At 40.7% G+C, this 144,179-nt stretch overlaps 8 protein-coding genes across 8 annotated transcripts; 3 read left to right on the forward strand and 5 right to left on the reverse strand.

The window, feature by feature from the left end:
- Window positions 1–9,449: 9,449 nt before the first annotated feature.
- On the forward strand, window positions 9,450–16,647 carry ccdc66 (coiled-coil domain containing 66; the record flags this gene model as incomplete). The annotated part of the gene is made up of 21 exons (XM_083892633.1): window positions 9,450–9,460; window positions 9,779–9,837; window positions 10,073–10,095; window positions 10,218–10,469; window positions 10,634–10,909; window positions 11,026–11,102; window positions 11,785–11,873; window positions 12,024–12,085; window positions 12,199–12,291; window positions 12,520–12,654; window positions 12,757–12,974; window positions 13,821–13,905; window positions 13,993–14,139; window positions 14,247–14,310; window positions 14,584–14,652; window positions 14,788–15,016; window positions 15,371–15,572; window positions 15,652–15,704; window positions 15,953–16,086; window positions 16,249–16,382; window positions 16,573–16,647. 21 exons carry the CDS (start codon window positions 9,450–9,452, stop codon window positions 16,645–16,647), a joined length of 2,487 nt encoding a protein of 828 aa, XP_083748759.1.
- Window positions 16,648–18,221: 1,574 nt separating this feature from the next.
- tasora (transcription activation suppressor a) lies at window positions 18,222–38,656 on the reverse strand (the record flags this gene model as incomplete). Its single annotated transcript, XM_083892634.1, has 30 exons — window positions 18,222–18,765; window positions 19,351–20,149; window positions 22,247–22,856; window positions 22,952–23,085; window positions 24,257–24,406; window positions 24,502–24,680; window positions 24,811–24,919; window positions 25,125–25,284; window positions 25,765–25,887; window positions 26,227–27,614; window positions 27,792–28,304; window positions 28,763–28,928; window positions 29,233–29,369; window positions 29,583–29,708; window positions 30,241–30,430; window positions 30,536–30,826; window positions 31,402–31,601; window positions 31,756–31,830; window positions 32,266–32,338; window positions 32,645–32,748; window positions 33,241–33,344; window positions 33,515–33,620; window positions 33,780–33,811; window positions 33,960–34,069; window positions 34,309–34,440; window positions 34,849–34,940; window positions 35,032–35,104; window positions 35,280–35,372; window positions 35,790–35,935; window positions 38,389–38,656. The coding sequence occupies 30 exons, from the start codon at window positions 38,654–38,656 to the stop codon at window positions 18,222–18,224; spliced, it is 7,227 nt and encodes a 2,408-aa protein (XP_083748760.1).
- Window positions 38,657–41,589: 2,933 nt separating this feature from the next.
- Window positions 41,590–62,280, reverse strand: arhgef3 (Rho guanine nucleotide exchange factor (GEF) 3; the record flags this gene model as incomplete). Its single annotated transcript, XM_083892635.1, is given in 13 exon segments — window positions 41,590–42,317; window positions 42,663–42,852; window positions 43,097–43,267; window positions 43,368–43,625; window positions 43,740–43,816; window positions 44,418–44,514; window positions 44,631–44,693; window positions 44,776–45,024; window positions 45,215–45,322; window positions 51,671–51,733; window positions 55,756–55,792; window positions 55,794–55,820; window positions 62,246–62,280. Coding segments are annotated over 13 exon segments (2,103 nt in total).
- Window positions 62,281–63,888: 1,608 nt separating this feature from the next.
- LOC310929851 (interleukin-17 receptor D-like) lies at window positions 63,889–69,710 on the reverse strand. Its single transcript, XM_083892711.1, has 10 exons — window positions 69,613–69,710; window positions 69,443–69,508; window positions 69,265–69,319; window positions 69,056–69,166; window positions 68,681–68,865; window positions 68,439–68,554; window positions 67,923–68,183; window positions 66,627–67,172; window positions 66,264–66,532; window positions 63,889–65,476 (listed from the first exon to the last, which is right to left on the reverse strand). Exons 2-10 carry the CDS (start codon window positions 69,503–69,505, stop codon window positions 65,358–65,360), a joined length of 1,725 nt encoding a protein of 574 aa, XP_083748837.1. The 5' UTR covers window positions 69,506–69,508; window positions 69,613–69,710; the 3' UTR covers window positions 63,889–65,357.
- On the reverse strand, window positions 69,568–76,869 carry LOC310929791 (interleukin-17 receptor D-like; the record flags this gene model as incomplete). The annotated part of the gene is made up of 6 exons (XM_083892638.1): window positions 69,568–69,764; window positions 70,352–70,472; window positions 70,958–71,076; window positions 73,398–73,520; window positions 76,314–76,368; window positions 76,780–76,869. 6 exons carry the CDS (start codon window positions 76,867–76,869, stop codon window positions 69,568–69,570), a joined length of 705 nt encoding a protein of 234 aa, XP_083748764.1.
- A 14,637-nt stretch (window positions 76,870–91,506) lies between these two features.
- Window positions 91,507–102,344, forward strand: appl1 (adaptor protein, phosphotyrosine interaction, PH domain and leucine zipper containing 1). Its single transcript, XM_083891892.1, has 22 exons — window positions 91,507–91,648; window positions 93,060–93,158; window positions 93,242–93,301; window positions 93,791–93,862; window positions 94,193–94,280; window positions 94,531–94,572; window positions 95,058–95,116; window positions 95,414–95,560; window positions 96,739–96,821; window positions 96,907–97,068; window positions 97,163–97,351; window positions 97,442–97,484; window positions 97,581–97,637; window positions 97,824–97,915; window positions 98,005–98,184; window positions 98,292–98,347; window positions 98,684–98,858; window positions 99,069–99,105; window positions 99,221–99,361; window positions 99,453–99,503; window positions 99,587–99,676; window positions 100,538–102,344. Exons 1-22 carry the CDS (start codon window positions 91,595–91,597, stop codon window positions 100,691–100,693), a joined length of 2,133 nt encoding a protein of 710 aa, XP_083748018.1. The 5' UTR covers window positions 91,507–91,594; the 3' UTR covers window positions 100,694–102,344.
- Window positions 102,345–116,035: 13,691 nt separating this feature from the next.
- Window positions 116,036–124,672, reverse strand: dennd6a (DENN/MADD domain containing 6A). Its single transcript, XM_083892748.1, has 19 exons — window positions 124,340–124,672; window positions 123,464–123,502; window positions 123,273–123,315; window positions 122,583–122,695; window positions 122,409–122,489; window positions 122,093–122,198; window positions 121,913–121,992; window positions 121,442–121,501; window positions 121,273–121,328; window positions 120,428–120,550; window positions 119,563–119,658; window positions 119,325–119,419; window positions 118,875–118,940; window positions 118,668–118,732; window positions 118,479–118,568; window positions 118,232–118,395; window positions 117,979–118,081; window positions 117,803–117,877; window positions 116,036–117,642 (listed from the first exon to the last, which is right to left on the reverse strand). The coding sequence occupies exons 1-19, from the start codon at window positions 124,568–124,570 to the stop codon at window positions 117,511–117,513; spliced, it is 1,818 nt and encodes a 605-aa protein (XP_083748874.1). The 5' UTR covers window positions 124,571–124,672; the 3' UTR covers window positions 116,036–117,510.
- A 628-nt stretch (window positions 124,673–125,300) lies between these two features.
- On the forward strand, window positions 125,301–138,410 carry pank4 (pantothenate kinase 4 (inactive); the record flags this gene model as incomplete). Its single annotated transcript, XM_083893026.1, has 19 exons — window positions 125,301–125,424; window positions 125,868–125,950; window positions 126,465–126,676; window positions 127,224–127,407; window positions 127,800–127,892; window positions 127,985–128,138; window positions 128,858–129,039; window positions 129,244–129,325; window positions 129,744–129,844; window positions 131,054–131,209; window positions 132,225–132,337; window positions 132,698–132,785; window positions 133,057–133,208; window positions 134,623–134,678; window positions 135,381–135,430; window positions 135,642–135,746; window positions 135,829–135,929; window positions 136,129–136,197; window positions 136,986–138,410. The coding sequence occupies 19 exons, from the start codon at window positions 125,301–125,303 to the stop codon at window positions 137,233–137,235; spliced, it is 2,355 nt and encodes a 784-aa protein (XP_083749152.1). The 3' UTR covers window positions 137,236–138,410.
- Window positions 138,411–144,179: the final 5,769 nt, after the last annotated feature.

Raw genomic sequence — 144,179 nt, forward strand, 5'->3', positions numbered from 1 at the left:
AACAGTTGGGATGTACACAATTAACAAAGAAAGCAATCAGATAATCAATAATGAAAATAATTGTTAAGGTATTGGCAATATGTGTACAGAAAATCTAAAGTAAAACTTCTACAGATAGGTTGATAAAGGTAATTAAAATATGCAAATAATGCATACTGAATGGACCTTGGTCTGACAATAAAACTGAATTAAATGACTACAGTCTACAAGAGAATGGGGATACATCGTTTGCTGCTTTGTGACAGTGCAAAACAAAACCAGACCTTGTTTGTGACAGCAAGACCTTGTTTTTAACCCCCATTTGTACACAGAAAGGTTTTAATTGTGTCTTTATCACTGAGGTTAGCGACTGAATGCTAGTTTGGTACAATCTCAAAAAAGGAAAATAAACCAAAAAAAATATCTGCTCACGTGAGGAGATGCCGGCATCAGACAAACCTCAAACCGTCCAACATATTATCAAGGTAAGAAAAGCATTTTAACTACACTATTCCTGTTCCTACGTGCAAGCAAGCTTGACCCACATCACAAGCTCCAGTAACTCACAACATGACACTTGAAATTAAAAACAATGGAAACTCAACATCCAGCTGTCTGATCTCAAGTCCCTAATCAAGCTATAGGCCAAAGGTTAGCGTCAAACAGTAAACAGTACAGGAACAGGAAACCACTGTAAGCACACACACACACAGACTTATCTCAACTGACTTACATATCTAAACCCAATAACTACTTGCCTGTTAATTTGAAAATACTCTCATGCAGACATCTATGGAACATAACAAACATTATTATAACAACCACCTTTCAGTACAAACAATCAATAAGAAGAATGCTCTAGTTGGAAGTCTGGATCAGATGGATTTTGTCAAAGGTGAGTGTTAACGTCTTCAGTGAAGAGCAGCTGTTTGGTGAGCCTTTTGTAACACGGCCTGCTCTTTAGATCTATCTCTGTGTCAGTGGTGCTTCTGGTGCTCAAGCATGTGCTCGTAGGAGGCAGCGTCCTGAATGTGCGGTGTGATGCAGAGGGCTGTGAAAAAGCTAGTGGAGGACAAAGTCAAGGACAACCTTCCTCCTCCTGTTTCCATTATCCCTCTCTCAAAATCCCTATGCTCTTTTAAACGTCCTTTATCATACTACTTGGCAAAACGGAAAGAATCCTTCAGCAATAGTTGAGCAAAAGCCTATATACATTGATCTACATATTACAGTATAGTTGTGCTAATTTTGTTATAATTGGCTATTTATTCTCGCTCTGTACACTCCTTTGACACTCACACCCTCATTTATCAAACTTGCAAAGAAGCAGGAGCAAATTCAAGTGCAGCAATCAATGTATGCGAGGTCTCATGTGTGATTCACAAGCACATTTCATTGTTTGTTCATTTGTCAAATGCGGCTGAAAATGATTGTAATGTGAATATCACATTCATTTATATATTCATAGTTTAATGATCTCGCTCCTTATGACAATAAGATGTGGAAGAGAGGCTTCAGAAGCTGAAAATAGACATCACAACGTTGGAATAAAAAAAAAAACAAGGCAATTCTGCTTGATAGCCTGAAACGTGGGATCGAGACAAGAGAAATCCAGCTGTGTTTTGAATGATTCATTTATCCATTCATGATATCACAACAATGTACCTTCTCATCTGTGTGCAGGGCTCTGGGAATATGGGCTAATTTGACTGTTATGATATTGTACATAATCTTGTATGCTAAATTGACGTCACACACCTTTTCCAGGCATTTAAAGCAGGTTTCTCCAAGCAACTCACAGACACAGCCCTCTACCATTCATTGGTTTACTGAAGCTGTGCAGTACAGGAAATAGGAGACGGCAAGGCGACGCCAGGGGAGGTAGCATTGGATGGTAGTCTGTAGGATGACTTCAGAAAACAAGAGGAGGAAGCAAGTTTATCCAACAATTAATGGTGGAACCTGAAGAAGGTTGTGCAGAGTTCAGGAAGAAGGTTGTGCAGAGTTCAGGAAGGAGATGTGACAGGCTCTGGGAGGCAGTGAAGAGTTATCAGACGACTAGGAAAAGTGCAGCCAAGAAGCTGTTTGTTATGTCCTCTGGATAGAGGAAAGAAGACAATGAAACTTGGTGGTGGAACAAGGAAGTACAGGAAAGTTTCCAAAGGAGGATGATGGCAACAAAAAGGCAGGACAGCCAGGGAGATGATGAAAGTATGCAGAAGTACTGGGATTTTAGGCGTGCAGTAAAGAGAGGGGGCGGCTAAGGCAAGCACTTATATTGAGCTGTATGAGAGACCATAGAGAAGGTTCATGGATGTTGAGAAGGAGGACATGAGATGTTGGTCTAACAGAAGGACACAACGGTTGTGCTCTGGTGACACCTAAAGGGGGTAGCCAAAAAACTAATGTGCCAAAATGTTTTAATACCGATTCATTTTCTGTCAATCAACTTATGACTACCTATTGCAAGTGCTAGTTGTGTGCACCTGATGATGTTTAACAGATTAACAGGTTAAAATATTGTGGATTAATGCTGATACAAGAATGGGAATCTCCTGTACACCTGCACCACCTCCTGCAGTGCAAACATGCCAATGACATGACTTCAGTTCACTTGACCTCCAAAACACTTTCCCTGCTTGGCATCTAAGCTGTCTGTAAGCTTTATGGTTGGGTGTGTCTGAAACTGAAGAAGGATCAAGTGCATGGTCAAAACAAATAACAAAAAGACAAGCCCGCACAACAGACAATGTCAACCTGACCCGAGCAACCAGCCAATCAGCTAAGAGGATCAGTGTGAGCATAGCTTACATCATGGGGCATCATTGGGACAAAGCTGCTGATGCGCTGATTAAGGCTGATTAAGCTGCTATTTCTGACTTAGTGTGTGTGCATGTGAGGAAATTCTGCTTTCATTCAAGTCAAGAGATGGAGCCAATCAAGAACCCTCAATCAAGGACCTTCAGGAATATTTTAGTGAACAGATTGGCACCAAGTTGCATCTGTGTTTAAACTTCAGGGTTTACTAAAGCTGTGTAGTATATTTCTCATTTCTGGGCAACATCAGGAGAGGTGGTTCAGTATTGAAATTAGACATACTACTACTGCTGCCTCTCTCTGGTCAAACACCAGCTATTGCATTCTGATTTTGGCACTGGCCATTTTAGTCCTCTCTTTCGTCACTGGAGCACTCTTTCACTTTCTTGTCCAATCAGCGCAAGATTTGATGTCACAGAATCAAATTTCACTACCAGACCACACCCCCTCACTGCCTCACTCAGGTCTCAGCCTACTTCTTGGCATTTTTTAAAAGCAGGGATTGGGTGGAATTAGCTGCAGAAAAGGGGGTTTAGTGACAAACACCCCAGGAGAGGAAATTGACCAAACCACTTGAGTAATACACATATGGTTTATTTAGAATACTGAGAAAAAGCGTATGTTTTGACCAATGGGAACAAAAAAATTAAAACCTATCTGAGAAAGAAAATGTACCAACTGTGTCAGCCGTCTCTTCAGGTAATGAAGTTTGCAAAATATACTGTGATAAAGGTCATTTTCTTACATTTCATTTTTGTTTTTAATGTTTTTATATGCCAAAAGCAATTGAATGGATAATTGGCAAAGTCAATCAACAAAGTAATTATATGCAGCTATAACTGTAAATCAAGTTTGACATTTAAACAGTCATTGTTTTATTTTATTTATTTTGTTTTCTTTGTGGAATTTTTCCGCACTTAAATATCTGCTGTTCCAGGGAGACAAATACAGTTTTGCAGATAAATCCCAAAATACAATACACAACCAGGTGCACGGGACCAAAACGTCATCACCATCATGTCTTAACTCAGCAACTTGAGTGTATGTGCTGACTGGTTGCATTAGTGAAGCGTAGCATCACCTCGATAAATGGTGCTAAATAAGGGTTGGAGGTAGCTGCTGCTGATATGTTCCTTTTCTGTTTGTAGTAATCACACTATTCACCTCAAGTTCATCATGTGATGAAGATGGAAAGATGGGGGCACATTTATATGCAATAGATAAATAAATGTAGATAGATAATGAAGAGATAAGAGAGCAGGAAAACAAATATTTTCGATGTTGGTACATGTGCCTCACATGTTTTTGATTGATATTTGGTCGGTAAAGTAGCAATAATGTAACCCCAATAAAAGTTACATTTAAATTTAAATATGAATGCTATAATAGTCACATCTGAAATGTGATTGCTGAGTTTCACAAAGGAAACATATGAGCAGTGCAGAGAAGGAAAGTTAAACACAATGACAACAACACCAGAGAGGCAATTAAACAAATAATGATCGACAAAAGAAAGCAGGGAAGGAGTATAAGAATATAAGAAGAAGAGGGCTACAGTTCTGACTCCGTACAATGCAGCACCGTGGGAGACAAAACCCAAATAAATACATCTGTCAGTTTCAAAAATCACGAACTACAACTGGGAAAAACACAACACACACATTCACAGATGCTGCCAATGTGCCCAGACAGAGTTCAACAGCTGCTCAGTCACTCTCTCACACACACACACACACACACACACACACACACACACACACACACACACACACACACACACACACACACACACAAAATCCATCCCATCAACAATCATCTGTGTGAAACAACACAGATAAATCAAAACAACCACCAAGAAAGACCAAGATGTCTGCCACCTGAGGTCATTTCTCACCACAGACTCTGGAGTTACCACAGCAACCAGAACTCACAACACATCAGTCAGTTGAAAGAGTTTTATGTCAATGCGGGAAAGCTTTTTGTCAAAGCTGTGGCAGTAGTATAATAAAAAAAAAAGTGCCTCCATTTAAAAAACTTTTTGCTTCATCATTAATAGTGATAATATGCCTATGACAAAATAACAATCTGCACTTTGTGTGCTCAGAAACCTAAAAATGATGGTGTGATTTTCCTTGGTTCCTTTGGTTAACAAAGAATTGAGTAAGCAGACACAGAAGCAGTAGAGCTGGAGATGATGGCCGATTGCCAGTAAAAGGAGAAAAAAAGGGACCAAATTATAGATCAATGACCAAATTATACTTCACCACATGACATTTCACGTCCAATGACGTGCTGACTTTGAAGCTAGAACCACAAAGCTTGGCTTAGGTTTGTTTACATTCTCGAAAAAATAATGTAGCAGCACAGGACAAATAGTTAGACATTTAAGACGAGGGCATTTGTAACCTCTTACTCAAAAAACGAATTCAATAAAATTGTCCTCAGATTCAGCAATGACACTTATATTGACCTCATTTAAACACATCAAGGGGAACCATGACTAAACATCATGCATGTCTAAAGGTGTGGCATCCCGTCCCATACTGATCGGTAAATTGAAAAAAGGGGAAAAAGCTGAAAATCCCATGCACTTCATCACATATCTGTCCAACAATTGATTTGACTGGCTTTAAACTTGACAGGTGACTTACTTGTGTGTGTACAGTGAGAATTTTAGCATTGTTTGGATAACGCAAGGGGACAGGTATGGACGTTTTGTTTTTTTTACTAGTTAACAATAAATACAAGTTGAACACAGTATGGATGCACAATATTATCGGGATCAGCAGACATTGGCTTTGAAATGTATTATCGGATATGGACAAATACTTGGTATTAGTATTTGGTGTACTTCGTCTATACCAATGACAACAACAGTAAATAGACTACTACCTCCTGGACTTCTAACCTGGCGCTGACTTCTTATTTTGTTAATTGAAGAAAATGTCACGAGTAGGCAAAATATTATGTTAATTTCACCACAGAAGAGTCTAAATGACCTCTGCAATTGGATGTAGGGGAAAAAGTATACATCTCGGTTTCGGTTATCGGACCAAGTGCTCCGGATATATCGGCAAAATTTAAAATATTTTACATCTGTGCAACACAGGCCAAGTACTGCACAGAAGACACAATTATTATTTTAATGTATGCAGATTGACAGGAGTTTTGAGAAATTAAATGAGATGCTATGATAAAAGGTAAAAACTAAAGTAACATGTCATAATTCTGTAGCTACCATACTGATTACCATATTGACCGAAACTTTTGAGAATGGAGGCCATGATACATGCACTTAATATTGATTGATGGTGAGAAAAAACAGAGGGGATATTACCCTTTCCCTTTTTCCTCAAAATGTTGCAAACACTGTCATATAGTCATACTCAATCTCATGTTGCCATGGAGATATGCAAGACTAATCACAGGTGAACACCTGCAAACTGGTGTGAATGTCAGAACAGAGACTGGAAGATATTTACGTTTCACTGGGGACAGTCATCCATCACACCTTCTCTGAAACCCACGAGTCCATATATCTCTCTATGACGGGGTGTAATCTGTATATCCTGAGGTGCCTCGCTGACGAATGGCAGAGTTTGTATTGACCACTAATATGGATATAGAAGCTGCATGATCAAGCAGTCCTGCATCAGTAGTATTGTATGTGTCTACAAATAAACAGAGGCAGCAGCAGCATGGGCTGAATCAGCCCCCAGTACAGATGAACCTATCTTTCTCCACCAGGTCAGCGACACCAAACCACCGCTGCCATTCAGTAGTAATAAGCCAAACACAAACGATGAAAAAAAAAAAATAAAACCAATCAGTTCTGACCTTTATTATAAGGTCTTTACATCGAGCTAGCTTCAAGCTAATGCAACTTTTAAGGACCGACCACGTATGACTGAGAACGACACTAACACAAGCTCCAGTGCTAACCTATTCGACAGTAGGTAGTTTTATTATGTGACCAACAAAACACACGTGAAGCCTTTATCTTACCATGTTAGATGGCGTTAGCTGTCAGACTGGTCAGCTTCTTGACCTTAGCCTGACAGCACGCTAGCTGGCTAAGTCTGCTAGACTCATCTTAAATTAGCATAGAATGAAAACAAATCTTCACACCATGTCAACTCAGCTCGCTTTTTTTAAAAAAAATCCCCCTTTTTTTTAAAAATACTGCAGCTCTGCGTCCTGTAAACCGGTGGAAAACACTGGCATTATTTTCGACTCATTCCGCCGTTATAAAGTAGCCGTGCTAAAGGGAGCTAACTGGCTAACATCACGGTTTGACGTTACGCAGTGTCTCCGGTTAGACGCTGTCACAACTTACCTTCAGGTGGACGCTGAGTTGACTACACTGTGGCTTCGGTGGATGTGCTTCGGGGACCGGGGAGGTTCATGGATGTCGGTCCTTAATAACGGCAGAAAAAAACACACATCGTAACGTCATTACAGTGAAGCTAACGCAGGTTGTTTGCCATGTACACTTCATTTACAAAACGGTGAGCCTCTGGCGCCATCTACAGGCTGCAGCTGGATCTACATTATTCCTACACCTGCTGAAGATCCTAAGTCATAACTATTTCCGGCTGCACTCCACAGGAAAAATGTCTCTGTCCGCAAGTTTTTCATTACACTTCACAGTTCGTCTTCCTCTTCTTCCAATAGTTTCCGGCAGGTTGTGTACTGTTAGATATTTGACAGGTGCAACGTAGCCCTCCAGTTTGGAATTCGTTTACAATGATGCTTTCCTCTTGTGTTCAAAGTTCGTCAAAGTACTTCAAAGCTCGTTAACACAGTTCAAAGCTGCCCATCGCAGTTGAGAGTGCTTATTAAAAAAAAAGTTTATGTCACTTTATATTTTTACATACAGCCCAATTGTGTAAAGACATGCCTAATTAAAGGTGATTATTGAAAATTTTTAAGGAATAAATCCATGTGAGCCAGATCAATAAACAACAATTGCTTAAATGTTGAAGCTTAAGACATGTTTAATTGTCTGGTGGTCATCCAGATCACATCTGGGTGTTTTTATGTCATTTCAATATATCTGGTTAACCCACAATGTCTCAATCCTCCACTCCAGAGTGTCCAGAGATCCACATAAATATTATATTACAGCCCATTTTCTCAACCCTGAAAAGGCAAGATTTCAACAACCAGGTGAGGCTGGGCCCTTGATCTCCCATCCCTCAACACCATTGGAGCTGCTGCAGATTATACAGGTAGCAGGTCTGACCTCCTCCACCCACTGTCTTGCCCCAAGATCACAGCAGCGCTGAGAAGAAGAAAAAAGCTTCTGAATTTGTATACTTGTCAAATTTTGGCTTCGAGCCAGATGTTTTACAACATCTTCAAGCAGAGACAAGTCTACTCTCGGCTCATGAAAAAAAAAACCCCAACAGAATGGGACCAGAGACCAGACAGATCCAATTACACTGTTGCACTCCAACTCAATACTTTGTGCAAATTGCCTTATGTGAAGGAGGAAATTAGACATTTTTTTCCCCTCATATCCTCCATCTCCCAGCAATCTTCCAATAGGCAGATTTGTCCACTAAATCTAGCCCAGATGTGTAGCCCCAATTTGCTTCTTCTGCAGGACAGGATGGGTCTTTTCCTGTTATCACTTTCTATAAAAACCCAGCATATGTAAGAATGACATCTAACGGTAAGAACAAACAGAGGACTCTTTTACTCACCCCCTTCAAGCGCGGCATGAACTTTAGATACCAAAAAATATTTAAAATTTACGTACTTTAAACCAGGGGTGTCAAACTCATTTTCACTGAGGGCCACATTAGCATAATCGTTACCCTCAAAGGGCCAGATGTAACTGTCATACAGAATAAATGTAACTAAATGTAACCAAATATAATGTAAAATAAAGGTAACTACTCCGTAACATATTGCTAAATAACGTTCTGTATATACACACTGGACCACAAAGCTGCTGTGCGTAACTTTTTGGTGATTTTTGTTGTTATTCTGCTTCAGTTTGGTCTTTGTGAAGATAAACAATGAAATAATATTTGTATGCTGCATGCTTCATCTAAAAATGGGCTGTCAGACAATACTACCAGACCTGATGGAGAGCATTTGTATACAGAAGTTGTGTGAGAAATGTGTGAACTCATTTGTGAGTTTGGTGACCACAGTGACCCATATACAGATCATCATCAGAGAAAAAATGCAGAAAAAGTTAAATATTACTAAAATTATAAATGGCAGAAAAAAGCTGAATGTGTAAGTTTTGAAAAGTAGTAAAAAAGACCAAAACACTTAATAAAAACTTACAAAAACACTGTGTCAACCTCCCCAAAAAGTCCTTAAATCGTTTTGATTCAATTAAGTAATATGTCTATTTAAACAAACTGCCAGCCAATCAAAACGCTCCGTCCTTTGACGTAGATGTTCACGTCAGTACTTTTGATTGGCTGTTCATTTTGCCGTCGCGGAAGAATAAGCCAATCAGCGAGGGCGTTGTTGATTGTTGTCAGCAACCAACGTACACAATCCCAACATCCAGGAACTGTCCCGTGCCAGACCAGTCTAATCACAGCAGAACATCATATTTATCCAAGAACCGCGGTGTCCCGGTCTTTATAAGACCTACCGGGTCCGTGTACGTCATCTCTGCTGTCGCCATGAATCTCGGGTGAGTGTGATTTTACACGAACAACAGCATGCTAAAGCTAACGCTGTGAACCATTATGTCGCAGTGAAATACAAGTGGATGATCAAAACACATGGATTTCATGCAAGCAGAGGGCACAGTGCATCGTTAGAGATAAAAAAAAAAAGCAGCTTAGGAAACATAGATGAATACTAATTAAATGCTAATTACATCTTAATCAAGTACATATGGACAATAGTGAGTAAAACCCAAAAGAAAATTATCAAAATGTGTTGTTGACCCCATCCTCAGGAACATTAAAGCTTTTTACACTTGTTTTTGTGTCTTCTTTTGGAACAGAGACGGCCTGCTGTTTGAATTTGAAAATGGGAAACCCAAGTTGATTTTACTCAGTCATGGTGAGTGAGACAGGTCAGCGCCTATAACCTGTTTTTAACCAGTTATTATTCTCATAAGATCAGTTAAACTGCACACAATGATCTCCAAATGTAATATATTCATGCATGACAGACCAGGCTAGGAATATTATTATTACTTACAAATCAGTTTTTTTTTTTATTGTAACTTGGTGAAGATGATCTTTGTATCTGGTGATTTCATAGTTATAATAATAATTTCCCACTTCTTCTTCAGGTGTTGAAAAGAATCCAGCAAAGGTAGGAATTATCCTTCATACTTTTGGTTTTAACAAACAAAGTATGTGTTCCATTGCTCCTGATGTGTCTGCACACTTCTTGTCATACAGTGTAACATACAGCATATTTCATTTACCCAGCAGCTGCTCTTCAGGCCCAGAGCCGCCAATAACATCCTGAGCTCCAGGCAGCTCTCTTCTTGTCTGGAGGAGGTGCAGGGAGTGGATCGTCCAACCCAGCAGCAGCAGCAGCAGCAGCAGCAGCTCGGGAGATGCAAAGAGGCCAGGAGCAAGACGGCAGGGCCAGCGGCCTCGTCTTTCTCCAACACCAGCACCACTAAAGAGAGGAGCACTCATGGACATCACAACGGGGCTGGCATCAAAACAGGGACCAAGGTAAGTCGTATGCTGCATCACATCTTTGCTTCACACATGAAATAATCATGCAACTCAAGTCTGTTACTCACTTTAAATTGTGTTTATTGCAATGTGCTTGTGTTTTAATGCACGTTTGAATACCACATTGTTCTACCCTGTGTGTTTGTGTTCATGTGCTGAAGGTGAACTCACACAGACACAAGCAAGGCTCCACGGTCGGATCTTTGAGATCCAGCGGGAAAACGGCAAAGCCTCAGAACAGCGGGGCGTGTGCTGGTGGAAAGGCGGCACTTAAGGACAAACTGGCCGGTGGGGACGCAGGACAGAAGGACAACGCGGTGGTTCTGACAAATGAGCAACTGCAGCAGATCCTCAACACCGTCAAGACGACGCCGAGCACTGGCCAGCAAACGCCAGAGGAGGGTAGTGGCAGTGGTGAAGGTAAACCGTGTATGGCTGTAAAAACATTGGTGGGAAAAGACAGTAAAAAAACAATATTGAGTGGAGTTGAGCCAAATACATGTCCTTTTCTCTGTTACAAATTGAAGGAGGAGGAAGAGAAGGGGAGATGAAGGAGGAAGACAGAGGAGGAGGGGACGTACTGAAGAGGGTAGAAGGTGATGGAGGAACCTCTCAGGACAAAGACAACAGGTAAGGATATGTCGCGTGTTCCCTGTGCACCTGCATATTTAAGCATGTATTCAGTCAGCCAATCACGTGGTGACTACAATACATTAATTATCCAGTTACAAGTCAGCAGCTTCATTTTATGTTCACATCAAACATCCGAGTGGCGGATAATCAGAAGAATCTGAATCTTTTTATAGTCATTGCACATAGTACAATGAAATTAAAGTGCGTCATCCAGACGGTGCAATTTACGACACATATTTCACATATAAAATATAAGCGAAGGGTAAAAAAAAAAAGATGTGTAAAACAATTAGGATAAAAAAAACACAAAATACACAAGTAACAAACTTCAATAAAGATAATATGTGCAGATAAATGGAGAAGCAGCAGAGGTAAATGGTTTTAATGTGATCTCAGTCACTTTGACCGTGGCATGATTGGGCTATGGAGTGGTAATTTGTCAAAACGGAAATTTAAATCATTCAAATCAAATGGCCACAGAGGGAAATCAATCCTATGTAGGGAAAAAGAAACAGCAGTCTCTTGAGCTGACTTCATGTTGATGATGATGTTAATGAGAGAGGGAAAGGATTTGATTGGACCTGATAGAAAGAAGGACTACATTAATTACATTATAATGTGTTTGTATTTAAAAAAAAAAAAACCCAAAAACAACATTTCTTCATGTGCTGTTTTCCAGGTTGTCTGGGTGTTTGTTCAGCTGGCTGGAGGAGCAACAGTCAGACAGCAGATTAGCCACTAAGAAGGCTCAGTGGAGGAGAGAACTTGGTACACATACACAAGCATTTAAAAACTTGAAGAATCCATTTTTGTATAGATTATAATCATACACCAAATTGGCGTAATTGAGTGATTAAGTACCGTTTTAGCCATTTTATGTATAGATTTTATGGATTAACGTGCACATGTGTTTGACAGATGAGCAGGTCGCACTGAAACAACAGCAGCATCAGCAGCGTTTGGTTCCTGACAGACCTCAGGTACGACACATTATACCTGTTGTACTGTAAACTTTGTTGGCTGTTTCCATGACAGCGGGAACCAGAATAATTGCTGCTCTGTTTACGACCAAGAATATGCTTGCATGTTTCAGACTGGGGAAGACAGAGAGAGCGTGTTATCGCTTCACAGCTCCACCAAACACTGGGAGCAGCCTGCAGCCATCAGATCCAGCCTCAAACTCGGGGTAACTCTGACCTTAGAGTAATAATTTTTCTGCCATTGAACAGTATGAACTTCAGCTGTTCAATTCTAAATGACACAAATCACAAAACAACACGATAGGAGTGATCGCCTTACAATAACTTACAATAACTAACCATGACACTCAAACGAAATAATCCACAAATAAAAGAGCTGCTTGATTCATAAACCTGTGGTGTTAAAGCTGAATTTACTGTGGTTTTCACTGTAGGACATCACACCAGTGGAGGAAATGATGAGTGTTGACAGGAGAGAGGAGCAAAGGAGATGTTGGCTTGAGGAGCTGGACCGACAGAGAGAGGAAACGGCTGAACGCAGGAGACGAGAGAAGCTGCTCCAGAGCCAGGTACAGTAGTGACCGAAGAAACCAGAGCCAGATACAGGAGAGACGATAGAAAACACAGCCAGCTACAAACCATGATCCTGTGCTATGTGTGTGTCTCTGCAGACAGAAGACCACGACCTCTGGACGACACACTTTGACTCGCTGCAGAGGCGGCCTTCTGTCCACACCACAGCTCCATCGGCTCCACCTCCGCCTCCATCCATTGGATCCGAGCGAGGGGAGTGGGAGCCTTCATCCAGCCTGTCCTTAGTCTGGGACGCCACGAGCAGCTGTGGAGCAGAGAGCGTGGATCTGACCAACAGGTTCCCGAGCAGAGCCGGGTAAGACGGACCTGATGTATCCAATCAGATATTCATGTAAGGAGATGAACAGGATAGAGAGAGAGAGAGAGAGAGAGAGAGGTTCATGTAGTGGTGGGAATATTCAAATCTGGTGACCAGGGAGAAGCATGACTCCATGTGGTTTGCATCTTTGTGGAGAAGAATGTGTGTGGACTTTCCTGAGTCACTTAAAGGGCCAGTATGTATTTAATTAAAATAAAATCCCATGTTTTTTATAGCATATCTGACACGACAGGACAAACCGGACAGAGCACAAGTTCTGTATTATATTAAGTGGAAGCTTACTACACAAACATAGTAGAACAACATCCTTTCTGGTGTGAGAAGGCCACCGTAGTTCCCCGTCATGGAGTCAGGAAACTACTGTCTCAACTTTAGATGTCACCCTTTCTTGCACACTGGACCTTTAAAGGAAAAGGGGGACATAGTAAAAAAATATAGATAGAGATAGAGATAAAGATATTCTGAAACATACATTTTTGTTTTAACCCTTAAGAGTTCCTTTAATCCATCCATTATTCCATTATCTACCGCTTTATCCTCCACTGGAGGGTTGTGGGAGTTCCTTTAATATCCTGACTAATTTGTTCCCAGAGGCAGAAAATGTCACCTTCCCCAAAACTGCTGTAAAAAATATAAAATATTAGTTCTAAATTCTTCCAAAAAGTAATATCCTCTGGCAAATTTAAGCTATATCCATTCAACAGACAAAATGGCTTGTCCCTTGGAACTCAAAAGGGTAAAAGATTCAAATTTTAAATTGTAATTTTTTTATTCTATTGTGTATGCAAATAGATGCTCAGAATTCATGTATTTTTTTTGCAGCTACCTGAGGACCATGACTGCCCTGTTGGACCCCGCCCAGATCGAGGAAAGAGAGAGGAGGAGGCTCAAACAGCTCGAGCAGCAGGTAAGAGGAAGAGGAGAGAGGGGTAAGAAATATTTTTGATCCATCATCCAGTTGGCTTTTCTGAAGGTTTAGCTCTGTCTCTGACAGCGAGCGATTGAAGCCCAGGTGGAGGAGCGCCGGCAGCAGAGGGAGCGAGAGCAGATGAGAAGGAGAGAGGAGCAGGACAGGGACGCAAGGAGGGTGGCTGCGGAGAGGGAGATGCTACAGAGGCAGTACGAGCTGGAGAGCCAGAAGGTCAATGATCAACACTGCACCATTCTTTATACAGCTATTTAACTATTTCCTGGGGAAAGGAAACTGTAGTTGCCGTGTTTGATTTTCTGTGTTTGTTTCACGTCTAGGAGCAACCGAGTCAGCAGACAGAGGAGCCAAGGGAAGTTCGCAATGAGCTGCTGTATCCCAACGGTGAGTAAAGCCCAGTGCAACAATACGATGACGCAAAGAGATGCAAATATCTGCGCTGTAGAAAAATGGCTGCAAATGCCTTGTGCGTGTACATCTTGTGGTGCACCTCGATGGTTTGGGCTTTGCATGAAAGCTCAAGGTGAACAAAGCAGAACACTGCCTGTGGAATTCTACAAAACTATTATCAACAAAAAGTTCTAAGATTTCAAATTTCAAAATAAAATACATGTTAAAATTCCATGAATACAAACTCTAAATGTGTGTGTTTATCAGTTCCCGGTCATTTGGAGGAGAGTGTTAGCAGTTCACTGCCCCCGTACAGAGACACTGCTGTACAGACAGGTAATTGTTACTGTTATTACTAATATTATTTTAACATGACTAAGAATGGTGTACGATTTAGTAGGTCTGTGTCCATGTTATTTTTGATATTTTCAATGTACTGAGGTACCTTTTTTATTATCTTCTCTTGCACAGACGCTCCTTCCGTCCCACTCACAGACGCACAGAGGGTTCAGACTCCTGACGTCGCTGCACAGTACCACGCACCTGTTGCTCCTCCAAACAGCAGGAACCCTGCAGTGAGGACAGGCAAGGAGAATATCTGTCTGCCAGAAGGAGGAGGAGGCGGAGACCCATATGAAGCATTTGCACGGACAGAGAGGAACAAGAGGGACAAGAGGAGGCCAGAGTGGAACACACAGAAGTAAAAACACACATGTATTACTTTTTTATGTTATGGACTTGTGGTCTTGATATCTTATGTTATTTACATGGGTGAAACACAAGATAAACAAGACAAATTTGACTAATTTACTCTACAAGGAATATTTAGTCCATGTTCATCCAATGAATTGAACTTCGTGAACAGAAACGGTATAACATTATTTGGATGCTTCATCTGAAAAGTAAAAATCTGTCAAGCAATACTATCAGACCTGATTGAGGGAGTGTATGCACCTTCAGTGCAAGGGTGGGTGGGGACAAGGTTTTTGTTATCTCACCTTCTGCTAAATAACTTGGTTTTCCAATCCAAATCTGTCTCGCACAACCTCCACAGTCCCAGCCGTCGTTTCGTTCCCGCCTCGGAGCGTTACCCAGCTGCTCTGCAGAGGAACAGGCAGGAGAGTCGACTGAAGAGGCAGGCCGAGCTCCTCGCCCTGCAGGAGAGGACATGTCTGTCCAGGACAGAACCTCCTCCTCCTCAGCACCAGGATCCTCATCTCTGCTCCAACTTCACAAAGGCTGGAGCTGGACTTAAGGTTACATTGATTTATTTTATCTTAACTGTATCACATTCTCCTTTAAGAGCTTCCTTTGAACCAACATTTTTTTTTTAAGGTGGAGACTGTTTCCAGAGGACAGAACATCCCTACAGTCGTCAACAATGAAAGGTGTGCTGCTCTGGATAGATCAATATCTATACACCCATTATCTTATCCTTTGAGGGTCATTTTGTGGTTAAAACTGTCAAGGTTCTATCCTGCCCCCCTTCTCAATGTCAGCTGAGACTTGACTCTCGCTTCCCCTATGACTCCCTCAATGAATCTGGATAGCAAAGTGTTTTTTTTTTAAACTGAACTGACTTGTCTCTTAATGTTGTCTCCTCTCGGGGGCGCTCTCCTCCCGCCCCTGCTGTCAGACACAGGATGCAGAGTCGTCAGGCTCCCAACCCTCTTCCTCCACTGGTCCAGGAGTTTGTTCCTTACATCCGAACTGATGAAATCACCCTGAACCCACTGGAGTCTGCTGATAATCCCCTACACACTTACACAGGTTACACAAGAAACTCTTTTAAAAAATAATAATTTACAGTACAGTAGTTTCATTATATACAATAAATTGAGTTAAAGTAGCTGTTTTATATTTTTACGGAGATCAGGGGTTGGATTACCGATTGCTGCTGTGAGGAACTATAACGTACCTTCTCCTCGTCAGATGCTGCTCCTCTGAGCTCAGCATCTCCTCCTGCCTCCTCACATCGAGACTCTCTCCTCCAGTCTGAGCTGCTTTGCAACACACACACACAGCGGCAGCAGGAGATCCTCAGAGGCCTGGCTCAGCTACGACAGGTAACTGATTCTCCCTGATCCTCATCCTAAACCTCATTCTAACCTGAAGCTTAAAACCTGGACTTAACCCCTCAAATAGGCTTTTATTACAGCTGATGTTATTATTAAAAAAGACAACTTTGTAATGACACCATTAAATGTCAGCAAGGTAAACTATGATATGAAAGTTTTTGTTTGTGTGTGTTTACAGGGTTTATTACAGAAGCAGAGAGAGTTGGAGACGGACCTGAACCCTCTATTGAAGCGCCACGACAACAAGCTCTAGTCCAATGACCATGACACCTTTAACTCTTGTCTAAAGTAACGATTTACAGATGGACCAAGTGCGGGATTGAGATGAAGTCTTTATGTGAGACTTGCACTGAGAACCACCTCCACCCACAGGGAGCTGAAGCTCAGATTAACAGGAGGGTGGGAAGTAAAAGTAATTGTGGTAAAATGTTCACCTTTTAGGTTTTTTGTTTTGTTTCTTCTATGGAATCTCACTCTAGCAGATTCAGCTTAAATAAACCATCAATAAGGTGTTTTTTTTATCTCGCTTCCTGCAGGACAGGAAGCTTTTTTTCTTTTCTAATTTATTGCAAATACCATGAATGTATGTAAAGTAAAATGAGACCATTTACTTTTTCTACAACTGTACTTGGTTTTGGTATCCATTGATTATATTCTAGCTTAATTTTTCATTAGAAAAACAACAGTAGAGAGTCAAGATACGCCAAGTGAAGGCATCACTAAAGGTTCTAACCACTTGGTGAATCACATTTTTTACTATTTATAACTTCTTTGTTGCAGTGATGACTCAACATTTTCAAAAATCAACATAAAAAGTGTATATATCTTGAATAAAGACGACTGATTTTGAGTCTGATTTGTCAAAACATACTGATTTGTTTTTTTAATTTTCTGACCTGTGTTAACTTATGGTGCCATGTTAGTCCTAATGAGACTGAATAAAGGAAAAACTGAATTTTTGCTAAAAAAAATCTGTAACCTGTAAATAGAGGTTTTCAAACAGGGCAATGAGCACAAGCACAAAGCCCTGAAGCATTTAAGATTAATTAAGCCATTCCATATAGAGGGAAAAGCAGTGTTGATAGAGAGTTCAGGTCTCTGTAGAATTGAGAATAAATTAATTTAATTTAATTTAATTTAATTTAATAATAATAATTTATATATTATATATATTTGTAATAATAATTTCTACATTTATTATAAAATATTTTTTTAAATAGTTATCTTCCTTTAAATGTGGAGTGGTGATGATGACTTGGTGATGACTTGAGACAAGATGTTATTTTATCTTACACCCAGAGATTTATATATTTTTGTCAAATAAACACCATTTGAACCAAATCTATATTGCCAAATTAAAATAAATTCACCTAACTTTAACACACCGAACATTTACCGTTTCTGTAAATTAAGATTAAACATACAGAAAAGTTAAATGCTTAAATGTTAAATGTTAGAAAAGACCTTGTGGAAAATATTACAGCAAACGCTGGATTGTTTTGGAATTATTCAGTGAAGTTTAATACAAAAAACTTTGATGTAAAAAAAGAAAAGAAAACGTTAAAAATGAATTTTTTAAGTTAAAACTAGACAGTCGTATTTACTACTTACAGCACAACAACAACTAAACAAACACCTCCCCAGGGTAACAAACCCAACGTTAAGAACAAAAATGTTTAGGTTTTTTTTTACAAAAAGACAAAAGAGTGTCCACTGGAAAACGTATAAGGCAGTCTGTCCATTTCTTTACTTGTAGTGTCTTTAAGTGACATGAGCTGCCGCAGGTGTGTGGTTTACCTGGGACGATGAGCTGGTGTGGTGGTCGAACTACATCCCATTAAAGCCTCCTCTTTGGCCTCCTCTGTACATGTTGCTGCCCTGACCTGAAGATTTGTGGTACATTCCCAGCAGTGCAGGACCACTGACGGCCTGCGGGAGGCTCCACACCATGTTAGCAGCACCTGCAGGGCTCAGGTCACCTGGCCAGGCAGGTGTGGGTCCCAGGAGGCCCCTTCCACTATCAAGGGCAGTTAGAGGCCTCACCATGGGACCCGCAGGGAAAGGTTGGCCAGGGTAATGAGGCAGGTGGTGGTGCCGCATGTATCCATGTCCCCACTGCTGCTGCTGCTGCTGCTGCTGGCTGTGAGGTGGAAGCTGTGAGTGTGTCAGACTTGGCTGGAACTCGTGTTGCTGGTTGGTAAATTGCTGCAGATGATATTGGGACTGCTGGATCTGATGTAGTTGGGGCAGAGCAGGATTCGGGCTGTCCTCCTGGCCTGTTACCATAGTGATGCTTCCAGTTACCTTGTTACTTCCATTTACATGAGTTCCCTCTCCTCGTACGTTCCTCTCCTGCTCTGACTGAACGTCTCTACAAAGAGAAAACACGATGAGGCAAAAACGCAGAAGGAAATCACGACTGAATCATCCTTCCTGATAATGCAATAACAAAGCAGCACATGAGTTTATACACAAAGTTAATATTGTGACAGAAATAGTTGAAAACACACATTTCATGTATCTGAATCAGGCAAAACTACATTTCTCATACTGTAATAATAACGCAGATGTAAACCCTGATCATTAACCCTTTACGGTACGCACCAAGAAAAAAGCAAAAGCATTTTTTTTATTTTATATACTACTACTATACTTATAACAATCACATGAAATTAGACCCTACAGTATTACAGATACAGGCCTCTACCAAACGGTTGAAACGTCTGTTCATCAGAACAAGTCACATTAAGTGTGAGTGAGTTCAGCTTGATGCATTTTTCAATGAGATATAGTGACTTAAAGTGTGGTCGACCAAATGGTTGAGTAGTACCTTAAAGGGTTAACAGTGTATGTTATGGCCTTGGAAGCTGGATAATTATCTGCTAATGTTCAATATTTAGCTTGATAACCGTTTTAAATATTAAAGTTTCGAAAAGAGACTGCTTTTTTTACTCACCCTGATCTGTCGCCCTCTGCAGGACAGGAGGAGGTACTGGAGGTGGCTGCACTGACTTTAGTTGATTGGACAAATGTGGATTTTTCTAGCTGAGCTGCTTTTTCTCTCTCTGTGTTGGTTTTGTCCATCAGGTCACCTGGTCCCGTCACTGTGACTGTGTTTTCATTATATGAAGAGGTAGATGAGTCGTTGCTAACGAGATCCTGGTTTTCTTCTAACAATGTCAACACTCTGTCCTGTGACTCGCCTTCTCCTTGTCCTCCCTTCCTGAGTCTCACGGTGGGCAGCTCCCCTCTGTCCTGTCTCCATTCCCCTTCCACCTGCTCTGGCTGCAGCGTCGAGTGAATCAACTCCAGAGTGGCTGCTATGGCTTTCCTGCCAGGTGTACCCTGGGACGACTCAGAGGAACCTCCTTGGCCAATAAGAGGAGTGTGATTGCTGCCTCTAGAAACGGGGATGGACAGGAAGCTTTGTGGGCAGTTGATGGTCGACTCCAGCTGGGAGTCTAATTGCTGCTGCTGCTGCAGCTGAGCCTGACGCTCGGCTCGTAACTGTGAGATGGCTAGTCGAAGAACCTCGAAGTCCGTGTCCGAAGGTTGAGGCCCAACGTCCTTACAGGAGGCATCGGGGACAAGCTGGTCAGAGAGGTGAGGGTGTGGGAGGAAGCTGGAGCTAGGCTGCTGGAGAACATGTTGGTGTTGTTCACTAGAGGAGAGCGGGTGGATGTGCTCTGGGAAAATAGAGGGCGAGCGTTCAGAGCCCGATGCAGAGTCCCCGTGACTGAGCTGCCTGTCGAGACCTGAGGACAGAGAAGGACAGTCAGCAGAAAAGCAACACAAAGACAGAAGAAGCCGCTGAGAAGAACAGCTGGAACAGAGGAATAGAAAAAAAGAAAGCTCTTCCCTCAGGATGAAGCACTTTATTACATTTTGTAGGCCAACGATTGTTCATCTGGCAACTTTATCTGGTCAAATTTGGCCCAAACTGGCTGATGACAAAACACCTGAAAATCAACTGACATTACAATCAGCCTTAATGTGTTTTTATTTGTATATACAAATAAAAATACATGGGTGTGCGTTCCAAAAGCTAAACTAAGTGCGTCTGGTCACTGCTTTGTTGCCTCAGCCTTTGGTCCGATGAAATCCCATTCATTAAAATGAAGACTTTATTGTCAGTATTTGTTTCTCTTAAAGATGTTCCTGTATCTGACAGGTCCATGCCCATCATTCTGGGATTTACCTGGAGAACTTGACTCATATCCAAGCTGTCCTTACATCTAATACAGAAGAGAGATTTTTCAAAAACAAGAGGCTTGAATGTAAATGTAGCTACAGAGACATTAGACAAAGTGGGGATGGAATGGAAGAAAGACGTGAAAGAAACCCAGGATTTTCATTTCAGTAAAGTGAGGCCATTTTCCCTTGTAGTTTTATTCAGAACAGCAATTCAATACAAACTCACATAACATACAGGTTATAGAACTGGTCTTTTTTTTGTTTGTTTTTTTTAATAAAAAGAACATTTGAACAATCTCTAAAATCTGAACTTTTCCCTCTAAATACAACATAAAATATAGAAATGTAAATTATTAATTTGTTAATTGGCATTAAAAAAAACAGATTTCTCTGTAACTTGCATGTGTATTTAGACCAGCAGAGGGCGCAAATCAACTTAACAGAAGCAGAATGAAGCAAATGTGATAAAACTGCCTCTAAGAAGCAGCTTTTTCTAGTATCAGTCACAGCGTGAGGTTAGGCTATTCTGAAATGGGAACATTTTCAAGCTTTTTTGCTCTGTTTTTCGGCTCAATGTAAAGGTTTGTGAGACATCAAACACCATCTAAAATGGACAGATGAATAATTATGGGAATAAACATGGACAGATTGTTTGGAATGTAACTCCCACTTGTTTGTTTTTGTATTTATTTTTCTATACATTGGTTTTACACCTATATAAAAAGGAAACTACAATAAAAACTGAAGTGACAAAAACAAGGCAAGACTTTAGCTTGTGTATGTAATGCTCAGACATGTCTTGAATAAACCTGGTACAAATAAGATTGATTAGGATTCCACTCCAGTTTTAAGAGAGGCTGTGCTATTAAATAATTGACATTTTGGAAGACGTGTTTTGCTAAAAAAAAAAGGTATGTATGGTCACTGTAGCATATAGCACAGCACTGAAATGATCCAAATAGGTTTAATGTTTATAAAAACAAAACAGACAACAGGACACTTATGTACGTGTTTGTGCGTGACCACAGTGCAACACAGGCAAGGGCAGCATCTAACCCCTGTCTTTTCAAGAACAGAATCAAAAACAGTTGCTATGCACATCCCGAGCCAGAAAGGAAGTTGAAGGGAGACTTCTGAAAATGTGCGTCACTTGATTCAAGTGACTATGACCACAGTTAGCTCTTACTATTAGCACCAGGTGAGTCATTTCCCCACTGTATCACACGTTAACACAGATCCAACAACCTCAGTCACACAAGTAACAAGGGGAACAATAGTTTTGTGTTTGGTGAACACACCATCACCATCAGGACAGATGATGATGCCACATCTGAATGAACTCTTGGACAGGGAGCGTGTGCAGAATTCAATCTCAATCTTTGTTCCATGTTCCTCTCTTGCATTTTGCTGAGGTTACTCCCATCTCCTCTGTGGTGGAATCAGCTCAACTCCTTGGATTGATCATTGTCACCCTCTCAGAGGTGAAACTCCCTTCAGGGTCCATGCTTTACCCGGGGAGGGACTCTGACGACAGGTGGAGGGGGGAAATGAAGATGATTTGGGTTGGAGAAAAAAAAGAGAGGAAGTGACTGGCTGTGCAGGTTGAGGTTAAGAAGTGTCCGGCATGGCCGGAACAGCGAGTACGCAGATCTGGGTACCGTTTGGGGACTGGAGCTCGCACCAAGGTCCTTCAGGGTGATCGTAACAAATGACCCCACATGGCACCCTTAACTTACTGGATAAATGGTGAGGAGAGCCAGTGAAGATAACGGTGCTGGCTGCACGCAGATCCCAATATCGTTGACCGAGTTGGTGGTAAGGCTCGCTTTTAGGTACCCAGCCTGGTCTTACATAGAAGATGTCTGACCAAACCTTGGGATTTAAAAGCTGTCGGTCACTGAATCTGTCACCATGTCGATTGTACAGCTGCAAGCGAAGTGCTTTTTCAGTAGGGACAGTTTTAGAAGGAGTTGGCTTCTTTTCATAAAGGGCTCCAAAGACATCCAGTAATGCAGAGTAGTGGTCATGTTTTTTATTGGGGGCCACATTTTCCTGTCTTTCAGTTCTTTGTAGTCTTGGTTCTTCTACTTCCACTTGGGGAGTGTGGCTGGTGTCGGCTTGGGTACTGTCAGGCTGAGGCTGGTCTGTTTCCCTGGTGTTGGTCTGTGGGTAAGGCAGTATATTAGTCCTCCGCAAAATCCCAAACCAAACAGAGCCATCTACAGTGGGCTCTGTGAGATCTTTTGAGGATAAGGACTTTTCTAATGTCTGATAGGTATCAAGAAGATAAGCCTTATATAATTCCTAAGCCCTAAATGTTTTTTTTTTTACAGTACAAGTTGGAATAAAGTAAGTGGACTTACCAACTTTGTCATATCAAGTGGCATCAATTTATGTATTTCAATGCATGGGTGGCTGCTGTTGATGGCTGCCATTATCTTCTCGCTTACTGTCGTTAGAAGAGAGCACAGGTCAAGTGTGCATTCTGCCCATGCTCCTTCCATAAGCGAACATATAAGGAGAGAAAAAGAAAGGAATAAAAAAAAAGAATGAAACCGACTGATTTATTAACCCATAAACTGAGGGGGTATATGAGATCCGTCATGTAAAATTACAAGTGCCATGTAATACAATATCGTAACCTGTTGCCAAAGATAGCATGCTGGCAGGTAACGATATAGGTGGAATGTTTCTTTCCTTCAGTGGGACATCACTCTTAGAATGACAAGATATTGTTATACTGGTCCAGTAGCTCACTTTTCAGTGAGCTACTGGACCATTCTTAGCCATTTCAGAAGCTTTGTGATGCAGCCTGGAACTCCAGTATCTTTATCAAGGCTTTAAAGGTTGCCCAGTTGTTTTGATGCATTGATTCTGCAAATGATCAGAGGCCATATCCATGCTTGCCAACCAATCAGCCGCTCTGTGGAAGCTCTGATCTGTAAATTCTTTGAGTCCTTGAGTGTGGGACATCTTTTTCAGCCTTGCGATGATGACCTGGGAAAAACATCCATCCAGCGAGATCCAAAAGGCCAGAGCTCCAAACACCCCAAATGAATGTCTCTTCAGATTCCATCAGAATAACCACATTTGGAGGTGGTTTAGAAATGCATGCGGTGACATCATTTTACATGTGTGAGTGAATGCGATCCATCCATCGTTAGAGACCGATTCGCTGCAGTTTCACAGTGAACTCCACTTTTTTTTACACTAATCCCATATGTTGATTTGTTTGTAGATACTGCCACAACATTAACACTCATCACCTTTTTTTATTATTATTTCATGTTAAGGCAAAGTTTTGATTCACTAAGGCCCTTGTCTCTTGCAAGAACGTATGTTGCATGCTAGTTTTACTCCGATTACAGACAGAGGAACTATAAATGACCATTAATAGATGCATAGATTTAAAATAAACCCAGCCATAAGTGATTAATCTGTTAAAAATAAGTATGTATGTGATCAGCTGTTCAGGCCTCATCATAACAGCAAAACTTAAAAGTGCTTTTAAGAGAGAAAGCAAGCATGAAAACAGTCAAAACTGAGGACATAAAATTATGAAGCTAAGAATCACAGAGAGCCTGGTGCCGGGAGAAATGTCTCGCATCTATACATCTATATTTGTTACCGTTTTCAGATTCAAAGAAATACATTTGTGACAAACTAACCTTTGGTTGCCAGCAGGGCGTCCAAGACTGGCTGCCTGTCCTTGACGTTGTGATAACCGACCATTCTGGTGAAGTTGCTGAGAATTTCATCAATGCCACCCACGATGATGCCACCACTCAAGTACTCGGGGGATTTTTTTAGAAAACGGTCTGAGTAAAATAAACAAGACCATTCAAACATGTAAGACACCAGAAATTTGCATTTAGGTAATCGATCGCTGATACCGGTCGGTGCTGCTACGTACCAGTAAGAAAGACTGTGTGTCGGAACTGTGTGTACCGAGCCTGGAGCTCAGTAAGACATTCCAGGTCAGGTGACTGATGGTTCATCATGTCACAGTGATGATACGGGAGGAACTCAACAATCTGCTTCTTCTGATAGGCTGAGAGTAGGTCTAGAATTTTGGCTGAATCTCTCCTGAACCTGACAACCAAAGGAAACACACACATATATTAAAAGATGTACTTTTCCCATCTGAATTTCAAAGCAGTGGGTGCTCATTCAATCATCATTCTCTCTGTACAGCATCGACAAGTGAAGAAAGAACGGGTACCTAGCTTGTTCTTTTAATTTCTTGTGAGTTTTGCAGTGCACCTTCCACTTCCAAACACTCTCTAGAGAGCTGTGTTGTTCCAGAAGCTTCAGCAGTTCAGTCAGTTGATCTGCCGATCAACAACTCATTAATCAACACATCTTGAAAATACACAGCACAACCACCAGCCAGTTAAATGATGTGTTTTATTTGACAATCAATGGATGTATTCTAAATTCTCCAAGTCAAAATGCATTCATAGGACTAATGTAAGAGCAAAAAGATTTAATACTATTGCCTGAAAACACAGTAAAATCACTGATTCTCTGACCTACCATAAGTGATGAAGTCTGGGTTGAGGATCAACTCGTCTGAAACGATGCAGCCTCCAGACACAAAGAGCTCATTGTAGCTGTTGTTCCTGATGTCATCCAGTGTATCGATACCCACAAACAAAACGGAAGGACGCCGTTTCAGAGATACCAGGCATGGGATCTGATAATGTACACCAACATCACAAACACACACGTTAATTATTTTGTTTGGCCATTTAAATTACGCAGTAGATCAGCTTGTGCTCAGTAAATAAGGTAAATATGGAAAGGGTAACCAAGGTTGATGGTAAATCCCTTTCAGAGAGAGTAGAGACAGCAAATTTGTCCTCCAACTAAAATAAAACATGGTCTTATAAGGACATCTCGGCCTTATTATAAAAAACAAATGCCTTGAGATAATACATGTGATCCAGACTGGCAGCAGCAGCCATGACATACTGAGATAAGGCTGCCTGAACTCTCACCAGAAAGTGGCTACACACCCTTTTAGAATAGCGTCTATAGCAATTAAGTTTTTACAACCAGTTACCATGGATTCAAGATTTGGCAACCTGAACTAGTGTTGCTGCTGAACAAGAACACACTACAAGTGTAGTGAGCTACATTCAAACCATTGTCAAATGAGTTATTTCAGAGGCACCTTGTGTATGTGGCCAGCTATGTCTTTGTTCTTTATGATGACCAGTAATCTGTTGTCTGCGTTGTCTTGGTTCAGAAAGGTCACAGGACTCTTGTCCACATTACCCTGTTTCACTAGGTATGCCTGCAATGAAAGAGTACACAAAATACACACACATAATTTAGAAACTGTATATTTACATAAAAATATCAATTTAAAAAAAAAACTTCTTGAAAATAAGCTGTGAAATTGATTTCTTGAATCTATGCCATTGCCGTTTGCACTGATCACCATATTTTTCTTCTGTATAAATGTCACCTTTCTGTAGTTTTAATCACAATCTTCTAAATCTTCCATTTTCAGCATTAAAGCGTTTATATTTTAAGAAAAAGATTACAATACGTTGCTTTTAAGTCACCATTCCTTCACATAACTAAATGTATAAATCAAAAATATTCATATGTGTGCATGCAGTGAAGTTACCTTGACGTTGTCAAACACATGGTCCCTCGTCTCAGTGCTGTGGAGGTAGAACTGCAGGGAGTTTTTTTTGACATCTTTGATGATCTTAACCAGACTGTTGAATACTTCTGGCTCCAGCTGGTTGATCAAGGAACTCAGGGCTGTGGCTGGGGGAGCAGGGCCAGACCCAGAGGCTGAAGTGGATTCCTGCTGGGGGGAGTGAGAAGCTTCTGCCAGGGGCTTAGAGTCGATGCTGGACCCTAGACCCCCGGTGTTTGACCCTGCTGGACTACTTCCTCCTTCTGCATCAGACACACAATCCATGGTCTTGGTAAAACTGCTGTCTTGTGTTTGTCTGACATTATAAACGACTGTTCTCTTGTTCTCTAAAGTGTTACTTTGCTGTGAGTTCCAGTGGGACTGTGGCAACTTGTGTGAAGGAGGATGGAGGTCAGATGCAGAGGTAGGAACAGTAACGATGATATTAAGAGCTGGGGATTTCCTGTTGCTTGTTGCATCTGCCTGCAACACTTCACCTCCTCTGGAGAGCGCCGGAGTTTGACAGACTGAAAAAGTATCATCGGCAGCTGTTGGATCACTACAGGGAGCACAAACTTTATCACTTGTGTTCGTATTAGCTGCTCGAATGCTGGCAACAAATGCACCGACGCTGCTAGCCAACACAGAATCAGACCCAGACTGGCTGGTGTCAGCATTTTGGTGGTGGCAATTGTCACCAAATTCTGTGATCATGGTGTTAATGCTGTCCTGCAAAGAACTCACATAGTCTTGGACAGGGGGACAGGGGTTGTACAAGGACACGTAGTGCGAAAACTGAGCTGCTAAGCCGGGTTGAAGTGTGTGTTGAGGTGGAAGGTTTGCTGTATTTAAAGTCGAGTGCGGAGATTGAGGGAAGCTGCAGTGAATGCTCTCCTCCTGCAGGAGGTGCTGCATCTCAGTAAAGAAGTTGCCAATATGTTTGTCCACAATGCTGTCAATATCTCTGAGAGGATGTGCAGGAGGTGAGGACAAGGAAGGAGAAACCAACGAGCCACTCATGAGTTCATTCCCTTTACCCTTATGCTGCTTTTCATGAGTTGTCTCTTGTGCCATATTCACCACACTCTCTTCATCTAGTTCATACCATGAGACCCCTTCTTCTTTAAGTTGTTTCACTTTCTCAATAGGCTGATTGTCTTTTTTCTCCTCGAGAAGTACTGCATCTTCCTCCTTCACCTTCCGTACTTCTTTCTGTGCATACTGCCTCCTATTTGCAAAGGGCAGTGATGAGGGGCTTGTTGACTTCACTGCAGCTTGAGGAATAGATGGTTGGACGTGTGTAAAAAAGGATGGCTCCTGGCTCTTCTTTTCTTTTTCCTGAGGATTCTCTCGTTTGTCCTTGGACATTCCTGCAGGGAACACACACAGCATGGATACTTAAGTCATGAATGTTTTCATATTATTTGAAGTGAAGTTCAAGTGCAGCAATTGGTTGATGTAACTTAAAAATTAAATTCAGTTTTATGTCTGCACTCTGAAAAAAGAGCATTACAGCCCCGAACTTGAACCAACATGGCTGAGGTTACCTGTAAACTCTCTTGAGGTTGTAGGAGGAAAATTCTCATCATTAGCACCATTGTTGCCCTTGTCAAATGGTTTGAATTCAACAGACCCCAGGGACTGGCACTGAGAGGGGGAGGGGGATAGTCTGAGATGGGGGGATGTGAAGTGTGAAGGAAACATGGAAGGACTGGGTTGTGGAGATGGGCAACACAAGGGGGAGGAGCAAGGACTGGGCTCTGGCGAAGGGCACTGAGATGGGGAAAATGGGGGACTGGTGTCTGGAGACGGGCACTGGGAGGGTGAAAGGGGAGGGCTGGGATCAGGTGACGGACATTGAGAGGGGGAAAGAGGAGGGCTTGGCTCAGGGGACAGGCACTGGAAGGGGGATGGAGGAGGGCTGGGCACAGGTGACTGGGTGGGGCTTTTCCTGGAGGGCTTGGTTGCTGTGGCGATGTGAGTTGTCGCTGCGAGGTGTCGGAAACGAGGGTCCTGAGGGATGAGCCTGTCTTTTGGAGACAAGCGCTTTGAACACAGACCTGCAGACAGAATTTGGAGTTCTCCATCAGATTTTTTGTATTCAGAACATCATATTCATCAGTGCTTCCACAAGTGTGGCATACATTTGGCTTATTAATTTCAAGAGTTACAGTTGTGTAATCCTTTCCACCCTTGTGTTTTATATTGTATTCTCCGTAGAAGAGGTGTCAGCATGTTAGATCAGATTTAGCCTTATATTTTACACGGTAAAATCTACACTGAAATAGATCCATCCTCCAGTACAATGAGTGCTCTCAAGTATATTATACATCTAAAATAGACTGATCATCATCTTAATCTTATCCCTGGAGCCATTCTTTTATTCAAGCACAAATCCTGTTTGATCTTCAACTTCAATGTTTATAAACTGTGTATGAATATTAACAATGGCTATATTATTTACAGTGTGTTTTCACTATGTTTTGTGTATTCTGTCTGGGCAGGCGGGCAGGCAGACCTGTTATGGGGATAAGGACCCATGGGATCTCCCATTCTTCCTCATCTTCGTATCCTCCCACTCCCCTCCCTCCTCTTCCACCTGCAGCTCTGTGGAGACTCATCTCCCCGCTGTGGGAGCTGGGACTGAACCCTTCCAAACTACTGACACTGCCTGCGGTCTGCTCCTACACAAACACACACACATACATATACACACATTTACTTACATGAAACATATTTAAAAAGATACTGTAATGTAATCATCCATTTACCTAACAATAATAATAGTAATCATCTAATCATTTTGTCACCCAGTGGTAACTGAGGACCGACTATGTTCACTACATGCTCGGGAATATGGTCGTTTCCAAACAACCTGTAAATGTCGATTTGTGTGGACACATTCAGAAAACAGTGAGGACATTCAGACATGTGAATGAATCACCCAGGATGGATGTTAAAACCAGGTCTAAAAAGAGTCTTAGTTACCTCAAGCTCTTCCTGCTTCCGCAGGTCAATGTCACAGTTGGTGGGCAGGCCCAGCTTGGTGGCCAGCCTTTCAAACGGACAGGATTCCCTCTGCTCCTCCTCCAGACTGCTACTTCCCCTGGCAGCCCGACTGAGACCTGTCAGTGAGCAAAACATTTTAGTTTTTGAAATTGCTGATAAAATGACTCCATGAGTCCTATAAGCTTAGTCAGATGCTTTTGAAAGAGGACAGCTAAATGCTCTTTTGCAGTGATAAAGACACATATTGGTTAGACAAGGACAAAAAAACAACATGTGAATAAAAAGATAAAGCTTCGACATGTGGTCGTCAGAACAGGAAGTCCATTCACCTTTCAGCAGGCTGAGAAGTTTGGCAGATAGCTCAGATCCATCTTCCCTTAGATGAGAATCTCTCAAACCCACAGAGGCAATCACAGACGTAAGAGAATCAGGAGAGGCAGGCTGGCTTCCCTCAACTGGGGGCCAAAAGCAGAGAGAAAACACAACAGCCACCGATAAGACGGGAACACATTCTGATGCATTGAGACAGATTGCAAAGTGGAAACAAAGTTTAAAGGCAAAGCAAATGCAGAGAATTTTAAAAGAGTGAAGCTCCCCACCACAAAAGGACAACTCACAGGGTTCTCTTAAGAAGATTCCCCATTCCTCATTTGAAGTGTTTAGATCTTTCAGAAGCAGAATGTTTTGTTTTTTACTTGCATAACAAAACACGTGTTCAAAATGTTTAATTTTCTTGCTCCTGATGTTCATCTTGAGGACTGTCATATATTTTCCTCTCTGATGGCTCTTGTCTGCTCTGGTTTGGTATCAGGCATGTCGTTTTTCATCACATTTTAGTATTGACTCATCTCACCAGAACAGTTACCAAACTTGTTCTGGTGAGGCTGCACCAGTTACCAGGTACTATCCCTAATGGAAAAGCAAAAAAGTAGGAGTAGAGTCACGCCGACCAGTGCCTACTGAGATACAGCCTTCCTGGTTACTTACCCGGAATCTTATCGTGGCCTGCAGGTCCCTGTGACGCCTTCAGATATTTAAGTGCCCTCACTGCTGTCTTCTGCTCAAGCCTCCTCTTCCTCCCCACTGCCCTGAGCCCCCCTTCTCTTCCTTCCTCCTTCTTCACCTCATTTTCTGCATTCCTCTTACAGGTCAAAACCAGGTCTAACAGTTGCTGCATCTGAGTGACAAAGGACAAACATTATACAATCTGTATAATCAAATCTGTGATTTTGTAGTATTCTTCTTTATGCCACCATAAAGTCATGCTAATGTTTGTTTTCACCTTTTGAGAATTGGTCTCTCCATCTCTAGTGGTGCTTGTCACCTCCTTCCCCACTGATTCTCTCTGGCCTCCACAACTGTTCTTGGGCTTAACTTGCTGTGGCTCCTCGGGGCCACAGTTCGTCTCCACCACCTGCCTGGCCCGAGCCACTGACAGCAGGTAGAGGGCTCGGTTGGCCAGGTAGGAGCGCAGGTAGGACGTCATGTTCACCTGGTGGTGTTTGGGCATGGGAAACACCTTTTCTTGCTCGTCTTGTTTGGAGTCGTACTCCCCCATGGGATACTGTCGAACCTGGAGAGGAAAGACAGATTTTTTCAAGACAGCACTGACCACCTGTGTTTCTAGCACTCTATTGTGCTCTCAGGAAAATATAATTCAAAATCTCTTACTAAAAAAAAACAACATAAAATTGAGAGCTACAGAACTGCAATACTTTGGTGCAAATACAGAATAAAAGAACACAGACTAGAAATAAAGAGACAACCTAAATGAAAAATATATTAACATTTTAATCATTTGAAGTCCTGTGTGTGTGCAAATAACAATAAAAAAAACTCTTAATCAAGTATATTATGGGCTGGAGTAATGCTGTCTCTGTATCACCATGGCCACAGTGTAACCTGGTCCCCACCCAGTGTGCACCATAATGGGTAGACATAATGACCCAGACACTGCACACTTGCCAAACTCACACTGGCAATTTTTCAATTCAGAGGACCAGTGCGCTCACTAAAACCAAAGAATTTTACTGTAATGAGTAATGTCAGTTTTGTTCAAATATATTTCATAAATGTGCATAAAATAAATCTGTCCAGATACCGCGCCATTTCGGACATATTTCATTTTTAAGGAGTTGTTGGTTGTACCTTGCCATCCTTCAGGCCAATGAGGTATTCTTTCGTCTGGCGCTCCACACCGGCAGACAGCTCAGGAGAGGGGTTGGCACGGGCTTTGACAAGGGCATGATGCAACGCTGGGATAAACAGGCTCAGATGAGGCATCACCTTGGCCCCAGACAACTGTGACTCCGAGGCATCATGAGGAGAGGAGGAGGCACACCTTGATGCTACAGTAAGACATAGAAAAGCAACATAAATATTTAATTTCCATTGTATATGTCAAAGGTGCAGTAAAATGTATTTTTTACAGTGAGTCAAATAACAAACGACACAGCAATTTAACTAAACTAAACTAAACTAAAGTCTGATGCAATTACTCACTGGATTTGGCCAGATCTCTGGTCTCTGGAAAGACAAATAAGGCCTGAAGACACCTCTTCCAATTCTCTCCTCGCTCTGGAAAAACAAAAACATCATCAGTTGAAGGAATACATTGTTTGATTTTGTTCTCTATTTATGTCAGAATGTTTCAATCTATTGTTATGAGTTGTGTGTCTGTAAATGACTGGAATACACAGAAAAGGAAGACTATCTTTTTATTAGATGTAAGATAATACAATGAATCCGAAAAATATGCCATGTGAGATATTCATTTCAAATGGCCAGCAGTCCAAATATGTTGGTTTCAATAGGATGATGGGTGTGTAAATCAATACATAAGTCATTATCCTCTGCAAATACTACAACACATAAACAATTACTGGCATTTGGCCTTGGTCAACGGAAAATTATTCACTCCCTATGATATGATACAATAAAATGGAATCAGAAAGCTATTAACATCACGATTACATCATTATTATCTTTATAAGAATATGCCCCATGACATACCAGAGGGTGTGGCCATCTGAACACTGGAGAGTAGAAAGAGAAACCCTTTCTCTGAGAGAGGAGTCACCAGAACCTGCACGAATAACAGACAACTTTTGATCACTTTCCTTCTTTTTTCTGAGGACAATATCCCTTTTTAAAATGTTTTTAAATTGAAGTTCTCTGGGTCAATATCTTTGAAAATGAATGCAACTATTGAAAATTATCAGCTTTTTTTGAGGGCAGTGTGAGGAAAAAATAATATTACAATGCATTATTTGGTATAATAAGCATGATATATATTTCCATAGTACAATGACACTTCTGTTTAATGAAAAACAAAAAATGTTTTGACCAAAGTATACAGACGTTTTTACTGTTAAAGCAAAAAGGGACACACCACTCTCTTCGTCTCCATTTCCTGCAGCAGTTTTGTCATGGTGCTTGATGAACGACCTCTGTCGATCACCTCCAGGAGCCTGCAGTAATGCCCATTCTCCACAACTACATACACACAAATACACAAAATCCTTTAAAGATAATGATTCACTTTCTGAGAATACAAAAACAATAAAATGGCAACAAAACCAACCAACAATAATGCGTATTTTAACCAAAGCTTCTGTTATATTTTGGTAGGTGAAGAAGACTGACCTTTTATTTTCTGGGAAAACAGAGCTGCATTAACCCTAACCCTAACCCTACAATACATATTCTGAACAAACACTGACGACTGTTGTTGTAAACTCCAGTTGCAGTGATAGTCACCTGGTTACTAAATGTATATTTGTGTGTGTGCGTGCAGCGCAGCACACCAGGCAGAGAGGACAGACATTGGGGCGAGATGATCATAGCAATAGAGATAGATCTACAATCAGTTAGAAAGTGCCTAGATCGGCTTCAATACGATACTTGAAAATCGGCACAGCACAAGTTTTTGTAATTCCTATCCTGCTGTTGAACATCTCATTAGTCTGAGAATAAATTTGACGTCACCTTCTTTGCTGCTGTTGTACTGGTTGTAGGAGAACAAGCCAGATGGGAGGAGCATGGTCACCTGGTCGAGCTTCATCACACGACCAATGTCCAACTTCTCTGGGCTGAGGGAGACATGCGGTGAGTTATACACATAGACGCTAACTTAGATATATATACAAACTTGAAAGCACTTGCTATTCTAATTCTTCAGTCACTTTGTTTCACAGTAGTGACTCATTTCAGAGAACTTAGACATCATTGAAACAGGAAGACAAGCCAGGTCAGTACTCACAGTCTGTGAGGCAGGAAAGGAGGAGAGAAGGAGCGAAGGGAGATCTGGCAGAGAACACGGTCGCCTTTAACTAAATCTCCGGTCCACACTGTGAATTGAGCTTGGACTAAGAGAGCAATATACAATGATTGAGAGCGAGAAAAAGAGGGAAAAAAGGTGTTGGGTCATTAGTGTCAGGGTCAAGGCAAAACTTTTATTATTACATACACACATTGTATGTAATAATACATTTTGGTGTGAACAAAATTGAGAGGTTAGTGCTCACCTTTACTGCCCTCTGAAGGTTGACTGTTCAACCTGTTCATCAAAGACAAAAGACAGAGGCAACTGTCAATTCACACATTTTGTCAAGCATGTTGTCAAACATCCCTGACAGGATTGAGAAGTTTCAAGTACTTAGAAAGTGGAGTGGTGTAAACCTCATACACAAATGTGATGTTAATACCTGGGAAGTATTGTATCCTTTCCTTTAAACTGAAAGGAGACAACAGCGTAGGGACAAACTTGGCGAGGTCGCTGCCGCAATTCGTCAAAGGAATATTCGTAGAAGTATTGCTGAAAAAAATTAGCATAAAGACAGTGTTAAAGGTTATACAATTTAATAAATGCCAATCCCCACCAAGCTTGCAATATGAAATAAGTGGACAGGTCTGTGTTCTGAAAAGAAATCAGTCACACATCATTTAACGTCATAATAATTATTTTTTTATTTGGCTTCAAACAACATTCTTTCTGCCACAGTTTGAACACTAAGTTCACTGAGTGTGCAGTTATACACATTTGTTTTTGTTTACCTGTGTGAATTCAAAAGCACGGAAGGAGGCGAGTGAGGTGACTTTGCTGGCATTCTTAAAGATGTGGCTGTCAAACCGAGGTGTTGGATCGAGAAGGTTTTTCACATTTTCATAGATGCTCTTCACTTTACCCTGAAACCAAAATAGGGACAAATAAGTGTCAAAGTCTGGTCGTCATTTTATTCTAAAAACAGGGTAATTGGTACAATGAATGTGAAATCAGGCTCAGAAAACTTCTCCAAACAGAGCTGCAGTTCCCTCCCTGTCCCTAGCAGGGTCAGTTCCTGGTCATGTCCTTATATGTCTTATATCATTTATTAGATAATCCTCTGGAGTTTCAGGCATCTATCTGTCTATGGTAATATTAGTTCAGATTACAGCCAAGAAGCTTGGAGCTGCATGGTGCAGGAAAAGCAGCAGCTGTTGGCGCATAGTCAGGCAGTTATTTAGAGAGTTTTGAAGCTAAAATCGTGTCATTGGGTAGTTCTCCTGAAAGTCCAGGTTTATTTTTAAGCAGTAGAATCTAAACAGCAGACCAACCTTCATCACTTTGAAAATGATGATCTCCCCTGTGGCGCCTGGGGCAAATAAGCTAACCTGGAGTAGGTCTGAGTATTTAGACAGATATACTCCTGCAGACACAAACAAAGGAGGAACAAAGATTACTGGATGGAAAAGGTCAAAACTGTATCAATGTATAAGCACATATTAGTCCACCGTTACCTTTGTGAGGGTTCCCCAGCACTGTCAACCAGGTCTGACCCACACAAAGTCCGTTCTCACAGAGCGGGGGCAGCTACAAACAAATAATAAAAAAACAAAAACAAAAAAAAAAACAAACAGAAGAAAAAAAAAAGAGATCAGTTTTAAAGACATTAGTACAAATACTTTGTAAAAAAGTTGGCAGTTTTTACTGCTTGTTTTGTGCTAGTAAAGTATAGGACTTAATAGACTATCTGCGTTGATCTCACCCTGAGAGCATCTGCCAAGTAGAAACAATAATTCTCCTCCAGCTCCTTTTCAGTCCTCCCATCTGCCTTCATCTCCCTCCTCTTCTCCACAAACTGAAACAAATGTGATCAGTTCAATCAATCAAATCAAAAAAAATCAATTCATGAACAAATACATTTTTTACGTTTTGATTTATGCAGATTTTATTAGTTGACATATTAAATATCACATCTTGAGGTGGTTGGCCACAATGGCCGTTCCTCCTCCGCTAGCCAAATGAAGAATAAAAAAAGAATAAAAAAACAAATTCTTGGGAATTTAGATCACAGACAAATAGACTTGCTTGAGTTTTCCAAAACACTTTCAAGGAAACTTAAGCCCATTTGTCTACGACCTACATGCCTGCATTCTATCTACATCAAATGACTGCATTTTGTTTATACAACACTGAACAAACAATACTTGTTTTAATTGTGACTTGGAGAATGGAGTACATTTCCTTAAGATCCTCATCTATCTATAGAACTCACCTCTTTCTCTTGCAGCTCACTGTGGACGAGGCACGGTTTGGAGTAGGTGAAGCAGCCGGCAGAGCCAGGGTCAAAGTAATTGGAGGTCAGGATGTTCATCATGTCTTCAAACTCTCTAGACTCAGTAGATACATACTGAAAAAGAGCTGAAAAGAGTGGCGTTTGTCATAGTATCATATCATGACAACCTTCTCTCCAGAAAACAGGCTCAACTTGATGCTTGATTATGTATTTGGTTACACGTGCTTTGTACAGTGGTTCAGGTTGACTTATGCTTTACATATCTTAACATGACACGGCATTAGGACAGTTATTCTTTCTTTATTTATATTCTTAATGTGGGGTGTAAAGGTTTTTGTTGTTGTTGTCTCCTACCACAGAGATCCTGTTTGGGGGCCTGTTGTTGTTCATTTGTTTTGTAGGAATGGAAAATCGCCTTTTTTCAAAATGATGTCTTATCATGCCTCGTCATCTCTGACAGAAAACATCACATGTGTTTGGTTTATTCAAATGAAGAGAGAGAGACGTGTGGTTATGCTAATAGGGAGACAACATGGAGACAGATACCAGCCCTCACAACCAAGTTTTTAAATGTGTTTAATTAGTTGCCCTTGCTCTTGAAATATGCAATACCTAAGTTTTCACCTATTTGTCACAGATAATTACCCCAGTAAGTACTGCAGGAAGTGCTTTTGTATACTTTATACTGTACCAGAAGAGTAGTGGAAAAAATGTTTTTATTGTAATAATTATTTGTGTTTTAATTTCAGAGCATACAGGGTAAATGTCAATATTTTAATAATGAGCCACACCCAAACATATGGTTTAAATACCAGGGGATCAGACAAAAAAAGCTGTTTACCACCCCAATTAAAACATGACCAGTGCAGGCTTTTTTATGCCTTCTTTATGTGCCAGATTCTCAAGAGACTGAAGAACCTGCAGCAGCTGTCCCCCTCAGAGTGTTCACCTGAGAATTGTTTAACCTCAGTCATGACAGAACTTTAGAAAATAATTAATTATAGTGGAGAAATAGGTGCATCATATATTTGTTTATGACTGAAGTACAACGTTAGAAAGCTTTTTGAAGTTCATTTCATGCGCACCTCTGTCTTTTCCAACGTTGCTGTACATATCAAAATCACTTATCCTCATAAAACCTGACGCTCAACCATACAGTCTCCTAACCATGGGATGCATTTTAACTCACATGAGCATACGGTTCATCACAAACACTCTAATTACACTATAATGGTGTTACAAGTTTAGGTGGACCTGTGTCCACTGCAGCCTCAGATTTCATTTGGCTAGCGGAAGAGGAACGGCCATTGTGGCCCAACCACCTCAAGATGTGATATTTAATATGTCAACTAATCCAATCTGCATAAATAAATCAAAACGTAAAAAAAAAACAAAAAACATATTTTGGTGAAACATAGATTAGATGTTGGTGGTGATCTGTACATGATCACTTGAATGTATTGGTACTTCGGACGCACAATAATGGACTGGAGTGCTTGGGCCGATAAACAATACAGATACATATAGGTTTTTCCCTGTGCCCAACTGCAGATAATTTTGTCTCTTCAGTGGTGAAATGAAGAGAATATTTTGTCTACTCATGCCGCAGCAGATGTAGATATAAGTTTTCTTCATGGAGCAAATTAAATAAACTTCAAAAAACAATTGCTGTAGAGGACGCCAGGATAGAAGGAGGCCAAGGAGGTAGCAGCCTATTTAGCCAAATGTTGTTGGTGTGTTTGCCAATAGCCGATAATAGATTTTGGCATCTCTCTATCCATGAGATTCTTCCATGCTCACCACAATTTAAGAGTGGTTACTAGAGTTCCTGTTGCCTTTCTTTCAGCTCCGAACCTTCTCACGATTCACCTCAGGCCTTTCCCAGTAACTTGTTTGTTTTTAAGTGCCATTTGGGATCAATTCTGGAGACTGCTGTGTGTGGAAGTCCCAAGGGTTCAGAAATGTGTGCATCTGGAGAACTTGGATACACCTGTTCAGCTCCAAAAACCACCACACTGAGATCACCTTTATCCTAATATGTCGTTTTTAACTGTACACTGCACAGCTACCACATATCTGGCTGACTTTACAATGACATAATCAATCAAATGTTTTTAATTGAACTGATCAGTTAGCTAGTTGGCCTTACTGGGGGCTAGTCAGCTGATACTGATGTCGTTCTGTTGACAGTTTACATCGACGTAAAAAGAGAGACACATATAATAAACATACAAGCATATACACAATACTATGTACAATGCAAAACTATTGCTCTCTAAGGTGCACTAAACCTTAGTTAGCTATTTAATGAACACATATTTGGGAGAACAAATGAATATATATATAAAAAGACTTATTAGGGAATATGTGTCATCTTGAGCAGAAGCACATTAACTGATAACTGTGTTTAACTGTTTGGAAATGTATATTTTATCACTGTGTGTAGTTTCCTTCTGAGGAACAACTGAACTGACGCGTTACCTCAAATAAGACATAAACTAGCTTAAGCGTGGTGTCAAATAAAAGCATACACAGTGTTTAATTTCACTGGGTAGCATAGATTCTGCGGACCACCTACCTCTCTTTTCCTTCGCTTTCCTCGGTATATGGAACTTGTTCGGTTCCTTCGGCATATGCCTCTTGTGGACGATGAGCGGAGCCGAGTTCCTCCTGTCCATGAAACCGCCAGCAGCGCTCAGTCGATCCAAAACAGTTTGACTTTCTCTCGGAGAATGCATCTCGGTCGGCTCGCCATCTTGCAGGCTAACGCTAGCGCCAGAATCCGCGGCAGCAGCAGAATGCCTTCTCGGGCGAGCAACCTCCCTCCGACACAGAGTGTTATCCATTGTCGGAAACCTCCACCAAACCGACGTCTCTCTTCCTAACCGTTACTCTGTCCTCGTTAGCCAGGTACGCCGCTGTTACCTACACATACAGCAGCAGCGTCGCGACTCGGACCAACACACAACAACCATGTTGCTCGCGCTTCTTCGTCTTCTTCCGTGCAGATTTTCGATAGCTTGCGTCCATATAGTTGCATTACTGCCACCTGCTGGTGTCAATTACTCCCTACAATGTCTGGCCTGTCAAAGTCATTTCAGTTCAGGGGCCACATACAAGGCAGTTTGATCTCAAGTGGGCTTGAAGCAAACCGGGGCCTGGGACCAGTTAAATAAAAGCATAATAACCTATAATAAACTCCAAATTTTCTTTGTTTTATATTTAATGAAGTATCCATTAAAAAAAAAAAAAAAACACACATGATGAACAAGTGGATCTACAAAGTCACAAAACATTTAGTCATAGATATCTCTCTCTATATATATACATATTTATATATATACATAATCCTGATGGCCAGATTGTGATTGGGCCAGATTGGGCCGGTTCTGTCCCGCGGGCCACATGATTGACACCCCTGATTTATAGTTTTAACTCTCTGTCCCATTTTTTTTACACACACAAATAAAAAACATGAAACTCATTTATCAACAACATGACTCCAAACTGCTGAACTCAAACCCCATTTTCATTGGTCGCACACAAATTATATTTAATATCACACTTTTGCAAATCCTGAACTCATATTGCATAATTTGTGTGCTGAATTATTTCACCATGAAACACTTACCCTCATAGTACAACGTCCACAGCCTTCGTTACCTTTTTGTCTCTGTGCACACTGGGTTCCTTTGTCGTGTATCTCGTTGTACTGACATTGAAATCACAGAGTTTTTACGACATTCAAAAAAGTACAAACCCCCCTCAGGAAATGATTAAAACATTATATTATAATTAATATAATAGTCTGGTTAATTAATTCATATTGGTTGATGGTTTTACTCTATAAAGCTAGACAGTTCACATGTAATGCAAACAGGATAAAGCTAATGGCTACACACAACAATGCTTTCCATTCTTAATTTTCTATATCTATTTATCGACGACCACATACATGTTTGACTTGTTAACGCTGCACAGATGAGGCTGTTCGTTTCTCATCAAAAATGGCAACACTCTGTATTCAGATTTGTGCTTTTAAGCGTTTCTGGTAATGCAAACTTTTTTTTTTTTTTTTTTATCTAATCTGAGACACAGATTATTATTCCTCTGGGGTTCCACTAGTAACCATTCAGTCAGTGACAGCCTCCTTAAAAACAATTTATTGATGTTTTGCATTCTGACAATGAAAACATAAGCTGATACATCAACTAAATATTGCTTTTTTATTTTTATTTTTTTACTCAACAGAGTAACAATAACAGATAGACACAGTGTGCACAGGTTTTTGTCTTGGGTTGCTCAGCAGTCATCATCATCAAAATCATCACACTGGAAATGTAATATACGGATTGTCCAGCCACTGTAAGTAATATTTCACATACATATCTACAGTATATGTATGTGATAAACAGAACAGATTGGCTTTGTTCCTACATTCATATAGAAACAGACTGTACATTCTTTACATCATAGTTTACATATACTGTACATATGTAGTATATGCCCATCAGGACCTCTTTGATTTTCACAACCAAAGTCCTGCAGAGGATTTTACAGAAAAGTACTGGACACAGATGATTCAAAGAGAAAATCCATTTAAGATTCAATTATCACATTTGGAACACTGCTAGGAGACTACCTGCTGAAATGACATCCAATTTAATACATGCAATCCTTCATGAATACTAACGTAATCCTTCAAATGACAGAATAAAAATAGAGCAGAATTGATAGATACAAGTTTGAGATGATGACTTTTGAACCGACTGAAGTAGCTCTTCTGCATGCCAACTAAACCAAATCTGGACAATGGCACTCTCTGGCCATTTGTTGCTATTTCCTGGAAGAAACATAACTGCCAAAGACTAATTTCTTTGTACTGTTTTTAATTTGAGTTGAGTTTGAGAACCCAATTGTTATTGTGCAATAGAGCACAAGATAATCAGCCTGATATTGTGACTCAAATAGTTTGACTGTGTATCATGACAATATAGCGAGTGCAATCATATTGTTCTGTCCTTGTAAGACCTTGATCACTTTAACTACAAACAACAAATGTGATTTCCACTGTCCTCACAAGTTAAATGTATTTTGTTTTCATATTAGAATAGCATGAGGTTGCTTTTACAGAGAAGCCTGGGAAACGTCAACAGTTTAAACAGCTGTGGAATTAATTCAGAGGTGACAGCCACCCACCGGTCAAAGGCAGATCAACTGCAAAATATAAGAAAGTGAGCGAATGTTAACTATGCAGGAATAAACTCAGGAGATTAAGAAAACTGGGTTTTAAAGAAGCCGGGAATAACGTTCATGTTTGTACTCTCTCTTCATCGTAGTGTCACTGATGTGGGACACAGCATTATTCATCGTGAGATTATTCAAGGTCAGGGTTGTTATGTGGGGTGATCTCTGGCATTGTGGCCACAGTTGGAACCGCAGTTCATGTGACAGTCAAAAAAATGAAGTATCTGTCATTTTATCATTGAGCATTTTGGTCCAATGACCTTGAAGAAGAGAGTCGTTACAACACACAACCTGAGCAAACCTGTTGTATTTGGGAGCATGTGAATGAAGCACCCAGTTCTTAAAGCGTCCGTGCAGTTGCTACAGCCTCATCACGTGACAAGATCAGTGTTCCAGAGCTTTGGGTGACAGTTGCTTTGGCGTTGTCGAACACAGCAGTTTCCATGTTACCAGCAACAGTTACAATGTTCTTGATTGATTTGAATTTCATCATCGAGTCCTTCTGTGCATCCTGGTTCACTTGGTCCTTGCATCAGCACCTGAGGGTTAGCTCCTCGTCTTCCAGTGATTCAACCTCAGCGGTGTCCGTGTCAAGCTCCTCCTCTTCCTTATCACCACTCTGCACCTCCTCAATGACATCCTCTTCCTCTCGAGTGGGAGGAGCAGGGGGGAGAAAGGAGGAAGGATCATCAATGTCACTTCTGCTTATCGTCTCTCCTTTCTCTCCTCTTCCTGCTTCCATAGCTACTGGCTCTGGCCGTGTCTCATCACAGGAACACAGCCCTGTCTCCATCTCGCCTGTCTCTGCCTCAGTGACCATCAGCCTCATCTCAGTGTCCATCCCTGTTTCTCCGTCTAATTCAAACCTTGCCCCACCACCTGGAGTCAAATCTGTCTCCATCTCCGCACCACTCATTGTTTTTGGAGTCGGATCTACATCAGCCTCTTTATCTAAGCTCAGCTTTCTAACTCCAGTCAGAGCATCCTGTCCTTCCAGACCAAGCGCGGGCTCCATCTCCCCCCACATCCCCTTTTCAACATCAATCCCTGGATCGCCTTGTAAACTCCGTGTTTTTCTACCAAGTCTTGTCTCCAGACATTGTCCTGTGTGCGATGGCTGGTCTCCGATCAGCGCTGCAGCTTCCTTGGCTTGTCTGATGCAATTGATCCACTGCTGTTTGTTGAAGGCGTCGCTGGCCTGGAAACAGTGGCTCTGAGGCTGAGCTGCAGTACGACATGAAACCCGGAAGAAGTTCTTTGCTGGAACGAAGAGATAGGAAATGTTTAATGTAAGCAGGTTTTAAATGAGAATTTTTTTTTTACGTTCACTCCGTTAACAGGAATGAGACTTTATATAAGATACAGCCTGATAGAATATAAACAGGAAGGATATCTAAAATGATACATTGGTAGTGTATAATTTCTCAAAAATATATAAACATTGTGGAAAGAATGATGATCAATATGTATACTGAGAAAAAGTTACATGTTTGATGGTATACACTCAGATATCAGTATGAAAATGAAATATATGGACACCCAATCAAAGTATATCAACGCATAACGCTTATGACGCCTTCATTGCATATTTGGTGCAGTACTAACTCCGTTCGTTGTTGCTGAAAGCTCCTCTGATGGAGCCGCTCACTCTCATCTCTCCGTCTGTTAGATCCTCCAGGTCGAGCTGCCGGATGGGGATTGGCTGGCGGCAGAGCTGGTAGGTGACCGGCTGGTCGTTGAGTGACAGTGACCTGGTGATAACCAGGATGTCCTGGAACAGAAAGACATGAAGCTTCTGGAAAGACAGAGAAAGAGAGGAGATAGTCAGTGTATTGTTCCTTTGCTTTTTGATTCTTGGAATTGACTTGTAGTTCAATGTTTCCACACATGAATAGTTCAGTGTTTCAGATCCTCTTAAAATGTAAATTATTAGAATTTGTTTGTCATTTGTCATCTTAATTTTTACTCTTAAATCCAAACCTTTGGATTTAAGAGCAGATTTAACAGGGTTAAAAAAAGTAGTGTTGAAATGTACTGACGAGTCCTCTGTTGTTCTTCAGTTCTCCGTGGCAGCTGAGGGTCCTGGAGCGGTCGATGAGCTCGTCCCGCTGTCCTTCCTCCGTGTACAACAGGCGATCCTTGTAGTACTGACACTCTGATTCCCCTGTGTGCTGGTTGATGTCCGCAACCACGCTCTGAACCATCAGCACCTGAGAAGCAAACAGACTTAATCAGATCCAACACCATGTATATGTAGCTACCAATCCTGGGAGAAAAGCATAGACAAAAATGTATTATTATTTTCCTCACCGCCTCCTCCAAGTGCTGCCGGTCTGGGTTGTCGTTGGCCGTGTGTTTCAGGATCTCCCGGAGAAGCAGTGGATATTTGACCAGTCGGCTGCGAGGAATGTCCAGGAAGTTCCATAGGTCCAACTTCCTGCTAAAGGGCGACTGGAGACAGCGCTGCAAGAAGTCCTGGACTCGCCGATCCTGCTTCTTCTGATCCAGCAAGGCCTTGGCCTTTACCTGGTTACTGCAGTATGTAGTGTAGGAGGAGAGACAGGGCAGCTGCAGGGACAGAAAGACAGAGACCAGGTTACTGCAGAGTTCAATAAAAAGAAGCTTACTTTCATGCAAATTGTGCAATTATGCTCGATAAAGATAAGAAAAGCGCTCATTCACCCAGTTTATCAGGATGTGTCCCACATGTTCTGTGGACCCATCGGGTTTTCTGGCGTCTCTGAGGCAACTCAGCAGATCTAAAGAGATCCAAACAATTGTAAGAATTATATATATTTTAAAAAAGACTTAAAGGGGTCAGGTAATTGAAATACCTCCACTCCTTCACATTCCCCAGGTTAAAGATGAGTAAGAAACTCTTTTACGTTGTTGACGTTGTTGCATTACCATCCGTAGGTTTTTTTAAAAAGGATCTGGGTGCAAATACAGATGTCTGACCACTTTCTTAAATGTCCACCTGATAACCATAAAGCAGCGCAGGTCTGAACGGGGTTTTGCCTTTTGTCAGGATCTACACCCACCACTCATACCCTACATGGACATGCACAAATTGCAAATTTTGTATGTGATTTTTTTATGTGGCCCAACTCTAATGTGGTATTAACGTTAAGTCATGGCAATTTAACTCTGTTATCAAGCAGTCAAGTATACATTATTATATATATTATTATAACAATATTATTGTTATTCTACAACACGCCCTCTTCCAGTAAGGATGAGGAAGATGATGTATTGACAAACCATATCCATATTTTTAACTTGAGTACCTGCCCGTGTGAAATCTTAAGACACAAAAAGCCATCTTTAAAAGAGCTCTTCCATCAATATGCTTCAACAAACCTTCATGCAGGGGTATCAGTGAGTCCAGAGTGCCAAAGATCTGGTTCAGTTCCTCCTCAGTCATGATTGATAGCTTCAGCATTGGGTCATGGTAGGCCTGCAGCACAAAAGCATTCATACTCACATGGGCATACTCAAACAAAAATACAGGTCATTTATACACGTAGATGAAAGTAAATGCTTCGAGAATAAGAAACACAAAGCTTTGTTTACCTTCTTAGCCAACTGGAGATCCTCCACTAAGTCTTGCTCGCCCTGAGCCAACTCAAATATGGCCTGCAGGAAGAAAGCGAGCAATTTTAGGTTTAAAAATCAACTGGTGCGCTGGGCTGCTGATGCAACAGCGATTGATTCTTACCTCTTGTCGTTTTATCTCTTTGGGGCTCAGAGATTGCATCGCTCCCAGACGGACATCAAACGTCTCGCTCCAGAGTTTGCTGTCCCGGCGCTTGGCAGCTGTGGCCGTGGAGCTCCTTGTTGCGGCCGTGGAAGAGGTGGAGTTGGAGACGGTCGCTGAGATGGTGCGCGTCTTCATCGCAGTTGAAGAGGGAGTGGGAGCAGGAGGAGCTGTCTCTATTTGATTTACATTACGAAAACTGATGGAGCGCTGCACAAAGAAAGAAAGAAAAAAAATAATTATTATTACATTTAGTAAGAGAAAACCTGCTCCTTTCAACATCTGGAATTCATCTCCTGTATCTCCTGACTCTCTCGACCATCCATGTCACACCAAAGTAAGACAAGTCTGTAGACTGTGTCTCTGAGTCTCAGTGACAAATTTAACAACAATGATTTACCTGCAGCGTCTGCCCAATCCTCTTCAGCGGTGTGGTCTTGACGGGCGGCAGCAGGTTGGCCAGAGACGCCACCCGAGATACAGGCTTACTGCGCTTGGTGCTGGGCTCCTGCAGGAGAACACACAGGTTGATCACATATTATATTATTTTATTTTTATATATCACTCACAAAACTTAAGTCCACAAATACAGAGAGAGAAAGGGAGAGCACTGAAGTCCAGACTTCTTCTTTTTTTTTTTTCTTTGTATCCTTGATTTCTCTAGGGGAGGAGCTGATGTAATTTTATCAGACAACATTGTATTTACTGATAATACACTTTGTTTTAAAATCCACCGAGGATGAAACGTGTATATTTGCTCTACACTTGTGAGGTTTCCATTGAACATGATGTAATGGGTTTTCTGCGAGTGACAGCGCTTCAGTTGATTCAATAATGACAACGATCAATTCAGTCGGTCGAGTTATCTCGTTACAGCAGAATGCCACACACTTTTTCTCATATTTTTTTTTACAATTAAACTCATATTAAAAGGTAAACTGTGTCAGAGAAATAAAAAAAAGTACTGTGTATGTGACTCACCTCCACAAGATGGAAGTGTTGTTGACTTGTCACTTATTTGCAAGATTAATATGTATTAGTTTTAGTTACTGTCTGTAAATTTGTCATGAAAGTATGTTTTTGGGCAACACCAGGAAACTAAAATGATGTGGTTAAGTATTGCAAATGTTAATATTTGCTGGTTATAACTCTCACAGTAATTTTCAAAACATTATTGTGGTAAAAACAACATTATACAATCATAACATTATTATAGGTAATACTGTAATTACTTAATCAGTATTATTAGATTTAGATCAGATTTACAGTTACATTAAATACAATCTGATTAGAAATACATTAAATTGAACATACTTTAATTAAGAGACGATACAACAACATGACAATAAAGACTGCCTTTTAGTTACTGAGGCACATTAACCCAGTTCACCTGAAAACCAAAATAGTCGAATTCAATACGCTTCCCTAAAGGGGGATTTCCTCTCTCTTACCTTCAGCAGTTTTCTCATGCTGCTGCTTTTCTCTTTGCTGAACTCGACAGAGCATCCAGACTTTAACAGCTGTACCAGCAGGAAGAGGGGTTTCTGGTCCTCCACCATATTGCTCACACCAAAGCCCAGCACAGGATCTAGACCATTCCCAGTAACCAAGGGAGCATCCGATCCAAGAAGATATATGTTTAAGAAGCACTCAGTAAACACCAGAGCATCCACAGAAGGAGTCAAAATGCTTCCGATATTGAAAGACAAGCTGTACAGAAGGATATTTGGGTCCAACTGCGTAAAGAAAGGTCTGATAGAGCATCCACTGAGCTTTCAGTATCCAAAAATCCGATAACAGCCAAGAAAGTACCGGAACGTGGTGAAAATCTGGTCTGGTAGCCGTTGGATACCAGATCAGATTTAACAGATCATCTGTATTGGCTTCTCAGCCTCTGCTGTGGTAGTGTACTAAACACGCCTGATGTTATCAAAGGACCAAACGAAGCAAAAGATCTGGATCCAGCTCAGGAGCAACACCGCTTTCAGACAGTTCTTCTTCGGCTCAGTTCTGGTGGCCCGCCGCAGACCTCAGATGAAAGGAAGGATTTGGCGCGAACGGACCGTTAAAGCTTTCTGGCTCTCAGTGAAGGTCATTTTTCTACTGACTCTCTCTCTCTCTCTGACTCATTTATTCACTGGCTTACTCACCCACTCACTCACTTTACTTCCTCTCCCTCACCCCACCTTCCTTTTCATCACCTTTTCAGTTTTATCAGTTATGGGACCGCTCTAGCGTAATTTTTTTATATTCATACAAAGTCTTTCTATGTTTCTTTTTCCCTTGTTGCCCATTAATATTGGAATAAGAACATAACCAAAAGGGCTGAACTGGGATGTGTGATGAGGAATCCTTGGGGGGTTAGTGTTGAGGTGGTTTCCATAGACCACACCGTCAACAGTTTACGTAGAAATCAAAGACATTGTCTTATGTGGGTGGCGGCTGTACACGGTCACAATGACGGATTCTTAAATTGTTAAATATCTTACAATAAGGTAGATTCATCTCAAATGGAACAATGCAAAGCCCCAAAAGACAGTAATAAGTCACCACAGCCCATCAGTGTAGACACAAATACACTGCCAATTAAACATAATGTCTGTTACATATAACTAAGTCATTTCAGTTGTGTTTGGGAGATCAATATAATTCAATGTCACACAACAACGATGACACAACATACTGTATATCATGACCACGGCTGCTGGTGGAGCTGATACTGGAGCCCCGCTGGTGTTTCTGCTCATTTCATGATCAATCAATGATTATTAAAAGGAGATGGAGGGGGAGAGAGAGAGAGAGTAGCCTGCAGGCAGACAGAGCTCTGTCCTGGTTTTAAATGTACACTTGTGTTGCTCATGGTTTAGAGGTTATCTACTGTACATGTTTGCATGTGAGAGACACTGTGGGGACTTTGTTGTTATGTCACAAAAATGCCAAACGCAGTCACATAAAGCTCCAAAGTTGGTACATTGCCCAACCAAGTTACAAAGATATTCAATTTATAATCATGTAAGGCAGCAAATCCTCGCATAAGGAATATTTCAATTTTTTTGACGTATTTTGGTGGTTTCCTTTGAAAAGATCTGCGTCACTAGCCTTGAACATAACACGGAACACACCTCGCTGGTACACGTGCCAATAGCTGCCTGCCCGTCTGACTCACATTACATTGTCATGGACGCCGTGAACCACCAGCCCAAGTACAGACTCCTGCTAAACCTGCCGGATTCCATCCTAACTGTGACGCGTAACACGTTATACAGTACATGGTGTAATAACTATAAGATAAGACATAATATTACAGGCATAGCATGTATTTTTGCTATTGAAGATTACAGTAGATCACCATCAGTGTAATACCTTCACATTAGCTATTACTTAGTGATTACTATAGAAATAATACTTACAAAATTATTACCACACTAATACCATATTGGTATTGCACTTTAAAGTGTTACCTAAATAAAGATACATGGAGAATATTTAACTGAACCTTGACTTATATGATGGGCTGTAAAAGGAAAGATGATTGCTCTAACTTACGAGTTTACTAGGGTAGATTTAAGGGAAACGCCTCTACAAAATGACAACGTGACAATAAAATTAGCTTTTAAAAACAATAAAATTATCTTCCACATAGTTTAGTCACCAGTGCGCTGTCATTTCACAAGACCAAAAATCAATAACTGTTATTCGGTCACCCTGAGGGATTCACCAGATTTTAATTAACTAGTGAAAATGTCAATAAGCACTTTGGTGCCAAACAGAAACCTCCTCAGTGAATATGCTGCATCTCTAATTACGACACCAAGAATCATTTAACCATCTACATTAATAATTCAAATTATTAATAATAGTTTCTAACAGATTGTAGTCAAAAATGCCAAATATTCTTTCAAAATGAGGGACTATTTTGAGTTTTGCACCATTGGGCAGACAAATAAAGACAATTTAGGAATAACAATGATAATTTATAGTATATTATAGTGTTTATAATTGTCCCTGATACTGAAACCTATTTATGATTTAAGTGATTTATATTTCTAACATTGACATTGACCTCAAAACTGTACATAAAGTACTCAAATAAAAATACTCACTAGTGGACACAATTATGGACCTATAAAGGGACCTATAAAATTATTTATTTTTATTTCATTTATTTTATTTATTTCAGAAGTGAAGATTTCCATATAAAATATATGAACCCTGTGACCCATTAAACAGATTAAGTGCTCTCCAGTTCCTGTATGCTCAAAAAGAGCACAATGTGACTGTATGTGACTCAATGACTAAGAGTAAAGAAACAATAGGGTTTATAATTCATGCCTGGCTCTTTATCTACCAGCGCTGCTTTTGTAACAACATTAAACTGATGGCTCGGTTGGGTCTGTTTGTCACACTGAAGTGTATTGAACAGGGTTGTACATCCTGTGTAAGACTGAGCAGAGAGGGAAACGCCCGGGAAGGAACGGTCTGCTGGCAGATCGTGGCTAAAAATACAGACACATTCGGGAGAGGAGGTCTGACACGACCGAATGCCTCCAAAACATTAACGTGTACAGCAACAAGCCGCCGTGTCAGAGACACACTCTGATTTTATTTACAAAGATACAGAAGGTTTCCTTTAATTATTATTTCCCCCACACAGTTGGTGTAGTGATTAGCACTCTTGTCTTTGCAGCAAGGACAAGGGTCTTTCTGCATAGAGTTTGCATGTTCTTAACATGTGTGCAAGGGGATTCTCTGGGTTCTCCAAGCTTCCTCCCACAGTCCAAAAACATGCGATATGGGATTAGGTAAATTGGACACTCTGAATTGACCGTAGGTGTGAATGTGAGTGGGTAGTCGTTTTTCTCTATATGTGTCCCTGTGATGGACTGGCAAACTGTCCAGTGTGAACCCAGCCTATCGCCCTCCGTCAGCTGGGATTGGCACCAGCGACCCCCGTGCCCCTCATGTGGAGGATAAAGCAGTAGAAGATGGATGGATGCATCCATAAAGGAAATTCTAATTTCTAAAGTGATTATTGTTATGGCTGTATGAGTCCCATTTTTGGAGTCCCACTCCAATTGTTTTTGATTTAATGTCTTTTATGTGTCTCATGGAGTGGTGTATATTCTAATGATGGGGAATAACAATCATACACAACATGTCTCTAAACATTATCACCCAGACTACAGTCCCTCTACAAGGGCTGAGGTTCTACCTGGAACCATTTGCTTCTGAAAAACCCTTTCCTGAAGAAAGGGTTTTTCAAGGGTTCTTGGTAACACTAATGGTTCCAGTAAGAACCATTTTGATCCAGAGAACCCTTTAAAACCCCTGAATAAAGGGTTTTAAAAGGGTTCTTGGTGGAAACTTTCAAAAGGGTTCCAGAAAACTGCAGTGCATGCTACATTCAAACGATTGTCAAGCCAGTTCACACAACTTTCTCTGTGTTTCCTGGCAATATTTCTCATGGTTGCACACAGGAAGTGATTCATTTTATGTGAAGACAGACGGAGACAACAGCAACAATGTACATAGAGTACAGCGAGTACAGCAAGTACAGCTCAACGCTTCAAAAAAGTCGGCGTAATAGTGAAAACACAAAGAGGAGCCCATGGAAAGTTCCAGAAGTTGTCTATTGCTCAAAACAGCACTACTGGAGTATATGCACAAATGCTCCCTCAGGCAGGTTTGATAGTATTGCTTGACAGAGTTTCTATGCGGACACAGCAAAAAAAACAACAACTAATTTTACATTGTTTCTGTTCAAAAAGAGCAAGACAAGATAAGCTTTAACAGTTGTGGTTGCAAAGGCAAATGTTAAAAAATGCACTCCAAATTAAAGGGGGAATGATAACTTTTGTATGGATATTAGGTGACCCATAATGGACGACTTGCCTAGGGATCTAAGCCGAGTCATCTTGAAGGGAAAGGCCACATTGGATTAGATGGTTTGAGACTGAAAGTAATAACTGCCAGAATATGATTTGACATCGGTAATGTACTGTATATAGAGTTTGAACTACAGTATATGGATGTAAAATTGATGTGTATAGTTTATATGTAAATTACTCCTTTTTTTACACCTTTTTTGTTTGTATTCATTTATTATATATTTTTTTTAATAAATGTATTAGTGCTGTCAGTTAAACGTGTTAATTAACGCATTAACACGAACCCATTTTAACGGCGTCAAATTTTTTATCGCGCGATCAACGCTCTTTTTGGCCGAGCAAACTTTGTAGTTTTTTTCACTGCTGTTGCCTCAACTAGTAACGTCAGAACAACTACAACACCACACCGGATCGAGATAGACCGGAAACAACAGACACGCTGCGTGAGCCGACCAAAGAGTAGTCGGCTCGCATAAGAGTAATCGTTCCGTTTCTGACGTCACACGCGAACGTCTCTTAACAGCACACACACAGCTCCTCACACACACCAGGTTTAGCCTGTAACATAGATTAAAACTGTGCGATTAATTGCGATTAATAAATAATACTAAAATGTATATGTGTGTATACATATATATATATATATATATATATATATATATATATATATATATATATATATATATATATATATATATATACTGTTTCTTATTAACTGCAAATGTTTTGTATTGTTTATTCTGTTTATTATTATACTATTCCTGCATGTATGTTTACATGAAAAGACACTCAAATTGAATATGAGGCGACACAACTGCTATTTTCCATGTTTAACTTTATACAGCAAACACGACAGAGCAGCGGTGCCGCTTACACTTGAGCAGCACAGACTGTGGCCACAGTGTGCAGCTTTATATGGATACAATTTAACAACAGCCGCCACTGAGAAATTATGGAGTTGAACTTACATTGATGTCCAGACTGCAGAGACTGAGGGAGTCTGCATCTCGGCTCGCCTGCTTCCTCTTCTTCTACAACAAACAGAACACAGGAACAGGTGTTACAGCACATATTCAACAAGAGAAAGCACTCAGAGAGCACAAATCCATGCCAGAGCTGCTCAGTTTCCCCAATTCAATACACTATACTCTATCCTGCATTTCCTGTTTGGGCTATATCTAAATCATTTTCAGTTTACATTTGAATGAGTTAAAGTTTATTTTGTAGTAAAATGAACCCACTGACAATTAAATGAGCGTGAGAACCCTAATTAGATTTCTTTTGGAGCAGGCAAACTTAGTGGAAAGACGAAACCATGGCAGAAGAGAAGCTCCACATGTGCAGCGGTGTGAGAGTAAGGAAAACCTTTCTGCTATGTTGCCATGGCGACAAAACAATAGAAATAAATCACACACACAAACACCTGATAAGGTGGGTCAGTGAGGACAGAGGAGGAAGAAAAGGTTAGAGGAAAGTAGTTAAAAAAGGTACAGTAAAAAAAAAAGAGAGGATATAGGAGAGGAAAGGGAAGAAGAGTGTGAAGGTGAAGGAGAGAAAGGGGAGAAGGGAAGATAAGAGGAGGTTTAAAGTGATGGGGATGAGAAGATAAGGGGATGGAGGAGAGGAGTAGAAAAGAGGAGAGGAAGAGGAGGATGTTGAGATCAGTGTTAGCAGAGTATAACAATAGCAGGAAGTCTGCCGTTTGCTCAGTATTGTGTTGAGACGTTGTTGTTGTTGTTGTCCGGACGTTATATAAGCTGGCAGACTGTGCCTTTAACCCCTTGTCGCTGTCGTGGTGGTGAAGGAAGGGGGAGGAGTCTGCTGCTTCTGTCCATATACGGTACAGTATATGACACGTGTGTCAAACTCAAGGCCCAGGGGCCAGATGTGGCCCGCCACGTCATTTTATGTGGCCCGCGAGTGGTTAATTGGTCTTAAAAATCTGTGTTAAAATAGGTATATGCTGCTTTAAGGCGTGCGTTGACCATAAACAACATTTCCCACAATACATGGCGATTGCGTTACCCACAAGTTACGGCATCACCATCGTGGACCAGGTTACATCTGTAATGCATCATATTTGTAACTTGAATAAGTAATATATACAGAACATTAATTAGCAATATGTTACGGAGTAGTTACCTTTATTTTACATTATATTTGGTTACATTTAGTTACATTTATTCTGTATGACAGTTACATCTGGCCCTTTGAGTGTAACTATTATGCTGATGTGGCCCTCAGAGAAAATTTGTTTGACACCCCTGGTATATGACAATCATTCATCAAAGTTATTAAGTTATCCAAAAATAATAGTAGGTGTTCAAGAAATGCAATATTACACACAATTTTGATCTTGTGAATTCATTCAGGATAATTTGCTATCTTTAAAAAGTCCATCTCCATGTAGAAAGTGTTTTAAATTAGTCCTGCACTCTTGTTTTTGTCTGTAAATATCGCAATGTGACTGATGTGTAATGGCCTATTTTCTCTTGGCCATATATACCTGACATATGAGTCTATGAGTTTTCAAAACATACATTTTCAAAACATCCCATTGTGTACTGACAAAAAAGATGCACGTTAACAGGGAAATGTGTACGCTGCACTGCATATACAGTTTCTACATAATTATAGTGCATTTTATTTATAATTTTCTATAATTTTCATCTTATTTGGCTTGTCGTGTGTTTGTCACATTTTGTCACACAGTTTTAGCGCTACACTGATAGAGAATCTGATTCTAGGACTGTGTTTCACTGTCGTAACCTTGTAGAAGACGCTCTGAAGGGTTTGCATTCTCTGTGTCTATGTGATCAACATGCAGGGCTGGACCAAGCCTTTATGGGGCCCTACGCTGAATTTGATTTATTTGGGGGTCCCCACCTTTACCACCTCGCAGTCGCTAATTGACTAATTATAATAATATTATTATTTACACCAAACCAGTGCTACTCTGATTTTTTGATTCTTGTCAATCGTTTTTAATGTGCACTTTGGTATTCAGTGTGATCATACTGAACAGATGAGCAACCTTCCACTCCAAAATAAAACCAAATAACTTAAGCAAAGCAATATTTAGATTTCTAAACATATCTAAAGACATCTAGACATATAGATCCAAGCGGCCGCTTAGTTCGCTGATGCATCGAATCGACTCTGTCAACATTTAAACCTTCAGATCGTCATCATTATCACTGAGGTTTCACACTCACCCGGTAGTAAACAAAGAGACAGCAGCCCATCATCAGGACCAGATCTGCTTCTCAAACACCGTTCAAGTGTTAATGAACTTTCTCTCTCTCTCTGCAAACACCTGCTGCTCCTCTGCCTCCAGGTCACCCTGTTTTTTACCCCACAGTCACATTGGCTCTCCTTTGGTTTCTCCTCCCCACATGAAAGTCAACAGCCCCAAACTCCACTTCACATTGCTGTTCTCGTCTGTCTCCTATCCACCTTTCGTTCACTTTCCTCCTCCGCTCGCTATAATCCAGGACAGGCTTCTTCTAATCCACTGTCAGACTTAAAAAAAAAAGTTTTTAAATGTTATCTTTTCTGTTCTTCTGTCTGCTGCTGCTCTCCACCTTTGTCCTGCTCCTCCAACTCATCAGGTCACAGTCTAAGTGGATCAACAGACCCCTAGGAACAGGAACCCTTCACAATGTGTGTGTGTGTGTGTGTCCACTCAGTTCCCACTGGACAAACAGGAAGTGACGGCCATTGGGGGGAAACAGGCGTCTATAATTAGGAGCTACAGGAGACATTGAGACACCAGCGGTGGAGACGTCGACATAAACATCATAAACTCTGGTTTAGAAGTGCTGTTTTGTCTTTTTGTCATTGTTTTAACTTTATTACAAAGATCTAACAATTAGCACCGAGGGTCAGTGCAGTGAATGCACCACTTTGGTTCACTAACTTCATCGACACATGTATAGAATAAACTGTGAAGAAGTCGGTGTATCAAAATTATATAATATTAATTATTCTGTCATGGTCCGTTGCGAGATTTGGGTTTCTGTTTTATTAGCGGTTCTTTGTGTTTTTTCTCTATAGTTTAGTTCCTCGTATATCTTGTCTTGTTTACTTACTTTGAAAATGTAGGTTTTTTTTGGTGTGTTTGGGCCTTTCATACACACACAGACAGTGGGATAGATCTCTGTCAAATCACATTTTTTGAATGTTTTCACACTCTCTGCCCAACGTGTAACTGTATACACAGGGAAAAGGACATTTGGCTTCTAATGTCACTGTGTGTCCCCTCCGTCTACCCTCTGTCTTCATTGAGGTCAAAGTTCAGCCAGTGTTATCATTGCTGAGTGGAAAATGTGGGTTTTCAGAGACCTAACCCACAGTCACAATGTGTGTGTGTGTGTGTGTGTGTGTATGAAAGGCCAAAACGCACATACCTGCTTACATGTGTACGACAAGCGCAAAGTGCATAAGATACAATTAAATATCACCACCAGATGAGGACATTTTAAAAACTAGATGAGGTAAAACTCAGCGTTTGTTTTTATCTACCACCTTGTGTGTTACCTCTGGTTTCACTTTGTATGTGTGTGTGTGTGTGTGTGTGTGTGTGTGTGTGTGTGTGCGTGTGTGTGTGTGTGGTTTCCTTGATTATCCACACCTGCTCTTAATTGTTTTTTACCTGTCTTCTTATCGCACCCTCTCATTTGCATGTAGCCTGGAACCATATTTTTTGGTGGAATCAAATGTCCAGCTAGAGCTAAGATGAAGTCTTGTCTTATCAAATTTGGGCTGCGACAATAAACTGAATATTATTCAGCTACACAATTAACACCAAAATCATCTATTTTGATGATCAATGTCTAGGTTGTTTTACCAAAAGTTTTGTTTCTGTGGTTTTTGAAGCACTAATTGATGATAAAGAAAATAATCCACTGTATTCTTTGTGTTCCTACTTGTACGTATGACACAGTGTTGTTGGTGTTTATTGGGTTGTTTAAGGGTTAAGTTAACAATACAATTAGTGTTGTGAGAGTGAATAATATGACTCTGTACTTTTACATGGAAGCTTTGTTCTTACCCCTCTGAGGGACCAGCCGTCAGGAGGGAAGAGTGACGGAGGAAGTTTCACTTTGCGTCTTCGACCTGCCAGAGGACGTAGAGAAAGAGAGAGAGAGAGAACAGAAGAGAAGAAGAATAGAAAACACGATTAAATCACCACCTGTAACGGCATTTAGTTTCACTGATCAGTCATTAGTTTTTTATTAAAATAAACAACAATCTTGTTACAAACCATATCAACATTTTACAACAATTATAAACGCACCACATGGACCAGATTTTCCTGAGAGGCTACATGAAGGCATCACAAAAACCTCATTTAATCAGCGGGGAACAAAAACAACGGGTTTGGACTATAGACAGTTTGGTTTGGAGCTTGTTTACTTACAGTTTTAGGTTCATGCTCCCCCGTGTGGTTTCTATCAGTCAGTACATGTTTATAGACCTAAAAGTCAGGTCATAACAGGGGTTTCTCCTTGAAACTACAGTATATTATAGTGAATTATAACTTTTAACCACAGCACAGTGGAAAAGGTGCACTGATTGTGAGATGTTAAGAGTCTCAGTCAATACCATCTGTCTCAAATTTAATCTGCAGCTTCTAATTTATTAGGTGCTCAACTTTGCAACAATTTAAACAGGTATTTACAATAAATATGAAAACATGCAAAAAATAAATAAATAAGTCTAAAATATAGAGTAAAGTAATGTACAATAAAATAAAGTCACAATAAGATAAAATATAATGCCTAAAACGTCTGCACACTATGTAAACATATTCCTGTTTACATAGAAATAACCAGCATGATGCTAATCTTGAGTGTATCATGTGATGCAATAACCAATAAACTACCAGTGTTGAGTCATTCTGTAACTCCTGACCATAATGTGAAGGAAATAGACTCATTAACAAGCGAAGGAGACATAGGTGCACTATTCATATGTTTCAGAGGTTTTAACTTTATTGCAAAACTCTTATCTATCTATAAAGCAAGTTGTGTCTGTAATTTTAATCTTCGCTGATTTATCACGCTGCGCCAGTAGATACCTTCTGAATATGTTCGCTTCTTTATCTCACTGTTAAACTGACTTTTTCCAACAGAAATTTGCAAACCGCTCACACTACCCACACCAAAGTCCACAGAGAACACAGGAGCTGCTGGTCTGCCGCTGCCTCGTGTGGTCAGTTTGTGTCACTGAAGTAAATCTGAAGCAAGAATTTCAAAAACAAGTCTAACAAAATAAGACTTTTATGTGTACAGATTTTATAACTTTCCTCTATTCTTTTTTTTTTACACTGCTGACTCATGAGGCCTGCGTCTTAAGCACTTGTACTGTAGCTGCGTGTACTAATGGCAAATTAAAGTCTTGAATTTAAAACAACCAGAGCTGCACTATCTCTCACACTTTGACAGATTCGTGTGGAGGAAGGAAAAAAAATAAAGTGACGCAAATTTCATGAAATCTGCATTTGTGTTACTGTCGGGGAAAGCAGAGTTCTGACCGCTCTGGAGATCACACTGTTTGGTCAAAGATAAGACGACTATAATCAACACAAACTGATGGAACTGTGTAAGTAATGGAATCATGATATAGATATGTGTGTGTGTCTTTAAGTGTATAATGACTCATTCATTCCTGGGAGTAGCAGTGATTTTTCCACACAAATGATCCCACCCTGGACACACACACACACACACACACACACACACACACACACACACACACACACACACACACACACACACACACACACACACACACACACACGGACACACACACACACGCACACACAGCGTTTGCTGCAGGGCTTTTGCTTTCCTAGCTTCGATCTTGGTCTTTCTCTCTCTTTGTTCTGTTAAATTTACCAATTCACCTCATCTGTTTTTCATCTCTCCCTCTCTCTGCCTGTGTTTCAGAAAACCTTCAGAGTTCACATGTAAACAGGTGGCTCTGTATACTTTGAGCAGTTCCTGTGAAGAGCTTGACTTGACTGTGTGTCTATAAAAAGCCTGATCGGTCTCCTCAGCTCTGCTGTCATTGTGCCGCTGGAGCACACAGTAGTTGACTGTGTTTGGACTCAGTCACACAAACACTGTCCCGCGGCTCTAAATAAATACTCACAATGGCGACATTTCTCTATAAACTAGAGTGTTTTCTTTCCGTGAACTGGTTGACATTTTAACAACATGACACTAAAGTGTTTATGCTTATGATTTTGTTTGTAATGTGTGCAGTGAATGCTGACTTCTACAGTGAGACAAATCAGTATCACTGCATATTGATTCATCTGCCGCTGAAAGTCATACTCCACTAAATGCACTGTTTTTTTTACATGTGTTATCTGTTTTAGGAAACAACTGTGGCTTTTTAAATGACAGACTGGTCTCATACAATTGCTGACTTGTCATTTGGCAGCTGGTATGAAATCATTTCCTGCTGAGGGAAAAAGTAGATGTGATGTGATGTGATGTGTTGTTCAGGAAACAGCAAAGGACAGGTTGTTAAAAAAAGGACAACTTTAAACTAAAATGAGTTTCTTTCAGAGACAAACTGTCCTGGATCTGCTCCAGCTCATTAAAGCTAGATAACATTTAGTGCCAAAATACTCGGCCTGAGTAATCGAATGGTTGATATTTACTTAAAGTTTTTAATGTATCACCAAAAAACACATTTTATCTCAATAATTCAAATGTGGTATTCACTGCATTTCACTGTTATCAAAGCTCTGTATAATTCTCATGTACTCATAATACTAATTTTTTAAAGCCTACGGCCACAAAAATGTGTATATTGTTTAATATATAGCCATTTTACTTAACTTTCTTAAAATAGATAGCAATATATAGTAAGATTGCAGGTCTCTCTCTCTCTTCTATCTCTACCTCAAATCCATCATGTCCTTTCACCCCAACCCGTCGAGGCAGATTACTGCCTTGGGATAATATATGTTGTGATCCGGTGCTATGCAAACAACATTGAATTTAATTGAATATGAATTAGATCACAGAGTTGAAGTAGTTATTGATTTTGTCTATTTACACGAGTGTATTTTTTTAAATTTATTTTTCACAATAACATCTATGTCTGTTTATGTGTTGAATAACATTGTCAATCATTTATCATTCATGCTTTTTTCTTGTTCTCGTTTTCTGTTTCCTACGTGTCGTAGAGTTGAGGTGAGGTTCTGGTTAAACAGCTTGTGAACAGTTGACGTTATTATCTTGTTTTATCATGTGTTATGTAAGTGTGCAGAACTCAAAGTACAGAACCAAACTGCAACTCTCAGGTCTGTCGCCGACATTTGACTCGATTAAGACTGCTTAACACTGCACACACACACAGGTTCTACGTACGTACGTACGTAATTACGTAGAACCAGCTGGTGTAACCAGCAGAGCAGCATACTAACACAATGATTATAAGAGCAGAACAAATGAATGAACATCGCCTCAAACACATTTACATTGTACTTCAGCAGCAGCAGTAGAAGAACCACATTCCTCCAACAGTCTACACCGACAGCTTTCACTCACCTCACATTCCCAAACAACTAACCCTAAGACTTTCTGATGTTACAGTGTCTCTGGTCGTGGGAAATTGTCTGTTCTTAGCATTGAGCAGAGGTGGAAAGTAATGAATTACATTTACTCACATGTCTGTAATTGAGCAGGTTTTTGTGTACTTGTACACACTTTTTAAAATGTGCTTGTTTTATTTTGGAAGTACTACTTCGCTACATTTTACGTCACATCCATTACTGAGTAAAAAAAACGTTGGCCTGAATTTTAAAAGTAAAATCGACAGATGAATGATGAGGACAGGTGAATTGGTCATGATTAAGGTCCCTGAGTGAGTGAGAAAGTTAAAGCATTTGTGACCTTTGACCCATTTTGACTGATAAATTAAGTGTTTACATATTTTATTTTGTCAGCACTTACATTTTTATTATTATTATCATGTTCATGGTTGGAAGTGTGTCAGACTTGTCTGAACATCTCCTTGTTTATCTGTCAATAGGCGCACAGTGCTGGGGGAACTTCCCATGATGCATTGAGCCTCTATCCCTCGCCATCTGTGAGGATTGGTAGCGTTTGGAGATGATCTGACGACATTCAGTCCTAACATGTGTCCGTTACTGGTAAAGATCACAGTTATCAGAAAAAAACAAACAAACATAAAATTAGAGCTGATTGATAAACCCTTCATGTCATAAATGCGTCATTAAGTCCAGGCTGAGAAGAGAAATTAACACTGCTGCCACCATCATGTGACCAGACTGAGTGAATACGTAGTGCAAGTTAATCAATTCAGTCAAGTGTATTAATTCATTCATTCACATGAGGGTCATGGGAGGCGCTGGTGCCAATCCCAGCTGACATAGGGGATTACAAACTGTATGCAGAGAAGCCCTTTGTTCTGACCGGGTCGTGAACCAGGGTCCAAGTATAAGTAAATGTGGTTGTGTAAAACAATGCAGAGTGTATTTCTTCTTTATGAGAGTAGAAGATTTATTACACAGTCGGAGACACAAGGTTTTTAAAATGGCTGGCTGAGGCTGGGCAGTAATAAGCTGCCTCACACGTTAAATGAGGCATGAACTGGATAAGCTTCTCCTTCATGTTGAATTAAATGGCATCAAGTTTTATCCAAATGCATCCAATATCCAATTACGTTTCTTATTCCAGATGACGTCTAGGAATTTCCAGTTGCAAATACTGTTATAGCAGTGGTCAAATCAGAAGTTTTAACACAGTCTATGGATGGCTATGACAGACACCGCTCTTTCTGTTTCATTTCAGAGGCTTTAGTCAGTTTCTGGTTTGGTGGGAAGTTGGGATTTTTTGTTTGTTGTTTTGTCCTGGATTCACTCTAAAGTGTTCTGTAAACATGTACATTCTCACAAGCACTGTCACTTCTCCACTCCACACTGTCACACAATTCACTCTCACTCTCCATTCCTGTCTTTTCAGGCACAGCACTAGCGCCACGTGTCAGACTCGTCACCTACGATCATCAACGATCAAATCAAAGTGTCAGTCGTGTACGTATGAGAGCAGCATTAATGCATCAGCCCCACTGTGTAATTAGCAGATGAGTAATTTAAGTGATGTAAAACAAATGTGTCAGACTAATATCAGTGTCAGTAGATACTTACGTCTAGGGCTGCAAATAATGATCATGTTCTTTTACAAATCTTATATTAGCCTATATGTTAATGTCCTTGGGTGTCCTGAAAGGCACTTTTAAATAAAATGTATTCTGATTATTATTATTATTTATAATGGATTAATCTGTCCATTATTTTCTCGATTATCCGAGTAATCGTTTGGTCCATAAAATTGGTGAAAAATGTTGATCAGTGTTTCTCAAACCAGTAAATGACGATGTTCTCAAATGTGTTGTTTTGTCCACCAAGTTTTAATGATTTCTTTGAGCAAAGGAACCACAAAATATTCACATTTCAGATGCTGAAAAATCTGAAAACTTCTTTTAAAAAAAACTCAGTGAAAAAATTGTTTCCGATTCATTTAATGATTGATTCATCATGTAATAGTTTCAGCCCTGCTCACGTCATTACATTACATTACAGAGAGGTCGATCCAGCTCTGTGAATAACTCCACTGCTGACACAAAGGTAGGAGAAAGAGAAAGAAAAGATACTCCACCCCTCTCCATTCTGTGGTCATAGCATTTATACAGAACAGTGAGGTGGAATTAAGACGCAACATTCCTGTCAAGAACAGGCTGAGTTTGAGAAAATATGAGAACATTAGAAATAAACCAAGGCCCCATGCCTAAAAAACATGCACAAGGCTTTTTATTTTAAAAGTCTTTATACACAATACTGTGAGGTAATATTCAATTACCTTATATTCAATTTCTGCAAATAAATCCTCCTGGTTTTGTGTTATTACTGGTCTGTCAGTCCTCACAATTCACACACTTTGAAGGTTTAGCTTAGAATGAGGATATGAATTAGTGTTGGGCTAATGTAGTGTGTTGGTGTTAGGTTGTGTTCAGTGAATGGAAGTCAACACAATGTCCTAACAAGGACAGCTGGACAAACGTGTGTGTGTGTGTGTGTGAGTATTTGCAGAGACGAGTCACAAACTTGTGACTCACAGTGAGAGATGTCATACAAAAAAGCTCTACTGTTTCTCAAAGAAAAGGACAAATAAAATATCACTTGTCTGACATTATTTTTTTCTAGCTCAGTAGAAATATCAAAATAAGAGAATTGTTTGGATTTAGATGTGAAGCTGTTTTTTTTGGTCAATATAGTTAAAATAACTGAATATGGTTTACAGTGTCAATATATTTTGTCTTTATTTTATGTTTGAGAAAAATCTGTGTCCAATCGTTGTGTCCACAGAAGGACAGACACAAACACACAGTCTAAGGAAAGGAGGTCACTCTCTGTCTATCTTTTCTTTCTTTTTTAACACACGTTTTTACTTTCTTTCATAAAAATACACAAAAACCTTGATAAAGGTGCAGCTTCTTACCTTGACCCCTGTTGACATCCATCACCTGCCTGCATTGGACTGGACTGATCCCAGCAAAGACCCACGGTCGAAAAATAAAGACAGGAGAGAGAAAAACTAAGAAAAATTGAGAGATTCTTTCGGCTCCAGCGACTAAACCCCAAAACTCTTCCTCCTGTATAATAAGTAAAAGTCCAAAGATTGAAGATGAAGTCCAGAGAATCAACTGAAGAACAACAGAGAGACTGTGATTCATCAAACTGCCAAACGTTACGGTTCGAAACTCAAAGACACACCTCGCCTTCGACGGGAACCTTCAAAATAAGAGTTGTGCCACAACATCGTGCACATTCAGACAACCTTACACTACTTACTGCAGCACTTCCGTGAGTGTGGGCCCTGGACAACTGCTGGGCAGTAGAGGTACTGCAGGCAAGGTCGACCACAGGCAGGCCTGTATTTATTCTATTTACCAAACTACACGTTCTCCCCCTTTTTATACAAACATTAACTAAACACACAATTCCAGCCCCAAAAAGAAAGGTAATTTAAGCTCACGTCAGCAATATAATTCCAAACTTTAAGCACACTTCCATTAGCCTCAAATTTCATGCTAACTCACAAAACACACTAATCAACAATTACTCTCTATTCTATCTATTAGTATATATATTAAAAAGTCGGTATCTTTTCTACTAGGAGTGAGAATGAAAGTGCATAAAGTCTATGTATTGACCGTGTTTGGAGCTTTCTCCGCCATTAGCATGCTGTAAACATCTGCCAGGTAACTTCCGCCCGAGTTTCCCCTCATTGATTTGAGCAGCGCCACCGAGAGGAGACATGACGTAGCGACGCCCCGACCGGGACCATTTACTTTAAAGCGCCTGAATTGGTTACTTAAAATATCGACAGTTGCCCTGGCGTTTTTGTTTGTTTATCGTATGAAACGACGAAGGACGGCGATATAGCGCCAAATCTACATTTTCACCCACCCCTAATGCAACATGGCGTCATGAAGGCAAAGCACTACAGTACATGAACGCTTCTGATGGTAAATTGTTTTGAATTAATCAAATAAGTGTGTTATTATTTTGTGTTATACAAAAGTTGTGCTCCGATTCTTTTGAGAAATTGAGCCACAGTTTCTAGAAATGTGTAAATAAACAAGACTGTAAATTTGACATGATTCCTATACAATACTTGATATGATGATACAAATTTGATGCAGTGACCAGACGTTTGCTTTTATTTTGAAGGCCCTGAGCTGGCTGACTTTGTGCCAGCTGTGAGTTTTGGAGGAGAATGTTGTTGTAAGTATTGATGCTTCAAAGCTCTCACACTGAAGAGCTGTCTGCTCGTTTTTATGTCACTAAAGACCGTGTGAGCCTCACTGTGAGAACCTAACAACGTGTTTCAAAACACTTCATTACTGCAGTATTTATTCATCGAGTTAAATGGTTAAAACCACGTCTTTGCTGCAGCTCTGTAACTTGCTCATTCATACATTTAATGCACAAACTGTGTGTCACTTTAATAATAAACTGTCATCATTCAACAAAATGGTAAAAGGAACTTTTATTAGATGTTCTTATTTATTTCCTACATTAAAGGTACTATAAAACAGTACATTTCATAACAAAAAAATAGGAAAATAAAGGTCTAACTATACAAATATTAAAAACAGACATTTCCAATAAAAAAAATAATACAAATATAATATTTACAAGTTGTAAATGCTGAATCCTCCCCTCTAATACACTCGGAGCAGAAGCTGTCGCTGAAAGAAGTTATTAAAAGAATCAATAACTCAAGAGTTAACAGGATCAATAACACATGGAAATCCAATGCCAGCATGACAATAAAGACATATGAACGTATATTAAACTATAAATGCAACATTAAAAGGTCAATACTTGGCAAATATTTTTAAAATCTGAAACAATAAGCTTTACAATGCAAGCACAGTTCTAAACATGTCGTTGTTCTGATGCGGCAAAATGGTTTCGTGTTGCATTGTCTAAAAGTAAATAAAATTCAAACTAAATGTCAATTCAACATGAATTTCACACAGCTCTTCCACTATATTAAATCACATTAGCAGGTTCTTTAGTAAACTTCTGATAGTTATTTAACAGTTTAACACGTCTGTTTAGTGATTTGTGATTTGGCAGAGCTGACCAGTTTACTTGCTTCATCAATTAGTCATTGTTGAAATCAATTTAAATGAAAAAAAGGTATCCCTTTTCAACTAACTAAATAAAATATTCCTCCTCAAATAAAAAAGGACGGGATTCACTGTCAAACATGGGTTTTCCTCTATAATATTAAGAATTATCACAAGACAGTCACATATTCCAGTTCTGAATGATTCACGTGTTGAAGGTGCTGTTAATTCTGCGACCTTTTGTCAAAGATGTCGGTGGAGCCCACGATCTCGGGAAGCTGCTTTGATCCTGTTGGATGTTGTTAAGTCGGAAACATTTTGTCCCCATCATTGCGCTTCTGCATCAAAAAGTGCCTGAACAGTGTATCAGCATCATAGTTTGGTACCAGACATCAACTTGCGGGTCAGTTGTCATCGAGTCAATCGACCGAGATGCCGAGCTGAGTCAGTCTTTGGTCTCGTCTGCTCTGCCCACATCTGGACACGCAGTCCATCACCATGGATGAGTGTTCCAGCACTCAGTGGTCACAATTGTTATCAGAATTATCAATATTCTTAAAGGTAGGCGGTTACTATGGTGTACAGGTGACCACAGTTACTCTACTACACAGTCTTGTAAAAGTACACGGCTGCAGTGTACATAGTGCTTTGTGGCTGGGGACTCCAATGGAGCTCTAAAATGCAGTTGTTAACATAGTTACCAAGGACTAGGGTTCTAAAACTCACTAGTTACCATAGTAACAAGGCACTGGTCTTCTAGTTACCAGAGAGAGGAACTATTGTCGTGGTCAGTTTTAAAAAAAAATGAATTGTCACTCAGTGTAAACTCACGAACCTGCACTTAAGAACTAGTAATTTACAAAATTACACATTCAAATGCCCTTTTTTTAACTGTTCGTTTTGCTTCCATGACGTTTGGATGACGACACTTCTGAGAAAGAACTTAAGTCAATGAGATCCCTTCTTCCCCTACAACGAAGCCACGGTAGCGATTCCATCGTTGTGCTCCAGGTGGTGGTGCAGCTCTGCTTTACACACTGTGGACGTGCTGCAGCGGAGCGACGCAACAACCGATGGTTCCTCATCACCTGGAAGACAAACGGCCAAAAGACTGAACAAGCTGTTCTTTCCATTTAAAGCCGCAGTGCGTGACTTTTAAATATAAACAAGCATCTATTGCATTCGAAATCGTTGTCAAAATGAGTTCACACGATACCGATTAAGATAATCAGCACCACATGACTGTCTGAGCATTTTGATTAGATAAACATTTCTTGTTCTTCACAGTGACTTAACAGAGGACAGAAAGTTACACACTGCAGCTTTAAGTCATCTATTTTTGCCTCTAATCAACAGTGTTGGGAAATAAGAATCTACCTCTTGCCATGAAAATGAAAATTTACCACAGAATATCAGTGTATAATGACGTGATTTCAAATATTAAGTGTGTGAGTATCAAGGTTATTATAGTTAACAAAAACTAACAAAATAAAATTGAAAAAAACATCTATTTAATTGAAATAAAAATAAAAACAAAAACTAGAGTTTAAAACCACCCCAATAAATAACTGAAACTGAATAGTGTTTATAAAACTAAAACTAAAACTGTTGGGAAAATGTGCTTAGTAACTCTTTGTAAATTAATTTCATAAATATGCCGGCAAATTTTGAAAGGTTGTATTTATGCAATACTTATCACCTTTTTGCATCTTGCACCTGGCAAATACTCCATACTATTAAAAAAAAAACGAATAAAAACTGAACTAAAACAGCATTTTCAAAAGTAAAAATTATCTTATTTTAAAAACTAAAACTAAAACTAATGAAAAATCCCAAACTATTATAACTAGTAACTAAAACGTCAGCTAGCCTTACCTAAGCCCGATGAAGACGATTCGCTGTCAGCCACAGAGGAGGAGTCTGCCTGGTCATGTGACAGACCCTCCATGAGAGGAATGGAAAGCTCTGATGAAGGCACAGACGAATCATAGATGCCTGAATCCCGAGGAGGAGGGATCTCTAGAGGGGTGGCGCAGCTCTCCTCTGCCTGGACAGAACAAACCCCATCAGTGAGGATGGAGGGAGCAGAGGACGAGGAGGAGGACGACGCTTCTGATGATACAACAGACACTCCAGAAGTCGACCTGAAGAAAAGGAAGAACACAAGAGCACTCCAATAAATTCCAAAAATATGCATATACAAGTGATAAAAAATAGTGCCATTAGTCCTTGCGTTACCTTGAAGTCGGTCCCAGCAAAGACATGGAGCAATGTGGCAAGACTGGACTGGGACACAGACCAGGAATGGAACCAGGCCCAGGACTGGGACTGGGACTGGGACTAGGACTCGAGCCAGGGGCCAGTATGAGCAGGTTTCTTCTTGGGACTCTGCTCCCATCCTCCAGTGACGGTATCCTGACTGGCACTTCATTCAGCACCAATCCAGAGTCAAACCTCTGCTCAGGGTGCAGCGATGAGGAGCAGCTGGGAAGCTTTGGAGAAGCACTGGGAGCCGGGACGGTGGGCAGAGGAGAATGATTTGAAGCGAGGCCAGAGGAGGCTGAAGAACCTGTCGTGGGAGCCAGCTGCTTCTCGAACCAGTCGGGGTTCTGGCTGATGTGCTGGTGCATGTTGCAGATGGAGACGTAGAGTGAGCGTCCAGATTTGCTCCTGAAGTAGTTTCTCCTGGAGATGTTGAGAGGCTGGTGCTCACGGTCAGCCAAACTGGACTGACTGGAGTGGAGTCGACTGAAGAGCTGAGGCAGGTGGTCCATCAACTTGAACCTAAACAACAGGAAGTTGTATTTACTTATTTGTATATTATCGATGCCAGAAAACACATTCTGCTGTGAACCTAGAGTAGGGATTGAATTGCATTTGAGCAAATGTGCCAGTTTAATCTGAATCCTTTAAATAAACAAACCTTAAAGGTGCATTATGTAATAAATCTAAAGCAACTGGTCATAAAATCCTCCTAATATGTCACAGAGACTCAGGAATAATATTCATATGACATATTGAACTCACCAACAATAGTACAGCCAAAATATTTGCATTAAAAAAATGTTTTTGCCTACCACAAAAGATTTATGTTTTGAAATCATGTTTTGGCATGTGGCGCCACCTACCGCCGTCTACTAATCATTACAGTCAGTAGAGTCTCAGCTGCCGAGCAACCAAATGTTGCCAGTTATGTCTGAGCTACACTGGTGGAGAAAATGAAACTTTAAAGACCTTAGTATTTAGAATATGTAGTACCCATTTTTGCCACATTCTTACATATGGCGCCTTTAAATTAAACACATATAAACTCAAATTATTATTAGATCTCCTACATAAAATATTGTATGCATCAGCCTGAATAATGTCAGACATCTGACACTCCAACCTGAAAATCAGCTGAGCAGATACAAAAGATACAAAACGGTGATTTAAGAAGATAATCTCATCATCCAATTCTCCTCTACTTTTTTAATTTTTCCTCTTATTTTTTCCATTAGCAGATCTTATTGTAAGAATGTGTTTGTTATTTACCTGGGAGCCAGACTCAACATGGTGGGGATGTCGTTTTCTGTGGAATAGTCAAAGTAAACACTCATGAAGCGGTTCAGCTCAGAGTCCCCGCTCGCTTCGCTCTGCTTCGCTAGCCGCAGCTTTTCGGCGATCATGGCCACGCCCACTGTAAACAGGTCACCGCTAGACCCGTTAGCAGCAGAGGAGCTGCTGCTGTTGCTGTTGTTGCTGCTGCGACTGACTGGCGTCTTCCCTCTGCGACTCTTCCTCTCTATGTAGTAGCTGCAAAATAAGGACAGAGCAAGTTTAAAACACAAAAATAAAATAATAAAGAAATAAACTTTTAAAAAAAAGAAGGAATAACATCAACAAAATAGGTAAGAGGAAAGCTAAACAATTATTCAAAAGCCAATTGTGTGTTTGTCATACAAAATATTTCACTGTAAAGCAGTCAGCACCCTCTAGTGTTCACTGGAAGAACTGCAGCTGCGATATCAGCAGTCATTTTGACAGAGACACAGTGGACAGTGTAGTTACCGTAGGCCTTTGGAGCAGACGGTGATGATGAAATCGGATTCATCCAGCTGTCTGCTCAGCCATGACATCTGACCCTCTTTGCAGATCTCCAGATGTTCCCACAGGTCCAGCACAACCTGAACAGACACGAATGGAGATTTGACAACCACACTTAACTCGAGACTAATAACTTAGCGAGACATTTTTGTTCCGCCACACACACATGCATTATCTATTGATTTGTGTCTCATCCGTCTCCTCACCTCGCAGTTGCAGAAGTCCTGCAGAAAGTAGGCAAAGCTCTGTATGACGCTGGTGTGTTTAGGACAGTCCCTGCTCGAGTAACATATGAAGACTCTGGGACGAGGCCACGGGCGTTCTGCGTTCAACGCTGCGCTTTGATTGGATGACTCACTGCTCTCCTCATCCAGCTGGCTGTAGATGTTTTCTGTCCACAGAGAAAACAGAATGACAAGGTTTATCAGAACGGGTAAAAAACTACATGAAGTGACATCTTTTAGAGACTCAAAGAAAGTCAAAGTTTACTACTCATTTATAAAATAATAAAGAGGTAAATTTCCTATTAAAAAGATAAGTTTTCATTGAGTGTACAGACATTTTTAGACCACTGCTCTCACCTTGTTGTTTCTTTCGACACATGACGGTGAAGAGAGTGGCGAAAGCAGACATGATGACCAGAGGCACTGTGATCGCCATGGCACGAATAGGCCCCGCCCACGGGGAGTGGACTGAAGGGAAGAATCAAATGCATCCAGCAATGAGTCAACAAAATAAAAGAGAATTGAAATTGCAGTATAACACTATGTGTGTGTGTGTGTGTAATCACCTTGGCTGACATGGTACTGAGTCTGCCTCCGGGTTGTGTTCCCATCATCTCTCAACTGACACACAGAAGAAACAGAGAAATCAATACATGAGATGATGTGGAGGTGACATTGTTTTTCAGTATATAGTATAATATGAGGGGGAAGAAAGTCAGCGCCGTCTGTGCTGTGTTTGCTCACCTCGACAGTGTAAGTTCCTGGTGTGACGTCCTGGAGGATGCAAGTAGTTCTGGGCTGGTTCATGTCCTACACACAAAGTTATGATGAAAACTATAAACTCAGCTGAAAACAGTGCATGGGACTTCTCATGAGTAATTCTGACAATTCCACATTTGAGACGTCACACTTACGGGTTTGCAGCGCTGCAGTTTGAACGGTCCGTCGTGCCTCAGTTTGTAGTACAGGTAGTAGAAGCGGAAGCCAAAAGAGGGCGGAGCCTGGTCAAACGCCACATGGAGGTTCGGACCCAGCTGGGACACGTTCAGGGTCTTTGGCTTCCAGACTACACGGACAACACAGAATCATCGAAAATGAACGTCCACACTCCACAGGGTCGATGTCGTGTTTGTACTGACGTTGTTCATTTGTGGTGGGTGTAGAACTATAGAATATATAACTTTACAATCCCTTATGTAATGGCATCCTCCACAGAGAAAAATGTGGCAACACTTAAAATGAATATTATGTTGACAATAAAGAAGAACTTACATGGTTTGCAAACCAAGTTGTCTGATCCGATGAGGACTTCACATGCTGTAATACACAAACACTTTATTAGTATTGTTCTATGCTTTTTCATTACAAAGTATCAGGTACTTCTGTTTATCTTGACTTTGTTTAGCCCAGCTTGGCAGAAAGTGATGTAAATAATGCACAGTGGTCTTGATAAATCATGGTATTTCCATATAGTTTTTTTAATCTATTCATCCTCAAGCTAATTTAACGAACAAAAAGATCAATGCAGACATTAAGCCAAAAAAACTAAAGGCAGATGTGACCCTTTGGACCCTAATTATAACCCATAATTGATTTCTGCATCAATTAATTGGCTAAATAATCTTGTGTAGCTAAGGACAACACTGTACTCACAGTTGGTCCGGAGAAACGACGGAGGGAAGAAACTCTCGTTCATCAGAGTCGGGAAAGGAACCACGCGGACCATGTAGTCGGTGTCAAAGGTCAAGCCACTGAATGGCTGACTGCTGAGCCTCTGTGTGAGCAAAGTGAGAAGAAATTGTTAGAAAACAAGAGAAAACAAGAGAATGCACACAGTGGGTGTGATTCTCCAACAAGGCCACTATGTTCCCACACAACATTTCCATAAAATATAAAGAAAATACTAGTCAGGATCATTGTAATGTCATCGTTTTCAGCAGCAGTTTGAATTTTAACCATAAACAAGCCGACGTCAACAAACTTGGTTCAGATCATTTTTTTGTTTTTTGAAGGGTTAGTGGCCACAGACATGTTTTTTCTCAAGTCTGCTTCACAATAATGTTCAGATGTCTTTGTCCTGGCAGTTATTATGAAGGTTTAATACTAAACAGACAGTTTTAGTGAAGAAGGGACCTCTCTTCAGGAAGTGATCGACCACAGCAACACATACCTCTACAGTATATCTCTTACACCATATATAGTGTAAATGTGTGAGGTCAATGTGTTGGCACATTTTGTGAGTGAAACTTTTAATCGTACCGTGTTCTTGTAGGTGAAGTTGAGCTGCCGTGGATCTTTGAGGATGAGATGCTGACACTGTTTCCCCTCTGGATTCTTGTCCTCCAGGTAAACTCTGAAGCCTTTAATATGTTCGATCCCTGCAGAGACGAAAAAAACAGAACTTTAGAATGCACCGTCCTCCAACAAACATCCATCTCTCCTTCATTCATCTCCATCACTTATCATACCGTTCCTCATCCTTCCCGTCATTAGCAAATTACTCACAGAGCTCATTTTTTCCTTTCTGCCTTTTATTGTTCTTTGTCTTTCACCTGCACATGTTGCTTCCTCCCCTCCCCTCTTTTATCCTTCTGTCCTCTGCTTTCTTATTTCCCTCTCCTTCCCTGTCCTCCTTCTCTTGATTTGTCACTTCATTTTCTTTCCTTCTCTCCTCACTCAATATCCTCTTGTTGTTCCTCGTCTTCCTTTCTCAATTTCTTTCTTTGTCCCGTGTCTTTCATGCTTATTTAATCTCGTTTTTGTGCGTTTCTCTGTTCTCCCTCCTATGATTTGGTTATTTCTAATTTCCTATTTTCCATTCCTGTACCTTTTATTGTTTCCTTTACACACTCTCTCTCTCTCACAAACACACACACACGCTTTTTTGTTTTATCTCATGCTGTCCACTATTTGTTTTCTCTACTCTTTGTCCTCCCACTGTGCTCTTTAAAGAAATGTGACTTGTAATTACAGCTACACATTTGCATTCACACGACATGTTTTTCCTATTAGGAGTGTAGAGAGAGAGGGAGAGAGAGACAGAGCGAGAGATGAAGGAATCTGCCTCAAGACATAAAAACCTGTTCTGCTGCTCTCTCTCTCTCTCTCTCTCTCTCTCTCTCTCTATAGTTGGCGACAAACACGGATGTTATTCCTTCTTTACTTTTCAGCCACTGCAGGGTTTTGCCAAGTTTGTGTTCAGTTTTCATTTTTGTTTTGAGTCATAAAGTCCTAGGAAAAAGCAGCGGTGAGTCACCACTTTGGTACAAAACACAAAAGTATTTATTAACTCATCGAGGTGATTAAAATATCTCGAGAACAATACGAGTGGACGGCCATGATCAGTATCAAAACCAGCATCGTGGACATTACTGCTATCAAAAGCACTTCTGAAAAATTTTGGTGTGGTATTCGCTAATTTAGTGCGACACAAAGGATGTTATAAAAAAAAAGGAACCTTGATAAGAAACAGGTTCTCATCTGCTGCCCTAGATACGGTTGTTTTCAGAAAATACACACCGTGACACCAATCAGGTCTAGGCTACTGAGATCACAACAACTTTTCCCTAATGTGATGTTTTGATGTTTAAGTAGACATGTTTAACCAAGTTAACCGAGTTCCCTGGTGTCCTAATGAACATGTCTGACAAAATACCTTAAGGATGAAGCACCACAGTTCAATCACCCTGCCAAAACAGCCCTGTTCAGAACGCTCTGTTTTGAGCGCCTGTCTCTTTAAATGCAAATGAGACACAGGAAACTACGTCAGTGTCACTAACAGCAGTTAGCATTTGGAAAAGCCATCATTTGCCGACTCTAGCCGGCACATTGCCATCATAAGATGTATCCACTGGACACCTGAATCCTCTGAGGCTGGAAGTTTGTGTAGAACTCTGTGCTGCACTGTGCAGCCAAGAATAGAACACTTTCCGGACTTCCGCTTTACCGGATACTATTGCTCTCGCCTGCACTCTCGCATTTTTTAGGGACAAACAAGGAAAAAAAGAAGGGGGTAGGAATAGAAAAGTTACTTCATCCTACACCTTTTCCAACACTGAATATTTATCATTTTGTTTATTTCATCATATTGTGCCGCCTATATATTATGTTATTTTATCATCAAACAAACCCTGTCTTGTGTCAGAGAGGTCGACCACATCACTCGCCCTGTTTTCTCCTAAAGTGCTGGAGGCATAAAATAATTCAAAATGACAGAGAAAAGTGGACTGCACATATCTACAGTCAGTGTGTGTGGAGACTTTCCTCTTTTCTCTTTTTAGTGAGATTTTTTTTTGTCTCTGATGTTTCACATGCAACGTCGAACATTTCTGGAAGATTTCTGTCGAGGAAAACAACAGGAGGCTTTGTCACACGGTGTGTCTCTTGCTCTCCCTCTCTCTCTCACACACACACAGAGGAGGAGGTTCACCTTACACTGTGCACATACACCAACACACATTCCTTCACGGTCAAATCGTGGTATTGTAGTGCGAGATGTGATCCTCTCCCTCTCTCTCTCTCTCTGGTTGATCAAAGAGACACGAAAGCACACACACACACACACACACACACACACACACACGGCTGGCTAATCTTACAGTTTTGAACATTTTGGAGTTTTACTTTCCTGTTCTTCCTCCCTCACTGTCCCCCCCTCTCCTCTCCGAAGAATCTTATGAACAAACAGACAGAACGTTACCTAATGGACTCGCAGACCAGTGAACCACCACGGCGGCCTGATCCTCACAGGCCAGGTGAGTGAAGGACACATTGGCAACTTCATGGATCACGTGTTTCCCCAGTGGATAGTTTAATGAACAGTCTGCAGGACAAGACACAGGAAAAAAGAGAGAGATTAAAACTTTGAGTCCATAATTTGGTATTAAACATTTGTTTATGTTATTTCTTTGGTGAAAGCCTCTTAATGCCCACATTTTAGGAAGCTGTATTGGGAAAATTCAGCTTGGTGCGAGTGTAGAACAGTAGTTACAGTAACTAGTTAGTAGTAACTAACTTAATAACTACTTAGCTCATATATGTCAAACTCAAGGCCCGCCACGTCATTTTATGTGGCGCGCGAGTGGTTATTTGGGCTTAAAAATCTGTGTTAAAATAGGTCTATGCTGCTTTAAGGCGTGCATTGACCATAAACTACATTTCCCACAATGCATGGCGATTGCGTTACCCACAAAGTGACGGCATCACCATCGTGGACCAGGTTACATCTATAATACATCATATTTGTAACTTGAAGTAAGTAATAAATACAGAAAGTTATTTATCAATGTTACGGAGTAGTTACCTTTATTTTACATTATATTTGGTTACATTTATTCTGTATGACAGTTGACCCTTTGAGGGTAACCATTATGCTGATGTGGCCCTCAGAGAAAATTAGTTTGACACCCCTTAGCTCATGAAATAACACTATAATCATAAATAACGCCGCCATTATGCAAATATAAATATTTGACCTGTCATTCATAACGTTAATTATCATAACTGTCACTCATTCAACAAACACCATTGTTCTTTGCTCAGTGTTATCTTGTAAGAGACGAAAGATGTAGAGCAGGAGGATGAGGAGGAGCACCCAGCCATGGACCGAGAGGGATCGCAGGAGAAAAGATGGAATTAGGAGGTGGAAAGAGAAGGGGGCGTGAGCTCAGACACGACTCACTGCTCCTCTTTCCTCTCGCCAGCCACCGTTTGTCGAGGGGGCGGTGGTAAAGAGGAGAGGGAGTAAAAGATGGGACCAAGGAGAGGAGCTTAAAAATAAAAAAAAAAGGATGGAGGTGACTGAGAGAAGGTTAGGAGGGCACGGGATAACGCAAGGTCATCGCTCGTCTTCTACAAAGCGGGGGTCATGTTCAGAGCTCAAGGAGAAGGTCACAGCTGATCGCTCCTCTTCCTCCGTCATAAAGCTCCTCTTTAGGATGTAAGGAGGAGGGAGAGGTCACAAATCGTTACTCCTGTTCCTCCTTAAGTCCCTCCTCTTTGACCTTTTTTTAATATGACAAAGACGAAGAGGAAGAGGAGCGCAAAAGAGGAATATGAGGGACAAAGGAGAAGGTCACTGCTGGATGAAGAGCAGAAACTTAAGTTTTTACTTTCTGACTCATCAAAAGTGACTTTGCTTCCCATTAGGTACCAATAAACCGTTATATCAACAGTATTTCATCTAATAATAGCCAATAATAACACCTTTGTTTAGTGACTGTTAAGTTTATCAGCCCTAAAACTGTGTGTTTATTAAAAATGAATAAAAATCCTAAATCACATATTCTATAGGCCTGATTGATACCGAGCCAATATTAATTTCCAGGTTCTGATCCAGAAACAAAAACAGAGCCCACTGCCATTTGTAACAGCACCTGTGATTAAACATCCAGCATCAGAACTGAGCTTTACTGTTTACTTTCTTCAACAGCTGGGGGTTCGCAGGAAAGGAAGCAGTGAGGTGTGTCGCACACATCCACGCGCACATGCGCACAGACACACACACACACCTCAGTACACACACACAATGAGCAGACTCTCATTGTCATGCTAAAACACCATGGAGCTTAACTTGGAGCAAACTGTGAGGGTTTCCCCCTCCCCCCCCCCCCCCCGACACATTTATTTCATCAGTTCTTCAACAGGATGCATCATCGTTTCACTCACATGACCTTCTGACCTGTGACCTCCGTGTTCTTAGTGACATAATATGTTTAAAGGTCACTGAGAAGCAGTGATAACATTTAGTGTTAAATGGAACAACTTGACATTTTGAGCCTTCATTTCCTTAACAAAGACAAACACATTCTCCCTCACATCTGCATGAGTAAATATGAGATGTTTAGTTTAGCTCAACATGAAAACTGGAAACGGAGGGAAATCAAATACTTGAGTCCAAGTTTTAATATTCTTATCCTTAAAGAAAACAAAATGAAAAATGAAGTGGAATGGCTGTGGTTTACTGTGTACGACACAATATTCAGTACCTGAAGACTCTAGAAAACACAACGTTTTAACGGACATTCCTAACATTCATAGACCAGACAAATAAAATTGAAAATACACTAAGCATACCTCGTTGAACATGTTGCCGTTTTACAGACAAAAACTCCTTAAAATACAGACACATGCATGCGCACACAAAGAAATCTGAACGAGCTTCTCGCTCATGGTCACGGACAAAGGTAGGAGAGAGGCAGGGATTGGCCACGGCTCAGGAACTTGACTTTATAGAGAAAGAACAATGAAAAGAAGAAAGAAAGGAGGAGGAAGAGGGTCGTGGGGTTAGCGATACGGGGGCGACAGGGTGTGCGTATGTGTGCGAGTGTGGGGACACTGATTTTTTTTAACTGATTTTTACCTCTAAAGAAAGCCTCAACTTTCAGTAGAACACGAATATCTTGTAAAAAAAAAGTCAGCAAACTGTTAAGACCACAAGCATCACAATCCCTGCACTCAAGTAGTGGTACATCGATTATTCCCAGTTTTCCTGTGATGATTGCGTGCAAAACATTAGGTTACTTGGACTAGGAGTCACCGGCTAAGCACTGATGAGGAAAACACCTGCAGGTAACACAGAGACTCTAACATTATTAACAGATAGGAGGATACTCACTGTCAGCTCTGAGGGTGACGGGCAACCTGCGACTACCATCTGCACCAGACTGCACCTGAAGGAGAAGACGTGAGAAAGAAACATCATTCATTATTATTGTGGGATAACATAATAATAATAATGTCTAATAACAAGAAAAACACTGGATTTGTCTCTTTTTGAGAGGACTTTCGTCTGTGACAACCGTGGTAAGCAGCTTAGCTCGGACACAATGGGTTTCACTGATTTAATTAAGTGCTGCTACTTTAGGAACCATTTCATTATCAATTCATCTGCTGCTGATTTCCCTGATTCAACTTTGTCTATCAAACATGAGTGAATGATTATAATCACCAGGCACATGATGGGTTGAGCTAGAAATATAAACCAGGTGGCTTCTGGTCCAAGGATTTTGTACCTCACCTACAGGTCCCTGCATAAAGAGATACCTCTCGTTCCAATCCAATCACAAATGGACAGGTGTCACCGGGTTGTTATAGAAGATCAAACAGATCTGTGAATGGACACCGAAGAAGCCGAGTAAGGGGTCCTTGAGAGTGGCCTGGGCCACTTTCATTTGTTCCTGACTGGATCTCAAGACACCCCGAGGACATATTTGGATGGTGTGCAGAGCAGATCTGTACTCGTGACCCGCCCAACTGTGATTGGATTACGGGACTCTGAACTGACGTTAACACCAGGTCTTTGATATAATGAGACACCAGGCTCCATCTGGTTGTGTCAGAGGAAAGATATCCTCTCAAAGCTCCTCCCTGCAGCTCTATTTAATACAAAGGACCGCAGATATAGTATAACATGAAAAGTGAGATAAGCTGAGGTGTGAACCCTACTTCCCATGAGAGCTGTGCTTACCCATAATACCCCTGGCTGTCTCTGCACAACGACACAGTCCTCATTCAGACCTGGTATTAAAATCCATGCTGAGTGATCCAATCGGAAATGGATAGAGCTAATTACAGGTTGTGGACTGTATGTAAAAACTGTGCGTAAACTTCTCATTGCAAAACAAACTCCTGTTGTGAAGCCTTGACATCTACACGTCGATTTCTTTGAAACCAGAATTCGCTAAGGCTGTCAAAATTGCTCCAAAATGACGTTATATTCCCTCAAAAAAAAAAAACATAGGTTCAAACCATTTGAATATCTATATTTGCGCATTATGTCAATAACAGGTGGACAAACAAATACAAAGAGACATAACTACATGTGTTTTTAACATGGAAGGCTACGTCCACGTTTATATACAATCAATGTTGCAGGTATGAATGTACCCAGTGCATCCCTGCTGATCACCAAAACCAGACTTGGGGGTGGTTTTCAGACACATGTGGCCACATTCCTTTCCATGTGTGGCTGCAATGTGTCCTGAGGACACATTAAAGAGCACCTCCTCTGCTTATTTTAGTATTTCTCAGGGCCCATATGTTGATTTACTCATAGTCACTGATTATCTCATTGCTTAAAATGATATTACTACATATTATTATATTATATTAAATACTGCATTTTCATTTTACATTTGTAGACACTGGCACTACTTTAATACCAAACTGTGCTATTTCTTCTTGCTATTGGTTTAACTGTTTGTTAAATTGTGTATTTTAATTTAGGGCGGAGATGCCAGATACGACCATATGTGGTCTAAGAAGACGCATTTATGTGATCAGATCACTGAGGACTTAAGTTAATACCGTCTGAACGGGGCCAGAGACTCATGAGGCATGTTTCTATTTGAGGAGAGAACTTTTAAAGGTTTGACTGTTTTCCTGTTGCCCTGCAGTTGTACAACACTCATAGACATAATGCATTCCCTAACCCTACTGGGGTTGTCTCCACAAATATAGTTTTGCATCAAAATTTGCCCTCACAGACTTTTTTTCCTTTTAATTCCTTAATTTTAAAAGCCTTAATAACCTAACCCTATATATATATAAATAAAACCATAACCAGTTAATACCTAACCTTAACCTAACCACTAGTGAATCTTGGTAATAAACTTAACCAGTACTTCAGAAATGAGATTCTGCCTCATTAGGGGCAGGTTCTGGTCTCCATGAGGACTACTGGTCCTTACAAGGTCAGTGTTTATATCATAAAAGGCCGAGGCAACAAAATACAAGTACACATGATGCGCGCGCGCGCACACACACACACACACACACACACACACACACACACACACACACACACACACACACACACACACACACACACACACACTAACACACACACACTAACACACAAACACACAAACACACACACACTAACACACACACACACACACACACACACACACACACACACACACACACACACACACACACACACACACACACACACACACACACACACACACACACACACACACACACACACACACACACACACACACACACACACACACACACACACACACACACACACACACACACACACACACACACACACACACACACACACACAGGTTTGTTAAGAAAGGTGTCAGACTGTGGTCACACGCACACACACACACCTGAAATCAATCAGACAGACCCCCTACTGTGTGTGCGTGTATGTGTTACAGAAGGTGTTCCATGCTTGTTAGCAGCCAATGTACCTCAGCAATCCATCCACACACGTTTGTGCTTACATACTTGTGAAGACTCTCATTGACATAACGCATTCCCTGGCCCTTAGAACAAGCGTTAGCATAGACCATAAAGGGGAACTGCGGCATCAAACAGGCCTTTGAAGAGGTCACTATAGCATAAAAGTTCGAAATAAAAAACAGCCCAGAAACACTGGCATGGGGTTATCCTATCCTACCTTGTTCTTATTCCATACATATATATAAATATATATGTATATAGTGCCTTGATTTTGTTTGGACTACTGACCTTTAACCTGCAGAGGTTTACATGCTACTGCTCCCACACATGTCCTGCTGGCACCATGAAATGGGAGGCTAATTAAAATCAAGGGAAGCTTTTCACTGACAAGCACAAAAAAAGGCACAGACTTCCTGACTGGTTGCAATGGGAAACTGCCCTGCCCCCCACTCCCCCACCACTTCTGGTTCTGGTTAGGGTTGAACAATTGATCATTTTCAAATCAAAATAGCAATTGGAAATATCACAACTAATGGCTATTTTCCAGAGGATACAAGAGTGATGATTGCTGAGAAAAAAGGCAGAGCTTGAGGGTGAGATGGTGAGTCGAGAGTGGAGGGTCAAGCAGCAGGTGGAGTGGACAAGGAGATGCACGTCTCCCTGGAAAAGATGATTCAAGTCACTTTGGGCAAATCTATCAATCTGTGAATCACAGGATCAAAATATACAAATACCTCCAAACTTTACTGTACAGCGACAATATTTTCCCCACTTGTAAAGCCAGGGACGATTCAGTATTTAGAGGCATGTCAGTGTATTAGAATAAATATGGTAATGAACTGCACAGTGTAAATAACAACAAAACTATTGGTAAACAAACATGTAGCTGCACCTTCACCCCTGCGTGAGAATATGACATGTCATTGTTTAAACATGCAATCATCCAGTCGTTGCCGACTTTGAAAGAGCGACTGATGTCAAAGATATTATTATTCTGTCAAGTCTTGTGTTCCCTGCTTCTGATAAGTAGTTTAGGGCAAATGTGTGACACTAAACCTGAACCAACCCTTGTTAAAAAAAACGAATGTCTGCTTATTTTGGTGTAAAAAAGTGTTGTTAAACTGATCAGCACATCAAACTCCTTTTATGACTACTCCATTAGCTCTGACAGGACCAAAATCTCACACTGAATTCTCCTACCACGACACTGAGCGGGTGACTGACAGCGAGGCAAACCTATACTTTACAGCAAACAATTTTTTTTTACGCAGAAAAAAAAAAAAAAAAAGAGAGTTATACTTTTCTTCCTTCCTGTTGCCAGCTGTTTCTCACAGGTTGTAATCATTATAGTCACTACAAACATGCACCGACACACCCGGAGGCCTCAGCCAACTGAGTCACATCAGAAAAGACAGTTTGTTAATAGTCATTAAAAAAAATAGAACAACTAAAGGGCAGCAGACACGCCAAGTGTTTGGGAACGTAGATGAACCTTGCTTTAATTCACTTTTTGATATCAACAACAAAGAACAGAGGCATACTACAAATATACAAACACTAAAGACTCTAAACCAGTAAAAAAAAAAAAAGCAGAATTCCCCTCGGGAATCCCCACACACACACATTCACATGATGAGTTCCTGTGGTAATTAGGCAGCCTCAGTTAGCCGAACATCAACAGTAATTAATCACAGCACTGGAGGAAATCACAGGAAAGAGGGAGGGAGCAAGGACGAATAGAAGGACGTCAGAAAGGGAGGACGGAGCGAGAGAAGGAGGACTTAGAAGAAGGGGGGAGTTGAAGGATGATGGGGGACGTAATCACAAGGCCTGCAGGGGAAGGAAGAAAGGAAGGAGGGAGGGAAGAAGAGAAAGAAGAATCTGATTAAACAGGAACTCCTTCAATTACAGCTTTCAAGGTTCATGTAGCACATTTCTATTCTCCCTCATTTTGTTTGGGGCCTGCAGACCAGTTCCAGATGTGGGACAGAGAACATGGGACACACACGCACAGTTGACCTTTGATCAACACACTCTTATATGAGCCCGAGTACGAGCGGCTAGAATGGTTCTCTCTGGATAAGTGGGATCAGAGCGGTGTTATTCCACAGAAATTGCCTGAACATAAAAAAAATTTAACACAATCCAAACATTCACAATGATGGATTGATTGATGAGATAGTAACACATTTACATCTAAGCTCTGCCATTATACTGAGATGTTATGCAAAGTACATGTGTGTTTGGATTGAGTGAAAATAAATGATCAAGAGGTCACTTCTTGGAATAACCTTGGATTTGGATAAAGAGATAGTTCAGAAGAAGTTAAGCAACAAATTGGAATTTTGAAACAATTCTCCGGGCAAGCATTTCACCTCTGAATCAGAATGAATAAAAGTGTCCATGTGAGGTAAAACTTTTCGGCAGTGTTGTCAAACTCTAAAACTCTAGATGAGAGTGGATGGAGGGCATAAACATGGCAGATGCAATGTGTTTTAAATTGAAAATGCTGTTGTATCCTAGTAAAAACGTGGTAAAAAAAAATTTTTTTTTAAAAGCTTCGTCTCAGTTTCACTGCAAAAAAAGCCTTAAATAAGATGTTTTATGTCATCACTCAGACGGACAAGGCCCACAAGTTACAAAGCTTCTATAATAACACAGTAAAGGGCACCTGCTGAGGAATGAACGTTGTCAAAGGGAACTCAAAAAGTTATCTTGAAAAACATAAGAGCCGCACTAAACTAAACTCTTGTGTGGTTGTGTGTGAACTTGATGAGAGTCTTTTTCTAACTAAGGCCTCGAGGCTAAAAAACTCTGGCCTGCTCCTCTTAATGTCTTCCTGTCTCTTACAAACACGCACACATGCCTCCAAACACTACCATATGGCACAACATGGCCGCAGTGTAGCATCTACACAATGTGTATATTTTTCTGCTGCACAACAACAGCAGCTCAGATCAGGTCTTGTTGTGTTGCTGTATGTCTCTGGTCTGTGTGTGAAAACATGGTTTTAAGGTGATGTTGAACTGACTGTGTTTTTGACTCTCTGTCCCCTTCACCGATTCCCTAATCAAACAAACAAACTTGTGATCGTTAACTAGTCGACTGTGATTAAAAAAAATTCAGTCAATGAGAAGTGCATAACGTGACAAGACACAAAAAGCACTCTCACGAACAGAGCCTGTTACCTGGCAACATCCGTGACAACATCTGCACAGAAACAAGAAAAACCAGATCAACAATCATGTCTTTATGATGATTTACATACAGAACAAGGGCGGTTAACGCACGGTTAATAGCAGTTTGTGATCAAATGAAACCAGTGTGAGCTCCAATAAAATTAACCGAAAGACTTTTCAGAGTTTCCTGTCTGTCAAGACACTCTAATATCTGAATTACCTCCATTTTTTCCCTACACTACCGCTCAAAGGTTTGGGGTCACTTAGAAATCTCCTTATTTTTTGAAGGAAAAGCACTTTTTTCAATGAATATAACATTAAATGAATCAGAATATACTGGTAAACGACTATTCCAGCTGTAAATGTCTGGTTTTTAATGGAATATGTACAAAGGTGTATAGAGTAGGGATGTGAATCTTTGGGATCAAAACAATACAGTTTGTATAAGATAATGTGATCACACAAACGCAAACTTGAGACATAAGTTAACATTTATTCATTCAAAACAAATAAAAACTTACTGTACAAAAAGATAACTTGCATAAATTAAAGCTTTGACTAGCTGCCTTTTTCTCCCAGAAGTAACAAAAATAAACTGTACACAAATAACACAAACTGTTGTTTTTTGTGTTTTTTCAAAAATCGATTTTTTAAGTTTTTGAATCGATTCAGAATCGTGGATGATTCCTATGTGAATCGTTTTTTTCCACCACCCCTAGTATAGAGGCCCATTTCCAGCAACCATCTCTCCAGTGTTCTAATGGTACACTGTGTTTGCTAATCGTGCTAGAAGGCTATTGGATGATTAGAAAACCCTTGTGCAATTATGTTAAAAGAGTTTTGCTGGTTCTTTGACGAAAGAACAAAATGTAATTATTATTTCTAATCTTGTCAATGTCTTGACTTTATTTTCTACTCATTCTGCAACTCTTTTGATGAATAAAAGTGTGACTTTTAATGGAAAACATCAAAAAATTGTATAGGTGAGCCCAAACTTTTGAGCGGTAGTGTATTCTTTAAGCCTGCATGTGAAATATTGAACCGAGTGAGCATTAGTTTGGGTAGCGCTGGACTTTTACTCGAGACAGAAAGTCTGTACAGAATACGGTGAGCTTCCTCTCAACGTTCCGGCCCATCTATAAATCACCCAAGAAGCTCACTGATGGTAAAAACAGATAATGTAAAAAAAAGACACAGAGAGCTGAAGGAGCTGTTCAGCATGTGAGCCCGAGCACACCTCACTCCAACAACGGATATGAGATTTCCACCAGTCATTCACAATTACTCTCTTGACATTCCCCTTTGACTCTGACTTTGCCATGAATCATAATCCTTTCCTCCAAGACCGATTTTCAGCCAACACATCTTCAATAACAGCGAGTAAACCCTTATGAATTATGAATGAAATGTTATTTTGTCATTCCTGCTCTTGTGTGAATTTCAAATGTGTAAACATACTTCAGTGATCACAAGTGATCACATCTAACACACAGAGATAGTAGATAGTTTCATTCGATTTGTTGATTCATTTACAAAATAAAAATACATATCAGCTCTTTAGCTCCAGAGGAAAACATTCAGTACGAAACAAAAGCTGGAAAAAGTGAGGTAACACAATGCAAACTGAGAAAATGTGTGTGTGTTTGGGAGCAGCCAACCAGAGATTTCCCACCGCAGGAACAAAACCTGCAGCTTCCTCCTCCTGCATGACTGCTCTTCAATGACCCCCCTCTACCACCGCTCTTCTTCATCACAACTCCTCCTCCTCATCCAGGAGGAGCTCCTCCACTCCTACTGTGGCACTTTGTCCTCTCTCCTCCTCCTCTGGCCTTATCCACACGAGAAACACAACAGATCCTCTACAGTCTTTTCCTTTTACATTCTTAAAAAGGCTCTCCATAAAGACGGCATTGTTTCAAGAAACGTCCTTATTAGACTGTAATACATGTGCCAGGCCTGTTTCTGCTACAACCGCTATATATTTATTCCTATAAAATGAAAAATTAAGCTTTATTTTAGTTTATTAGTTTATTTATTATTATTATTATTAAGTATACATTAGAGCAGGGGTCTCAAACTCAAATGATCTAGGGGCCACTGAGTGTCTAGTTTGGTCACTGGAGGGCCGGTGAAGTGGGGGAAAAAAGTCCCAACTTTGAGGAAAAATACATCGAAATAATAATATTTATGATGATATTTCACATAATTTCACAATAAAAGTGTCGACATAGAACGATAAAAGGTTCACAATATAAATGTATTTATGATGCAAATTGAATATAGTCATAAAGAAGAAGTTGATATTAAAGGTGCATTATGTAATAAATCTAAAGAAACTGGCCATAAAATCCTCCTAATATGTCACAGAGACTCAGGAATAATGTTCATATAACAAACTGAACTCACCAACAACAACAGTACAGCCAAAATATTTGCATTACAAAAAATATTTTGCAGACTGCAAATCATGTTTTGGCATGTGGCGCCACCTACCGCTGTCTACCAATCATTGCAGTCAGTAGAGTCTCAGCTGCTGAGCAACCACGGGTTGCCAGTTACATCAGAAAAACGAAACCTAAAAGACCTTGGTATTTTGAATTTGAATGTAATAACAGTTTTTGGCCACATTCTTACATATGGCACCATTAAGTGGCGGGCCACATGAAATTGATTTGGGGGCCGCCAGTTTGAGATCACTGCACTAGAGTGTATAGAATAAAGTTTTTTTTGTGTATTTTTCAATAATTAAAAATGACTTCTTGAATATGAATGTCTTCTAGTTTCTTTGCGCCATTAAAACTGACTCATTTCGGTTTGAATGAACTAAGCCAGGGGGAGTACGGAAAGAAAACAGGTTATCGCAAAAGCAAATAAGACCAAACAATCTCTAAACACAAGATGATGACAAAGATAAGCGACAGCAAATGCAAGAGCAGGAGAAAGGTCGGGCACTGACGTGATCATTTCCCAAGAGTAAAAGCATCGAAGCAAGAATAAAGTGCTGTACTGGCTCCATAAAAAAAGACTCAAGACTTAGAAGAAAGCTCAAATCTCTCAATCCAACGAGATGGACCGGTCTAAGTGCATAAGTGAATGTGGGAAACTGCGTCACCAATTTCAAAAGGTGTGCGTTTCTGTGTGTCCAGACTGACACACAGCTGAAATGAGGCCAGCAGCTCTTTGTTTCAGGGGCTTCCCCAGAAATCCCCAGAGTCGTGTGGACGCCTGACTTAAAAGAAGCAGAAGCATTGTCACGATAAAAAGCAGTAGTGAGGATGGAGCTGAAGCAACTCCAGGTAGATTTGCTCCGAGAGACGAGTCAAAAAGTCCTCACATGTGTGATGGTATAACTTCATGTCATAATTTGTGTTCAGCCTTTCATGAAATAAAACATCAGGCTCGAAGAAGGCACCTTACATCTTCATTTTGTTACTTTAGGGCCAAAGTTTGAGGAGTTATTTGGCATATTTTTGAGCCTAAGTTTCACTCCTTCACTTCAAGCCTCAGCGGACTTAAGATGAAGAAATATTTCCTGGATATATTTCATGTAAGAGGTGAAAGTCAGGCATCGATCCTTCAGCTTAATTCAGTCACCAGGAAGAACACACGTGTTTCACATCGGGACGCCCACCCAGCCGTGACGCCCTCTGAGGTTCTCTGATGCCAAAAACACACCGGAGACGTCCGGAGCGATGGGATATGTGACACAGTCACAGAGAGAGAGGAACCCTGTGAAAGAAGGATGAGGAATACTGAAGAGAACAGAGAGAGAGAGCGAGAGAGAGGGGGATGCTGAATAATTTCCTGGTGCGTCTTCCTCCGCTGAGACAGATGTGATGACTTCAGCAGATGTGTTTGACCAGAGAGAACGAAAAAGTTTATAACGTCCTTAAGCATCAACCTGAAACATCCAGCAAAAAAAAAAAAAAGACAGTTTCCTCAGTTTCCAAAACACCACAAAAACATGATTATTTGTCCATGTAGACACTTGAAGGTGAATTTCACTCATTCTACACATTACAGTCCACTCACAGGTCTGGGGGAGGACGAGTACATGTGTTGAAAACAAAGAGTTGAATAAAGTCTTTTGTGGCTCCAGCGGGAGATGTACGAAGTCTGACAAAGCCATCAAGTGATTTGATTTAGAACCGGGCCTGACTGAAGACTAGAACTTTGAAAATGAAAAATCTGTGGGTGCGGACACAGAACTAACCCCAGAGTGATCGTTTTCCTTTTTCATTCTTAAAACGTTTTCCAGAAACAAGAGAAGAAATGTCTTTATTTTTCACTAAACCCCCAAAATGAATCTAAATGCTGAAGTATAACCGTACACCAGGTCCAGGCACAAGTGCATTTCTTTTAAAACTTTATTTGAACCAAGTATACATTACCATGTATACAATCACAGAAACAGACAGAACTAGAAAAGCACTCAGAGAGCGCAGACCTCCACCAAGGCAGCTCAGTGCCTACAAAATACACCCTGCCGGTGTGCAGCGTGTACGGATCACGACCAAAATTTAATCACTTGTTCCTGGTCTCATTGCGGACATTTCCTGAAAATTTCATCCAGATCCATGACTTTTCCAGTTATGTTGCCAACAGACAGACAGACAAACAAACTCCGGCATAAACATCAGGGCAAATGGATAATTTCCTGAATTGCAAAAATTCATTAAAATTATTCCTCAAGAGGTTTGCAAATATTTCCAACGAATCCTTGTTCAGGGTGATGCCGACTATTACGGTGGCAAATTTCAAGTAATTTCAAGATACTTTTTGTTTTATCACTTGTTCCTGGTCCAGTTGAGGACATTTCCTGAAAATTTCATCCAAATCCGTCTGCGACTTTTCAAGTTATGTTGCCAACAGACAGACATACTAACAAACTCCGACGAAAACACATACAGCTATGCTGCGGGCCAGAAGTTGAAAATGCTTCAGAAAATCTCTGGCAGAGAGTTGACAAAGAACCTGACTCATACATTCCCACTGATGCCAATCAGAAGACAACTTTAAAAAACCAGTGTCGCAGAGTCATTGAACTAAGGGTGAATGCATGGTGACAAAATCACTGGTGGAAAAACTAGTGGGAATGGGTTATTTCTTTCACCGGCACACACACAGAACTCTAATAACTTCACACCTGTAGAATAGCAGGCCCTCACACCCCCATCAAGCAGTCTTTGATGTGTGTGTTTCTGAAAAGAGAAGGGAAGCAGGGAGAGAATGAGGGGGGAGGTGTGTGTGTGTGTGTGTGTGTGTGTGTGTGTGTGTGTGTGTGTGTGTGTGTGTGTGTGTGTGTGTGTGTGTGTGTGTGTGTGTGTGGTGGGGGGGGTAGGAGAGGGGAGGGAGGGAAGGAATGTTTCTTCAAAGTAAACAGTGTGAAGCTTCCTGTAGAAAACACTTCAAAGCCACCGAGAGGAAGCTGGGATAACACACACACACACACACACACACACAAGAGCAACTCAAAGGCAGGTAGGAGTCGTCAATCAACGCAGGAAAATTAAAACCTGCAGAATGTGTGCGCTTTCACACATACAATCACTCGTCCACTCCGATTATTCTGCTTCCCATATTAATGACAAGGAAAAGGAAGTTGTATCACACACTTAATACACACATTTGACTGCACACACACACAAATTATCAAACACTGCATCATTGTCAAAAATAAATAATGGTGTGTTTCTTTTAATCATATTCCTGCTGTGATTAACCAAGCCACTTAAAAACAATGACAAAGACACAAGCCTTAAACTTCCTTGAGTATTTGTACTATTAGACAAGGGCTGGGCGATATGGCCCCAAATCGATATCACGATATATTGAGCAGCTCACCTCGAAAACGATAAATGAACGATAAGTTCGAAGTTGCTAAATGACGTCATCGCTTAATTTGCATTATTGACCATTTGCCTGATATAAGTGTCCGAGTGTCTTAAAGGGACATAGACATACAGGTAGCCTGCCTACCTACACACACAGCCAAAATCAACTTTTATTTTGTTTTGTTTTCTTTCTTTTTTTGAATTATCAAATGTATCGGTAACGATAAATTTTCGATATATCGCCCAGCCCTATATTAGACATTTGCATAATGGGTAACAACTGGCAGCTACAGCAACTGAACTCGTCTTAGAGATGAAGATGTTTGGAAGACATTCATGCATCTATCCCAGTCTGTGGTGAGTGGACCGAGGGTCACAGGGAGGAAAAACAAAGAAGTTAAACTGTGACAGTAGCTCATAATGAGCAATTACCAATATTCACATTGAGGCTGAGATGTTGGGATTTGACACTGATTATAATAAACAAATGTTGTTTGGTTTTCTGACCAAAACATCTCAAATACAAGAGGTATTATTCATCATTGTATGACATTTCACAATCTATCAATCTGAGATCTAGTTTCAAAGATTATTTTAAAAAACAGGTGTGTATTCAGAGAAATAAAATGACCAAAAGGTTCCTTTGGTCAGAAACAAAAGGTGTTGTGAAGTCTGTGGGTCACTTCACATAATTATTCCTGAGTTCAATCCTCTGAAATCCTGTAATTCAGCATCAACCATAGGTTTCCTAAATCAAGTTATCTTTAAACCGGCTTCGTTATTTTTTTATATAAACTCTGCACAGGGCCGAAAAAACGAAATATCATTCACATTTTTGTTAAGTTTACAACACTCACTTGCCGTCGTCTCTGATGAAGGCATTGACAGTGTGCAAGTTAGAAAAGGTTTTTTTTTTTTATAGGGTTTAATTCCTGAATAGCATATTAGACTGTTGCCGAACTGAGTAAAGAACTTGGTTTCATCAGTACATATGTACAGGTGACTTTCTAATGTCTACAGTTTTTATGCAAAACGGGTTATATTTAAATTGGCACCTTTTTCTCACGGAGTTTGGTCTGTACGTGAAAGTGAGCTTTCAGCTCCGCACAGACAGGTAAGCAAGGTAGCGTGAGTGGCGCAGTGCACCGCGGACTACAAACACACGAGACACGGGAGTGACTTCAAACAACAGCTCTTTGAAGCTACTTCTGTAATAAAAACCAGAACAAGTCACAGAGACGCACTAAACCGAGCCAACGACCATAAAACGAGACTTTATCTGGGGGGGACTGGAGGTGACGCGGGGGGCAGCAGCCGTTTCTCGACGTTATCAACGCAGTCAAAAAAAGTCAAACTTTGAGTTTCCTTACCTTGAAACCGCATCGCTCCTGGTTTGACTTTTTGCTGCCTGACGTGGGAGATCCACACGTGGAAGATAAAGCCAGAAACAACCCGGAGAGAGATATGAAGAAACTCCGAGGGGCCGCCATTCCTCCCTCAACTCTGAGCAACTCTGAGCGACTGAGGAGGAGAGACGGAGAGGAGAGGGACACAGGAGGAGGAGGAGGAGGAGGTAGGTGTGTGTGTGTGTGTGTGTGTGTGTGTGTGTGTGTGTGTGTGTGTGTGTGTGTGTGTGTGTGTGTGTGTGCGTGCGTGCGTGCGTGTGTGTGTGTGTGTGTTTGTGTGTGTAGGCGTGCGTGCGCGTGTGTGTGTGTGTGTCACATTATGGGGACAAAAATCAAATCCCACTATGTAAATTACTAAATTTTTAACTGAAAACAAGTTAGCCTGAGGTTAGGGTTAAATTAAGGGGTCAGAATTAGGATTAGGCCAGTAGTAATTATGGTTAAGGTTCGAGCCTCCAGGAAACGATGGAAGTCAACGCAATGTCCTCTGAACTTTCTAGCATAAACACTGTTCTTGTCAGGACCAGTAGTCCTCATACCCTGGAGACAAAAACCTGGTCCTGCTGAGGCAGAAACCCTAACCTAACCCTAATTTCTGAGGAACTGGTTAATGTTAGTGTGAGGTTAGGGATAGTGTTGCCAGTTTAGTAGCTATATAAATAAAATAAGGTAACCATGAATAAAACATTTGATGCATCACTTGTAACCCTAGTCAACGCGTATATTTTGCAGGAGCATCTATTGTGAAAGTTATGAGTGCTAATATAAGTAATAATGTCTGATTTAGTGCATTATTCCCATGGAGAGGTGTGTACATTTTGAGATGTATTTATAGTTTTCAAAACTTTCCAAAAATCCAAATCTGTGTCAACCATCAAAAATATTAATGTTGAGACATTACAAGGCACACTTCAACACAGACTCATTGTTAATTTTTATTTCCTGCAAAAATACATGGAAAAATACATTAGAACATGTGTCTGCCCATCCTTCAGCACTACAACGTGTCACCCTCTTGTGGTGAAAAGTTAGTAAGACCACATTTCTTTTTCTCTTGACTTCACAGTGCATTATGTCTTTGTGTGCAGGGAACTGGAAAATATAATATTAGCAATGATCACACAGACATGAGTCAAACAAGTGTTCAAAGCCAGCCGTCACACAAATATGAACTAAAGCATACATAACGCCATGATGTTGCAATAAAACTGGTCACTACAAAGTAATACAATACTAATACAACAAAGACCCTGGTTTCAAATGATGGAAGAGCAGCAGCGTCGACACATAAACCCACATCAAACTTTGATTATTAATAGTTTTAAATTTAGCAATGTCTTTCTAGGATCAGGTCACAAGGTCATCGTAGGTTTAGAATTTTGACACCAAACAAATGTCTGCAGAAACAAACGTGTGTGGAGGACAGTGTGAAAAAAGATACAGCAGGCATCGATTAAAAAGTGTAAACTGTACAACTGCACAGTTTTGTTTCTCTAAGCATGGGGCTGTGCAATAGCTCCTACACTATACCACCAACACCTCTGCAATTTCTAATGTACATTATATATTTTTTCTTTTCTACTTTAATGTTTGCACTTTATTTCGTTGTGATCAACATGGATGGTGTTGCGTTCAGTGTCCACAAGATCTAATTAGCTGCAGTCTGCAAACAGTCCAATAAACATTTGCAAACTGGAAAAAAATATCAGTTGATGAACTACTGCAAAAGCATCAGAAAATAGATGCACTCAATAACTGTTTATAGGATTACTGTTATTCATGTAACAGCACCATCTTTGACAGAGCAGGTGTGTTTCTTGTCACTCATTTGTTGTCATTTTTTTTGTGAAATGAAAATGTAAACATCACTTATCTGATCTTGATTGATACACACAATGTATGTGATAAGCATGTAGCCTAATTTTCACAGTATCTTTTGTCAGTCCCACACTGGTCAATTATCATGAAATGCAGTCTATCCGCCATTATGGCTCTGATTTCTACGTGGACGCAGAGTGAAACGGCGTCCCCTGTTAGAACCAAAATGGCGCGAATTCCCCTTTAAACCATGAACCAATGACGTCCTTTGAAGTTATTTTCTACCCAATCAAAGTAGTCGTGCGGGCGGGACACGGCGCAACTGGGCGGATCTGTTTTGGGTGTTGGGGATTCGTGTTGCAAAGAAATCTTGAGTGGGAGTTGTCGAAGCGATTTGTTGTGTTGTTGTTTTTTACCCTTGGATTGTTTCTCATTTCCATCGCACCAGCCGCAGCCATGCCCGGTATAGAGACGCTGCCGATAGAAGAGACTCTGGAGGATAGTCCCCAGGTAACAGATCTTCTCCACGAATCCTTCCTGCAGTCCGCTAACGTTAGCCACTTTCTCGGCTAGGCTAGCTGTCTTTGTAGGCTCAGTGTTTGCCAACAAGCAACGGAGGGATGCCGCTAACGGCCCCGCTAACTAAGGCTGTCAACCGGACAGCTTCAATGGCATCTGCCAGCTGTCTTTCGACATCAAATTAAGACAAATGTAGGGAGTTTTTGGTCAACAGACGGAAATGAAAATGTTTTAACACTAGCCAAAGTTGTTGTGTTATGAAATAAACACGATAAAAAACAAACAGTCCGCTACTTCCTTAGCCACTAAGCTACATGTTTCCCCTTCCAGTGACAACTGCTCGTCTCGTGAGCGGAAGTGTCATCCTATTTCCCTGCGTGTGTGAGTGCGAGATGTGAAAGTGACATACAGCATAGGATTGAAAGCTGCAGCTGCTCTGCTTTAGACGAGCAGACACACCGTCCAGTCAGGCCAGAGCACCTGCTGCTGTGACATCACTGAATAGGGTGTGGCCAGGGGGTCAGTCCAGTTTGGATGTAAAGGTCCAGTGTGTAACATTTTGGAAGGTTTATAAACAGATCTTGAATATATTACCCCCCAGTATGTTTGTAAGGGTGTAATTGCTATGGTAAGCTGACCCTAGCCTGAATGAAAAAACAAGCGTATAGCTATGTGGTTGCCAGAGTTCCGCGACAGGCTTGGGAAATGGTTTGTTTTTTGGTAAATGGTTTTGTATTTATATAGCGCTTTTCCAGTCTTGATGACCACTCAAAGCTGCTGTACACTACATTTCCCATTCACCCACACTTTCATACATTTTTATGTCACTCATCTTTCATATGGCACAGCCGTTTAGTCTACAAGCCGCCTTTTGCAAGGACACATCGGCTAGCGGAGCCAGGAATCAAACACACAACCTTCGAGTTGAAAGACGACTCACTCTCCCACTAGATGTCATCATTAGAAGTCAGTCATACATAAAATGGAGACCTCTGGTGAAGCTAAGTTCAAAAAAGAAAAAGAAAAAAAAAATTCAGTTTTAGCTCACTTGGTTGACAATGTAAATAATATATATTATAGATGTCCTGTTCCCATCCATCTTCTATGGCTTTATCCTCCACATGAATCTCAGCTGACATACAGCAAAGGGCAGGGTCGTGACAAATGAGCATGCTGGGGTTACAGAGGCAACAAAATATTCCTCGGGACTCGGGACACACCTGCGTAGCAGGTTGTACTGCAGAGACAGTTTGTAGCAGGTGTGGATTTACACAAACAGTCATGGGGTCAGTTACACAAGGGGCCATTTCAAGTCGTTTGTTCCTGAAGTTTTATGGATGAGTCACACGGTTAAAGCGGACTTCATTTTTTATTGCTTTCTACGTGTGTTTTGTGTTTGTAGACCCGCTCTCTGCTGGCAGTGTTTGAGGAGGACACTGCAGCCATGTCCAACTACTGCACACAGCTCTACCAGGCAATGCAGAGGATTTATGATGCACAGGTACATACTCAGTTAGGCTAGAATTTGCATTAATAACATGAATATATGGTTTCCTGCTGCTCAGTTTGCTGTTTTGTTTCCAGAATGAGCTCAGTGCTGCAACACACCTGACCTCACGGCTGCTGAAAGAGTATGACAAACAGGTGGGACACTTTATAAGAGCAGCCAGCACTGACACAAAGTCACACAAAACAGAGAGTGCAATATTTGCATTTCTGTTTTTCCAATGTCTACTCTTTTCAAGATAACGCACACACTTTCACACATTAGTGGGATTTTCCTTTAGATACAGTTCATGCGAGTCCTCATTAAAGTGAAACATAACAATGAAGCACAGCAGTCAAAATGATTGCATGTGTTTTCTAAGCTCCTCATCATCGATGACAGCAGTATTTCCTTGGCTGTGTGACAGATGACTCAGTCCTCAGTCCTGCTTCTGCAATAAAGAGGTTGGAAGATGCTTTGGACTCACTTCACTTATCAAGATGACAGAATACATGCACATGTGTTAAATGTACAAATTAAATGTATTCATTGATTAGCATGCTGCACATACAAAACCCACTCTATATTGCACACACTAAGAATCTGGAACATTCATAATATGTTGATGTTGTTTTTGTTGTGTGCAGCGTTTTCCTCTAGGGGGCGACGATGAGGTTATGAGCTCCACCTTACAGCAGTTTGCAAAAGTCATTGACGAGGTGAGAAAAGACACCAACACAACAGCGCTCCATGACATCACATTCAGTCACTGTTCACATCTGAGTGGGATATTAAAAATGGTGATAGCAACATTATGTCTTCACTTATTCAACAAAACAACTCTTGCCTAATTAACTCGGCTGACTTAAATTGAAAATTTTGCTGCCTTCAAAGCAATATGGGAATTACACGCTCAAATTTTTTGGCCAATTTGACTGCAGCAGCATTGTGTACTTGTAGAATGAATAAGTCTTAATAATTAGAGTATGGACATTCACGACTCAAATGTATTTCGGCTGATTTGTCTCCCTTCTTTTTCCTCTTTCTAGCTAAGTTCTTGTCACGCTGTCCTGTCCACACAACTTGCAGACGCAATGATGTTTCCCATCACACAGTTCAAGGAAAGAGACCTGAAGGGTATGACGCACACACGTATACATACACACTCGCAGTAAGGGTTCAAGTTCATCACAGAGATGTTGGAATGAAGCACAGCTCTGTGTGCAGGCTTGTCGACATCTTCTCTACCAAACTTTAAAACCACAACTGTATGGAATTGACTAGACCACCGAGGATTCACTTCCAATCACTTTAGAGTTGTCTAAAATAAGGAAACTATTCAATAATGTTTGCACAATAACTTTTAGCTGTCGTTGTCTCTCTCCAGAGATCCTCACTCTTAAAGAAGTTTTCCAGATATCCAGTGACGGTAAGTTAGCACTGCTGCCAAAGCCTGCCATTAATTTTTTGCCTTCTCATCCCAAGAGCCCAATCGTCATCCAGGCTTGTATGTCTGTTAGTGTTCTCTTAATGTTTGACTGTCTGTTTTTTTTCTCCAAGGAATTGCTTTCCTCGCAAAATCACACAACAGTTGTGTTAATTATCTTGATAGGATTAAATGATTGAAAGGTTGACTACAGGCTAAATATGATTTAATTACTATTTTAACATTTTTCTGAAATAACAGTCAGTCTGACTCATTTGATTTCAGATGGCCTGCACCAGTCAAAGTCACCTTTCACTTCCTCTTTATTTTTGCACTTAAATGAAGATGGCACCCTACTTTAATTGCTTACAGGCATCTTCATTACTGCTTAATGTTTCAAACTTCAAAGAAGGAAATAACAAAAGTGAAGTGAAATAATGTGTTTGACCACCGCATAATGTCCAACCTTTGGCTGTTTATGTGTGCAGATCATGACACAGCCATTAACCGATACAGCCGATTATCCAAAAGAAGGGACAACGACAAGGTGAGTACAATAAGATCGACGCTTGTTTTGGCGGCCATGTTGGACACGATGGCGTTTGAACTGAAGATTTTAACGTTTGAGTAAAATGTCTGTTCAGCTTCTGTGCAGAGAAGAGCAATGGAAATGGGAATTAAATTGAAATTTTGTAAATGCATAGTAGTAGTCAATATGCAGCTGTATTTGGGGGGTGTGTTTTCTGAGCTTATGTGTGGGACCAAAAATTTAAACATTTCAAAATGTGATTATCTGTTATATCTTAATACTGAGGTAATAAAGGTAGAGTTTTGTGTGCTGCAGGTGCGCACAGAGGTTGTGGAGGATGTCTACACCTCCCGAAAGAAACAGCACCAGACCATGATGCACTACTTTTGCTCACTGAACACACTACAGTACAAGAAGAAAACTGCTCTTCTGGAGCCACTGCTGGGATACATGCAGGCCCAGGTACACAAACACACACGGATCCTTTAACATGGGTGTATCTTTTGGATTTTCCTGATGAAAGTTTGTAGTCATGAGGCAAAATCTTTGGTCAGCCTTCCAAAATGGTGACCCTAGATTCCTACGACTTAAGCCCAATTTATACTCCTGCGTAAAGTGCTCTGCGTAGCTACGCAGAGTCCTCTGCGTCGACGCAGAACCTGTCGAAGAGCCTCTGCGTCGTCTCCGGGTGCACGGAATATTTTTTAAGTGTCCGTCACTCCGTCAAGGGACTACGGAGACGGCAAGAGCTGCGATTGGTCCTCAGGACAGGCCGAGCTAAGCTGCTCTGTGCCGGCTCTCAGTGCGCTCCGGGCGTCCTGACAGAGGCGGAGCTGATCCCCGCCGATAACGCCGCTGCCGAACTATAAATACGTCATATCTTAACACACACAGCACATGTTTAGACTCTAAATGGCCAATTTCTCGCCTCAAATTATCTTAAAACTGCGTTCCGTGACACAGAAAAGTGAGAAACGGCCACTTTTTCAACAACAACAGTCTTTCTCTCTCTTTCTTTCTCGGACGCCATTGCTCACTGTAGCCAGAAGCACAACAACCTTGCGCAGCGACCCCTACTGATCGGGCGGGAAATTGCAGCGAGTGTCCGTCACCACGACGCAGAAGTATAAATGCTCGAGGCGTCTCCGTGGTGACGCAGACGGATAACGCATACGCAGTCGGAGAAGTATAATGTGGCCTTAAGACATCTCCATGGTCAGTTTAGAGAGGGAGTCTGGAGGGGCTGTGTATGCGAACAAAATTGTCTGCAAAATGCATTCCAGATGTGGAGATTGTTCTGCCAGCTCCTTAATATAGTCTCTGGAAAATACCTGCTGAGCAGCAGGAGGAGACTCCACGATCTAAAGTGAACAAATGAGCTAATGTCCTGCCTCCTGCATGCTAAAGCCAGGCCCCACCTCCTCACCTGGATTCTCCATTATCCTGCTGATGTGGTCTTACTCAAGAGTCAGAGTCACTATATTATACACTACACTACATTATAATGCTTATATAACTTTTTATTTGACATTTCTATAGATATTCATCACACAATCTGCATGTGTCACTGTCAACACAAAGAAATCAAATTACAGATTAATTTTGGATTTTTTAGTAAAATCTGTGTTTTCTCTGTGCAGATTAGTTTCTTTAAGCTGGGATCAGAGAATCTCACCCAGCAGTGGGAGGACTTCCTGGGAACCATAGGAACCAGTGTACAGAAGTAAGAACGCCCACTTTTGTTTACTTTTTTTTTTTTTTTAATTTATTCAAAATACAGATTGTAATGTTTTTGCCTGCGCGTTTAGTGTCCGTCGGGAGATGGAGGAGGAGGTGCGGCAGATGCAACAGTCCATTCAGCAGATGGAGGTATCTTGTGACCCGCTGTATGCTCCATGTGACTCTGACCCTGTCCACTCGCCTGTCTGTCGCAACCTGACCAGAAAACAGGGCTACCTGTTCATCCGGAAGTAGGGGTCTCACACACACACCTACAAATCCCTTGTATAGATCATGTTTTCAGTTGTATATTTTGCTAAAATAGCCCTTCTGGGTGTCTCTCAGTAAGACAGGTTTAGTGTCATCGTCCTGGGAGCGGCAGTACTTCTTCACTCAGGGTGGTAACCTGATGCAGCAGGGTCGGGGCGAGGTGGCGGGCGGCCTGGTCACAGACCTGGACAACTGCTCTGTCATGGCGGTCGACAGCGACGACCGCCGCTTCTGCTTTCAAGTCACATCGTTCGATGGCAAGAAGTGAGAGTTCTTTATTCCCTACATTCTGTCACGCTTGTGAAATCTTCAGTATTAATCGCACCCCTTTTCCTCGTTGTGTGTCCCCATCAGAGTGGTGACGCTGCAAGCGGAGAGCAGGAAGGACTGCGAGGAGGTGACTTGTTTTGTTTTGTCTTGCGAGCTGCTATCGTTGACTGTCGTCTATTGATTTCATCTCTCATGTCCACCTTTCTGCTGCTTCTTCCACCAGTGGATCGCCACCATAAACAACATCTCCAAGAGGATCTACCTGAGCGAGAACGCAGAGGTCTGTGTGCTTGTCACAGGTTATAGAGAACATTTTGATGTATACTATGCAGGTCTTAGAGATAGTTTAGGTAGATGTCCTACCTGAATTAGTAGGCATAGATCTACAGTGTAAATACTGTAGCAAGACAGAAGACAGAGTACAAATTGTCCTTTTGTTTGATGCTAATTGTGCATTAATTGGCAGGAGTTGGCAGCTCGAGTGAACCAATCGGCCATCGAAGCTGTGACGCCGTCGCCGTCCTTCCAGCAGAGACACGAGAGCATGAGACCGAGCAGGTAGTTCTGATACAATGTGATCAACAACAGCAAGGTTATTACAGCTTTGAAATTTAATTTCAACAAAGTCTCTCTTTCTATCATACTAGTAAAGGACGCGTGGGCCGAGCGAGCAGTATTAGCTCCGTGGGGTCTGAGCCATCGCCTGCTATTTCTGTTCTCTCTCTGGACGCGCTGGTTGCCCCCGAAACGCCCATTCAATTTGATATCATCTCCCCCGTCAGTGAGGAAAACTCAGGACAAAGCAAGGCAGCGGCACAGTCTGGCAGGTGTGTGGCGTCAATTTCATTTAGATCTTGTTTTCACCCAAATTAGGAAAAGTATTGCAAACTAGCAGATTAGCCAGATTGCCTGAAATTGTGTGCGTCTCCTACAGAAGGAGTAATCCATTTGGAGAGTGTGGAGACAGCACAGCATCAGAAGACAGTGAAGGTACCAGCTGGTCTTTTTTCCAATGTGTTAAAATTAAATTGCATGTTTTTGTCACAACCCCTTATGTCAGTTTGTGAACTGCCATTTTTATTGTGGAGTGTAGTACTGTGGCCAAATGTGACCATAAGATCGTTACTCACCGCCCAACTCACTCCCTGCTCAGGCACAAACTCCGTTCTCCCTTCAGCCACAGGGGGCAGTGGTGAGGCCAGGGTACACTGTTCAACAACCAGGATGCATACATGTATTCAATAAGACAAAATGATATGAGAGAAACTAATGAATCTAATGTATGTTTCCTGTACCTGACGTACGCCGTTTCTTTCCCCCCCCAAGAATCGATCCTCCACCAGCTCTTCATCGTCCGCTTCCTGGGCTCCATGGAAGTGAGGGCTGCCGACTCAGCCGATGTCATCTCCGAGACCATGAGGCAAATCTTGGCCGCCAGAGCCATCCACAACATCTTCAGGATGACCGAGTCTCACCTGCTGGTCACCTGCGACTGCCTCAAGTATGAAACACTGTGTGTGTGAGACTGAGAGAGAGAGAGAGACCCAGACAATAAAATAAGAGGGGAATATCCTGTTAGATATGCGTTTCCTCATCACTTGTTGACTGTTAAATACAGTGTAAAATGCGCCCAAAAAATCTTAATAATTCTGAAATTTAAAAATGTCTTATTTTAATATTTTTCTCCTGTATATGTGTTTATTTTTTTCAGGCTAATTGATCCTCAAACACAAGTCACTCGACTCAGGGTAAGACATCCTGATTAATAAAATGAGATACTAAAACTTCCTGACATGTCCCATATCTTTCTCATCTCCCCGTCGTCTTTGTCCTCACTCCCTTTCTTTCTCTCTGCTGCTGCAGTTTTCTCTGTCCAGCATAGTCCAGTGTTCGTCCCATCAGGACAACAAGAGGCTGTTTGGCTTCGTTTTGCAGTCGGCGAGCGGGCGCGGTGACGGCCGAGCCATCTGCTACATCTTCGAGTCCAACAACGATGGAGAGAAGGTCGTCTCAGTGTCCATCTCCTGGTCTCGCTGTCCCAACACTCTGTGCCTCAGTTTTAGTCTGACCTGTCTGTCTCTCGTTTGTCCTTTAGATCTCGGACAGTATTGGTCTGGCCAAACAGATCGCCTTCCACTCTGAGATGGTGAGATTGATTTCGGTGAAGGTAACGATTCCTCTGGATTTTCTCATTTGGACATTTGATCTTGACGTGTTTTTCTCGTGCAGGACCGTAAGGCGGTGGAGAAGCAGAAGGAGCAGGACAAGGCCAAAGAGAAACAGCAGGAGGAACTCAGCAAACAGAGACAGATAGAGAAGGTGAACTTAATCCTCTTATAACCGTCATGATAATCAGGCCACCTGGATTTATATTGATTTTAGGCTGTAATTTATGGCCGTTCTGCCGCCTTTACCAAGATAACTCTCACTTACAATATATGGCAGTTATTCAGCCGTTGAGGAATTATGATACTGAGAAGCTGACGTCACAAACGCTGGTGAATCTCGTCTGTGATTGGACGTGGAAGTCCAGAGGGCTACCGAAATGTCAAGTATATCCATCCGTCCCTCTTTTAGCGCTTTATCCTCCACATGAGTGTTGCTGGGCGGTGCTGTGCCAATCTCAGCCAATTTTCTAGATATCACAAACGGTCTTGGACAGCATTCTTCAATCCTGTTCCTGGGGACCCACTGCCCTGCATGTTTTACAAGTTTCCTTGCTCCAACAAACCTGATTATCAAGCTTCTGCAGAGCTTTTTGATGAGCTGAACATTTGAAACAGGTGTGTTGGAGCAAGGTAACTTGTAAATCAATCAGGGCAGTGGGTCTCCAGGACCAGAATTGAAGAACCCTGGTCTAGGAGTTACAGCGACGACAGGATTGGTAACAGAAGGGTTAACGGTCCAGTGTGTAACATTTAAGAGGGTTTATTGGTTGAAATTGAAGATTCTTCTACCTATAAGCACAGTTTGTGTAAGTGTTTTTGAAGAAGACTCACTACGCAAATGAAGAATAGCAATAGTCTCGTAGTACTTCGTAGTACGTCATCTGTCACAATGTGCAGCCTCATTAGATAGTAATTTCCTCGAAAGCCTAATTTATACATAAAGTGGATGATCTGTAAGTGACGTTTTTAAATCATAGATATTGGACTAAGCGTTCAAGTGTTGTCTTTTCAGGATCTGGAAGAGCAGAGCCGTTTGATCGCAGCCTCGAGTCGTCCCGCCAACCCGCCTGCCGCCTCTGACGGACACGTCCTCGTGCTGAGCAACAGCCAGTCGGAAGACAGCGACGCCGGTGACGAGGTGAAGAAGAAAGGCGAGTCTGAAGCCTAACGATGCGTAGAGGCAAGTCCCACCCTGGAACTGTGGAGGCAACAGCTCAGGAATCGGAGGAGGGGAACAACATCCGCCCCACCTGCGCTGCCTGCTGTTGAAAAACACGTGCACCGCCCCACCTGTTTGTGCGGGGTCTCGCCGTGAAGCCCTTCAACTCTGAAATCAGAAGTCAAGCTAAACGCACCCTCGCTATAAGAGGAGGAGAGGAGTGGACGAGAATACGTTTCATAATGGACTTTGTGTGTGTAAATTTGCCGCTTTTTGTACCGGCTCTGCTCTAAAATGCGAGATTGTTAAGTTGAACAAACAGGTGAATGCAAATGGTCTGCCACTCCACATAAGGACTTAAACATATAGATTAACTTGTACGTTTTTTTGTTTTATACGTTTATTTTATATTTTTTTTAAAAAGAGGTAAGAATAATGACAGAGGATATACATCTGAATGATATGTGAGGAATAATTAACCAGTTGCCCAATGGCACTTTGGCCACTAGGAGGTCCCAAAGGGCAACACCGCCAACTCAGCCGTTTTCTCTCAAATCACGAAAAACAGTCGTCCACAACAGGAAGTGAAAGTTACTCAATTACTTTCATTTCCCTCCAATATGAAAACAAATCTTTTGCCGAGTCTTGAAACTTGCAGACTCATTCATGCGTTTAATCGAGAAATTAAAAAAATAATTTGGTTGTAATTTTTAAGCAAAAATACCAAAGATCTCATGGTTTTAACTCATTGGCTTCTAAAATAACTTGAGTTTCCTTCTGTGATGTCTAATTTTTGCAGAAAACAAACCACTAATAAACAGAGCGACTTGAGGTGAAGTCGCTCTGTAAATATGTTTTATTTTAAAAATTTAAAAGTCATGAGATCTTGTAGCATTTTTTTTTTTAGAACAAATTTACGAAGAAAATGAAAAACTGAGAGCAAATATGAAGTGTAATGATCTCATATGAGAACATTCAGGTCAAAGCTGGGCTAAAGTTGTTTGAAAAGATGACATTTCTGGACTTTATGCTTATTCTTTTGTTCACCTTAATATCAATTTCCTAATTGTGCAGTTTTTATTAACGGTTTAATAGAGATACTGCAATGTTCTCTATTGAAAGAGTAGAAAGTCCCAGCTGGGAAACCGATGATTCACCCTCTCTGCTGGATATTCAGCCAAGTTCTTGCATTTCTCTGACATCACAATATCTGTTTGTGCTTTTACACGCAATTATCTGGGGTCATTGTTTGAGGCCTTTAATGCTTTTTTATTCTTTTAGAAATGTTTATTCATTAATCAGTCGGAGTGATGTGAGCGACCTGAAGGAAATCGACTGAACAAGCTTCAGTTTCGAGGTCAAAGATGTTGCATGTATAACAGACAAACCTCCACGGTGAGCTGAGGTTAGACGTTAACACGGTGAAGAGCCTAAATCAACTGTTACTAGTGAATTTATTTTTTATTTTCTTTTGGGGGATGGGACGATGTCTTGATGTAACTGCAGGTGAAGGACTGGCGTTTGATGGAGCTGCACTTTAACATCCAACAAAATAAGACGGGATTGATATTGTTGGACTGTAAATAGAATTCAAGTGATTGTTGATGTTCCAGTGTCATGATTAATAAAAAAGGCTTTTCAGAAATAAATAAAACACTAACTCCACCTGCACCTGAGTCAGTCAACTGAATACAGTCTTCTTCAGGTGAAAGCAATTATTTTAAACTGCAAGAATATTTTAGTTTAGAAAAATTATTTTATGTTCATTTTATTGTCGTTTCAACAAAGTATAATTAAATTAAAATTATATTATTTGTCTTTTATACATGGAGCTAACAGATTCTCAGAAAATAGAACAGGCTTTTGAAGTTATAGATATTGTAAATAGATTATCGAATGGTCATAGCGATGATTCAGATCTTTGCCACAGGTGCATCCATGGTAAATTGCCGTGGGAATAATACACAACTCCTTATATGGACATCCTGGGTGTGCGTGTTTATAGTTCACATATTCAGGCTTTAAAAAATGTGTGGTTTTTTTTATGTGTTGAGTTAAAGTTAGGATTAATTTTAAATCACATTTTTGTGATATAAAGAAGGAATAATTGTGCAGAAGTCTATTATTGCTTTAGTTTTTGTTCATGAAAACTGAATTTTTAACTGTGACATATCAAAATTTCACAAATTCAATCTGATTTGAAACATTTTTAGTACGTTTTGCTCCGGTGTGTTTATATAGTTTATGTTAATTGAATAATAGGCACACATAACAATCATAGGGTATATTATGCTGAATTCGGATGCATTTTAAAAATTCCCATATAGGCATTTTTATTGAGAGGATGGTGCCAGGTCATCTGCCTAATGCTGAGGTCAAACTGCACATTTTAAGCACAATTATAATGCGATCCAACACCTCCAAACAGACAGTCTGAGGTGACCTTGAGTGTCATGAAAGGCGCCTCCAAATATAATGCATTATTATTATTATTATTAGTCTGTGTTTGATTAATTTTCCTGCCTTTTACGTTGACCAATGTAGGTGACCATCAAAAATGGCAAGGCATATGACGATGGATGAACCTCATGCTCTCTTTGAGTGACTGTCCAAACTGGCCTCGTCTCACAACCCAACACAGCGATGCAATGGTTCAGTCTTTCCAGATCTACTCAAGTTTGCCCCAAGGTCCAGCCCAACTTCCTCTTAACATTTTTAGTCAGGTACCACTGTGTAATCAGTCAAATTTATGGCTCTGCGATCATCCAATGTGACCGAGTGACTATTGTAACCTGATCTTGTCATAAACCTAACCGTACACGGTGTCTAGACTTAACCACATTCATAAACAGGAAATGACTATTTCCTCATTTCAGCCAAAAGCACCACACATGAACATAAAAACAAGATCACATTGTTATTATGCCCATCTGAAGACGAGTAAATAAGTAGCTCAAATAGTTAAAAATGAGTTACTCACAGGATTTAACTGAGAATGTAGTTTAATTGAGTGGAGTGCGTCATTTTTCTTTTTAGTGGATAGTGTCATGGGGCGTCTCCCACTATCTTGCCCCTCAAGTCTAATAACGGCAGCGAGTCACGAGGGACAGCATACTCAGCCATGTTGGGGATCCCAAACACCACGCAGCAGCTCAAGGCACCACATTGTTTCTCCAGGTTGCAGGCCTCAGTCCACTCGTACGTTGTACTGTCAAAGTACTCGACTGAACTGGTGGTTTGTTTACCGTTGGAACCACCGATGACATAGATTCTGTCATTGATGACTTCGAGGCCAAAGTTGCTGCGCGCTGTGTTCATGGAGGTGACCCATCGCCAGGTGTTGGTCCTGGGGTTGTATTCCTCAACACTTCTCAGGTGGTTACTGTTTGAGCCACCAATCTGTGGGAGGAAAGGCTTCATGTTAAAATGGAGACGGAACAATAAGAGTACTACGACAGAGTATTAGGGTAAAACAACATAGAAAAAAAATCTAATCTTTAGAGAATAAAGTCGTAATATAAGTGTTGGGCCCTTTGTTATTGTACCGACGACGTCAGAGACACGGTACTGGCCACATTGCATTGACATATAAAGTATACACTACCGTTCAAAAGTTTGGGGTCACTTAGAAATGTCCTTATTTTTGAAAACCTTTTTTTCAGTGAATATAACATTAAATGAATCAGAAATACAGTCTATACATTGTTAATGTGGTAAACGACTATTCTAGCAGCAAACGTCTGGTTTTTAATAGAATATGTACATAGGTGTATAGAGGCCCATTTCCAGTAACCATCTCTCCAGTGTTCTAATGGTACATTGTGTTTGCTAATGGTGTTAGAAGGCTATTGGATGATTAGAAAACCCTTGAAAACCCTTGTGCAATGATGTTGGCACAGCTGAAAACAGTTTTGCTGGTTCTTTGACGAAAGGGCAAAATGATTATTTTGAATAAAAATCATTATTTCTAATCTTGTCAATGTCTTGATTATATTTCCTAATCATTTTGCAACTCTTTTGATAAATAAAAGTGTGAGTTTTAATGGAAAACAAAAAAATTGGATAGATGACCCCAAACTTTTGAACGGGCCCCCTAAGTCAGTGCTACCATTGAGTCAGGCAGTGTGTGTCATGTACATACAGCATAGACATGGTCAGCAAGTCCAATGACTCCTATCCCAGCGCGCCTGTTGGACATGGGGGCGATGAGTGTCCATTGGTTGGTCTCTGGGTTGTAACATTCAGCCGTCTGCTGGATCACGTTACCATCGTATCCACCGCAGATGTAAATCTGATAAGAAAAGGACAGGCTGTAATGAGCTCACACTTTTTTTTTTTTCCTGGCGTCTGGTGCATCTCTCACTTCACACAAACCTTGTTGTGTAGTGTTGTGCAGCTGGCGTCGCTCCTCGAATGGTGCATGGACGCAATACAGATCCACTGGTTGATTTCGGACCGGTAGTACTCGGCACTTTTGAGTCGACTGAAGCCGTTAAAGCCCCCGATGGCATAGATGGACCCGTTCAACACCGTTACGCTCAAGTAGCAGCGGCTGTAAAGCAACGGTGACATTTCGTGCCAGATGTGTGTGCTCAGGTCCAGCCTGCTCACTCTGTTAAACAACCCTGATCGATCGGAGCCACCAAGACAGTAGACGTACCCGTCGTGGAAGACGGTGCCATGAAAAGCCCACTGACGCTGCATTTTGACCGCCACGCTGACCCAGCGGTCAACAGAGACGTCATACGCCATAATGCCTTCACCATTCATGCCTCCGATGGCAAACAGGATGGCTTTGGGCAGACGAGGGCGAATGAGAGGGTTGCGGAAAACAGGCTTCGAGGGTCTTTGTCTGAGCAAGTACTGTATGGTTTGGATGGCATCGACGGTCATTTGCTGACACTCGACGCTGCTCTTCACCAACTTACTGGACATCACGTCGGTGAAGATGTACTGCAAGGTTGTCAAAGCCATCCGGAACTACAGGAAGAGAAGAGGACAGGATGCATTAACTCAATCCTGCAGTTCACCTACGATCGCCTGTCCAGGAGGACGTAAAAGTGGGAGGAAGTCAGAGTAGCTGGAGAAAACATGCATGCAAACTCCACACAGAAAGGTTGGGAAACAGTACGACCAGAACTGAATATGACGATGTCAAGGTCGGTACATGTTTTGAACAGATAAGGAGATCTTCATACAGTATGCCACAAAGCCTTGACCAAAATATGTTAATGGTAAGAAGACTTGGAGTCAAACATTCAATAGTGTTTGTAAACTGGGACAATGGCAGAAGTCTAATTAACTCATTGGCTGCCAGTGACGTCTATAGACGTCAATTCAAATACAACCGTTCATTGCCAATGAAGTCTGATGAAAGAAGAGTCTCTACTCTTTCTTTCTTTTGGTAGTTTTGGTGTTTTGTGGGTCTTGGAAAATGGCAGCCAACGAGTTAAGTACAAGTGAGCAACTTAGTAGGCAGATCAGGCAGGCAGGATTGTGGCCCCAGGCTCAGAGGGGCCCCTGAGAATGGGCGACTACTTTAGTTCATAGCAACAAGAATTTATTGAGAAACCCCTTTATTCCCCAATGGCCGGGTTCACACTGGACACATCACGTGTGCATTCTTTCATGTTTTTAACGCCCTGTAGTGACACACGTCTCACACACAGTTCCCAGAAAAAAAGACCAATCTCGAGGACAAGCGAGCAAGACACAACACGGCCATGACACAGTGTGAACCAGGTGTGACTCGGCCCAAAACCCCTTGAAACTGATACTACCTTAGACAAAAGCAGAGCAATGTGCCGTTCTCGCTCTTCGGGTTTGTGGGCAATCCAATTACAGATGGCGAGAAAGAGACTCCTCTCCACGCTCACATAGAGGTCATCTCGACCGAGGATTTCAGCGAGCTCCTGCACAGAGAGCTGCAGGAACTCTTCACACGTAGAGACCTCCTCAAAATGGTCAGTGATGTAGCGCAGGGCCTTGTGCTGCAGTGTGGGGCTGTAGTAGATGTTTGTGAACTGCCAGATGCCGATGCAGTTGTTCTCGCAGAGCCGCTCGCAGAGAAAGTCAGAGCAGGCTTGTATGATAGCCATTATGTTGAGCATATCGGCCGCGACCATCAATTCCTGGACGTTGTCCTCGGTCACGTTAACATAGTCCGTGTAGGCAAACTCAATGACGAGCTGCATGGTGTCAGGAGACAGGCCGTAGATGTCGAAAACCGTATCTGCAGTCAACCTGCACTTGAAGAGAGCTCTAAGGGATAGAGACACAGCAGAGGAGAGAAAATTCAAATTCAAACTTTTCACACCGACAGAGGACCATCATGCTCGTCCAATCCCTTGTGTCCTCACATTCAAACCAATCAAGTTGAAATTTCCATTTTTGTTCGTGATCTGTTGTTTCGTGACCCAATTAGATACCCTGAAACCAGATAAGCAACTCACCTGAAGTAAGGACTGCATTTGTAGAGCATGACCTTGTGGATTTTATATTCAACATCCTTAACTCTGATGAGGGCGTCAAAAGATTTGCGATCTTCCAGCCAATCCTCAAATTTGGTATGGTCCAGCCAATAGTCCGTAAACTGTATGAATGAATTTAGGAGGGCTTTGCTTTGGTATCTCATCCTAAATTGTGAAGGCAGTTGACAGCCCCGAAGTTGCACCATCGCCTTCTTTCCTTTAACCTTAACCCTGGAACTAAACCTTTATTACATCACAATGATAAGTGGAACTGTGGCCTTTAATGTTAATGCTTTATCGCCTCAAGGAGGAGGAAGAAGACTGAAAAGAAGGAGACAGATGTTCCTCAAGATATGGTTTTTAATCAAAGATTTGAAAACCTATTCTATTCTTAACCAACTGTCATTGCTTTAAAACTTGTGATGTCACTTCCTGTCACATAAATGACACCATCAAAGTCAAATACAACTTAAATGTGCAAGAGAGAGAGAGAGAGAAATGTGCAAATGTTATGTTCCCACCATCAAAATGACTCATTAATTTATAAGAAAACATCATAGTAATAGACTTTCAATAGGTTCTTCGCACCATATTATGCTTGGTGCCCAAAAGTAAATAAGCTTGAGATGTTGGATAGCAGGAGAAAAAAAAAAGGATTTTACATTACTGAAAACATGTTTACACATTGCCAGGCCCCAAAAAAGTCACATACTATTTTGTTGGTTAAGCCTTTAGCTCAGATTATGGCACGCATATTATTTGCCATGTCATCGTCGATGGAAGATCTTGATGAAAAATGACTTTCATCCAACCCAAAAAGATTCCCAACAGGGTTAAGGTCTGGACATCATGCAGGAACATTATATCTCATTATCCCTGAACCATTCTTTCACAATTTGAGTTGATTAAAAAAAAACAAAAAAACTTTGGTTTAAACAATAAAATACAAAATCTGAGTCTGGTTTCTACTCTGTAATTCACACACCTGACTTGTTGGGCTAAACCTAAGGACATAAGGATATGTTTTTTTCTCCATGAGGAAGTATCCATAATATGACTGTAAATCAAACCACTCCTATATTAAACAAAGAGAATGGACATTTCGATTGTCTTGGTCTCAGTTTAATGACCTGCTCTAACACAACCACACCACTGGTTTATCTACATTCCTTCTGTCTCTCCCTCTTTCTCGATGAGCGGTACAAGCAGTTACTCACGAGTGAACTGGTAAACCGCTGATAAAATGCTTTTTTTTTTTTTTTTTTTACATGCTGTGAGGCAACAGTGTCAATCCAAATGACAATGATCACATCATTTTAAAGACGTGAGAACAACCAAGCTGACTTTAGCACAGTACTGTACATTATAATACATGCAATCTGGTTCCATTAATTCAACCCCTCGTGGCACTTGTTCCAAATGATCTCGTGCCTTACAGCCCGAGTCTGTAATATTTTTCAAAACTGTATTTATTGACAGCTTTCTATAGATAGAGGACTTAATCATGCAATTCAGAAACAAACGAAATCAAACAATTGCACACTGGATCTTTGAATGCACGTGACTATTTTCTGGCCATGGTTCAAGGCTGTGACAATAACCTTTGTTGACAATAACATTATCAGGGAAATGAAACTCCAACAGCAGTCCACGCCTAATCAAGGAAGTAAGAGCGCTGCGACACAAAATCTGATCACACGGACACTGCAAACACGGCCGCTTCTCTGTAGGGACAGACGCTTTTCAGCTGAGGTCAACAATGAAGAACAAGGTGCTTTTCGCTCTGATGGTGATGGTCATCATGCTATCATCGGCCACAACTACTAGACATCCTAGACGAAGAACTACTACTACACCAAAAACTAGTATTAGTAAACCAAACACTACTACTACTACACCAAAAACTACTACTACTACACCAAAAACTACTACTATTAAACCAAACACTACTACTACTACACCAAAAACTACTACTACTACTACACCAAACACTACTACTACTACACCAAGAACTACTCCAGGTAAGTACACACAGACACACACACTGGTTTCCATGACTTCAGAGGACATTGCATTGTCTTATATTCATTTCCTGGAGACTTACTTATGCTAACCTTCTTCGCCTTAAGATGAAGTAATTCACGATATGGGGGACTTGATATTTTTTTTACCTAATCTTTGAATTATTGATTAATAACTAACAATAAAATCATTGATCAAAACATCCAGCCCACAGTATCTTTTAAAGACCACTTTTAGCAAAATATACTGTACTGTGTAGTCTGTGTTCAGAGAAATGGTAATATTCTGTATTGTCAACAGATGATCTTAAATCACATGTTTCAAACTCAAGGCCCGAGGGCCAGATGTGGCCCGCCACGTAGTTTTTATGTGGACCGCAAGTGATTAATTGGTCTTCAAAATCTGTGTTAAAATAGGTCTATGCTGCTTTAAGGCATGCGTTGACCATAAACTACATTTCCCACAATAAATGGCGATTGCTTTACACGTAAAGTGGCGGCAACGCCACTAGATTGCAGTGTATATGCATCATGCGTCGAGTGAAATTGAATAAGTAATAAATACAGAAAGTTATTTAGCAATATGTTACAGAGTAGTTACCTTGATTTTACATTATATTTGGTAACACTTATTCTGTATGACAGTTACATCTGGCCCTTTGAGGGTAACCATTATGCTGATGTGGCCCTCAGTGAAAATGAGTTTGTTATAAATGATGCTCGTTTGTGTGACATCTTTTCTCTTCTTTAGGTCATCAAAGAGCAAATTTAAATGGGAAGATGTTCACATTATCTGTAAATGGGGGAGGAATAAACTTCTCTCCACCATATTATTCCTCTCCACGACCAGCCACCACCAGACACCGCACTCGGACAACACCGCCTACGGTGGTTACAGGCGAGTACATACACAAACCGCAAAATCAAACAGAATTGCAGTGGAAAATGTGAAATACAAATGTTAAGTCATTCAATCATTGCGTTTCATTTTGTCATCACGTGTAAATCAAGACTCTTTTGAATCCCACAGGTTGGTCTGTGTGTCTGCGTTACCTCACTGACGCAGATTACCACAGTATCTTCAGCATCTGTCCATCCTGCTCTAATCCTATAACTCTGAGAGCTGCGTCTAAAACTTTTCGTCTGTCCTACGGTTATAATGGTTACAGTTTCGAGCCCAACATTAATTTTCTGTCAGTAATTGAACCGGACATATGGACGAAAGTCTGTCTTACTGTGGACGACGTGAAGAATGTGGCCCAGGTGTTCAGCGGCTCAAACATGAGCATCAGGAAGATGGTGCTTAGGAAGGTGAGAGCAAAGCATTGGTTTGTTTTACAATAAATATAATGGACACTTGATTTCCTGTCTGCAGCTGAATATTTATGTATTTATGATGACACAATAGACCCTTTTCCACCAGAAAGGCACCAAGAAGTATTAACTCACAACTAGGGACTTTTCAGAGTACCAGGAAGTTATTTACTGGAAATCTGTGTGCTTTGACATTCCACCGCACCTCAAAGTTCCAGAACATCAGGCTCATGACATATTTTTAAATGACTGATAAGCTCCGAATTCTTCATCCTTTAAAAAAACAACAATGCGCTAAATTCCTGAAATTGTTGAGCTATACTTTGTCCGTAAAACACGCGAGAGTGCAGGCGAGGGCAACGGTATTCGAAAACCGGAAGTCAGCGAAGTCCGCAAAAAAGTTATATTCTTGGCTCCACAGTGCAGCACAGAGTTCTACACAAACTTCCAGCCTCAGAGGATTTATCTGTCCCGTGGATACATGTTATATATAATGGCAATGTGCCTGCTAGAACCTGCAAATGATCACTTTTTCAAATGCTAACTGCTGTTATTCTACTAAACCGAGCGTTCTGAACAGGGCTGTTTTGGCAGGGTGATTGAACTATAGGGTATAATAAGGGACCTTTAAAGTATATGGCGTTTACTGGAAAAGTATTAAAAAAGTGATGAGCAGTGATTGAGCCATTGTGGCTCAGTGGGAGGGCGAGTTGTCTTTCAACTGGAAGGCTGTGGGTTCAATTCCTGCCTCTGATAGTCTATGTGTGTCCTTGAGCAAGACACTTAACCCCATGTTGCAGCGTGTGAATGGCAAAACTATAGTGTAAAGCAGCTCATCAAGAGTGGAGTAAATGTAAAAGTTGCTAGAAACGTAACCAAGTACACTTTCTGCATAGCCCCGCCCCTCCAAATTTTGTGGTAATATGAAAAGTGCCCAGTCATGGATAGGTACTTCTTTTACCCGAGTAATTTCAGTGGAAACTTTTTCTTTTTTTTTTTAAGTCTGGGTAAATGAGAAAAGTTCCTGCGGTGGAAAAGGGCCTAATGTATTTTTAAAATGTAATTTAATTCATTTATTTAGTTTCAGTTTGTTTATTTATTTAAAATTGTGTCACATTGCGTCTATTAGTTGTCCTGCCCTTGCTTTCAGAAAATCATATACAAAATGATAAACAGTCAGCAGACCATGATAGAAAAACTAAATTAGGGTTAATCCAACACCTGACCTATGACATTTCTGTATTCGTTTACATTGATTTATTGAGCATCAGAGGTACTTTTATTGTGAACTGTAGATCGTTCCATAATCAAAACAAACGCCTTTATTTTGAAATTTGGGAGATAATTCATGACATAATTGTAAGCTCTTATCTCTCACCCCCTACTAAGAATTTGTCACTTCAGTTACACAGTGCTTTCTTTACATGTAAAGTTTGAAAATTACTTAAATGCTCTGTAGATCTAAAATGATTTACTCGGTGTGTGTGTGTGTGTGTGTGTGTGTGTGTGTGTGTGTGTGTGTGTGTGTGTGTGTGTGTGTGTGTGTGTGTGTGTGTGTGTGTCTTCAGCGTTCATTTACAGGTGAGCCTACGATTAGAATTTCAGGTTTTGATGGTCAGGTGACAGACGTTCAGATGTGGGATTATCCTCTACACTTCGAAGACGTCAGCAACTTCATGAACTCCAGGTATGAAAACGACATCCATTCACGGAAACACTATATACTATATAATATAAGACACACTATTAGTTATATGCATGAATGCTCATTAGTATGTAGTTTATAAAATTAAGTATTAACCTAAATAAAGTGGAAAACAATTCGTACTCACCGCTTTTCCAAAACACTTGGATTAAGAGAAAGACAGAATTACGTGCGTCTCTCAGTAAGACGTCACTATGGGGAGGATGTTTTGTTAGGACACCTGTTAGGAGATGAAGCAGGTGAACCAGGGTCAGTACCAGCTCTGCACAACAGTGAAAGTCTCGCATCATGGCAAAAGAATAATCGGGCAAAGCTCTGCGGCAACTGTGGAGCTGCTGAATATAATTATGCTAGGCTGATTACAGAGGATGAGGAGCAGGTGTGTTCACAGGTGAACTGAGTCACCTGACGAGGTGGGCGGGGCCTGGCAGACTTTAAGACTTTATTCTCATAATATTACAACTTTATTCTCATAATATTACAACTTTATTCTCATAATATTACAACTTTATTCTCATAATATTAAGACTTTACTGTCATATATTACAACTTAATTCTCATAATATTACAACTTTATTCTCATAATATTAAGACTTTGTTCTGATAATATTACAATTTTATTCTCATAATATTAAGACTTTATTCTCATAATATTAAGACTTTACTGTCATATATTACAACTTAATTCTCATAATATTACAACTTTATTCTCATAATATTAAGACTTTGTTCTGATAATATTACAATTTTATTCTCATAATATTAAGACTTTATTCTCATAATATTACAACTTTATTCTCATAATATTACAACTTTATTCTTATAATATTAATACTTTATTCTCATATTTTTACAACTTTATTCTCATAATATTAAGATTGTATTCTAATATTATTACGACTTTATTCTATATATTAAATAACATTAAACACTATTTTCTTAAATTTGACCATAAAACTGTAATAAGAGCGTTGTGGTGGTTGTTTTCTGAATTGTCCGTTTTCATGATGCAACGTTTATGCTGCTGTCTCTCTTGGAAAAAGAGATATTTTACTTTAATCTCAATGAGACCTTTCTTGTCTGGTTAAATAAGGTGTTAATACATGCTCAATTTTTACTAATAAAGGGCTAGTACGCTACTTATATGCATGTTAGTAAGCACCTAGTTAGTGGTGAATATATGTTCTCTAATCTTAAGTGTTACCCTGTTTTCATATATACTCATATTATGTTATCTCAACCTTAGTAATAGTAGATTGAAATATCATCATTTACAAAAAAACAAATGAAGTTTCGTGTTTGTTTTCAGAAGTTACACCGGCTCCATTCTCACCTGGTCTGACATCAGCTACTCTGGGGACGGGAACACCGTGCTGTTGGAGAACATCTATGAATATCAGGCGAGCGAGCCAATCAGCAAGAAGGGGAAGGGCCAACGTCGCAGGGGAGGGAAGATGTCCATGGATTTCACTGTGGGTGACAGTGTGCTTTAAAGCTTTGAGGAAACATACAAACATATATACATATAAGCTGCATCCTCTGCTAAATCACTATTTCATCAAAAATCAGTAATTCATCAATACTTGTTAAGAAATCTTTAATTACTCCATATAGCCTCTTAAATATATAGATAAATCACAACTGTCCCCTCTACGATCATCTTGCAGGCCATAATGAAATGAAGGAAATGAATATGTTTGTCTTGAATAATGAGTTGTACATTATGTAATAAATCTAAAGCAACTGGCCATAAAATCCTCCTAATATGTCTCAGAGACTCAGGAATAATGTTCATATAACAAACTGAACTCACCACCAACAACAGTACAGACAAAATATTTGCATTGAAAAAAATATTTTGCAAAACTGCAAAAAAAAAATTTTGACATCATGTTTTGGCATGTGGCGCCACCTACCGCCGTCTACCAATCATTGCAGTCAGTAGAGTCTCAGCTGCCGAGCAACCACGGGTTGCCAGTTACGTCAGAAAACGAAACCTAAAAGACAAAAGGTATTTTGAATTTGAATGTAGTAACCGTTTTTGGCCACATTCTTACATATGGCACCTTTAAAAAAACAACTCTAACTCTCTTTAAAGTTTAATTTTTTTAATGTCCAGGTTCAGACTTCAGGGTAACTGTCACTGTTTGTCCTCCATGTGGCCACAACTTCACCTTTGACACATTAATCATGATTTATAATGCTTGTTTTTTTTGTTCTGCTGAAGTGTGTATGCACAGATAACACGGGAATCTTCGTATGGAAGACAGTTAAAAAGAATGTATTAAAATGAATGAAAGCACATAAAAGTGACAGAAAATGACAGCGGACTCACCAGATTACGAATTACTGTATGTGGAAAAAGTATTTTTCGGTCATGTTGTCACAGAAGTATTATTTAGAATTTGCTCAGAAACTGTACTTAGATTTTATTTTTCGACATTAGAGAAACTCTGAAGCTATTGTGGCCAAAACATTCAAATGATATGATATATTCCAGGTTATTCTTGCAGCTTCTTGTAAAAACACACATAAACAAAGGACGTGACATTAAAATATTGATTTAATTTGATTGGAGGCTGCTGTTACTTAAATATAATACTGTATCATAAATGAAAAGCCGTGTCAAGAGTGAGTAGATTCAAACAAAGTTAATATAAGGTCCATACACACTAAAATCATATAGCCATAGTGCTTTAGTGTAGTGGTTGTACAAGGCTTTAAACAATAGTGCAATATTGTAAGCTCGTATTAATCTCGGTTTACCTTATAACTTAATTTTTGCCCAATTTTAACAATATTAAATATTCATTCATAGTCATTAAGAGCTGGAGATGAAGCTGTTTTCAGGTTAATTACCCAATCACATGCACATTAAAACACAAATGTGAATAGTTTTTTTGATATCGAGTACAATGTATGACTTCATATCAGTCGTCGTGATACAATCATTTGTGCAGATGTACAGGTTCTTTGTTGCAGTTAAACCTCAGATCTTTTTTTTTTGTTTGTTTTTAACTCATCTGGAGTTTGATTAAATATCTATGAAATTTTCCTTTTTCTTGTACTCAAACATCAGCAGAGACACCAATAAATAGGTGGACCTTAGCAAAACAGTTATTATTCATCAACACGTCATAAAAACGTGACATTCTCAGTGTTGGTTAGCAAACAGGCGATCAACAGGCGACAACACTAATGCTAAGATAGGTAAACATTGTATAAAGACATTCTTTTTTTCTTTTCTTTTTTTTGTTTTTACGACACATCTAAAGTTATATCAAAATAATTATTGTACAAGCGCATAGTCAGGAGACCATTACAAAAGTCTTCATTCTCAGTCGCTACAGAGTGGTACAATTAAACAAAAATAATAATAATCATTTGTTAAAATAGGTTTTCTTTTAACAAATATAAAACGTACATGGTTGTCCAACAACCAGACGCCACAGGGTCTTTGTTTTTTTTAGTTTATTTAAACTTTACAATCATCTTATTTTGAACCCAGTGATATTTTTTAAATGCATACAAATAACAACCAGGTACACACAAATATTATCTGCCACTAAGTCTGTGTAACATCTGTTTAAATCCACATGTTAAATGATAATATATAACCTGTAAAAATGTTATTGCTGTCATTTTATTGTTTATGGCTTAGCTATTGTTCTAGTATATGTTATGGTTCCAGGACGGTTTGAAAGAATCACAGGGGGTGAATTAATCAGTTTTCGAAAATTCTAATGGCTTTGCTCATTAAAATAAAAGTTGTACTCTATTTTGGCCAGCTGTTTTATTATTTTTGTCTATTTAGTATGTGTAGATTCTCATTCATCCAGGTCTTTGTTATCCAAAACACACACAAGTGGACTTTTAAGTTTTTAAAAGGACAAGAATCACAGGCTGAATGTTAACTCAAACTTTTATTCAGAGTTTGGGTTCATTTATTGACTTTGTGCGTATACACGACATTTCTGAGGTTAGGAGTTCAACGTCTGTCGAAAGTAGCTCATTAGTCAAAATTAATTTAGTTTAGTTTAAGAATGAAGACAAATGGTAGGCCTTTAGCACAAGAGTTTAGATTTAGTTTTGCATGGCCCTGCACCAAGGACCATTGTCTGGTAACTCATTAAGTCAGGCCTAATGAGTGCTGGTATTTGTCTTTGTCATTATAGGCATTTGCTTTTCCTCCAAGGGGAAAAAATTCACTTACTTTTTGATAAAAGAAATCCTTAGTGGTAAAACAAGACTTTTAGAGTCATTTTATGCATCATCAACTGAAAAAATTGTCAAAAATGGTGATACTATCAGAAAAGCAGGCCTAACCCCTGAAACAAGAGAAGAAGGGGCAGACCACCTCAATCCTGTCTCACAGACGCCACCAACTGGACACAGCAGAACATCGCTGTCGCCTCAAGAGTGGCGGGAGATCGCGCAGCGACCACAGCAGCCCGGCTTCGGGTCAGCTGACTCAGAGCGAGAGGTTTTTAAGATAATAAACTTGAAATGGAGAATTAAATAGCATCCTGCATATGTGCCTGGAACCCGAATTTTGTTAAATACAATTGAATTAGTATAAAGTGTATTCGATTCTCCAGTTTCACAGTTAAAAGCTGCCTACATGAAAACCAATTCTGAATATTTCCGTATTATATTTTTGCTCATGATCACTTGAGATTTCCTGATGATTTCCTGCACTGACAGTTATTATTTTGTGGCTGCTGGTTGATGCTGTGTGTTTTACAACATGGCTCTGCTCGCTTCAGTTTGTTTGCATAAAAATGGAAATGTGTGAAAGGGTCAAAGTCAAAGTCAAGTGATGAAGTGCACTTCTTTAAAAAAAAAAAAACGTTTTTTTTAATAGATGGAAGAACTCCCAAGTCAGTTCTGCCTGCAGCACTCCATCCTCAAATTTAAAAAGTAAAATTCAAAAACAACAAAACATCAAAAGGTGGTTAAAAAAAATGCTGTGGGTCAAAGTTCAACTGTGGTTGACTTCCTGCTTTTAGTTCCACGGTGATGACAAATCCTGTTAATGAGTTAAAAGTCTGATGAATTAGGACCAATCTCTCCTTTCTTTGCTTAACAAGCACTCTGTGATTGTTATTTTTTTTTTTAAAAGGGCCATGATTGGTCCACAGTCACCAGTGGACCAGTGTCAGTTTGAGTGCTGGGACTTTGCATGTAGACGTCCTTAAACTGGGACACTGTAAACCAGGGCTCCTCCACCTGAGAAGAGACCCACTGCCCCAGCCCCCAAACTTTAAAACAAGCATAAACTGGGGGGAAGGTTGACGTTGCAGACCCAGACTTAGGTCAAGGTGTGGAGGGCTTGTGGAGGATGCCCTGCAGGTCCTCTGGTAAAGCCAGGATGACGGCGTCAATGTGGGACCTCAGTTTGGCCAGAGTCCCCGGGTGCACGGGCAGGTGCTCTTTCTCCGCCTGAATCTGCAACAGAGAAGCAGATCAGCGACGATCACTGGTTTACACAGGCGCACACATGACGCACTCTGTTAATCTCCAGTCTTTGCAGGACTTGAGCTGAGCTGATACTATTTATAATTATGGATAATAAGTGACAGCCCTTAAATATATCTTCATCACTGACCAGTTTATCCTTAAGCTTCAGAACCAGATCAACCGTCTCCACCTCTGTGTGCTTCTGGATTCTCTGCTGCAGATCCTACAGAGACAATACAAGGCCTTAAGAAATATATTTTTTAAGTCTTATATTAATGTATCTTAGGGTTACATCATGGTACCCTCTGTCCGCCCTTCCCTCACCTCCTCACAGAGCGCCTCGAGGTGCAGAGCTTCTAGTTTTTGAGTCATCTCTCTCCTCCTGTTGCGGAACCAGCCGTCAAAGTTGGGAGACTTAAGGAAAAGTCTTAGGATGCAGAAAAAAAGTTAAAAAAAGTCAAAGGTTAATTTATCTTGATGACAATTGAGAAACTTTTTTTTTTTTTACAGAAAATACTGAATTGCTACTTCCAGGGAGGTGAAGCTCTCAAGTAGATTTGTGTGTGTGTGTTTGTACCTGTAGAGTCCTATCCAATCTCCTTTCAGTCTGGATGTGAGCTGAGGTCCAGCTTTCTCGAGTGTCTTCATGAAGTCTTGCTGGATAAACGGTCGTAACTGAGGAGGACTCTTCCAGGGACTGATGGACTTCTGGAGAGGCATTAAACTCGCCACATACCGCTCCTGACACACACACAGTTACGTTATTTCACTTTAAACAGATGTAAGGTAAAGAAACAAAACCAGAAAGTAAGAAGCATCGTTACCAGTGGAATGATGAAGCTCTGTGTCAGTTCTAAGAAGTAGCGTCGAAGAATTGCATTTTGGGCAGCGGAGGGTCTCTTTTGTTGAACGCCCTGAGAGTAATGACAGTAAAAAAAAAAAAAACTAGATCAATCAAGTCAGAATTTTTCCACGAAACCCCCATTCCATAGTCTATATAAACCTGTTCTTACCTTCTGAAGCTGTTTGATTATTTCTTCATCTTTGTTAAGATATGGCTTATATGCAGTGTACACACCTGTACACACAGATCAGAAAAATAAGATGATCTAACGCCCCCTGGCGTACAATCTTCTGCTTTGCAAATGTTATGATGAGCTGCTCCAAAAATACTACAGAATATAGATATATATAAAAAGAGAAACAAAAAAGGCACTTACCAGGTTTAGAATCCAGAGTTTTCAGGTTTTTCAGTTTCTTCACTTTCATCTGTTTGGCCATCTCACCTGAGAAGAACAGTGTCCACGATTTAGTGCTCATATTGTTCAGTTTCTTCGGCTGAAGTTATTGATAAATTGCACACACAAGGGCGCTGCATTGCATGTTTCTTTTATTTAATTACGGACTAAAGTTGACTAACCCCTCCTCTCCCAGAAGGACATTTACACCTCATCAGGGACAGTACTCATCATGGCTTCCACCTGTTCAGCAGGTCAATCAGAACCAGGACACGCGAGTACAGGGATAACCAAAAGCCATAACCTCAATTAACTCACACCCCCACTGACTGAACCTCCCTCTTGCCATATCAATAACCCTTGTACCCCTTGTTCAATGACAGTCCTGTGCAATGGAAGAACATGAATCAGAATTTTGATGTAAGCATCTACCTGCATGCTTCATGTCTCCGATGCGGATGATGTGTGGCCAGTGTTGCAGAGTTTTAGCAAAAAAAGGATTGGTCACTCCGAGAATAACCGATGGCCTGTAATGGAGAGAAGATCACTAATACGGTGACAGACTTACAACTATCTTGTGTCGTTTATATGTTCCAGACACACAAGAATATTAGCGGATCATGACGATAAGGAAAATGGGAGCTGCTGTGGTTGGTTCATCTATACTCACGGAGCCTGTGTCCTAGTGGTGTACTCCTTGAATTCATTGTCGTGGATGGTGAAGTACGGTCGGAAGTCACTGCAGTAACGCAGAGGAGCGATGCAGCTGCACAGAGACAAGGGGAGGGGAGGCGGGGCGACACAATAAGTCATGGTGTGGAGTTCCATGTGAAATCAAGTGTATGGTATGTAATGGCCTATACAGAGAGATATGGGCCAGATTTGGACAGCTGGCACAGCTCAGTGGTATAGTCCACAGACCTTGGTGTGGAGGGCTGGGGTCAGGTGGACAGGTCAGCTAATACCCCGTGTGGGCCCTTAATGCTACTTGCCATTCTCAGATGTGAGAATTGATCAATGTAAGTCACTTTGGATAAAAGCTTCAGTGAAATGACATGTAAAAGTTGTTAAAAAAAAAAGAAAAAAAAAAGATGAGGAGACATTATTACTTACCACTTGAATACATGAGCGTGAGATCTGAAAACCTCCCTATCACTGAATTTCCTTTCTGTCTCAGAAAACTGGACTGGAACCTGCCTTAACAACACAGCCGCTTATGCAAGAGTGACACGTATGGCCATAACAATATCACATATCAGATACCTGTGAAGTAAATCAAATAAAACGTTTAACTGTCGTAATAGAAACAAATAAATCTAACATTTAAAGACATATGTCAGCCACCAAACTACAGAAACTATGAATTTAAAAGAACAACTTATATTCCTAGACATTAAGAGAGTTTTGTATGCTTTAAATACATTTATAATATATCAAATTTGACCTCAAGCTTGTTTGAAAATGTCAAGCTGTTATTTGCAGGTTTACCAGGTGTATTTCATGTCTGCTGGCACAAAGACTTGTGACTAACTCACCTGACCAATGCCAGTACTGTTTCTGATGACTCTGCTGGTGACGGCGCCATCACGACCAGCGCCTCCCCCAACAGCACCAACTCCCACAGCATCTGAATGTGGAAGAAGACCGGATGGAAACACCTGGAGAGAGATGAAAAACATGGATACAAAAAAATCGTTAAGAGTATTCACATAGAACAATTTAATTACCAGGCAAAATGGTGACATTACATTTAGGGGCTGTATGTAAATTACTGCCTGTAATACAGGAGTCAGTTTTGTGAAAATCAACACAATAGGGTGACGGTGTTACAACAAAAACAATAAAGCAACCTTATAATAATTACTCGGACTATTCTTGGGGTCACATTCACTTTTGTCTTGTGTGATTTCTTTAGAAGGGAGTAATCCAAATTAGTGCTGCGCATGTTAACGCGTGACACGTTTCCGCAAGGCATGTTACGTGCCGTGGCACCAGAGTCCAGGCACCGTTTACCAGTTAGCTCCTTTAGCGCTGGTTAGCGCACCTAGCAGTCGAACAGGAGCGGTCTGTTTATTAAACGAAAAGAGCAGCGCTACAAATAACCAGCGTACCTGTGTAATGTGTATGTGTGCCTCTGTTTTTGAAGTTTAGAGTTACTTTAGAAAATGATTTTAATAATCCGGAGTCACATAAACCTGTAAAATGTAAAATGTAAAATGTATGAATCCAAAGAGGATATTGCAAAATGCAGATGCTTTATATTGCTATACAAAAACTTGAAGATTGTGTTTCGTTTAACCCGGCTACAGCTGCAGTACCAACACTGAACATAATGTGAATCAGGGAGAGGGACAACAACATGATGACCTGGCGTTCTCACCTGAAGAGGTCGACCTCGTGGATGGTTGGAAGAACAATGGACACCAGACTGTCACTCTGAAAAACAAGCAACACGCTCTGTTTTAGCAGAAACATCGACAACTGAAACATCGAACACCTGTTGCTGTAAGTTTAAAGGGACGTTAGAGTGTCATATTGTTTGTCGTCACCTGGGCAGACTGGACCAGCTGTGAGGTTCCCGGTTTGTCATAACAGGTCGGGATACGAACCTGCAGTAGCACAGTCACAGTTACAACACTGGTCAAAAACCAGTATAACACAGACACGTTATTTCTTCTAAAAAAACAGAAAAAAGTAACAAAACCAATACATCTGCTCCAACTGAATGGATGAATCATTGTTGTACAGTAATGTAGATTCAAATCAAGAACAAATATAGCTTCAGATATTAAAGAAAAACAATATTTACTGACTTTGTGCTTCAGTACAAATGAAGTGAAGCTTGAAGAGTTCTTAGTAACGGGCAAGTATAAATATTCAACTTATCAAGATGAAGAAACAGATTAGATTTGATGGAAACTGCTTTGTCACAAAGGTATTTCTCTTACCCCGAGTAAGATTTTTCATAGATATGTAGTAGATATGTTGGAGTGTGTGTTTGTGTGTGTGTGCAAAAGTACCTTGATGACCACACCCATAATAGGCAGAGTCAGGATTCGTCCAGGATGGGGCGTTGGCCAGCGGTCCATGTCATTACAAGCTGTCATTGAAATACACAAAGGAGCATAATATTACACAAAATATAGGCATGGACGGACAGACAGAAGCAGATTGATAGATGGACAGGTAATGAGACTGACCGGCCTCCAGACAAGGCTCCTGTTTCTCAAAGTATTCTGGAGCCATGATCTTTAACAGTGAGTGGAAGAAGGTCACATAAGGCAGCTTACTGATCAGGACCAGAGACTGGTAGAGGGACAGAGACAGAGAAATATTCACAATACTTTCATATAAAAACACATCAGTATCACTGAAGCTGAACTAATATGAATTCTCCTCAGCATTAACTAAAGTGGTGTCAGGTATTTGGTTAATTTTAATAAAAGTAGAAGGGACTGAAAGTTTTCAATTGGAGACGACTACATTGGTATAGTGTTCCTGGAGTGTGACACTGACCTTCTGGAAGTATCCTCTCTTCAGAGATTTATCTCGCACCTGACGGAAGTACACATAGCCGTAGTAATGGCCGTGCTCCTTCTGCAATACAGACAAAAAATGAGCAAATGTGAAGGCAAAGTGTAAAAGGAAAATTAAGTCAAATATTAAAGGGATAGTGTCTCTGCTTTAAACCTTCAGACACGGTGGTGCGTCCCTGTCAGTGGTTTCCAAGAAGCAGCTGAGCGACGACTTCCTGTTGGAACCCTGGCGGAAGCGGAAGCAGAACTGGGTGTCACCAAGGCAACCTGAAAAGAAGTAGAGTGGTGATGACGATGTTTACACACTGCCAGGTGTACACTTTTCAGTCTCATTTAATAGAGCAAACCGTGACACAACATTTGACCAGAATTGTGAAGTTTGTGTCTCTTTGGCAGTTGCTTACCACCAAATTCAACTTAGCTCAAGAGGACACAGGACAGGGGCTGCTGGTCTACAGTCTCTAAGTTCATGTAACTGTACTTCGGTAACTCCAAATGAAGAATTTCAAGTACCAAAGTCATAAAATAACACATCTGTGGATCAACAACTCCTGTGTGCAAAGTCAATGCTTTTCTCTATGAGCTTTTGTGCAGAGTAATACGTGGTTTACCAAATCTAGCTGATGTGGCAGCGGCTCGCTCTCAAATTAGACAGCATAAACAGGATTTAAAAACAATAGAGAACAAAAGTGAAAGCAACACCCTGTGAACTTTCAGCTGTTATGGAGCCACCTTCTCACTGCCGTGTTATTGCAGGTGGTAGACTAAGAAGTTAAGCCAGTCTTTTTCTGCTGCATTCATACATCGCAGTGAGGTGTGAAACACAGCTGAAACAGGGACTCACCTGAGTTTGAGTCAGGAAAGGAAAGGTAGCAGATGCTTGTTTTCTGAAAGAAAACAACAATACAATGATTTGTTTTTGTCATTTTCATCATTTGATCAATCACACTTTATGGTGACTTTTTTTTTTTTTTCAAATAGTATTGAATATCTTCAAAATAATCCTATCGTTTATGAAGTCATTTCTTAACCTACCTCTTTCTCTGACAGTTTGGAATGATGAGGATAAATGACCTTAAAGAAAGAGTTGGAGAGAAAGAGTTACTACACAACACAAGTACATCAAAACGTGCCAGCTCTACATCAAAAACATCAGCTCTTTCTTAAAAGTTTGTCAAACTTCTTGAGCTCTGTATCCGATCTTGCTGTAACTTCTCTATAATAAGAAATGAATAGATTGGTAATTTAATCATATCACGATCAAGGGTAGAATGAATTCTCTGTTTGACATTAGAAATGTGATGTGTTGACATAATTCCGTGTGGCATTTGCTTCCTTTATCAGTGTCAGTGTAGCCCCTCTGGAGAGAGAACGTTAACCAGCCCTCACATAGAACTCACATGGACTTTACTGAATTCATACAAAACGCTTAACACTGTCGACAATGCATTCACAACTCTGAGAAAAAGTGGTGATTTGATGCAACGCCTTCAAATCTCTTGTTGAGGGGTAACGTGTGTGTATGTGTGTGAGAGAGAGAGGTAGAGTCCAGGGACTCTCACTCCAGGGATGTATACACATACATTTGTGCAGCTATTCTTGTTAGGACACTGCTTTAATTTACATTCATTTAGACAGCCAAACCAAAACCTTACCTCTAAACTATACAAGAACCAACACCTAGCCCCAGCCTTAAGAAGTGGACCTCATGAGGACTATAAGTCCTGACAAGGTCAGAGTTTATATGTCCTAAAACTGACGTTTTCTGGAATAAGCAAACACAAAGTGCAACTCTTTGTGTGCTCTCGTCCAGGAAATAGCCTGTGCCATGGACAACCACTAAGTTAAGGGTTTTGGCCACAGTGTAGAGTAGTTTCACATGACCCATATGTCCCCGGCTTCTGTCCTCACCTCCACCGCCTGTCCTAGCTCCAGGTCGAAGCCGACCACACATATGCAGTGCAGCCAGGAGGAGAAGCGGTCCCAGGGTAGGAGGAAAGTTTTTTCAGCCTCCTCGTCGCCTCCGGCCCCCGGGGGCAACGTTATCTCCTCGGCCGGAGAGATGCTGCTAGCGTCCTGGTCGTCCATGTCCTCCGGCTCTTCGACCCGCTCCCCCAGCTCCTCCGGGCCCTGTAGAGCCATGACAATGGCCCGACACACTCAGACGCTGTGGGTTCACGCTTTTCTAAACAATTACACTGTTCGTTCGCATGTATGCTCCCTCTCCGAACAACAAAAACAGTAGTACCCACTCAGCACAGCTTAGCATAATTTAGCTTAGCAGCAGGAGGAGCGTAAGGACGTCCCGGTGATGAGCGAGCGTGACACGTCATCACGTACGTCATCCCTATGCATGCAGGGTCATGACAACCTTCGTGAACCAGAAACTGTGCTTCATTTACACTTTTCAACGTATTCTTCTTCTTAGACCTACATGACATACACATGATTTTACTACATTACAGTAAACGGTAATAGGTTGGTGGAAAATGTCAAATATATCCCACATTAATGAGATTTTTCAACTGATTTTTTCTACGTAAAGAAAGCCTTTGAGACGCAACGAAGGACCTGCAAGTGAAACAACTGTAAGTTACTGGTCGTGATCCTCTATGGTCAAATTATATCAACAGTTAAAAGGCAATGCCATGTCAAATATAATCTAACATGTTAAATATCGTGTCGTTTACGCAGCAGAAACGATCGTTTAGTTTAAAGGCAGGAGCAGTTATCACTCTTCAGCAAGTAAAAATCAATTTTACTGATGTTGTTGACGTTTACTAAACCACGCCCACCCTTTGCGTGGCTGCTGATTGAACGATGGAGGTTACGCACGGACGTCACGCACGCAGCGTCAAAATCAGTCCGGACCATGGCGGAATGTGGTCGAGGTGTCAGCGGCACAAGTAGTCACACCATGGATAAAAGCATTACTCTCCCGCCTGACGAAATATTCCGCAATTTGGAAAACGCAAAACGGTTCGCAATAGATATAGGTACCAGTATAGGTTTTCTTGTTTTCTTCAGCCACTGTTGCGCTCACGTAGTTATCTGCGTGTTTGTGGAGCAGCGGTGCCGCAGCCTGGAACTGTGACAACACATGACTTTAAGTGGAAGTAAATAAGACGAAGCTTATCTAAATTAACCAGTCTGCGGTTTGGATTGTTAAGATAGCAAGTACGTTTATATGTTAAGTGAGTCACTAAGTTGTTTGTTCTGCCGTCGGGTGGATAGAGTTGATGTGTTCAGACATGCTACACAACTTTGACAACAGCAACGTAGGCGTTAGCTGCTCTGCTAGCTAACCTGTGCTAATTATCTGGACTGTTATAAACTTGCAGTCAGTGAACGGCATCGTGAACAGACTAATTACCCGTTTAGCTTCTGCGATGCACTGGGTTTCTTATCGCTCATTGTAACTGTTGATCTCCTCTAACAGGTGGATCGCTGACAAAGCTCGCTTACTACTCAACTGTGCAACACAAAGTGGCCAAAGTACGATCCTTCGAGCACAACACAGAGGTAATGATTACTGCTGGTACTCTTTTGAGGTCTTGGCATTCAATGTCGTTAATGTTCTAGTGCCGTAGTCCAAACTGCATGTTCCTCTTGTTAGTTATGCAACAATCAACATATAATCTAATATGAATGATGGAAAGTGCGAGAGTGGATGGTTGTTTTTCTGTATGTCCGAGTTTGCATGTTCTCCTTGTGTGTGCATGGGTTGTCTCTGGGTTCTCCGGTTTCCTGCCACAGTCCATAAACATTCCGATTTGTGGATTCGGTAAACTGGACAGTGATAGTAGGTGTGAGTGGATGGTTGTCTCAAATTAGCCCTGTGATGGACTGGCAACCTGTCCAGGGTGTACCCTGCCTTTCGCCCTATGTCAGCAGCTATTGGCACCAGCGCCCCCCTGCAACCCTCATGTGGAGAATAAAGTGGTAGAAGTTGGATGGTCTTCCACTCTAGGCAACCAAACTAGCTGGATTTAATTTAATATCCACTCTCTGTGTTTTGGTATCCTATGTGTCCCAGGAAGCTGCCAGTGACAACAAGCTGTATGAGATCTCAGTGCAGGAGGAGGTCACTGCACGCCTGCACTTTATCAAGTTTGAAAATGCTTACATTGAGACATGCTTGGACTTCATCCGAGACCATCTGGTCAACACGGAAACCAAAGTGATCAAGGCCACTGGTGGAGGGGCGCACAAGTTCAAGGAACTTATCGAGAGGAAAATTGGACTCAAGTGAGTGTTTGCCCCATCTTTACAAGAAATATTATTTGTGTATGACCCATAATGTGCCACATAATATTTGTTGAAAATGTTGTTCACTGCTGCATGAACAAGAACAGAAAAGAAGTCAAATATCCAGCACATTTGAAATGACAAAAGTTCAGTTTATCCAGACTCAAATTAACATTGTGCTGTCTTCTTGTGAAATGGACGTAATATAAAGACATGATTTATTGTTGTGTAAAGATTTTTTAAAGACTGTATTTTGAAAGAAATACTCAAGTGAAAACAAAGGTGATGAAAATGTAAATTGTGAAATCAGATGGAGGTTTGTTTAGCATTAAAATCTGCCTATGAAGCTCTCACCTCATGACTGCAGATGGCTGTGGTAAAAGAGTAATGTCTAGTAATATTGTTAAGAGGATACTGCACATTATATTTAATGATTTCCTGCCTGTGGACAAAAAAAAGCTTCTCTCTTACTTTGATTGTATTTCACATTTGGCTGAGATTCAGATGATTCAAGCTAATTGACTCTTGATGTGTTGCACTGTGGCAGGGTGGACAAAGAAGATGAGATGACCTGCCTAATCAAGGGTTGTAATTTTGTGCTGAGGAACATTCCCCATGAGGCTTTTGTCTATGCTAAGCATGCTGACTCAGAGTTCCGCTTTCAGACGACTCATCCAGATATCTTCCCTTACCTGCTTGTAAACATCGGGTCTGGGGTCTCCATAGTCAAGGTAATAAAGTTTTGTGCATGGCTATGAAAGTTGGATTTACCTGTTCGACAAATTTTTGTTTAATATTTAATGTGTTCACACTGAATGAGTTAGGGAATGTCATTAACGGTTTCATTACGTAGTGACATTGACTACTTATTTCAAATCACACTGGCCAGTATGTGAAAGACTTATGTTTGATACAGGACATCATTATAATTTCAACACATGTGCAGCATAATGTATGCGTTATAGAAGTTTCTTTTGCATATCTTTTGTGGTTGTGTGCATATACACCATGTTTGCTCCTGCTTTGTGGGTTAGGGCACACAGTTTTGTGTCTTTTTAACTTTGCTCTGACTGTATTTGATTGCACATAAAGCAATATAAAGCACACAGTTTGTCTTCAACAGGTTGAATCAGAGGACAAATTTGAGCGAATTGGTGGAAGCTCAATAGGCGGAGGGACCTTCTGGGGCCTTGGAGCCCTGCTCACCAAAACAAAGGTATCTTAAATCAGACTGTAACATTTACTTCTTCAGAGTCAACATTAAATGCTACTTATTGTGAACTTGACCTTTTTTTTTTTCTCCTGTAGAGATTTGACGAGTTGCTCCAGTTGGCCTCAAAAGGCCAGCACACAAATGTAGATATGCTTGTCAAAGATATCTACGGAGGATCTTATGGGTCTTTGGGCTTGACTGGAGATCTTATTGCGAGCAGTTTTGGGAAGTCTGCCACTGCTGACAAAGGTGATTTATTGTATCTGCATTTCATTCAGTTGATATAAAACAAAAAAAGCATTAAAATACTACCCTGTTTTCCTTCAAAGTGCAGCTTGGTTTCACGGTGCATAAAATGAATTTCATTCATCAATGAACTCAGAATATGGCAAACTGTCTCTGATAGATGACAAAACATAGTACTTCATTTTAGTTCTCATGCGTCACCAGCCAAGCTGATACAGTATTTGATGTGATGTCTCTTCTGCATGTTTAGACTAATGATATATGTTGGATTAGAATAAACTGATGACCTTTTACCCTGTTGGACTGCAGCTTTCCTCCAAGTGCTGCATTTACAACTCTTGAGAAATGAACAGATGGTGCAACTGCAGAGAAATATACAGCCTTTGCTGACTCGTTGAAGCGAAACATGTTAATGTGGTTCAGGAGGCTCAGAGTGGGTCGTAACTAAAATTCAGACCCTTGCTTCCCCCCAGTCTGTATTTTGGAATCGTTGCAAGATGCTGAACCCCAGAAATTGCTCTCGACGGTGTGGCCACATTGTGAATGTTTGTGACTGGGCAGTTGTTTGCTTTGAATGGTTGTCAAGGCGAGAAAAATGCAGCATAAATGCCGTCCATTATGGATGATTTTGTTGCTGTTGCGTTTTATCACCTCTGTTTATTTTTTTGTTAATAAGGATATTTACCCTGCGTGTTAATATATTCATCTGTTCTAAATTACAGAGTTTTCTAAAGAAGACATGGCCAAGAGTTTACTCCATATGATCAGCAATGACATTGGACAGCTGGCCTGTCTGTATGCAAAGCTCCACAATCTGTCCAGAGTCTACTTTGGGGGCTTCTTCATTCGAGGACACCCTGTCACCATGCACACAATCACCTATAGCATCAACTTCTTCACAAAGGCAAGGCCTCTTCCTCTATTCGGACACAAAGACAAACAAGAAAATCCTCCAAAATCTGCTGCCACATTAAATTGTTTTGTTTTGTTTTATATTTCTCAGTGTTAGATCTCTGTTAATTCCTGATCTTGTTTTGTCTCGAGCTGAACTTTCACCGACAAACCGGCGTTGGTTTAATGTTGCCGTCTTCTTGTTTTGTGGTTGTAGGGTGAAGTTCAGGCTTTGTTCCTGAGACATGAAGGATATCTTGGAGCAATCGGAGCCTTTCTTAAAGGAGCGGAGGAGGACAGTAAGAAAAAGAAATGGAAAATATCCTCCATCTCTTTCACATGCATTACGATCTTGTACTTAAAGTAACACAATGTAGGATTTGCTCTCGGGGGTCCCCCCACAGGTGGTAAATGGTATTGTTTGTTACAACTCTTGTAATACATAAGGGGGGAGCGAGAACTTGTTTGAAGCTTAAAATCCTTCATTGTGTTGCTTTAAGGGCTGTGAAACTACTGTAACTCTTGTTTTAATGGCAAGTCAAGCTTTGATATAAATGCACTTTTACAGTAGGCAACTGTGGTAGAGGACTAAAACCAATTTTTTTCATTGCAATTATTAAAACCTGTATGTCACATAATCTTTTAAAACACAAACCTTACCTCTAAATAAAATGTGCATGTACCGTCTTGCACCTGTCACCTCTCTGACTCTTGTAGATCCAAATCAGTACAGTTGGGGTGAGAACTATGCTGGAAGCTCTGGCCTGATGAGCGTTTCTCCAGATATGAATCCCATGCAACGTGCTCGCAGTGGAACGGTGAGTCTACAGAGGAACAGGAAGAGTGGTCATGTGTGAAGACGGGTAGCAGAGCTCTGTACCGCAGTGTGTCACTCATTACCCATTTCCATTATGTTCATTTTAGTCCTGTTAAATTTGACCTTCATTTCGGATTTAATTTTTTATAATTTCTTTTCGCCTCTGTCCCTACGGATACAACATGCATCGCATAAAGACGTTTCTCATGTCGGTCTTTACAATCTCGTAATCTTTCTTTTCATTTCCTCCCCACACATTGTTTTGTCTACCAAACCCTCCCCTTCAGTTTTCCGTAAGTACCGCCGCCTGCTTGGCTTTTGTGCATTGGTTTGATGACATTTCTCTCCTGCTTACAGTGCTCTTTGTAGCTGTGAACACTCGACTTATGTCAGGCTTTCACTTAATATAAGTGCACAGACCAGGGGCCTCCTTTATAAAAATGTGCGCACTATTTGAGTTGGCTTAATGTGCAAAACGCAGAAATTAAATATTCAGTTTTGTAAAGTCATAAAGTGGTGTACGCCTTTGTAAATAAGGCCCCAGGAGTTACGTTTTGGATCCTGCTCATGTCTTGTTACATATTTGATCATTTTTGGTCAAATCGTATGATATGAAGTTGGAAATGGAGACTAATTTATTTGCTGAGTGCCCTCAACAGTGTGCATTATGCTTTTTGGTTTCTTGTTGTGATACATTGAGCCTTCAGTCCTCCGTAGTACATCAGGAGTTGTTCCCTGCAAATTCACCCTGTACAGTCTTGCTTTGTTTTCAAGCTTTAGCTGTTTTTCAGTAATCCATCATATTGGCTTCCTTTGGCGAGGCTCCACAAAAGACAAGTATAGCTGCAGAGTTTCCTCTCAAAACAACTGACTCTCCCTAATGGTTCTGCTCTCAGTTAATAAATTCACTGCATTCCACTGACTCTTAGGACTGAATACTGCTTAACATTCTTTCATGTTTTTTTCATTGCTGTATCTTCTTTGCACCGCACTTATAAAAGGAAAATATACAGACACGGTGACCACAGTATTGCTAAGGAACATAAATATCTTGCCAAAACCTTCATGCATAAAAGTTTAAATAGTGAGAGCTGGAACAAGCTTAGGGATTTCAGGAGAGGCTTCAGAGGAAAGTTGCAACTGTTGAACTGAACATGTGTGGATGAACAAAACAAACGGCATGTATTCTCTCTGTGTCTTTGTCGTCTAGTTTGACATGTTGGAGATGGACCGTCTGGAGAGGCAGCTGGTGAATCTGCCTCTGCTGCAGGACCCTTCCTCTTACATCCCTGACACTGTGGATCTCACGGAGGACGCTCTGGCTCGCGAGTACTGGCTCTACTGCTTTGAGGAGGCTCTAGATGGGGTAGGGCAGCTGTTGTTGTTTCAGAATGTGAAATTTAAGATGTGTCATAGCGAATTCTGTATAAAATATTTGGTACATCTTTGTTGGGAGTTGAATGCTATAATGAAAAAGAGGCATGGTCGTCTGACTGGTTATGTGATTGCCAGAAAGACGTATATGGCTCCCAGCAAACCCAGCAAACAAAAGTAGACATACCCTATTTCTTCAAGTTAACCCAGTTCCCTGGTGTCTGTGACATGCTTTGGTCAAAATACCTTAAGGATGAAGCACCAGCGTTCAGAACGCTCGGTTTTGAGTGCCTGTCTCTTTAAATGCAAATGAGACGCAGGAAACCAAGTCAGCTCCGGCAGCTAACAACAGTTAGCATTTGGAAAAGCCATCATTTGCCAACTCTAGCCGGCACATTGCTGTCATATATAAAATGTATCCACTGGACACGTAAATCATCGGAGGCTGGAAGTTTGTGTAGAACTCTGTGCTGCACTGTGCAGCCAAGAATAGAACACTTTGCTGACTTCCGCTCTTCCGGATACTGTTGCCCTCGCCTGCACTTTCGCGTTTTTTAGGTAAAAAGTGGAGCTCTGTGTGTCAACAATTCTAGGAATGTCTCAGTCTGATGTCAGATACCCTACGGAAGTCAACATCGCATGTTTTATCTCTGAGGCGGACCACAAAAACATGACAGAGTCGTCTTTCTTTCACACTTCGCTGACCGATAGCGGCTCCAGAGACCCAAATATAAATATTAAAATGATTAAATTGTTGATATTGCATAACACGTCTCCTTTAACATGTCCCACTGACATCTTAGACAGCTTCAAAATGTGAGGTAGTAACTGTCACAGTTACATTGCATCATATTTTATTCTGAAATAAATGGACTTGATACTTGAGTCAGATTTTCACATGACATGAACTGGTTTGATTTTGGGAAACTCCACTCATGAAGGTTGTGAACATGTTTTATCGCAGACTTTTAAAAACCTGTTTCTTTTAAAATAATGTATTTGAGCAGGTGGCTAAGAGAGCTGTCGCGAGTCAGCCTGACATACCAGAGGCAACGGAACGAGCCGAGAAGTTCCGTCAGAAATACAGACACAAGCTTCAGACGCTCCGCCACCAGCCGTTGTAAGAACTGCCTCTCCTTCTGTTTTGCTTGCACACCTTTTCTGTTAAAGTCACAGGTTGCTTTTTTTTTTAGTAGAATACAACTTAACTCAGTTTTTTCATTGTCTGCATTAGTGTCATGTCTTCATACCTGCTGTAAGGTGCCAACATGCTTTGTCGATTAACAAGTGATCAAGAAGAAAATAACAACGTGCAGTTATGAAGTTGTAGAGGTCACTGACGTGGTTTTTATGACACTGTGTCGAGCCAAAATGCATCTGCTGTAAACATAAATAGAAACGACAATGACAAATCGCCAAACCGCATTTGTGTGTATGTGTTTCTCTCTGGCTAATGTAGAGTGCTTCTTCTCTCACCTAGTGCTTATGGATCCCTCACTGTCAGAAGTCTTTTAGACACAAGGGAACACTGTTTAAACGAGTTCAACTTTCCTGATCCCTACTCTAAGGTCTGAGTGAAATCTATCAACCCTTTTTTTATTTTGTGTGTGTTCTTTTCCTGAGCTTCACTCGTGGTTTTGGCTCTCACTGTTCTGTTTTGTGAATTTGTTACCAATTCATCTCAAGCAATTTGTTTCCACAATTGTGTTCATTAAGACAACACATTTTTAAGCAGTTATAGCACAATAATAATATATATTTTTTTAACATTTCTGTTTGCACCTGCTTTTTGTTTTTAAAGACACATGTCAGCCGTATCCTTCCTCTGTTGTGTTGCAGATTAAACAGGGAGAGAATGACTCGGCTCTAAAGTACTATCAGAAGGCAGTGAAGTCCCTGGAGGAGTTGAGCTGGGAGCAGAGACAGTTTGCCCTGGTGCGAGGCGTTCTGGCTGGGAATGTGTTTGACTGGGGAGCCAAGGCCGTGTCAGAGTGAGTGGCCTTTCATCCTCTGTGAGTTCTGTTCTGGTTGATTGTGGTTAGTAGGAGAGGCTTTAGTTGTGCATATCTTCTGTTTTAATGTTGCTGCAGCTAACAGCAGGGAGTTTTGTTGGGTGTTATATTGTTTTAATAAGTTAAAGCACAGGGACTTAATATCCAGGATGGAATTTTTTTCTTTTCTTTTTTTTCTTAGGAACAAATTGCATAGCGCAGTTCAAAAATATAGGCGTGGCCCTATTGTTTTTTGTTTTTAACATAATATTAACATTGAACATTGTCTCTGCATTTAAATAATAAAAGAATAACAATTATATAAAATAAAATAAACAAATAAAAAAAATTATAAAGTGTAAATATTTTCCAAGAAGTAAGACGATACAATAGACTATCACATGGACACAGTCTGGCTGTAGGATCTAAGGAAACAGATAAATTAGTGGAGAAATAGAATACATATATATACATATACACACATATACACACACATACATATATATGTATATATACATATATATATATATATATATATATATATACATATACACATATACATACATACACACATACGTAAAAAAAATAAAATAAAAACATAACTCAATAAACTGGTAAATAAGTGAAAAAGGGGTAAGGTGGGGTTAGTCCGAAGGAAAAGTTGGGATCGAATTAGTATAGTTTAAGAATGGAATCTTTTATAGTTCAGGATTTCCTCAATCAATCAAATTCCATTTCCTGATTTGATTCAGAAATACAATTTGAGATATTTAAGATTCCAAACCAACTTTTGCTTGGTTATGAAATATATTTTCACAAAGATAATGTTGCAAATGGTAATCTCTAACATGGTGCATCATTACACTACACTACACCTACTTTGGGGTCAATTTATACAGTATAGATTTATCGCGTGGATGTACTCTGCCGAGCGAGTCAGCAATTTGATTCCCCTCTGCAGACACCTCCTTTTGGCCAACTTCAGAATCTCTTAAAAGTTGGAACCAATCACAAACCTCTGGGTTTAAAGTCGATGACGACAGAGGGAGCAACTTCTTGCAGCTTTTGCATAAATTCAACATGGCAACAAACTGCTGTATTTCGATTTGGCTCCTGCTTCCATTTTAAGCAACAGCTCTGCATGTGTCATCAGTATCATTGGTCTGATGTGTTTTTAGGTCTATCCAGTTGCTTAGAGAGGCATTTTCATCTTTCTTGGACAGAACTGCCCTGGTAACTTATGTATCTGGATCTTATTGGGAGCACAAGACAACACCTTCTTCAATGGGAGATAGAACTGTACAATATATAATATTGTTTCTTTGCTTTCTACACCATCAATCAGAAACACACCTTTGGATGTCTGTCTTGGCTTAGCTGTTTTATCATGTTTTCTGTATCGTCTATCATGCAGTGTCCTGGAGTCTGATCCAGAGTTTGGGTTTGAAGAGGCAAAACGGCAGTTGGAAGGTATGAAAGTACATCTGTGTGGGAAGTTTCAGAAGCAGTTTTCAGTGATCCTGATGCCATTTACTCATGGGAAGGACTGTGCAATACAGATATTATTAAGCACTGACATCTCCATGTGCACATTTACACGCAATTTTATGCAAGTCAGTCAGAGCAAACATGTCATGCTACGTCTTTTACCACAATTGGGAAAAAAAAGTGTAAAGTAAGAAAGTGTCATATTAAAATAAGTAAAATAATTTGAATTGCAAACCTAATAGTGAAGTTAGTTTAATTCTGCCTCCCCCTCTTAGTTCAAGAAAGAATGCTTTACACTAATTTTTCAGCTTTTTTAATCAATGTTTTTCTTTTCACTGCAGATTACTTCCCCTTTAAAGTCATCCCGTTCATTTTAGAATGTTTATGTCGGAATAGACTTATTCAGCACTGTTTTTTCATATTAATTAATATTAGAAATAGCAAATACCTAAATAATAGAAATACATTTGCATTTTTCCTTACTCATGAGGCATTTTGTCACATCATTGAGTGTTGGTCAGGACCCAAGATGCTGTTATTGGTAGCTGATCAACTATGCTTTATAAAACATGAGGTGAAGTGTTCTGTAAAATGCCCATGTCTTTTTTGTTTTTGAACAGTAATAAGAGTTTGGTTGCTCACTCTGTCTGATAGTGTGTTCTTTTTGTGTTTTCCCTCTGTCAGAGCGGCCATGGCTTGTTGATTCGTATGACCAGTGGCTGGAGAGAATGAAGGTCAGATCTAGTTACACATTGTGGGGGCGATAGTGTTGGGAGGTTTTTATCAGACGTACTTGACAGCACTTTGGAATGTAACCTCATAACAAATGTACACAACCATGTTTTAATTAAACACAAAGGGTCAGGGTAGCTAATTCTTAATATTTCACATACCTACAAAGTTGTTTCTGTGTTGTGTTTTTCTCACCTTGGTTTTCTCTTGCAGGGGCCTCCACATAAGTGTGCCTTGTTTTTCGTAGATAATAGCGGAGTAGACATTATTTTAGGCGTGATGCCTTTTGTCCGAGAACTTCTCTCTCGAGGAACAGAGGTAAGAACAAACTGCGACAACATGAGATGTCTCATCCTTGATATAATGTCGCTTCAGCTCTACTATCCCCGTCTGACTATAGGTCGTGTTGGCCAGCAATTCTGGTCCAGCTTTGAACGACGTAACCAACGGCGAGCTGCAAATACTGACCGAAAGAATCGCTGCTATGGATCCGGTGATCCAGTGAGTATTGAAGAGAGACATGGTTGAGAAAAGTAAAAAAACAAAAAACAAATGTAACAACATGGTGATTAATATTTGCAAAAAAAAAGTCAAGCTAGACTCTAAGCTATTATTTTACCACTTTATGTCTGATCTGAGTCACACCTAATAAAAAAATAAGTGTGTGTTGTGAGTGAACTGTGAGTTGTTGTTGTTGCAGGGCTGGTCTGAGGGAGGACAGGCTGACGTTGGTCCAGAGTGGTTCAAGTTCTCCTTGCCTTGATTTGAGGTGAGTTATTTGGTATTTTCACATTTGACATGCCTTAAGAGAGCCTGTTTATGACCTGTTTATTTAAGTTGTTTTTATATTTTCTACAGTATTTTATCATTTCATTGTTTTTTCTTAGGTCTATTAGGTCACACATTTTTATTTGTTTTATTCATGTATCTCTGATGTACAGCACTTTGTTTCAGCTGTTGTTTTTAAAGTGCTTTATAAATGAAGTTGGATTGGATTGGATTCAACCTGAAGAAATAGATGTTTAATATACTTAACTATGGGAAACATGAAAAAGACAACAATCTGAGAGATAGCCACAGTATAGTGCAGAGTTTGTTCATTTGTACATCTCTTAATTTACCAAAATATCACTGGGTAAATAACAACCGGTAGAGAAAGGAGTCCTGCATGGAGTCCTGCATGGAGTCCTGCATGGAGTCCTGCATGGAGTCCTGCATGGAGTCCTGCATGGAGTCCTGCATGGAGTCCTGCATGGAGTCCTGCATGGAGTCCTGCATGGAGTCCTGCATGGAGTCCTGCATGGAGTCCTGCATGGAGTCCTGATTACTATTCCTTCTTACTTCTTTGACTTTCATATTTTCTACCTGAAAAGTGTCCTGAAACTGAAATGAATACATTCATAGAAACTCGATTTTCACTTTCTCACAACAACAGAAACCCAGCACAAAACAAAATACCAAATGTAAAACTCACACAAAGCCACACATTGGAGAACCGTTTCTTAGATGTTAGAAGTAGCGTTAAAGACGCTAACGTGTTTTGTTTTAATTTACCAGCCGTCTGGACAAAGTGCTGGCGATGGTGGTGCGAGAGAGGAAGACCGACCTAGTGATCATCGAGGGGATGGGCCGAGCCATTCACACCAACTACTACGCCATGCTCAGCTGCGAGAGCCTCAAGATGGCCGTCATCAAGAACTCGTGGCTGGCCGACCGGCTGGGAGGAAAGCTGTTCAGCGTGGTTTTCAAGTATGAGGTACCGGCAGGAAAACTGAGCCTGGACTCTGCAGAGCTGACTCCCTCGTGAGAGAGAGAGAGAGAGAGAGACTTGACCTGATAGTCACAAGGACAGGGACGCTGGAGTCGACCAACCAGAGATAATTAGCTGGAGCGCTGTGTGTAAGGATGGTGGTTGTATACTGCCTCTGCGCGAGCGACTGATTGTGTAAAGTTGATTTTAAAAGCAAATGATTTACAGGGAGATTTTTGTTTTAAAGCATTATTGATTTTACTGCAGTTTTCATATTGCTTCATTTGGTTTCTGTCCATTATCATCTGCACTCGCTTCTTTTGTTTGCTGCCGTCATCGCTCAGCACCTGGAGTTTTACCTTCCATCACTGGCTCGATTCAGTAAATGTGCAACCAGAGAGAGAGAGAGATGCAGACGTAATCACTGCTTTTAGTGGTTTCATATTTTACATTAAGTGTAATTAATGTGTCATGAGTTGGATGTGATAAACATAACTCTCAGACTGCTTTTTAAATCCCCGCTGAGTCGTACAGCACTACACTTACTTATCTGCTTTTGTTTTCCCAGCGATCTCAAGCCTTGTAGACGAGGAAGAATCCATGGAAAACGCTGTTTTTCCCATGACTGCCAGTGAATGAGTTTGAAATGAAGAAATGGTCACTGTCATTGGTGTTTTGCTGTTGAGGTGGCATCAGGGAAAATAATCGCATCAAATCTGCACTTTATTACAGACACATAGAGCACTCGAGGAAGCCTCTGGCCGCGTTCCTCCACAAGGTGGCAGTATTCTACTGTGTTGTATGTTTTTAAACACGTTTGGAGTCTTACCCAAAAGTGCTTGGTGTCAATGTAAAACACTGCACATTTCAGGTTAAAACGCTTCAACCGTGTCAGATCGACGCGTCACCATGGAACGTTTTGTCACCGCGATCCGTCCATGCGTCCTCTGTAAATGATCAATTACGCTGTAGTCCATCCCTCTCCCAAAAAAAACAAACATGCAACTGTTGGAAGGCAATAATACTGCACCTGGTTATCATAAAAACACCTGAAATCAAGGCAGGAGTATACGTTACTTGCATCCCTCCCCCGTCAAAGTAGCTGCTTGACACTACAATGCTGTATGTTATTTGTACATATGTGATATACAAGCCTGTGTATACAGTATATGTATGTAGATATAATTCATCTGCATCTCTTGAGCACACCAAGCACAATTTGAATTGTAATATTCTCCTGACAATCAATTGTAATTAAAACTGTTCTAAACCTCGTCTCCTCCCCTCCTCAGTTTCTTTCTTTCTTTCTTTCTTTCTTTCTTTGTGTGTCAGAGGAGTTTGCAGTCGTGTGGAGAACCAGGCAGAGTTGAGAACTGCCCGATATTAAAAACAGAAAACAGAAGAACCCGCCCCTGGCAGTATAAAAGCCTGACACCCTGGTATGTAGTGTTTGATGCCTGCTGGGAGCTGGAAGCACGTAATGCACCAAGAGAATTAGCAGGGGGTCGCCCTGCTTTTTTTCTTCCCCCCTTTGCTCATGGCTCTAACTGAACAAGACGCACTCCGCACTCACAGGAGGATTCACTGATATCTACATTTAGGGGCTACTTTGTTATGTTGAAGCATACATGTTTTTGTTTTTCCAGTCTGTTTTGATATGATCTAATGTGGACATTACACAGACACATCACTATTTAAAGGTCCAGTGCAACATTTTGGATACAGCACTTGCTCAAAGCAAAAAAAAACAAAAACAAACCAAAACTCCCCAGGACCAGGAGTGAGAAACCCTGCTGTGGATGAATGACATGGCACTTGTTACGCATGCTTTTTTTTCCCTCAGGATGATTTCTGATACATTTTCATCAGATTTTTTGCAGTTTACATATCTGTTTGTACTTTATTATTAACGAGCTTAATTACGGAAACCCATTTGCCTATAACTGGTTTCTCACTCCTGGTCCTGGGGAGCTACTGTCCTCCATGTTTTAGATGTTTCCCTGCCCAAACACACCTGATTCAAATGGTCTTACTTGTCAGTAAGCTCTTCTGAAGCCTGATAACGACCCATTTATTTCGCCAGAATCGCCAGAGGTGATTCTAAAGTCTGTTGGGGCCCTAAGCAAAAATTCCCAGGGGGCCCTTCCGACCAGCGTTTTTTTTTAAAAAAAAGCTATATAAACTTAGTAAAGAAATATACATTACACTGTAAATAACCCACATTATAAATATAGAACAATAGAATACTATAAATAACTTAAACATTTTCATCTTAAATTAGTGAAAAAGTATACATTACAGTGTAAATAACTCACATTATAAACTTAGAAACAAAATGTAAAGTATAAAAGTTAAATAGTTTTCTTGGGGGTACTAAACCACTAAACCCCACAGAAGGAAATTCCTCATGAGCACCTTTTAAGCACTGCTTCTACTACTAGTTCTACTAGCTAGCGTTCTGACGCTAATGTTAGGTGATGTTCAAGTCTATAGCAGGGAAACACCTAAAACATGCAGAAACCCCTGGCCTAAAAGATGAAAAATTAACCTGCTCTAAATTATATAATAATAATTTCAAGATAGTTACATCATTTCATATTTTGACATTTATTCTCATGTACAATTTTTTTTGTTTGTTTGTTCATTTAACAGGGACAATGCAAGGCTCTCAGCCTTACCAGAATTAGCTACTAGCTAAATTACCATGACTTAGCTTTTACTTTTAACGCTTAAGGCTCCTTCATCTTCATTTTTCTCTCTTATATTCTCAGAATTGGCCTTCCATACACAACTAAAACGGTGTAAGTGGTATAAAACAGTCTAAAAAGGGCTAACTGATATTCCAGTATATGGGACTAAAATCACATTTACCGTGTAACTTCTCTAAGTAAAGACAAGACTCATTACGCTGATACCAAAAACACGGAGACAACAGTGGAGCATTGACTAGAAATGTTTGCACACTACATTAGCGCAGTCAGAATACAAAACAGCAATTTAAAAAAAAATACTTTCTTTTATGTTTGTGCTTGAGCTTTGGATTTAGCACACAATAATGCGACTTTGTGTGAATTCCGAGTAACAATAACATCAATTTGATTGGTCAGGTGACCTACGACTAACAGTCACGTAAGCCATGTGTCGCTGTTTTTGAGTTAGAAGAATCCTGGGTTCCTAAATTGGCCTTCCGGTATCAAAACTTTGAGAACCCCTGTTATGTTCTATAATAACTGAAAATGTTACACTCGTGTGATTATTGGATTTTTTTTAAATTCAATTCGGTCACATGGCAAAAGCTGCATTTAAAGGGTGTTTCAACTTGCAGTAGTCGGTGGGGTTTTGCCTCTGTGCAGTCAACACCTCGACCTAGGTGCTACTTTATTGTTTTGTGATGTTTTATTCATGAATTCACCCCGAGAGTCACGAGTGGACCCCTCACTGAGTGGATGTTTGAGCTCTCAATACAAATGTCTGAAGGCATTTTGAGCGTTCGCCTGTTATCTTCCTTCAGCAGACTCAAGTGCCGCTGTGTTGCACTTGCACTCCCCTAAGTGGCTTGTCAGCATTGTTTGTATTCATACCAAATGAATATAAAGCCTGTTCAATGGCTTCATTTTCAGGTTTCGGGGGGCACACAAAACAAAAATAACGGGGCTGGAATTCTAAATGTCAACCAGTTCCCTTAAGTGATTTAAACGCAGTAATTCTCCACATATACGACACTAAAAAATCTGTTGACGCACACAGAAACGAGCTCATCGAGGAGATTTTTTAGAATTAGTTATGCCGGTGCTCTGCAGTCAGCCGAGTTCTGTAAGACTGTCGACGAAACAGGCATTTACAGGCTTTTCACTGCGGAGGAGATCCATCAAATAAGAGCCAAACTCCTGACAGCTTATTACTGACGCTGCTGCTGCAGGATTCTTTGAAAGCAGCCTGATTTCTTGCAAGCTGAAGCCAAACACAAACAAATATTCAAACACCTGACCACTTGTACCCATATGTGATTTGTGAGCCCTTTTTTTTTTATTATTCCAAAACCATGGGTATTGATCTGCTGCTGTAAAAGCGCTAGTCTGTGACTTTCCACTAGATTCTACACCCAGGCTGCAGAGATTCAACCTGAGACACAAGGTTCAATCAGGTTCAATCAATCTTTTGCTGCTTGCAATGAGGAAAAGATCCAAACCTTCATGTTAAGAAACTTTGGTTTCCACCCTTTAAGGTATTCAGCAAGAAAAAAAGCAAAGGAAAAATAATTTGTTTTGCATTTTTTAATATTTTATTTTATTTACTTATGACAACAATGACGACAATCACTATTTATTATTTTTAAATTAGACCCTACAGTATTTCAGATACAGGCCTCTACCAAACGGTTGAGACGTCTGTTCATAATAAACCTTGTTTGCATAATTCATAAATGTTACAACATTCAGAACAAGTGACATTCAGTGTTAGTGAGTTCAGCTTGATGCATTTTTCAATGAGATATAGTGACTTAAAGTGTGCTCGACCAAATGGTTGAGTAGAACCTTAAAGGGTTAATGGGCCGTCAGTAAAAAAAAATGGACCTGGGGGAACCTTTAACAAACAGAAATCGAAGCACACTCATGGCACTGGACCTGGTTTCCTTCTATGCTGTCATTGCAGTTTCATTACATTTAAAGTGACACTTATTATAGGTATATTTCAGAGGTGTGACTACTGTATATGAAGAATACTGACACCATGAATAGTCATGGATGCTCACCTGGGACACCTGCATACCAGCAGGGACACCAGTGAATGATGACTTAAGAGTCTGCTAACGGAAGTCTGTCCATGGAGAAACTCTGTGTTTTCTCCAGGTTCTCTCCGCTTTCCAAATGTCCAAAAACATGCAGATTTTGGGAATGAAGCAAATTGGATTAAAATCTAAATTGACCGTAGATGTGAGAGTGTATGGTTGTTTGTCTCTATGTGATAGGACTGGCGAACTGTCCCCACCTATCGCTCTATATGTCAGCTGGGATTGTCACCAGCGGGCCCCCCTGCGCCCCCCCCCCCGTGACCCTCATGTAGAGGATAAATCGGTAGAAGATGAATGAATGAACTTAGTGATGGAGGCAGCCGTGGATCAGCAACACCTGTGTGTGTGTTGTGGTTTTACATAATGGCACACAGGTGTTGTTCATCTTCTGCTGCCACCACCACCTGTGTGTGTGTGTGTGTGTGTGTGTGTGTGTGTGTGTGTGTGTGTGTGTGTGTGTGTGTGTGTGTGTGTGTGTGTGTGTGTGTGTGTGTGTGTGTGTGTGTGTGTGTGTGTGTGTGTGTGTGTGTGTGTGTGTGTGTGTGTGTGTGTGTGTGCCAACAGCTCACTGCTGATCAGGACGGTAAGGAGCTGGCTGTAGAGAAAGTTTTAAGTGACGACCCGTGCATATAGTCACTTGGATCATTATACAGCAGAGGTGGAAAGTAACGAAATACATTTACTCAAGTTACTGTATTGAATACTTTTTTTGTGTGTATTTTGTATTTTTTAAGTACAATTTAAAATCAGGATTTTGTATTTTACTTGAGTACGTATTGACTCAAGTATTGTACTTAGTTACTTTATAAATCCTATCCGTTACTGAGTAAAAATAAAAATTCAGCACAATGAAGACCTACAGGGGGAAAATGTACACCACAACCAGACGAATGATGATGATGAGCAGCAGCACTGGCGCGTGAACATAGAGGTGACAAAAGTGACGTAATATCCTGTGTCGCGACGGGCGCGTGAGCCCAAAAAGGTTTTGGAATTCTGAGCCTTTGTCATATTTCTACTACCCTCACACCCCAAGTAACTGAGTAACTTTTACTTAAAGTACATACTTAGTACATACTTACTTTTTACTTCTACTTGAGTACATTTTCAGATAACTACTTTTACTTCTGCTTGAGTAATATTTCATCCGTTTTGGTACTTTTACTTGAGAAAATATTTTAGTACTTTCTCCACCGCTGTTATACAGCATTGTTGATTAGAGCTGGGTTCACGACCTGGTCGGAACAAGGGTCTTTCTGCATGGATTTTGCATGTTCTCCCCCTGTGTGTGTGTGTGTGTGTGTGTTTCTCGGTGCAAAAACATGCAGAGGTTAATCCAGTGTTTCCAACACACCTGATTCAACTCATCATCATCTCTGCAAAAGCCTGATAACAACCCGTTCATTGGAATCAGGTATGTTGGAGCAGGGCAGAACCTAAACTGAACACCCTAAACTGCTCGTATTGTAAATGTGAGAGTGAATGGTTGTTCTCGGATTGGCTCCAGTGACCCTCATGTGGAGGATAAAGGGGGTTAGACAATGGATGGATGGACTAGTGTCTAGAAGCTGTTTTTCCCAAACTAATCTACTTTAGTGTCAGTTTTGTGTCCCTACTGGCAGCCATGTTTGATGTTTGCAGTGGGAGTAAATAAACCCATAACCCATCCCCCCCCCCCCCACACCCTTCCTTGACTTCACCTGCTGGGACAAGCCCCATCCAAGATACAGCCCTGTGGTCCTGGCGTGGACGCGCACTTGGTGAGGCGCGCACACACACACACACACACACGGAGCCAGTAACTCTCTCTGTGCTCTCTGAGCGACTACAGTCGACTGCGCTGCGTCGGTGCTCGCTGTCTCTCTACAGCTATATGACTGATCCTTGAGCAGCATATACAAGAAGACGTTGAACAGCACTGAGGTAAGGAGATGTCTTTATTGGAAGGAAAGGAGGGAGATGTATGCGCGGTGTGTTATTCTTACACGTGCAGGAGTCGCTTAATACCCTTTTGCGGGGTTTCGGTGTATCCGTTAACCTGCTTTGTGTGGTATTTCCTGTGAGTTTGCAGTCATAATGCAGTTTATAATGTGTAATAATTCATACATAAAGTCCTCATCATCAGTGTGTGACACTGTATGTGGCAGGTGATGGATGAATAAAGACTGAGCTGTGGCTCATCACCCCTGCCTGACTGTACCGTGAGTCC

This window comes from Microchirus variegatus (assembly GCF_963457635.1).
Source record: "Microchirus variegatus genome assembly, chromosome: 7".
Taxonomy (NCBI): Eukaryota; Metazoa; Chordata; class Actinopteri; order Pleuronectiformes; family Soleidae; genus Microchirus; species Microchirus variegatus.

What these genes read in the sequence shown, in the direction of transcription:
- LOC310929851 (XM_083892711.1), bottom strand. Translation starts at nt 69,505, where the DNA reads ATGAACCAGCCCAGAACTACTTGCATCCTCCAGGACGTCACACCAGGA. An exon ending in CAGGAACTTACACTGTCGAG is followed by an intron (nt 69,320 to 69,442) that starts GTGAGCAAACAC and finishes TCTGTGTGTCAG; the next exon opens with TTGAGAGATGATGGGAACAC. An exon ending in TTGCTGGGACCGACTTCAAG is followed by an intron (nt 66,533 to 66,626) that starts GTAACGCAAGGA and finishes CCTTTTCTTCAG; the next exon opens with GTCGACTTCTGGAGTGTCTG.
- appl1 (XM_083891892.1), top strand. Translation starts at nt 91,595, where the DNA reads ATGCCCGGTATAGAGACGCTGCCGATAGAAGAGACTCTGGAGGATAGT. An exon ending in AGCATCAGAAGACAGTGAAG is followed by an intron (nt 98,348 to 98,683) that starts GTACCAGCTGGT and finishes TCCCCCCCCAAG; the next exon opens with AATCGATCCTCCACCAGCTC. An exon ending in AACAGAGACAGATAGAGAAG is followed by an intron (nt 99,677 to 100,537) that starts GTGAACTTAATC and finishes TTGTCTTTTCAG; the next exon opens with GATCTGGAAGAGCAGAGCCG.
- dennd6a (XM_083892748.1), bottom strand. Translation starts at nt 124,570, where the DNA reads ATGGCTCTACAGGGCCCGGAGGAGCTGGGGGAGCGGGTCGAAGAGCCG. An exon ending in CTTTCCTGACTCAAACTCAG is followed by an intron (nt 122,696 to 123,272) that starts GTGAGTCCCTGT and finishes ACTTCTTTTCAG; the next exon opens with GTTGCCTTGGTGACACCCAG. An exon ending in AGCTGGTCCAGTCTGCCCAG is followed by an intron (nt 121,329 to 121,441) that starts GTGACGACAAAC and finishes CTTGTTTTTCAG; the next exon opens with AGTGACAGTCTGGTGTCCAT.